Below are 144,179 nucleotides of genomic sequence, written 5' to 3'. Positions count from 1 at the left end.
TTTCTGCTTTTATTTCAGATTTCCAGCATCGTTAATAATTTGCTTTTATCATATCCTCATTAGTCAGTGTTTAAAACCAACAAGTGTACTGTTATCAGCTTGTTCCAATATTCACCTTTGGCTCTTTCTGCTGAATGTTTACTTTCCTTGGAATCCACATCCAGGCTGACTAATCAAGCACAGTGAGCCTAGATCAGTCAACAAGACACAGTACAATTAAATGCTAACAGCAGCAGGAATTCACAAATCCCACCTTCCCCAATTTAAAGCTCCGTTTATAATTTTTAGATGTTGTCTATATGGACTTGAGCAAGGCCTTGGGTGAGGTTCAACATGGTAGACTGGTTAGCAAGGCTAGATCACATGGGATCCAGAGAGAGATAGCCAAATGGATACAAAATTGACCTGATGGTAGAAGACAGAGGGTGGTGGTAGACAGTTGTTATTTGGATGGGGGGCTTGTGGCCAGCAGTGTGCCACATGGATCAATACTGCTATTCATCAATAATATAAATGATTTGGATGAGAATATAAGAGGTTTGGTTAGTAAGTTTGCAGATAACAGCAAAATTGGTGGTACAGTGGACTCTGAAGAAGGTTGTCTAGGAGTGCAATGAAATCTTGATCAGCAGGACAATGGTTTGAGAAATGGCCTGGAGTCCAATTTAGATAAGTGTGAGGTAGTGAGTTATAGTAAAGCACTTACATTGTTAATGGTAGGGCTCTGGGGAGTGTTGTTGAACACAGAGACCTTTGAGTGCAGATTGAACCTTCCTTGAAAATGACATCGCAGGTAGATAGGGTGGTGAAGAAGGCATTTAGCACGATTGCCTTCATTGGTCAGATCATTGAGTTTAGGAGTTGGGATGTCATGTTGCGGCTGTACAAGACACTGGTGAGGCCAATTTTGGAATACGGTGTACAACTCTGGTGACTGTGCTGTTAGGAAGGATATTGCTGAACTAGAAAGGGTTCAGAAAAAGTTTACAAGGATGTTGCCAGGACTAGAGGGTTTGAATTAGAAGGAGAGGCTGAATAGGCTGGAGCTGTTTTCCGTGAAGCACAGGAGGCTGAGGGGTGACTTTACAGAGGTTTATAAAATCATGAGGGACATAGATAAGGTGAAAAGCCAAGGTCTTTGTCTAGGGGGTAGTGGAGTCCAAAACTAGATGGCATACGTTTAAGGTGAGAGGGGAAAGATATAAAAGGGACCTAAAGGGCAACTTTTTCACACAGAGGGTGACACATATATGGAACGAACTGACAGAGGAAGTGGTGGCAGCTGGTACAATTACAACATATGAAAGACATTTAGACAGGCATGTTTTTAGGAAAGGTTTTGAAGGATATGGGTCAAACTCAGTCAAATGGGAATAGCTCACTTTAGTAAACCTGATCAACCATGGACTGGTTGGGCCGAAGGGTCTGTTTCTGTGCTGTATGACTCTATAACTCTATATATTCCCCCTCCTACTCAAACACTTGCCCATATTGCAGCAGAGAGTAACTCATTCAACAGGCACCTGTAGGAAGCTGCCAGGATTTGTACTTTCACTAACTTCTGACAGTTATCGAACTGCAGACTATGTCAGAACTAGACACAAAGAGGAAAACAAACCTTAATTGGAGAGCAGCCAGACGGTTTGATTGTTTGACAATTAGTGATTTATTTGCGTCTTTGTTGGGAATCAAACTGAATCAGCATTTCAGAGATCCAGAGATTAGAAACCAGACACGTTGGGGCTAATGTCGAACACCTACCAGTGATTAATTCTACATTCACTTTGTGTCTAAGTTTGGAAGAAATGGCAGCCCGAGTATGCTATTGCACACAGCAGGCCTGTGCTGTCATTCAATAAGATCAAGGTAGATCTAACCGTGGTCTCATCTCCACCATCTTGCCTATCCCTCAAAAGAGACAACTTATTACTTTAAGGGAAAGAAGTTGCATTTCTATAGCTCTTGTGGATGTTTGATGGGACAGAGTAGAGGTATCATTCAGTTTAAAACTCTCGAGGGAGCTTTACTCTATACCTAACCCCGTACTGTCCCTGTCCTGGAGTGTTTGATGGGGCCAGTGTAGAGGGAGATTTATTCTGTATCTAACCCCGTACTGTCTCTGTCCTGGGAGTACTTGTTGAGGACAGTATAGAGGGATATCTCTACTCTGAGAGGGTTGTCCCTCTCCTGGGAGTGTTTGATGGGGCAGTATTGAGGGAACTTTACTCTGGATCTAACCCCTTGCTGTACCTGTCCTGGGAATGTTTGATGAAGACAGTGTAGAGGGAGCTTTACTCTGTATCTAACATTGTGCTGTCCCTGTCCTGGAAGTGTTTGATGGAGATAGTGTAGAGGGAGCTTTACTCTGTGTCTAACCCCCTGCCATCCCTGTGCTTGGAGTGTTTGATGTATGGGGTGCATGTTGTTGGCAATTAGAGGCGGGGGGGGGGGTTAATGATGCGTGGTGAGTAATTTATTTGGTGTTTGTCACGTGTGAGCCAGGATCCTGCAGCAGAAGAAGGCAATTGACATTCAATAAACATAAAAATGATTTTCTGTTCAGTGGGAGCAGCTTTGGAAAGCACTGCAGACACACTGCATTGTAGCTGATTGCCCTGGATATTTGTACAATGCCTGGATTTGGTATCCTCCCCATCCCGCCTTCCCCATTCTCCAGCTACTGCAGAATTCAGCTCTGATGGTCTAAACTATCTCATATTGTCAGCTAGCTTCTTATCATGCTGTTGTTGCACCTGAGAGTGCAGTGTGCCAGGAAGGAAGCTGAGTCAGTATTCACCAGCCAGTTTCCCAGATAGACTGTATGTAGAGAGACGCAGTTCTGTTGCAACATAGAGAATGCTTAAACAGGAGAGAGCACAGACAGGTTAGAAATACTGCATCTCAGACAAACAGCTGCCACCGACAGTATGCAGTCTTAAAGGAGCAGCCCCCCCTCGACACACACACACACACACACACACACACACACACACCTCACTGGGAAGAATGACAGCTCCCATTGAAAGACTGCTTCCACTTGGCTTCCACAGCAGGACTGCATTTTGTGGACATGGCACCCTGAGGCAAGAAACCCCAGCACGTAGCCCAGGTTGGCACTGCCAGCTCACAGTACAGAGTGCTGCACCATCAGAGGTGCCACCGCTTGGATGAGGCATCGGGCTCTGTTGTTCTCTTGGGTGATCGGAAAAGACTGCACATCAACGGCTACCTATCAGACTACCCAGTCCAACATCCCCTCGGGCGGTGTGGTGGCTCAGTGATTAGCACTGCTGCCTCACAGCACCAGGGACCTGGGCTTGATTCCAGCCTCAGCTGACTGTCTGCTGCAGTTTGCACATCCTCTCCGTGTCTGCATGGGTTTCCCTTGGGTGCTCTGGTTTCCTCTCACAGTCCAACAATGTGCAGGTTAGGGTGGATTGGCCAGGGGAAATGTGGCATTACATGGATAGGCAGGGGGAGGGTCTGAGTGGGATGTTTTTTGGAGGATCAGTGTGGCCTTAATGGGCCAAATGGCCTGCTTACATGTTGTAGAAATTCTGTGATCTTTCACTGTTGGTTAATGAAGCTTGCTCTGTGCATATTGGCTGTTATACTATAACAGTGATTACATTTCAAAAGTACTTGATGGAGTATAAACTGGACATCCTCAGTTGCCCAAAGAAATTGTTTTTGCTCTTGCATTCCCCTGCACTGTCTCTTCCTGGCTCAATGTCCAACACATTCCTCTTTCTCAGCCAGAGGGTGGTCAATGTGTGAAACCCATCTCCACAGAGCACTGTGGAGGCCAAGTCATTGACTGTAATAAAGACCGAGTTAGATTGGTTCTTGATTAGTACGGGGATCAATGGTGACAGGGAGAAGGCAGGAGAATGGGGTTGAGAAATATATCAGCCATGGTGGAGTGGCCTTGATGGAATGAATGGCCTATTCTGCTCCAGCATCTTGTGATCACATCACCGTCCCCTGAGATGTCTCAGCTTGGGAGAACCTCAATAGTGGGGGGCTGGGGAGGGAAGGGGGGTCAACTAGAACACACACTTGAGGTACCACAGGCTCAGGTTGATTTCATGGCTGCCTGGGGACTGGTTGGTGTTGTGGGTGCTGGTATTGTGAGACCTGCATTCAAATCTTCATTGGCACCTTGTACAGAACTGTCAGGCTGGCCAGAAGTCAAGATAGACTTAATGAATGTGAAATATTGCAGCTCCGGGAGATCTGAAATAAAAGCAGAAAATGCTGAAGAAACTCAGCAGGTCTGGCAACTTCTTATGGGGTCAGAAAGAGAGTTAATGTCCCATAGAGTCACCCTCTTTGTAAAAAAAAATTGCTCCTCGTGTCTTTTTTAAATCTTTCTCCTCTTGCCCTAAAAATGTGCCCCCTAATCTTGAAATTCCCCATCCTAGGGAAAAGACAGCAACCATTAACTCTGTCTATACACCTCATTATCTTATAAACTTCTGTAAGATCATCCCTCAACCTCCAATGCTCCAGTGAAAAAAGTCGCAGCCTATCCAGCCTCTGCTTATAACTCAAACCCTACATACCCAGCAATATCCTGATAAACCTCTTCTGAACCTGCTCCAGTTTAATAATATACTTCCATGACTCCTTCAGAGTACCAATGATTTGAAATATTCGGTTTGAAACATTACCTGTTTCTCTCTGCACACATGTTGCTGGATCTGCTGTGTTTGCAGTGCTTCTTCAAGATAAATTTATCAGCCTGGCCCAGGGAGGAGCCAGGAAGGGTTACTGCAGTGCAGAATGAAAGTGTGCATCATGTCTGGATCATTAAATACATATAAACCCCTCCGCATGCTCTTGTGATTTTAATAGGGGACTTTCCTTGACCCAGTGCATTCTGGGATAGTTCATCATCCATAGTGGCCTCCAGTAACTGGAAGAAGCAGGCTTGGTGTGAAGAGAGAAAGAGGAATATAGAATGTTGATGATAGGAAAGAGTAGACAAGGAGGAGGCTGGAAGTGCACAGCAAGCCAGGCAGCATCAGGAGGTGGAGAATCAGCATTTGGTTATATTCCTTTTTCAGGAATGGAGGTGCGCATAGGGGGAGCTACAGATAACGACAGGGAGGGGAACGGTTATGGGTGGGGAGAGGAGTGGAGTGGTGAGGTCGTAATAGGTGAATATGGATGGTATATACGATCTGAGAACAGGGTAAATTGAATAAGAAAGAGTAGTGAAGAGGAATTGCTGTCCATTGCAGCTCTCACTCTTAACTATTGTTTAGAATAGAATAGAAAAAAATATCCTTTATTGTCATGAGTATTCCAGTATTGGAGTACAGTGAAAACTTTTTTACAATGGTTGCCTTTAATGGCGTCATCTTAAGTACAAGTACCTAGGTACAAATCATGGATACAAACAAGGATTAAAATGAAAAGTAGTATCATTACTTACAGTATCTAAAGTATAAGAAAGTTATAATAAGAGTTAAAGGATTTATATTACAGTGTAAAGATTTTTAAAAAGCAGCAGCTCAGCACATGGTTTAGTTTCGTGCTTTAAGCATATCTCAGAACTGAAAATCTAGATCAGTAATATTTCGGACAGGTCTCATTGCAAAAACAGCTGCTGGTAGTGTGCATGCAACTAAAGCTCATCTGTTGCCCCTGTTTCCTGAGTGAGGGAGAGAATCCTTATGTAACACCATAAATGAAAGAACATCAATTTATGTTGTCTCTCAGAGGGACAGAACTCCAATGTTTCTGAAAAGACAAAATATCATCAAAGCTTTTCATCTTCTACTCATCAGGGCAAACACAGGAATACCAAAATTCAAATGATCACAACAATTTATACAAGGAGAAAATGATGCTGAGTGGTTGGTCTGATTGGTTAATCAGAATCAACTTGTAAACATATCAGCATCTTTTTCTCCAACAGTATAAATTGTTATGATCAAATGAAATTTGGCATTCTTGCATTTGTCCTGATGAATACAAGACAAAAAGCTTTGGTAACATGCCTCTCTTTTCTGCAATATTTATATTGTGCTGTTCACAACCTCAGGATGTCTCAAATTGATTGAAAGTCAATTAAATACTTTTCCAATGTAATCACTGTTGTAATGATGGATGGATATAAGCCATCATAACTCATAATGACTTCAATTAGGCTCCTTCTCCAATTCTCATATCACCTTAGTCAGTCTGCTGTTTTTCTACATTCAGTATCCCTGCACAAGAGCAGTCTTTGTGATGCAGGGTTTTAGTATATGCTGTTTTGTGAGAACTTTGGATCTAAAGGTGGGGAAAAATGGGATTTAACTTTAATTCAGTGAAGGGCAGGTTTGTTTTTTTTTAGGAAAGGTCAGAAAGTTATTTAGAACAGTGAATTCAAAACTACATTTATAAGAAGTCATATGTGGGCTTTCCTTGATTCTTTCTGCCAACGATTTCTCATGTCCCCTCCTGGCTCTTTGTAGCCCTCTCTTTCGATTTTTTCTGGCTAACTTATAATTCTCAAGGCATAGTAATTGGCAGGGAAAGAGGTATAACTGGGGGGAAGGCAATTATAATGCAAGTAGGCAAGATTTAGGATGCATAGGATGGGGAAGGAAACTGCAGGGAATGGACACAGTTGAAATGTGAAACTTATTCAAGGAACAGCTATTGCGGGTCCTTGATAAGTATATACCTATCAGGCAGGGAGGGAGTTGTCGAGAGATGGAGCCATGGTTTACTAAAGAAGTTGAAGCTCTTGTCAAGAGGAAGAAGAAGGCTTATGTGAGGATAAGGCACAAAGGCTCAGTTCACGGGCTTGAGAGTTAGAAGTTCATCAGAAAAGGTCTGAAGAGAGGGCTAAGAATAGCCAGGAGGTGACATGAGAAATTGTTGGCAGAAAGAATCAAGGAAAACTCTAAAGCCTTCTTTAGGTATATCAGGAATAAAATAATTACTAGAGTAAGCTTAGGGCCAATCAAAGGTGGCAATGGAAATTTGTGTGTGGAATCTGAGGACATAGGGGAAGTGCTGAATGAATACTTTCCATCAGTATTCACATTGGGAAAGGGCAATGTTAGTGAGAATACAGAGTTACAGGCTACAAGATTAGATGGGATTGAGGTTGATAAAGACATGGTTTTAGCAATTTTGGAAGACCTGAAAGTAGATAAGACCCCTCGGCCGGATGGGATTTATCCTCAGATTCTCTGTGAAGCCAGGAAGGAGATTGCAAAGCCTTTGGCTTCGGTCTTAACGTCATCATTGTTGGCAGGAGTAGTGCCAGAAGACTGGAAGATCACAAATGTTGTTCCTTTGTTTAAGATGGGGAATCAGGACAACCCTGGTAATTATAGGCCAATGAGCCTTACTTTGGCTGTGGGTAAGAAGTTGGAAAATGTTAGAAGAGATAGGATTTATAATCATCTGGAAAGGAATAATTTGATTAGGGACAGTCAACACGGTTTTGTGAAGGGTAGGTCGTGCCTCACAAACCTTATTGAGTTCTTCAAGAAGGTGCCAAAACAGATGAATGAAGGTAAGGCGGTTGATGTGGTGTATATGGACTTCACCAAGGCATTTGATAAGGTTCCACACGGTAGGCTATTGAACAAAATATGGAGTTTCAGGATTGAAGGTGATTTAGCGGTTTGGATCAAAAATTGGCTACCTGAAAGAAGACAGAGTGTGGTGGTTGATGGGAAATATTCATCTTGGAGCTCAGTTAGCAGAGGTGTGCCACAAGGATCTGTTTTGAGGCCACTGCTGTTTGTCATTTTTATAAATGATCTGGATGTGGGCGTAGAAGGTTGGGTTAGTAAATTTGCAGATGAAACTAAGTTAGGCAGAGTGTGAATAATGCTGAAGGATGTTGTGGGCTATGGAGGGATATAGATAAGATGCAGAGCTGGGCTAAGGAGTGGCAAATGGAGTTTAATGTGGAAAAGTGTGAGGTAGTTCACTTTGGAAGAAAATATAGGAATGCAGAGTACTGGGCTAATGGTAAATTTCTTGGCAGTGTAGATGAACAGAGAGATCTCAGTGTCCTGGTACATAAATCCCTGAAAATTGCCACCCAGGTTCATCGGGTTGTTAAGAAGGTATATGGTGTGTTGGAGTTTATTGGTAGGGGGATTGAGTTTCGGAGCCACGAGGTCATGCTTTAGCTGTACAAGACACTGGTCAGGCCACACCTGGAGTACTGCATGCAGTTCTGGCCACCACATTATAGGAAGGATGTAGAAGCTTTGGAAAGGGCTCAGAGGAGACTTACTAGGATATTGCGTGGTATAGAAGGAAGGTCTTACAAGGAAAGGCTGAGGGAACTGAGGCTATTTTCATTGGAGAGAAGAAGGTTGAAAGGTGACTCATTGGAAACGTATAAGATAATCAGAGGGTTAGATAGGGTGGAAAGTGAGAGCCTTTTTTCCTCAGATGGTGAAGGCTAACATGAGGGGACATAGCTTTAAATTGAGTGGTGATAAACTTAGGACAGATGTCATGGGTAATTTCCTCACTCACAGAGTTGTAGGGGCCTGCAACGGCCTGCCTACAACAGTAGTAGACTCTCCGACGTTAAGGGCATTTAAATGGGTATTGAATATACATATGGATAATAATGGAATGGTGTAGGTTAGATGGACATCAGATTATTTTCACAGGTCGGTGCACCATCGAGGGCCGAAGGGCCTGTACTGCACTGTAATGTTCTATGTTCTATGAATTTAGTTAAATAACCAGCAAACATCCTGGGCAGATAATTATTAAGGTGTTAGCTGATTTGAAGTTTATGGTCAGCAGAGATAGAGAAAAAGAAAGGGCTGGATGTAGTTTCATGCCATGGGAAGAGGCCACAATAGCAGAGGTGCTATCGTTAGTGATCCCAAAGTAGTTCAAGCTGGGCCAGAAATCCTGAGAAGAAGGTTCTGGAAGCAGAAGGCTGCGTGGTGTCGGAGAGGAAGGCATCCTATATGACTGTTGAAGACTTTGGTTTAAGGAACCCATGTTAAGTAAATGGTGAGCTGAGTTGGCAGCTTGTTTTAATGTCTTCAGTGAAGAGAGTAACTGAAGAAGATAAGATTCTACAAAAGCACAGGCATCAGCTGAAAGGAAGCAGAGTGCATCCATACCAGCTGAGCAAGAAATGTTAATATGAAGGTATACATGATTCTTCACTAGAATTTGAGTGACTGTAAGATTATTGCTGGGGTAAAAAAAATGAATCTTTCTTTATTGATGCTTGCTATGAAATTGTTCCAATAGTTCCTGCCTGTTGTAATATAGCTTGTGATTTTCTTTTTGTGTAATAAATTCTTGTGTTCTTTTGTTGAATTTACATTGGCAGCCTCTTGTGAATATGTTAAGTGGCTGACCACTAAGAGTAAGAAAAATAAAACTTATGGTCTATCATTGGCAATGTGATGGCTTTGTAGTAATATTACTGAGAACATGGGTTCAAATCCCACCCTGGGAGTTGGGGAAATTTGTATTCAATAAAAATCCAGGATTAAGAGTCTAATGATGACTATGGCTTGAGTGTTGAGGGGATAACTCATTGGGTGCATTAACGTCCTTTAGGGAAGGAAATTGCTATCCTTACCTAGTCTGTGACCCAGACTCACAGCAATGTTGTTGACTGTTATGTGCCCTCTGGGCAGTTAGGGATGGGCAATAAATGCTGGCCGAGGCAGCGACGCCCTCATCCTGTGAATGAATGTTTAAAAAAAATGCCAGTTCTCACCCTGCGTTCTGACCTTTCTGGTCTGACCATTAGCTGTGTCCGTAACATTTTATATTCTTTCTTCCTGATGCTAATGCTGCCTCACATGGCAAACTCTTCTCATTTACAAACACTTCCAGAGCTTCCAAGCATTGACCGATCAGCCATTCCACATGTAAGAGCCCAGAGTGTTTGTAAATGTTGCCACAGAATATGAAATCCCAGACAGAAGCTATTCAGCCCATCATGACTTCAACAATTAGTCCCACTTTTCCCATTTTTTTTTTCTTCAATTTAGGTTGTCCAGCAGCAATAGCAAGAACCATTTCTTCACATAAAGCTTATTGGAGATCTGGACAGGCGTCAAGTAACACAGGTGGAAACAGTGGCCTAGGACCCTGACAATGACCTGAGGAACTGAGTTCAAATCCTGCCATGGCTGATGGTGGAATTTAGATTCAAATAAAAAACTGGGATTAAGAGTTTAACGATAATGATGAATCCTGTGATGATTGTCAGGAAACGTCCACTGGGTTCATTAATGTCCTTCAGGAACGTGGGGATCTGGTCTGCATGTGACTCCAGACTGGCCGTGGAAGGGCTGAATGGCCTCATCCAGTTCCTCTGGCCATCCTGAATTTGGTACTCAGTGCACTGATGAGTATACCCCCTTTTGTCAGTCAGAATGAGCTGTGTTGCCCGCAGTTTCTGCCTTTATCAGGACAATATGTTTTCCATCTTTTCCCACCTTTCCCATGGACTGCATCCATCTTCTGCTGTTCTGACAGGGTAAATAATTCACGTGGCTGGCCAGCTAAATGCAGGAAGAAGCTCCGATGAGGTGGCTGACTGACAAAGGGAATATAGTCACCAGTGTGGTGAGTACCAACTTCAGGATGAATTATTGGCTAGGTACTAGTCCAGGATTTCAATTGGTTCATATGGGGTGAGCTACAGATTATAATCTAACTGAGGTGCTCAAGTCATTTTATATATAACAGGGGGTCCCAGTTTACAAACATACAGTTTATTAATGCTTGTATTTAAGAACACAATCCATACAGGGGTGTGATTTTAAAGACCTGATATATGAACATTTTCTGGACTTATGAACAACTGATTTACATTGTCATGTACTGTGTTTCAACTTAAGTACAAATCGACTTGTGTACCCCCAGGGGCTGCCTGTATATACAGAATAATAAATGGCTGGAAGTGAGTTACAGTTTAAAATCTAATCAAGGGATCCGGAGGGTTTATATAGAGAGGATTCAGGTGCACAGCATGGGGTTTAAAGGTTAGAATCTAATTCAAGGGTCTCAGGAGGGTATTCAGTGGAGAGTATATAAGTTATTCATTTACAGGATGTCGGTATCACTGGCTATGACAGCATTTATTGCCCAGAGGGCAGTTGAGAGTCAACCCCATTAGCGAGTTTTGAGAAGATTTGTAGCTCTGGTTGAGTTTCTGGATGTAGGTTTACTCGCTGAGCTGGAGGTTTCATTTTCAGACGTTTCGTCACCCTACTCGGTAACATCTTCAGTGAGCGTCCAGATGAAGCACTGCTGATGATTCCTGCTTTCTATTTATATATTTGGAAATGACATCACTACAGGAAATTACACCACCAACCCAACGAAACCCAAACATATAAATAGAAAGCATTTATATGTTTGGGTTTCGTTGGGTTGGTGGTGTAATTTCCTGTAGTGATGTCATTTCCAAATATATAAATAGAAAGCAGGAATCATCAGCAGTGCTTCATCTGGACGCTCACTGAAGACATTACCGAGTAGGGTGACGAAACGTCTGAAAATGAAACCTCCAGCTCAGCGAGTAAACCTACATCCAGTCAACCCCATTGCTGTGGTCTGGAGTCACATGTAGACTCAGTCCAGATAAGGATTGCAGATTCAGATGGATTCTTTTTTCTGGTCAGATGCTTAATTCCAGATTTGTGGGTTTTTAAATGGAATGCAAACTCCATCATCTTCCACAGTAGGGCTTTAACGCAGAACATTACCTGGCTCCCTAGGTTAACATCTAGTAATAAAACCACCATGCGACTGATGAGAACTTTGATTATGTTCAGACTCAGCACTGTGTCTCAAGTTAGTGCCTCTTCCCAGTAACAACCTACAGATACAACACCAATGTTTGAGAGTATCAACGTGTGAGTGCTTGTGAGTCCCACAGACTACATGGTAACAGTACAGCCCCTGGTTTCTTTGCTAATCAGCTGAGGGCTTTCTACCTGCAAATGTGGTTTAACATGCAGTATCTGAGTCACAGGATTGTGGGTTCACATTGCACTGCAGAGAACCGAGCATTAAAACATGCAGACTGACACACCAGTGCAGTTATTCTGCTAGTGCCTTTTGAATGAGGTGTTAACAGAGGACCCCAGGTGCCAGCTTATAAAGGCAAAATACTGCAGATGCTGGAGATCGGAAAGAAAAACAGAAATTGCTGAAGAAACTCAGCAGGTTTAGCAGCATCTGTGGAGAGAGAGAAAGCAGAGCTGACACTTCGAGTCCAGAGATCCTTCTTCAGTTCTGAGGCTCTGTTTCTCTCTCCACAGCTGTTGCCAGATTTGCCAAGTTCCTCTAGCGCGTTCTGTTGCTGTTTCAGATTTCCAGCAGTTCTCTGCTGTATTTCTTCCCTGAGAGGCCAGAAAGTCCGGCCACCATCCCATTGTCATCAGTGGGATCTTGCTGTGCACATGCTTGGCTGCCCCATTCGCAGCGGCAACGAAATAACCTCATTGTCTGCGAAGAGCTTCGGGGCTCTCAGAGGTGGTGAAAGAGGCACTAGTGAAATGCAATTCTGTCTGCTGGAAGACTGACAGCGGCCTGTGCCACAGTCAGACTTGCACATTTGGCTGGGCTGTGGGATAAGGGATGGTGATGCCTGTGTAACCCAACTCCCAAAGGGAGAAGGGAGGGCAGAAATTTAAAGAACAGAGAACAAAATAGAGTAAAACCAAGCCAGATCTGTTTTGGAGTCAGCATGTTGTTTCTCTCAGATGAACTCAGCTGAGAGGGATGAGGGTAGGGGTGGTTAGGAGAGCTGACTGGGTTATGAGGATTTGCCGTGTTTCTCTGCATTGTGCACACTGCAGCAGGTAACAGCTGAACTGCAGTCTCCCTCCACATCCCCCCCCACCCCCCCCCAACCACACACACACACACACACACACACACACACACACGGCACCCCCTCCCCTTTCCACTCCATCCAGCTTTCCCCCTCACACCTGAGGCTCTGCAGTAAGGGAGAAGGGGACAATGCAGCAGACTCTCCATTAACATCCAACTCTCCCAACTTCATTTCCTAAACAAGTCGCAGCGCAGTCTGTAGTATCTGGCTGCACCATTGAATACTTCAGGAATCGACTGGAGTTTTAAAACAATATCAATACACTTTATGCACAGCATCCTTCACTGTTCCATCAACCAGTTGCAAAATGTTAATGCTGTCCTCTCTTGCTCCATTCTCCACTTAATATCACTCCCTCCATCTCATCTCCTCCCCCCCACCCTCATTCAATACCATAAGTCCTAGAATAGTAGAGGTCCACAGCACAGAGAAAAGACTTCCAGTTCATTGCATTTGCTCTGGTTAAAAACAGCCACCTAAATATTCTAAGCCCATTTTCCAGCACTTGAAACATAGCCTTGAATACCTTGTTAAAAATCACACAACACCAGGTTATAGCCCAACAGGTTTAATTGGAAGCACTAGCTTTCGGAGCGCTGCTCCTTCATCAGGTGGTTGTAGAGGACACAATTGTAAGGCACAGAATTTAGGCATCGCCAAATTTTGAATGCCTTGGCATTGCAAGTGTACATTTAAATGCCTAGAGTCAGAGAGCTGTGTAGCGTGGAAACAGACTTTTCATTCCAACTCCTCCATGCAGACTAGATATCCGAGATTAATCTTGTCTCATTTGCCAGCACCTTGCCCATACCCCTCTAAACCCTTCCTCTTCATATAACCATCCAGATGCCTTTTAAATGTTGAAATTGTACCATCCTCCACCACTTCCTCTGACAGCTCATTCCATACACATACCACCCTCTGAGTTAAAAAAGTTGCCCCTTAAATCCCTTTTAAATCTTGCCCCTCTCACTCTAAACCTATGCCTGCAAGTTTTGGATCCCCCCCCTACCTTGGAGAAAGAGCTTGTCTATTTACTCTATCTATGCTCCTCATGATTTTATAAGCCTCTATAAGATCACCCCTCAGCCTCCGACACTCCAGGGAAAACAGCCCCAGCCTATTCAGCCTCTCCTTATAGCTCAAACCCTCCAACACTGGCAACATCTTTGTAAAAATGTTCTGACCCCTTTCAAGTTTAACATCTTTCCTGTTGCAGGTAGGAATTGAACAAAATACTTGGGAACAAGTATTCCCAAAGTGGCCTAACCAATGTCTTGACATGACATCCCAACTCCTGTACTCAGTAAAGGGAGGTACTGACCAGTAAAGGCAAGCACACAAAACACTTTCTTCACAGTCATGCCTACCTCTGACTCCACTTTCAAGGAACTATGAACCTGCACTCCAAGGTCACTCTGTTTGGCAACACTCCTCACGACCTTACTGTTAAGATTAGATTCCCTACAATGTGGAAACAGGCCCTTTGGCCCAACAAGTCCACACCAACCCTCCAAAGAGTAACGCACCCAGCACCACCTCCCTCTGACTAATATACTGAACACTATGGGCAATTTAGCACATCTTTGGATTGTGGGTGGAAACCAGAGCACCCGGAGGAAACCCACGCAGAAACAGGGAGAATGTGCAAACTCCACACAGACAGTCACCTGAGGCTGGAATCGAACCTGGGTCCCTGGTGCTGTGAGGCGGCAGTGCTAACCACTGAGCTACCGTGATGCCCTGATTATAAGGGTATAAGTCCTGCCCTGATTTGCCTTACCAAAATGCAACACTTCACATTTATCTAAATTAAACTCCATCTGCCACTCCTTGGCCCACTAGCCCATCTGATCAACGTCTCATTATATTATGAGATAACTTACTTCACTGTTCACTACACCTCCACTTTTTGCGTCACCTGCAAAATTACTAACCATACATCCTATATTCACATCCAAATCATTAATATAAATGACAAAAAGCAGTGGACCCAGCACCGATCCTTGCAGCACACTACTGGTCACAGGTCTTCAATTTGAAAAGCAACCCTTCATCGCCACCCTCTGTCTTCTACCTTCAAGCCAATTTTGTATCCAATTGGCTAGCTCCCTCTGGATCCCATGTGATCAAACCTTGCCAACCAGTCTACCATGGAGGAGGAAGTGAGGACTGCAGATGCTGGAGATCAGAGTCGAAGGATTCCTGATGAAAGGCTTATGCCTGAAATGTCGATTCTCCTGCTCCTCGGATATTACCTGATTGGCTGTGCTTTCCGGCGTCACATTCTTCAAACCAGTCTACCATGCGGAACCTTGTCGAATGCCTTACTGAAGTCCTTATAGACAACATCCACCGCTCTGCCTCATCAATCTTTGTCACTTCTTCAAAAAACTCAATCAAGTTCGTCAGATATAATTCACACTTCTTCAATGTTACAAAGAGATCCGCCTCTGCCACACTTACAGAGCAGTGAGTTCCAGATTCTCAACACATCTTTCTTGTACAGTGGTGACCAGAACTGCACACAGTGCTTCAGTGTGGCCTAACTAACGTCACATACAGCTCTATCATAACCTCCCTGCTCTCATACTCAATGCTCCAACAAATATGGACAGGTATTCTACTTGCCTTCTTAACTAACTTATTTACTTGTCCTGCTGTCTTCAAGGACCTATGGAAATGTGCGAGTTCCATCTCATCATCTGTACATCCAAAGGCCCTACCTTTCACCATGTACTCCCTATTCATTAGTTCTTTTAACCTGGTACCAGAAACAGCAATTGGGATGAATAAGATGCAGAGAGTTAATCAACATTCAGAGGGCATTGCATGCTTATTTGGATAGAAATGGTATGCTGAGATATGTGAGAAAGGTAGGGGATTGGATGGAACTCAATAGTAGAACCAGTGCAATCTGGATGGGCTGAATGGCCTCCTTCAGTGCCATAGCATTTCTGTGGTTTAAGCGGAAGCCATTTAAGACAGTGGAGGATGGAGGAGAGGAGGCTCAAGTTTGACTGTCAATATCGTCCATCTGTTGATGGACTCTTCCTGTCTTGGAGATTTGAAATAATTCGGTGACCAGCCCCCCACCTCCCCACTGTGATTACTGAGGCTCTTTCCCCGAAGAAGCAGTGACCACCAAAAATAAAAAGTCCAACGAACAGTAACTTCTAAGACGTGTTTTTCAAATGCAGCTTTGGCCTGGGGTCAGAATTGTAGCCAGCACCAAGATTCAATGCCCTCTGAATGTCTGTATTTTATTCATCCCAATTGTTGGTGTAATGACTATCTCACAGCTCCAAGGAGGAGAAAGGCATCTCCAGTGAAGAGCATTGGTCTTTTGCTCTCAGCCCATTGTTTATCAGAGTGATCTATTTGAAACTGATACATTAAAGCTCTGCTACAATTCCACTGTACATGTGCCTTGACGTCATCAGTAAGTGAGTCAGCTTTGGTGTTCCGATACGGCAAGAGCACATCCAGCACCTTTCCAAAGTTTTAGCAGAACCCAAGGTACTTCATAGCTCATGAAATTCCCACCTCAGGTGACTGTGTGGAGTTTGCACATTCTCCCTGTGTCTGCGTGGTTTTCCTCCGGGTGCTCTGGTTTCCTCCCACAATCCAAAGATGTGCAGGTTAGGTGAATTGGCCACACTAAATTGCCCGTAGAGTTAGGTACAGTGGTCAGGGGTAAATATAGGGGAATGGGTCTGGGTGGGTTACTCTTCAGAGGGTCGATGTAGACTTGTTGGGCCGAAGGGTCTGTTTCCACACTGTAGGGAATCTAATCTAATCGATCAAAAAATCTAACAAATACTCTTTGAAGTGTTATTACTGCTGTACTGTAGGAAATAAGCAAAGCAGGTTCCCACAAACAACAATGTGATGTTGCAGAGGTTGAAATAACTCCATAGAGGTCAGTATCCCATCACCAAGTCACCTTTTATTTACACGTGAACAGTCCTTGACAATAGAACTGCCTGGTACAGAGTCAGGCATCTACTTACTTCATTTTAATTTTCTTTTTCTTTTTTTTCTTCTTCTTATTGAAATCCCTCACAGTGCTGCCAAACAGCAGTAACGCTTGTTGTGGTTCTGTTCGCCGAGCTGGAAGTTTTTGCTGCAAATGTTTCGTTCCCTGGCTAGGGAACATCATCAGTGCTATTGGAGCCTCCTGTGAAGCGCTGCTTTGATGTTTCTTCCGGTATTTATAGTGGTTTGTTCTTGCCGCTTCCGGGTGTCAGTTTCAGCTGTAGTAGTTTGTATGTGGGGTCCAGGTTGATGTGTCTGTTGATGGATCTTCTTGCCGTTTCCGGGTGTCAGTTTCAGCTGTAGTGGTTTGTATATGGTGTCCAGGTCAATGTGTCTGTTAATGGAGTTTGTGGATGAATGCCATGCCTCTAGGAATTCCCTGGCTGTTCTTTGTCTGGCTTGTCCTATGATGGTAGTGTTTTCCCAGTCAAATTCATGTTCCTGGTTGTCTGAGTGTATGGCTACTAGGGATAGCTGGTCGTGTCGTTTTGTGGCTAGCTGATGTTCATGGATGCGGATTGTTAGCTGTCTTCCTGTTTGTCCTATATAGTGTTTTGTGCAGTCCTTGCATGGTATTTTGTAAACTACGTTAGTTTGGCTCGTGCTGGCTATTGGGTCCTTTGTTCTAGTGAGTTGTTATCTGAGTGTGGAAGTTGGCTTGTGTGCTGTTATGAGTCCTAAGGGTCGCAGTAGTCTGGCTGTCAGTTCTGAGACGCTTATTTCTTACCAGCATCCATGTAGGTGCAGGACAAGTGAAGAAACATCAAATGCAGAAAACCAAGAAGGAAAAATCCCTGAGTGGCCAGTAACAACCAGTACCCTGCTCACCCCTTTTTATACGTCAGTCAGGACTCCCTGATTGGACCAGATTAATAGCCCCAATCAGGGAACTCATATTCTCTGGGGTTCAGCTGGCTGACCTTGATCAGCTGATTTTTTTTGTGTGACATTGTTTGAGGGTTAAATTCTTCACATTAGAGGCATGTTCCACCTGAAAGGGCAGATCAGGGCTGGTTTTCCACACAGTGTCTCCAGCAGTAAAGCACTCCCTCAGTCCCACACTGAAAGCATCATTCTCAGTATTTATGCTCAGGTCTCTGGGAATGGAAGGTTGAGCCAACAACATTCTGGTTTAGAGACTAGAGCACTGACCACCAAAACCACAGCAAACGCTGTAACTAAATCCTGGAAGAACTTACAACTCTGCCAAAGATTTGGGACCTGTCGCTTCTAATCGGTGAATCCATACGTTGTCTGCTGGCAATCTGCCACCACTGCACCACATCTGTGTCACTCTACAGCTGGATTAATATAAGTTGGGAGATTTATACTGCTTCAGTCAATCAGAGCCACTTGGGATGAATTAAAGGATTTTTATTACAGGACGTCATGACTGCCTATTAATTTAGTCTTACTGCATACCAAACCTTTCTAGGAATAGAGACCATTCAATCCCTCTAGTCTGTCCTACAAGTCAATTAACTCATGCCTGATCAGAAGTGTATCCCCCACCTTGGCTCTGTACTTGCCTCCCTTCACTTGATCCAACAGCATATATATAGAACAGAAACAGAACTTTTTTAATATTCATTCATGGGATGAGAGCATCATAGGCTAGACTAGCATTTATTGCCCATCCCTAATTACCCAGAGGACAGTTAAGAATCAACCCCAATGCTGTGGGTCTGGAGTCACATGTAGGCCAGACCGGGAAAGGATGGCAGTTTCCTTCCCTGAAGGACATTGGTGAACCAGATGGATTTTTCCGCTAACAATCAACTCATGGTCATCATTAGACTATATATTCCAAATTTTTATTGCTTTCAAATTTGACCATCTGCTATCGTGGGATGCGAGCCCAAGTCCCCAGGACATTACCTGGGTCTCTGGATTAACAGCCCACTGATAATGCTACTAGGCCATCGCCTCCTCCATTACTGGAGAAACTCAGTGACTCAGACAGTGTCTTCTGTGGTGGACGGAATCCATGTCAAGTGGATATATCCTTAAAATTAGGGCTGGACTGTTCAAAGTGGTGTCAGGAAATGAAACAAGCAGAGTGCATGGTTGGAACGCATTACCCTACAACTGTAAATTTCTAAACTGAAATTGGTATGTATCCTACAATAAAACAAAGAGCTGTACATGTTGGGGATCTGAAACAAATGAAAATAGGAAGTGCTGGAAAACTTAGCAGGTCTCGTGGTGTCCGTGGAGAGAGTTAACGTTTCGAGTCCAGTGACCCTACTTCAGAACTCAAGACTTTATTTCAAAAGGTTGAATTTGTCATTCATATAAATGATTTAGAGTTGAACATAGGTAGTATAGTTAGTATTGGCATAGTTAATAAGTTCGCAGATGACACCAAATTTGGAGGTGTACAGGACAGTGAAGAAGGTTACCTGTGAGTAAAATGCATTCTTGATCAGATGGGCCCATGGGCTGGGCAGTGGCAGATGGAGTTTAATTTAGATAAATGTGAGGTGCAAAGGCAAATCAGAGCAGGGCTTATACACTTAAAAGGAAGTTCCTGGGGAGTGTTGCTGATCAAAGAGACCTTGGAGTGCAGGTTCATAGCTCCTTGAAAGTGGAGTCACAGCTGGATAGGAAAGTGAAGAAGGCGTTTGGTATGCTTTCCTTTATTGGTCAGAGTATTGAGTACAGGAGTTCGGAGTTGAGAGCATGGTGCTCGAAAAGCACAGCAGGTCAGGCAGCATCTGAGAAGCAAGAGAATCGACGTTTCGGGCATAAGCCCTTCATCAGGCAGCTTGCGGGCCGGGAGATTGAAAGATAAATGGGAGGGAGTTGGGATTGGGGTAAGGCAGATGAGAATGCAATAAACAGATGATGGTGAGAGAGAAGGTGATAGGTTGGACAGGAGAGTTGAGCGGATGGATGGGAAAGGTGATGGACAGGTTAGGGTTGGAACGGAGGGAGTGGAGGGCTGTGCATTGTGAGGGTGAGAGGTTGGAGTGGGTGAGGACGGTGAACAGGTTGAGGTGGTCGATGTCACAGCGGCAGATAGAAATTAAGAGGTCAAGGGCAGGTAACAGGCCAGTACGGGCTGTCCAGTTGGATGGGGTTTGTTGGAGGTGAGAAAAAGGTGGGTGGGCAGGAGTCTTCATTGAAAAGTGGACTCGGAGGCGGAGGCGGTGGAAGAAATGTTCAGGTCATGATGTGTGTCAAACTCATTGCTCTGGGAGCATAGAGAGATGAAGGTCTGGCCTCATTCCTGACGAAGGGCTTACACCCGAAATGTCGATTCTCCTGCTCCTTGCATGCTGCCTGACCTACTGTTCTTTTCCAGCACCACACTCCCGACTCTGATCTTCAGCATCTGCAGTCCTCACTTTCGCCTATAGGAGTTGGGAGGACATGTTGTGGCTGTACATGACATTGGTTAGGCCACTTTTGGAAGAGTGCATGCAATTCTGGTCTCCCTCCAATCGGAAGGATATTGTGAAAGTTCAACTGGTTCAGAAAAGATTTACAAAGATTTTACCAGGATTAGAGAATTTGAACGAAAGGGAGAGGCTGAATAGGCTGGGGTTATTTTCCCTGGAACATGGAAGGCAGAGGGGTGACCTTATAGGGTTTATAAAATCATGAGGGGCATGGATAGCGTAAATAGACAAAATCTTTTCCCTGGAGGAGGGGAGTCCAGTCCGTTCCACTTAAGGGATAATGCAGGAAGCTGCAGACAAGGTAGAAGGGCAACCATGATTTTGGGGTAACAGGCTTGAGGGGCTGAAGGGCCTACTCCTGTTTCTTATATACCTATGTCTGAAACATTTAGGAGTTTAAGGTGAGAGGGGGAAAGATTTAAAAGTGGCCGAAGGGACAGCTTTTTCACGCAGAGGGTGGTGTGTGTATGGAACGAGCTGCCAGAGAAAATGGTGGACGCTGGTACAATTACAACATTTAAAAGGATTTGGATGGGCACATGAATAAGAAGGGTTTAGAGGGCAAATGGGACTAGATTAAGTGAGGATATTTGGTAGGCATGGACTAAAAGACCTGTTTCCTTGCTGTACATTTCTATGTCCCAATGGTGTATGGTTCTCACCATAAAACTCAGACAGAGCAAAGTTTAGGTATTTTTCGATTAAACCTTTGCAGTGATGCTGTTGCATATCACTGAAATCGAACCCATGCCTCTGGTTTAGGGGTAGGGACACTACCACTATCACTGAGACCCAATGATAAATATTTTCATCACCTTGTTCAGGAATGTTATGGTAGAACTCTGGACTAGGTAGCTCTTGAACCCTGATCTCCTAGCCTAGAGAAAGGGACACTACCACCGGACCACAAGACATTCAGCCTGTTGAGTAATAGGACTGGAAACAAGGACTTCTGCTTGAAAGATAGGGGCACTACCACAATGCCACAAGAGCCCTGAGTGTAAAAGTCTATCCATTCACATCACAAGTAACACAGAAAACAGTTAATTTTTAATTAACTGTCAGTGCCGTTTCTCAGATTCCATCCATAAGGCACTGTGGCTCATAAAATTGCAAAGTAGATTTGAAACACCTATAGGTTGGCGGAATTCTCTGTCTCTTCTTTCAGATTAATGGGCCATCCCAGACTTATTTCAGTTACAGGCAGGCTCAACAAGCAATTAAGAAGGCAAACGCTAAGTTAGCTTTTGTTGCAAAAAGATAGCAGTTGAAGAATAAAGATGTGCTAGCAGAGCAATGCATGGTATTGGCCAAAACCACACTTGTGTGCTGTTTTAGCTCTCTTTACCTAATAGAGTGTATCACTTCCCCAGAGGGAGGGCAACAAAAGTTCACAAGACAGGGATTGTCCTGTAATGAGGAGGTGAGAGCTGGTATATTGACAATATGAGACCTATTCATTCTGAATTTGGTACTCACCACACTGGTGAGTATGTCCCCTTTGTCAGTCAGCCACCTCATCGGAGCTTCTTCCTGCATTTAGCTGGCCAGCCACATGAATTATTTACCCTGTCAGAACAGCAGAAGATGGATGCAGTCCATGGGAAAGGTGGGAAAAGATGGAAAACATATTGTCCTGATAGAGGCAGAAATTGTGGGCAACACAGCTCATTCTGACTGACAAAGGGGATATACTCATCAGTGCGGTTAGTATCAAATTCAGGATGGCCAGAGGAACTGGATGAGGCCATTCAGCCCTTCCATCTTGTACTATACTTCAGTTAAAGCCGACCCGTCTGTACCTCAACATTTCGTCTCTTTGTTCAAGATAAAAGTCTATCCATCTCAAGCTTGCATTTTTAAAATTCAGAGCCTTGACTGCATTGATACTGAGGAAAATGTTTCTCACGGAATGGGCAACTAGAACACACAGCAACCCACTAAGAAAGAACAGGTTGGCCATTGAAAACAAGAAATGAGAAGATATTTCGACATGCGAAGAGTTGTGAATCTTGGGATTCCTGCCAGTGACATTCGGCCATCAAGTGGGGAGAGGGACCAGGTAAACTCTGCCGAGACTGAACCTGGAGTAGTGTCCACAGTATTGGTCACCTGGTATAAGGAAGAATGTCAAGATATTAGAGGCAGTTCAGAGAAGGTTTACCAGACTAATACCTGGAATGGGCTGTGCTGCCTACTCAGGAAAGGTTGAACAAGGTGGGCTGGGGTTTTGAAGTCATGCTTGCAGCGTATATGACCCTGAGGGGGACACAGAGAAGCTGGCTCCTGTTCCGGCAAAACCAAAACCCAGGAGTCGTTGTTTGAAAATCAAATTAAACAGAGATGAGAACATTGTGCTTTTCTCTCAGAGGGTTGAGAATCTTCTGGAAAATGTGGCAGAAGCAGAGCTTTTGAATATCTTTCGAGAAGAGGTAGCTAGATGTTTGTTAAGCAAAGGGTTGAAAAGTTATCAAGGATGGTCAGGAATGCAGATTTGAGATTGCAGTGAGGTCCACCATCATTTTATTGAATGGTGTAGGATGATTAAGGCCTACTCTTGCTCCTAATCCATATTGTACATCCCACTTAAGGGATAAAGCAGGAAGCTGTAGGTAAGCTAGAAGGGCAGCCATGATTTTGGGGTAGCAGGTTTGAGGGGCTGAAGGACCTACTCCTGTTTCTTATACTATAAGCATGTAGTAACCTGTCACTTGGTTTAACAGTCTCCCACACAATTCACAGTGAAAGACAAGCGTAATTAATGGTCCTCATCAACGTGACAACCTACTTCGTCCATTGTGTTTAAATCCATTCAGTCATTTTTTTTTGTCTGAAACAGCACTGCAATCCCCCCACCTCCACCCGCCAATGCAGAAGGTGTGAATCATGTGACTGTGACCACTACCTCTCCTTCGCCTTCTCGACCAACTGTCCTATGTTTACCCGCATCATGCTCCTTTCGGCATGTTGAGTATATTTAAGATTGAGTTTGATAGGTTCTTGAGTATCAACGGGATCAAGGGTTACGGGGAGAAAGAGGAAGAATGGGGTTGAGAAACTTATCAGCCATGACTGAATGGTGAAGCAGACTCTTTGGGCTGAATGAGAATTAGAAGCAGGTAGGCCATTCAGCCCCTTGAACCTGCTACCCCATTCAATACAATCATGGCTGATCTCATTGCAGCCCCAGTTCCACTTTTCTGCCTACTCTCCAAAACCCTTCAAGTTGTAACTAATTAAAAATCCGTCTCCCTCCTCCTTATGTATTTTCAATGCCCCAGCATCCACTGCACACTTGACAGCAGTTACAACTCAATAAAAACTTGGCTTGACCACTGAGGTTGAATTCTCTCCCACAAGAAACTGTTGGAGCCAGTTTGTTTGGTACAGTCAAGAAGGAGCTGGGCATGGCCCTTGAGGTTAAAGGGATCAAGGGGTTTGGGGGAAAGTGGTAGTGAGATACCGAGATTGCATGGTCAGTCACGATTGTATTGAATGATGACGGAGGTACGAAGGGCCAAATGCATTTTCTATTTTCTATGTTTGTCTAAAGTCCGGTCTTGGTTGAGCCAAAGTTTCATTTAAATTTTGGAAAGGTCATTATCTTAAGACAAAATCCTCCCTACGGATTCTAGCCCATTCTGTTTAAAACTGGACCGGTCTATTCATTGCCTCAGTATCGTTTTTGACCCAAGGTGAATTTGTGACCACATAACCATGCCATCAGGAATCACACCAGCTTCCACCTCTGACATATCACCTGACTGCCTCTCCACATCAGCCTATCTATTGCCCCTATCCACCTCTAGGATCAGCTGTTCCAATACACTCTGACCTTTTACCCTCCCTAAACTCGAGCTCATTCAAACCTCTGCTGGCCATGTCCTCAACCACATCAAGACCCCTTTACTACATCACCCTTTGTCATGGTGTCATACAGCACAGAAGTGGCCATTTGACCCATCAAGTCTGCACTGACCTATCTAATAATTTCCCAGTACTCAGCCCATAATCTTGAATGTTGTGACATTCATAGACATACAGTGTGGAAACAGGCCATTTGGCCCTCCAAAGAGTAACTCACCCAAACCCATTCCATTACCCTATTTCTCTGCACTTCCCCTGACTAATGCATCTTATCTACATACCTCTGAACGCTGTGAGCAATTTGCCATGGCCAATTCGCCTAGCCTGCACATCTTTGGACTGTGGGAGGAAACCCACGCAGACATGGGGAGATTGTGCAAACTCCATACACAAACAGTCACCCAAGGCTGGAATTGAATCCAGCTCCCTAGCACAGTGAGGCAGCAGTGCTAACCACTGAGCCTCCATGCTGCACATTTCAATAGCCTACCTCTCCAGGTCCTTTGAGGATTCCTACCTCTCCTAATCTCCTTTGTGCTCACTTTTCTGGTTCCTGCTTATCTAGCATTCCATTGTGGACTTAAAATCCCTCTCCTAGCCTTTCACTCACCCTTCAATATCTCTCCATCACCCCTTCAGACAAACTCTGTGTTCCTCCAAAGCTTGGTCTCCAGAGATTGCCCAACTTCCTTCTGCCCACATTTTTGGCAGCTATGCCTTTAGCTTACTCTGTCCCAAGTCTGGAATCTCTCCTTAAACTTCTGTGACTGTCTGCCTCACCCTGTCTCCTTGTTTAACTCCTAAAAACTTGCCTCATCCCAACTATTCATCGCATGTTCTCAAATCTCCTCTTTTGGCTAGGCGTTAGATTCTGTCTGATACCTCGGTGGTGGGCAACTTGTTGAAGGGGATTCTGAGGGACAGGATTTACATGTATTTGGAAAGGCATAAATTCATTAGGGATAGTCAACATTGCTTTGTGCATGGGAAATCTTGTCTCACTGACTTGATTGAGTTCTTTGAGGACACAACCAAAAGGATTGATGAGGGCAGAGCAGTAGTCATGGTCCACATGGACTTTAGTAAAGCCTTTAACAAGGTTCTGCATGGTAGACTAGTTAGCAAGGTTAGGTCACATGGAATCCAGGGAGAACTCGCCATTTGGATATAAAATTGTCTTGAAGATAGGAGACAGAGGGTGGTGGAGGAGGGTCATTTTTCGGACTGGAGGCCTGTGACCAGTGGTGTGCTGCAAGGATCAGTGCTGGGCCCACTGCTTTTTGTCATTTATATAAATGATTTGAATGTGAGCATAGGAGGTATAGTTAGTAAGTTTGCAGATGACACCAAAATTGGTGGTGTTGTAGACAGTGAAGAAGGTTACCTCAGATTACACAGGATCTTGATCAGATGGGTTGATGGGTTGAGGAGTGGCAGATGGAGTTTAATTTAGATAAGTGTGAGGTGTTCCACTATGGAAAAGCAAATCAGGATGGATGGATAGAGTTAATGGTAGTATCCTGGGGAGTATTACCAAACATAGAGACCTTTTGATCCAGGTTCATAGTTCCTTGAAAGTGGAATCCTAGTAGACAGGGTAGTGAAGAAGGTGTTTGCCTTTTTTGGTTAGTACATTGACCTTAGGAGTTGGGAGATCATGTTACAGCTATACAGGACATCGGTGAGGCCACTTTTAGAATACTGCATGCAACTCTGGACTCCCTGCTATAGAAAAAATGTTGTTAAACTTGCAAGGGTTCAGAAAAGATTTAGATCAGATCCCCTACAGTGTGGAAACAGGCCCTTCAGCCCAAACCGACCCTCCGAAGAGTAACCACCCAGACCCACTTCCCCCTGAGTAATGCACCTAGCACTATGGGCAATTTAGCATGGGCAATTCACCTGATCTGCACATCTTTATACTGTGGGAGGTAACCCACAGACACAGGGAGAATGTGCAAACTCCACACAGACGGTCGCCTGAGGCTGGAATTGAACCTGGGACTCTGGTGCTGTGAAGTAGCAGTGCTAACCACTGAGTCACCATGCCACCCTAAAAAATATTTTCAAAGATATTGTTGGCATTGGAGAGTTTGAGCTATAGAGAGTGATTGAATAGGCTGAGATTGTTTTCCCTGGAGAATTGGAAACTGAGAGGTGACCTTGTCACATTAGTAAAATAATGAGGGGGATGGATACAGTGAATGGTGAAGGTCTTTTTTCCCAGGGTATGGGTGCCCAGGAAGTAGAGTGCATAGGTTTAAAGTGAGAAAGGGGAAAGATTTAAATGGGACCTAAGGGGCAAATTTTTCACGCAGAGGGAGGTGCATGTATGGAATGAGCTGCCAGAGGAAGTGGTGGAGGCTGGTACAATTATAACATTTAAAAGGCATCTGCATGGCCATATGAATAGGAAGGGTTTGGAGGGATATGGGTCAAATGTTGACAAATGGGATTAGATTAGTTTAGGATATTTGGTCGGCATGGCGAGTTGCACTGAAAGGTCTGTTTCCGTGCTGTACATCTCTATGACTCTATGATTCTATACTCACCTTGTGAAGCACCTTATGGTATTCCGCCACATTAAAATTTCAACATAGCTACTAGTTACCATTGTCTCCATTTGATCAATGGAGGTTGCTTGCTCTTCCTTCTTCAGATATCCTAATGAACGGTCATCACTCCTCTCTCCAAATTCTTCTGAACCTGCTGAGTATTTGCAACAAATTCAGCTTCTATTTGGTACTGTACTTGACCTGGGAGTGTATGATGGGGGACAGTGCAGAGGAAGCTTTACTCTGTATCTAACCCGTGCTGTCCCTGTCCTGGGAGTGTATGATGGGGGACAGTGCAGAGGGAGTTTTACTCTGTATCTAACCCTGTGCTGTCCCTGCCCTGGGAGGGTATGATGGGGGACAGTGCAGAGGGAGCTTAAGCCTGTATCTAACCCCACACTGTCCCTGCCCTGGCAGTGTTTGATGGGGACGAGGCAAGTTGCATAATTCTGAACCTAAGTTTGAAAGAAAGCAGCTAAGTTGATGCTTTGACATTTCACAGGGTTAAGGTCAGAGGTGAATAGCTCTGGCAGTATCAGATTATATCACAGGTGCCTGACTCCCTTTGAATTAACAACTGCACACTATGGCTCTTAGCATCCCTGCTGATCCTTCCCTGAGGGGAAAATCCCAGTGGAACCAGTAAAAAGACACAAGTGCCTGCTGTTAATTTTCTATTAGACCTTTATTTAGATTTAATCAATGTGGCAACTTGAGGATAATGGTTTATTTGCAGTGTGCAACTCACAGATTGAAGCCACATTTAATCACACTTGCCCTTTAGTGAGCACTGTGTTTGTCACATTGAGTAAGTAAACACACTAATCCTGGCCTCAAGATTAACGAGGCTGGAGGGAGAGTTCAGCCTCTATATTTCTCTCATTCGGTTTTCAGCTACCTGACTGTCCACTGCATGTTTATTTTAAAGGAATGCTGTTTCATTAAAAGGGTTAATGAACTGGCACTACATTTCTGTTCTCTTTTTCTCTAAAGGATGCAAAAGAGAAGGTTTACCTCTTCACATCCCACTGTTCAGCGAGCGAAGTTGTTTCCAATTCTCTGTTGTAAGCAGGAATCACAGCATCAACTCTGTGCTTTGCCCTGCCATTGGCGATGAGGTAAAGGAGCCAGTTACCTGTGTTCAATTTGGGATGTCTGAATCGAGGGAGACCAAGCCACCAGGGAGTACTTTGTTGCCTTTATTTGAGGAGCGGCCATGTGCCTTCCCAGATTTACGACCATTTAACATTACGCCTGAAGGATGCAGATAGGAGCAAAATGTTCGAATGTCCATTCCCATTGTATCCAAGTGACGATGTTGGGCCTGCAAGTGGATGAGAGACCATTGATTGGGAACAACGCCCCTCTTTCACTTTGAGCTAAACAAGAAGAATGAATATTGCCTCATAGTAACAAGAGGCGATCATTCAACCTCTGAGGCTTACTGTTCCCATTCAGTCCAGATTATAACTGATCTATAGTTTAACTCCATTTACCTTGCCTTGCTCTCAAATCAATTGATATCATTCCCTGACAAAAACCTTTCATTTCTTTTTTGCTTTATTCCCTTTTCCCTTCCCGAGTGGGACTTGCCGCTGAAATGTCAGAATATTTTATGGGACTTCAAATGGCTTCGCTGTTAATTTATTCCTTTCAAGTTATAAATTTAACGATCAGAGTCATTAAACAGAGTCTCAGAAACAGCCTAACGTCCTTCACATGAGAATAAGAAACAGCAAGAGAGAGGACAGACAATCCTTATGGTCTTAACCACTCGATAAAAAAGGCTGCGTGGGGTAGCGGAAGATGTTGCTTGCTGACCTTACACAACTCAACGAGGCAGTAGTGAGGGAAATGCAGCCCCAGTCCACAGTAGGTGAGAGTTTAGCTAAAAGATCGAAGAGCAGAGTCTTCACAAATAGTATATTCAAGCAAGTACCAGAAGACGTGCAATCAAGATAGATTAACACCTTCATTGTTCCTTTTGAAAGGTTTTTCTTGACGAGATTACCGTTTTGAACTGCATCTGACTCCCAATCACTACATCAAACATTTTACAAGGTCTTCACTGAGTCACAGATTCATACAGCATGGAAACAGACCCTTCGGCCCAACCCATTTGCACCAAATCAGACATGTCAATCTGACCTAGTCCCATTTACCAGCATTTGGCCCATATCCCGCTAAACCCTTCCTATTCATGTACTCATCCAGATGTCCTTTAAGTTGGAAACTACGACATTGGAAAGGAAAAGGTTGAGACTCTGAAGAGAGATTACAGAGAGTTAGGCAGAAATTTAAAAAGGAGGTCCTCAAGGGTAGTAATATCTGGATTACTCCCAGTGCTATGAGCTAGTGAAGGCAGGAATAGGAGGATAGAGCAGATGAATGCATGGCTGAGGAGCTGGTGTATGGGAGAAGGATTCATATTTTTGGATCATTGGAATCTCTTTTGGGGTAGAAGTGATCTGTACAAGAAGGACGGATTGCACCTAAATTGGAAGGGGACTAATATACTGGCAAGGAAATTTGCTAGAACTGCTTGGGAGGAGTTAAACTAGAAAGGTAGGGGGTGGGACCCAGGGAAATAGTGAGGAAAGAGATCGATCTGAGACGGGTACAGCTGAGAACAGAAGTGAGTCAAACAGTCAGGGCAGGCAGGGACAAGGTAGGACTGATAAATTAAACTGCATTCATTTCAATGCAAGGGGCCTAGCGGGGAAGGCAGATGAACTCAGGGCAAGGTTAGGAACATGGGACTGGGGTATCATAGCAATTACAGAAACATGGGATGGGCAGGACTGACAGCTTAATGTTCCAGGATACAAATGTTACAGGAATGATAGATAGGGAGGCAAGAGAGGAGGGGGAGTGGCATTTTTGATAAGGGATAGCATTACAGCTGTGCTGAGGGAGGATATTCCTGGAAATACATCCAGGGAAGTTATTGGGTGGAACTGAGAAATAAGAAAGGGATGATCACCTTATTGGGATTGTATTATAGACCCCCCAGTAGTCAGAGGGAAAGTGAGAAACAAACTTGTAAGGAGGTCTCAGCTATTTGTAAGAATAATAGGGTAGTTAACTTTCCAAACGTCGACAGGGACTGCCATAGTGTTAAAGGTTTAGATGGAGAGGAATTTCTTAAGTGTGTACAAGACAATTTTCCAATTCAGTATGTGGATGTACCTACTAGAGAAGGTGCAAAACTTGATCTACTCTTGAGAAATAAGGCAGGGCAGGTGACTGAGGTATCAGTGGGGGAGCACTTTGGGGCCAGCGACCATAATTCTATTTGTTTTAAAATAGTGATGGAAAAGGATAGACTAGATCTAAAAGTTGAAGTTCTAAATTGGAGAAAGAGCAATTTTGACGGTATTAGGCAAGAACTTTTGAAAGCTGATTGGAGGTAGAGGTAGATGTTCGCAGGTAAAGGGACGGCTGAAAAATGGGAAGCCTTCAGAAATGAGATAACAAGAATCCAGAGTAAGTATATTCCTGTCAAGGTGAAAGGGAAGGCTGATAGGTATAGGGAATGCTGGATGACTAAAGAAATTGAGGGTTTGGTTAAGAAAAAGAAGGAAGGACCTGTCAGGTATAGACAGGATAGATCGAGTGAATCCTTAGAAGAGTATAAAGAAAGTAGGAGTATACTTAAGAGGGAAATCAGGAGGGCAAAAAGGGGACATGAAATAGCTTTGGCAAATAGAATTGAGGAGAATCTGAAAGGTTTTTATAAATATATTAAGGACAAAAGGGTAACTCGGGAGAGAAGAGGGCCCCTCAAAGATCCCGATGGTTGATTTGCTGCGCTTTTCCAGTAACACATTTTTAAGCTTTGATCTCCAGCGTCTGCAGTCCTCACTTTCTCCCTCAAAGATCCACAAGGCGGCCTTTGTGTGGAGCCACAAAAAAATGGGGGAGATACTAAATGAATATTTTGCATCAGTATTTACTGTGGAAAAGGATATGGAAGATATAGATTGTAGGGAAATAGATGGTGACATCTTGCAAAATGTCCAGATTACAGAGGAGGAAGTGCTGGATGTCTTGAAACAGTTAAAGGTGGATAAATCCCCAGAACCTGATCAGGTGTACCTGAGAACTCTGTGGGAAGCTAGAGAAGTGATTGCTGGTCCTCTTGCTGAGATACTTGTATCATCAATAGTCAGGTGAGATGCCGGAAGACTGGAGGTTGGCTAACGTGGTGCCACTGTTTAAGAAGGGTGGTAAAGACAAGCCAGGGAACTATAGACCAGTGAGCCTGACCTCAGTGGTGGGCAAGTTGTTGGAGAGAATCCTGAGGGACAGGATGTACATGTATTTGGAAAGGCAAGGACTGATTCAGGATAGTCAACATGGTGTTGTGCATGGGAAATCATGTCTCACAAACTTGATTGAGTTTTTTGAAGATATAACAAAGAAGATTGATGAGGGCAGAGCAGTAGATGTGATCTATATGGACTTCAGTAAGGCGTTCGACAAGGTTCCCCATGGGAGATTGGTTAGCAAGGTTAGATCCCATGGAATACAGGGAGAATTAGCCATTTGGATACAGAACTGCAATTGTACCAGCCTCCACCACATCCTCTAGCAGCTCATTCCATACACGTGCCACCCTCTGTGTGAAAAAGTTGCCCCTTAGGTCTCTTTTATATCTTTCCCCTCTCACCCTAAACCTATGACCTCTAGTTCTGGACTCCCCAACCCCAGGGAAAAGACTTTTACCCTATTATTGCCCCTCATAATTTTGTAAACCTCTATAAGATCACCCCTCAGTCTCCGACGCTCCAGGGAAAAAAGCCCCAGCCTGTTCAGCCTCTTCCTATAGCTCAGATCCTCCAACCCTGGCAACATCCTTGTAAATCTTTTCTGAACCCTTTCAAGTTTCACAACATCTTTCTGATAGGAAGGAGACCAGAATTGCGCGCAATATTCCAACAGTGACCTAACCAATGTCCTGTACAGAGGCAACATGACCTCCCAACTCCTGCATTCAATACTCTGACCAATATAGGAAAGCATATCAAACACCTTCTTCACTAACATATCTACCTGCGACTCCTTTTTCAAGGAGCTATGAACCTGCTGTCCAAGGCCTCTTTGTTCAGCAACACTTCCTCGGACCTTCCTAGTAAGTGTATAAGTCCTGCTAAGATTTGCTTTCCCAAAATGCAGCATCTCGTATTTATCTGAATTAAACTCCATCTGGCACTTCTCAGCCCATTAGCCCATCTGGTCAAGATCCTGTTGTAATCTGAGGTAACCCTTTTCGCTGTCCACTACACCTCTGATTGAATGGCCATTTGCTGCGTCCTATACCCTATTGGACCCAATGACATTTCATCGAAGGGATTTGGCTTTGGCTCAAATTGGCTGGATGTCAAGGGTCACCCTTTCAAAGTTCTTTGTTGTATGTGCATTGCTTTGAGACATTGCCTGGCAACATGCTGTAGAAATGCTCAGATGGCTTAGCACTCTTACCTCTGAGCCCAAAGGTCACAGCATCAATCATCATAGAATTCCTAGAGCATGGAAGCAGACCATTCAGCCCATTGAGTCCATACCAACACTCTGAAGAGCATCTCACCCAAACTCTGCATTTCCCACAGCTAACCTACACATCCCTGGATACTATGGGCAATTTAGCATGGCCAATCCATCTAACCTGCACATCTTTGGACTGTGGGAGGAAACCGGAGCAACTTGAGGAAACCCACACAGACAGGGGGAGAATGTGCAAACCCCACACAGTCAGCCACCCAAGGCTGGAATCAAACCTGGGTCCCTGGCGCTGTGAGGTAGCAGTGCTAACCACTAAGTCAACCATCAAGTCCCACTTCAGAGGGACTCAAGGATAATCTCCAGCTTGACTTCCCCAACGCAGGCTTGAGAGAGTGCTACACTGACAGAGGTACTGTATCTCAAGTGAGACTTTAAACAAAGGCACCATCTACACTGTCAAAGGCAATGATGTGAGGAATTCATGTGCTCTACTTCAAAGAAGATTAGAGGGGTTATCCCTGAGCAGCTAGTCAAGATTAATCCCTCAACTAACATTGCTGAAAAAGTATACAAATGATCTGGTCATGATCATTTTTTTTTTGAGGGAACTTGCTGTGTTCAAATTGGCTGCAACTCTTCAATTTGAGTTATGAAGAAAAGCTGGATAGGCTGGGACTTTTTAAACAGGAGCATAGGAGGTTGAGAGGGGACCTGAAAGAGGTTTACAAAATAGGGAGGGGTATATATAGAGTTAATGGTAGTTGGCTTTTCCCTAGGATGGGGATTTCAAGACTAGGGGGCACATTTTTACAGTAAGAGGAGAGAGATTTTAAAAAGACATGAGGGACAATTTTCTTACAAAGAGGGTGGTTCGTGTACAGAACGAACATCCTGAGGAAGTAATGGACGTGGGCACAATTTAAGAGACATTTGGATAAGTACATGCATAGGAAAGATTTGGAGGGATATGGGTCAGGAGCAGGCAGGTGGGATTAGTTCAGTTTGCAATTGTGTTCGGCACGGACTGGTTGGACCGAAGGACCTGTTTCTGTGCTGTATGACTCTATGATTCTATGATTCTATGACATTGGTGAGTGCATGTTTAAAAAGTTTTAAAGTCCTTAGGATCCTGATGCATGAAGGTTGTTACAGAAACACAAGTGTTTTGATCTTTCTAACATGTTCTTCGTAACTCTCAAACCGAAGAAAAGGACATGCTGAACCAAGATCCCATAGTATAATGAAAGCAGGGTAACTCTGGGCTCTTGCTGTTCTCAAATTATTGGAGCCCTCGGTCTTGTCTGAGTGCATGCCATGAAGCATCCTCACTGCACAATCTCTGTCAACACAATGGAGGGTCACCACAAAGTTGTTAGTTTATTTCAAATCAAAATTGCTGGAGCTATACAGTGTGCCCACTGGCATCTGGGGAGAGAAAGCAGAGTTAACATTGCACCACTCAAAGCATTAACTCTACATCTCTCTCCACACATGCTGCCAGTCCTGCTGAGTTCCTCCAGCAATTTCTGGCTTTATTTCTGATCTCCAGCATTCATGGTTCCTTGTTTCCCTTTGCATGAATTTGAAATGGTGGAAATTCATTAACAGCACACTGTCTCTGCAGCAAGAATTCACTGAAAGGTGAAGAATAAAATTCATTTGACGGGCCTCCCCCATCAACAGATGGGTCATTTGAGGGGTATATTACTTTCACTACTTCACTGCTGTCTTCCCAATTTCCCCACTTATGATCTGCTTCATTTGTTAATTTGTCTGCCTGTTTCGAGGGTCATTGGGCATTCCATTTGATTACAATGCAGCCCTGGACTGATATTAATAGGAACTTTCTATCATCTTTGCCAAATGAGTGCTCATTAAACCCTGTTAAATAATAAATTTCTTCCAACAGCCATTCTTCTCCACTAAATAAAGAAACACAAATGAACAGGAGTGTCATTTTTTAATCTGATTTTAATGACCTGTCCTGCCATCTCTTCAACCGAAACAAGAAAGGAAAGGAGAGGGAACAAAAAGTTGCATTTGTGTAGTGTCTTTCACAATTTTAGAACGTTCCGAAGTGCTCAACAGTCAATACGATGTTTATTCACTATGGTACTATTAGCAACAATTGCAGCCAATGTTTGCACACAGCAAACTCCCGCAAACACTAATCTGATTGTGATCTTGATTGAGGGATAAATATTTGATAAGAGATACTGGGGAACACTCCCCCTTCTATCAAACAATGGCTGTGAGATGTTTTACATATGCCTGAGTTAGGGTAGAGGACCTTAGTTTAATGTTGTGTCAGAAAGATAGGATCTCTAACACTCCTTCAGCATTGACCCTTCGACACGCCCTGAGCTCTGACCCTCTGACAGTGCAGCACTCCCATTGTACTGACCATCTGACAGTGTGGCTCTCCCTCAGCACTGACCCTCCGACAGTGCGGCACTCCCTCAGCACTGACCCTCTAACAGTGCAGCACTCCCTCAGTACTGACCCTCTTACAGTGCAGCACTGACCCTCTGACAGTGCGGCACTCCCTCAGTCCTGACCCTCCAACAATGCAGCACTCCCTTAGCATTGACCTCCCCAACAGTGCGGCACTTTCTCAGCACTGATCCCCCGACAACGCGGCACTTCTTTAGTGCTGACCCTCTGACAGTGCGGCACTTCCTCAGCATTAACCCTCCGATAGTGCAACAACTCCCTCAGCACTGACCCTTGACAGTGCAGCACTCCCTCAGCATTGACCCTCTGACAGTGCAGCACTCCCTCAGCACTGACCCTCTGACAGTGTAGCACTCCATCAGCACTGACCCTTTAAGATGGAAAAAGAGAAAGGGGGGAGTAAGAAATAAAGCATAATGGAAGAAAAGAAAGACTGGATTGAGAGAATGGATAAATAGAGAAGAAAAAGAGAGGGGATCGAAATGCGAGGAAGAAGGAAGAGAGAAAAAATAAACGAAGAGGGGAGAATTGAAGGGAAGAGTGGGAGAAGGAGGAGAGCAGAAAATGGCATGTCATTGTCAGGATTTGAAGCAAGGTTTCAGAGTGAAGGGACAGATGAATTTGCTAGGGTGTTGGGGTTGAAATGGTGGCGTGCTGTATTGCGACAGTGAGACCGGGAAAGATAAGGACAGGCTGGCATCTCTGCCTCAGCTGCCCAGCACTCGGTTATGTATTACAACCGCAGCTTTCAAGTTCACAGGCACATTCCCAGGCAGAGTGAGTAATGATGCTGTAATGATATTAGGCTCTGAGCAGCATTTCAATGAGTCCGCAGCAATGGCTTGCTGCTGCAGTGTTGCTGCATCCCCGCACTACATCACTGCTGTCACCAAGGTCCATTTCTCTTCAGATGAGTGGCGACTGGATCTTGTGTTTCAGACTCTCGAATACAGCCACAGCCACACACATACAAAGACTGGACCTTAGGCACTTTATAAATCTGCAAGGGCTTCAGTTAAAGCAGCCAGTCAAGGGCAGAAATTTATTTTTAACAAGTACTTCGATTGAGAGCTTTAACAAGTAGCCCAGAGCTTTGATCTTGCTACGTAATGGGTTCACAAAGTTTCTACAAACTAACGGCGAGAGACGAAATTGCAGCGATTAAGATGTACCCTGTTAATCGATGTAACAAAACGGCCTTGACCAATTACAAGTTCCGAGTAGCGTCATGTGACTGCTGTGGATTTTACGCCTAGCGCCAAGTTGACCAATCAGCACGGGACAATCATGTGGCATGACTAACATAGCAACAACCCTGCTCATAGATCAAAAACTGGGCAGTGAATCACAGAAATAAAAACAAGAGAAACATACCACAGGGCAAATATTTCAGGGACTCATTACATCCTGATAGTTGATGGTTCTCTTGCTCCGCTTCCAGCTTTTTCACAATGATATGGGATTCACATTCCAGCCACATCCCGTGTCTACGATGCTCTCTGATAATGAAAGGAAGACTTGCATTTATATAGCACCTTTTCAACATCTCAAGACATTTCCCCAAAGCGCATGGCAGTCAATGACGTGCATTTCTTTTTCCCCAAGGAGCCGCCAATTTGTGGACAGTCACATCCCAAAAAAACATTGGTGAGGTGACAACCAGATGGTCTGTTTTCAAGCACAATTGAGGGGTGAATATTGGTCAAGTTACCAAGGAAGGTTACCTCTGCAGCCCCAAATAGCACAGGTCAGAGGGAGCGAATGGCCTCTTTCCATGCTGTATCCATCTCTGCTTCTTTGATCCTGTGTGGTCAACACAGGAGCTTCAAATAATGTAATACATAGAACTAAAGGATTAACGGTGAATGTTAATCATTAGAGTTCACCTGAACACATCTTTATCCAGTCCCAAAGAAGGTTCAGTGTACAAAGATACACAACCACCTTACCTACGGATTGGTCCTGAGCAGATCTTTAACACTTCTCCCATCAGCTTAAAACCAGACAAGAAGGTAGTTTGTCTGTCCTAAGGAGGGATGGAGGACACCTGCAAGATTGGCAAACTGATATGATTATTGAGTCACATAGCACGGAAACATACCCTTCAATCCATCGTCTATGCTGACCAAGTTTCCACTCCTCTGCTTTTGGACCATATCCCTCTAAACCTTTTCTATTCATGTGCCTGTCTAAATGTCTTTTAAATGTTGTAACTTTACCTGCATCTACCACTTCCTCTGGTAGTTCATTCCACATACGAACCACCCTTTCTGTGAAAAAATTGCCCCTCAGGTCCCTTCTAAATCTTTCTCCTCTCACCTTAAACCTATGCTCCACCATTCAAGAAAATCATGCATTATAGGAAGTTTATAGAGTCATGCGGCAAGGAAACAGACCCTATGGTCCATAGAGTCTATGTCCAACATAATTAGTGCCACTTGTCTGCTCCAAACAAGTGCAAAAGCAATTTACAGTATGACAAATGTCAGTGATGAGGATAGATTGAGTTTTGAGAAGGTTAGTAGCTCAGATTGAGGATCTGGATGTAGGTTTGCTCACTGAGCTGGAAGGTCCATTTTCAGACGTTTCATCACCATACTCAGTAACATCTTCAGTGAGCCTCCGGATGAAGCACTGCTGATGTTTCCTTTCTATTTGTATGTTTGGGTGTCCTTGTGTTGGTGATGTCATTTCCTGTGATGGTGTCATTTCCTATGGTGATGCCATTTCCTGTTCTTTTTATCAGGGGATAGTAAATGGGGTCTAAGTCAATGTGTTTGTTGATAGAGTTTTGATTTGAATGCCATGCTTCTAGGCATTAGGCATTCATTAGGTAGCTAAGCAACAACCACATTGTTGTTGCAATATCCCTTTAAGTGAGACCGTTATAGTGAACAAGAATGCAGAACATTTGTCCAACAGCCACCCTGAGTATAGACTGTAGCATTTAGTGTCAGTTTTTTAATTCTATAGTAATAGTTTGCTGAGCTCAAATCCATCTCTTGTGACAGATCTTAAAATAAACAGATCAGTGGTGCCCATTTGCTAGTCGTGTAGTGAAATTGGTAAGTTTGTGTGAGTAAACGCAAAAGTAGAGCCATTGGATTCTGGTGCCACATCAAAGTCTGCTACACAAAAGAAGATCACGTGGTGTAGAGAGTAGCGTTTTAGCATGGATCAAGGGTTGGTTCGCTAACGAGACATAGGGAATCTTTCTCTAAGTGGACAAAAGTACAGTTACAATGTTTAAAAGATACTTGGATAGGAACAAGATTAAGAAATGTTTGGAGGGATATGGGTCAAGTGCAGGCAAGTGAGACCAGTTTAGTTTGGGACTATGGTCAGCATGGACTAGTTGGACTGAAGGGTCTGCTTCCGTGCTGGATGACTCTGTGGGTCTGGAACTGGTAGAGCGCCCCCAGGAGTCAATGATAGGGCCTCAACTAACAACTGAATAGGCAGAGAACTGTTACAGGGCAGAATGAGGCCATTTGGCCCATCATACCTGTGCCACTTTGTGCATCAGCACCTACTGTCAATCTTCTTCTTTGTCCCCATACCCTTGCACTTTTAATTTTATCCAAATAATTATCTAATTCCCTCTTGAATATCTCAACTGAACCTGCCTCCACCACACTTCCAGGCAGTGTATTCCATACCCTAATTATTTGCTGTGTGGAAACGTTTTCCCTTACTTCAGCCTTTCTTCTTTTGCAGATCACTTTAAACTAAGCCCCCTCATTCTTGTTTCTTTTTCCAGTGGGAACATCTTCTCCTTATCATGCTCTGGTCATGACTTTGAAAACCTCGATCAAATCTTCTCCCAGCCTTCTTCTCTCCAAGGAGAACTCTCCCAATGTCTTCAATCTACCCTCATCACTGTAGTTGTTCATCCCTGGAAGCATTCCTGTAAGTTGCTACTGCGCTCTCTCCAATGTATTCATAGCCTTCCTACAATGCATGATCTTGATTGGCAGAGCGGCCTCAAAGAGCCAAATGGCCTAATCCTACTTGCACATCAGTGTCACAGTGGCTCAGTAGTTAGCATTGCTGCTTCCAGTACTAGGGACCCAGGTTCGATTCCATCCTCAGGTTATTGTCTGTTTGTGCTTCTCCCTGTGTCTTCATTGGTTTCTGCTGGATGTTCCAATTTCCTCCCATAATCCAAAGGTATGTAGGTTAGGTGGGCTATCTATGGTGTATGCATGGTTATGGGATTACGGCTGGGTCTAGGAGGTACACTTTTTGGAGGCTGGTACAAACTTAATGTGTTGAATGGCTTCTTTCTGCACAGTAGGTATTCTATGATTCTAATATGATAGTAGGCCATCTTCGCAAACCTCCATAGTCTTTGTGTTGTAGGACCCTCACAATGTTGGGTCAGCACAGTGGTCCACATGACACCAGGCATTCAGGTTTGACTCCACCCTTGGGATGGCCATTTGTGTGGAATTTGCACATCCTCCCTGTGTCTGTGTGGTTTTTCTCTGGATGCTCCGGTTTCCTCCCACAGTCCAAAGATGTGCAGGTTAAGTGGATTTGACATGGGAAATTGCCTGTAGTATCCAGAGATGTGCAGGCTTGGTGGGTTAGCCATGGGAAATGGAGGCTCACAGGGATGGTGTAGGTCTGGGTTGGATGCTCTTTGGAGGATCAGTGTGGATTCAATGGGCCTAATAGCCTGCTTCCACTCTGTACGGTTTCTATGAAGTCCTGCATTCCTATAGTTAGACCAAGAGCAATTAGAGGGAAGGAGAACAACTGCTGCTTTTCTGCACACCCCATGAAAGAAGAAAGATAAACTGAATAAATCAGTTAGTATCGTTTTAAGAGCTTCATGGAAACGTTTTTCTATTTTTTCTGAGCTTTATTTTGGATTTAACAGGAAGTTCAGGCCTCGGGAATATTTGCTCCATGTACATATTCCACCCTCCAACATGGGAAATATTCCAAGGCTTGAAAAAAAGGGTTGTGTTGCAATGGGGGAGCAGATTTAAGATAAGAAGCAGATTTTGGATAACAAGGGGAACATTTTGGAAGAGGTCCCCTTTAACCCGCTCGACATTAAGGGGTGAACTGGGTGGGGAGGGTCTCAAACTGGCATCCAAGCTTAAAGCCTTTTTTTCCCGGGGGAGGGAGTTTTTGGATTAAAATCAGGATGTGGTCTCTCTCAGTGTGAAGCCAAGATGGTTCCTACCCCACAGCCAAGAGTTATAGAGTCATACAGTACAGAATCAGACCCTTCGGTCCAACTCATCCATGCCGACCAGATATCCTAAATGAATATAGTCCCATTTGCCAGCACTTGGCCCATATCCCTCTAAACCCTTCCTATTCATGTTCCCATCCCGATGCCTTTTAAATGTTGCAATTGTACCAGCCTCCACCACTTCCTCTGGCAGCTCATTCCATAAACATACCACCCTCTGGGTGAAAACATTGCCCCTTAGGTCTCTTTTAAATCTCACCTTAAACCTATGCTGTTTAATTTTGGACTCTGCTACCTGTGGAAAAGACCTTGGCTATTCACCCTATCTATATCCCTCATGATTTTATAAACTCCTATAAGGTCACCCCTCAGCTTCCAAATCTCTGGCAAAAACAGCCCCGTGGAGGGAAAGCCTTGAAGGATACCAATGTTGGATCAGATTCAGGGGAGATGGGGAATAGAATCACTCAATAACACTCCCATTTGCAAGTTACAACTTCAATCGCCAGATTGCACCCCACCCACAAAACATTCCAGGGATTTGAGCATCAAGTCAAGAATTCCCAGAGTTACTGAGGGAGTGCTGTGCTGTTGGAGGGGCAGTCTTTGGAGAGATACATAAAACTTCCCTCTCAGTCTGAGGATGCTTCAGGCCTGTTTTTAGATGAGGTGGGGCATTTACCTTGGATAGTGATTATCTATCAAGAAACATTGCCATTTGTGGGATCATGCTGTGCACACATTGGCTGCCAAATAATTATCTAGAGTGGTGGATTGCACGTCCAAATTTCTCTGCTGGCTTTAAGATGCTTTGGGCTGGCCCCAGGGCTGTGAACGACGCTATATGACTGTAAGGTCTTTCAACCTAACCATGTTTTTCAATGGGATATTGTCGATTTCTGGGGCGAAAGGTTTTATTTTCAGTGCAATCTGGGAGAATTCCAGGCCTGGTTGGGTGGAACTGGCCTTTGTAATCTGTCATGCTCCAAATGGAAATGGGAGCTGGCAGGGAGTGTGTGAAAATCTGTTGGATAATTGAAAAGTTTGGATTTATGTTCAGGATGTTTGAGAGTTCTGAGTTTTTTAGAGTGAAGCAAATTGCACTTTGAAATAAAAATGAATTTTTCCAATTTGGAAAATTTAAACAGGGAAGAAGGACTTGGATCAAGTGAGGACTGCAGATGCTGGAGATCAGAGTCGAGAGTGTGGTGCTGGAAAAGCACAGCAGGTCAGGCAGCATCCGAGGAGCAGGAGAATTGACGTTTCCGGCATAAGCCCTGCATGCAAGGACTTGGATGTCTGCCCAAAAATCCAAGACCACCAGAGGGTAAAGAGCCAGGGATGTACAGTCACTGGTTAAATCCAGTACAACATGGCAGCCAATCTGAGCACAGAAAGGTCCCAAGAACCAAAGTTTTACATGGACCAGATCAGTGCCCTTTTCTTTTTGTGAAACTGGGTAAGGGACAATGAAAGCTTTGCTGAAAAAGTAACATCGTTGACGGCTTTTTTTCTCTGTCTTGCACTGATCAGGACGGAAGCAAGAAAGCCAAACTTCGAAAGGCACAGCAGTTTCCACTGCAGTAGAAAAGTGCACGCTGATTGGTTGAGAAGTTCATTCCGATTGCTCATGGCATTACCATGGAGAATGCCATGGAACTATTGGTCCCCCATAACACGATCTCCAAGCTTTAGAGTCATAGAGATGTACAGCACCGAAACAGACACTTCGATCCAACTCGTTCATGCCGACCAGATATCCTAAATTAATCTAGTCCCACTTGTCAGCATTTGGCGCATATCCTTCTAAACTCCTTCTACGCATATACCCTTTCCAGGTGCCTTTTAAATGCTGTAATTGTAACAGCCTCCACCACTTCCTCAGGCAGCTCATTCCACACATGCACCACCTTCTGGGTGAAAAAGTTACCCCTTTCAAATTTTTCCCCTCTCACCTTAAACCTATGTCCTCTAGGTTGAAAGAGGAACAATGCCTACAAACAGAAGATCATGTTACATCTGCTTGCAGAAAACAAGCTGCTGAGCGTGCATTTATATCGTTTCTCAGCAGTGTGAGATGCATTGCAAGGTTGGCTGACAATCTCAGCTTGATTGTTCACATAGTTCTCAACATATTGCTCAAAAAGAGACAACAAAAATTGCAGATGCTGGAATCCAAGGTAGGCAAGCAGAAGGCTGGAAGAACACAGCAAGCCAGGCAACATCAGGAGATGAAGGGTTACACCCGAAGCATTGACTTCTCCACCTCCTGATGCTGCCTGGTGTGCTGTGTTCTTCCAGCCTCCTGCTTGTCTATGTTGCTCAAAAAAGCAGGAAGAACTCCCCTGCTGTTTAAATATTGCCTTGGGGATTTTTTTGGCACACGTCTCGAATGATATAGAGACTCCAGTTAAACAGCGCAACCAAGTCCTGGCACCCCCAACAGTGCAGTGCGGACTGACCATCTGAATTAGATGTCAAATGTGTCGTTTGGAGCACAGGCCCATGGTTTTCTATCTCAGAGGCAAAGTGTGCAACCCACTAAGTCATTACTGATAGCCGAGGAAAGATGGTATCTTTAACAGCTGCAGTTAATTCTTGAAAAACATGTCGCAACTTTGGAATCAAGGAACTGAGAAGTCATCCAGTAGCATTGCAGGTCTTCCTGTGTTCCCTGTTAAACTCAAGTAGAAAGCGGCCTCTTGACAGTTGGTCACCGCGTGGTGGGTCCGGGTTGAATCCTGTGCCTTACCCAGGAGTCCCTGGTGAAGGGACCACCACTGCACCATGAACACTGCCTCATCGACTCACCGCACTGCCCACTCCTCCCAAACCCCATCGCCACACCGGTCCCTGCAAGGATAAATCTCTTTAAGCAGGAGTGTGTTGGCTCAGTGAGCTGGACTGTGTACAGCGTTTAATCATTTTCTGCACCCACAGGGAGGCTTTTGTGTTTAAATTTAGAAGCTTGTAATGAAACAAGCTGTACACTGTCACACTAATCTGTGAGCCAAGCACTTACAATACCTGGGTCAGCATTGCTGCACACAATGTATTGAGAAATTGAGAACTGTGAGCTCCAGGAAAGATTGAGTGACCATGATCACTTTGACACGCACCCTTCCCCCTGCACCTCCCTCCCTCTTGTTCTTCCCTTCCCTCCTCCTAGAAATGAATTACAGACACGTTGATGTACTGCAGTGGAGGTGGGGTGTTGATTGCTTACCATGGCAATTGCACAAAACAATTGGCTAGTTAATTTCACAATGAATGTCATTCAAGGTTAATTGGGGAATGACTTAGTCTCTGTGTGTACAGTCAGATAACTAATCAGATCAGAGGTAAACCGGTACATTTAATCCTCAAAACATCTCAAGGTTCTTGGTTCAAACGAAGGCAAAAATGGAATGTTTTCTCACATCTTAAAGATAAGAAAGCACCTGATCTCTGATATCCCCAATATGACATGTGAAGGGAGGCTGGATCAACTGGGCTTGTTTTTGCTGGAATTTAGAAGAATAAGGGTTGGAGGTCACAGAAATGTATCTCAAACCCCTTTCTGATGAAAGGCTTTTGCCCAAAATGTCGATTCTCCTGCTCCTCGGATGTTGCCTGACCTGCTGTGCTTTTCCAGCGCCACACTCTCAACTCTAATCTCCAGCATCTGCAGTCCTCACTTTCGACTCGTATCTCATAGAAGCCCATTCATAAAAGGCTCAAGTATCAGACAACACCCATTTTAAAACTTTTCATAGAAGAGGCTGTGGGAATATTTTTGTAAGCAAGGAGTGAGCTGTGTTTGGAATGCAGCGTCTGGAAGAGTGATGGAGCCAGGTTAAAGTGGAGCATTCAAGAAGGCATTGAATGATTGTTCTGATAGAATCAGTGTACAGGGTGACAGGGAAAAGGCAGGAGATTGATACTAACCTAAAATGTTCTGAGAGCCAGTGCTAACACGATGGGCTGAATGGACAATTCTGTGCTTTTTTGATTCTGCAAACCACACCAAACCAGAGACAATGGGCTGCACCATGTGAACTGGCAAGACAGCTGGGATACCACAGATTGTCTTAACATTCCTGATCCAGCGACAGGAAGCAATGCCAAGCTCCATGTGGGAGTATTATCAGATACATTGAGTTGGTATAAAGGGGGTGGAGTGAGGGCTTCGACCCTTTTGGCATATGAACTAAGTGGTGACAATCATGGGATGTGGGCAGCTCTGGCTGGGCCAGCCTTTCTTGCCTGTCTTCAGTAGATGGGGGTGAGCTGCCTTCTTGAACCTCTGCAATCCATGTGTGGAGGTACACCCACAATGCCATCACTTGCTTAGTGACCTTTTCTTTGTTCACAGGATGTGGGCATCACTGGCAAGGCCACCAGTTGTTGCCCAACCATAATTGCCCTCAAGGAGGTGGTAGGTAGCTGTCTACTTGAGGTTGAGGTCCATTAGATAGCAGAACAGAATTGGGCCATTCAGCCCATCGAGTCTGCTCTGTTATTCAATCATTGTTGATATGTTTCTTAACCTTGTCCTCCTACCTTCTCCCCGTAACCCTTGATCCCCTTACCAATCAAGGACTTATTTATCTTTTGTCTTAAATACACTCAGTGATTTGACCTCAATACCTTGTGTGGCAATGAATTCACCACCTTCTGACTGAACAAATTCCTTCTCATCTCAGTTCTAAAGGGTCCATGTGGTATAGGTGCCCATTGTGCTGACAGGTGAGAGTTCCCAGCAACAGTGAAAGAAAAATTAGATAGTTCCAAGTCAGGATGGTATGTGGCTTGTGGCATGAGCCCATGCATTTGCTGCCCCTGGCTAGGCACTGACCTGACAGCAAGGAATCTTGTCTCCTGACTCCTGTCCCAGATTCTGGATCAGTGGTGCTGGAAGAGCACTGCAGTTCAGACAGCATCCAACGAGCAGCGAAATTGACATTTCGGGCAAAAGCCCTTCATCAGGAATAAAGGCAGTGAGCCTGAAGCATGGAGAGATAAGCTAGGGGATCTCTCCAAACTTCAGGCTCACTGCCTTTATTCCTGATGAAGGGCTTTTGCCCGAAACGTCGATTTCGCTGCTCATTGGATGCTGTCTGAACTGCTGTGCTCTTCCAGCACCACTAATCCAGAATCTGGTTTCCAGCATCTGCAGTCATTGTTTTTACCTCCTATCCCAGATGCCAATGCGCATGTCGAATGTCAGTGGTACTGAGCTAAAGTCAGTAATTATGTATGGAATTGCTGGAATTGGTTGGGTTAGAAGCAAGGTGGTGATGCGGAATCCCATCCCATACCCTCCTACACCAATAAATACCCTCTACTTCCAAGCCCACCTCAGATGACGACATTACATTCTATCCTTTATGTGCAGATGTTTTGTAATTTTTCTTCTGGAAGGTCTGGCTTTAATATTTGGACCCTGCTTCCTAGTCCTAATTTTATTTTTAAAAAGAATCACAAATTTCATATTTTCACCTTGCACTATTCAGGACAGGATCACAAGAAAACAAATTTTGAAAGAGGAACATCAATTGAAATGTTTGGTTTCTCGTACCCCTGTTCTGAAGAGTGCAAAATGAAAACTTCCAAATTTGTCAATGTTTAAGTTCCTTTCGTCATATCTAAGTTCTCTATTACCAAAGGATTATTGCCCAATCACTGAAAATAGTTTCTCTCCATCTACCCCTATTGGTTTCCCTTAATATTTCGAATCTTCAACTATAATCTCCTTAATCTTCTAATACAGGCTTTCATCCTCGGTGGCTCAGTGGTTAGCACTGTTACCTCACAGTACACGGACCCATGTTCAATTCCAGCCTGGAATGACGATCTCTATGCAGTATGCATATTCTCCTGTCTGCATTGGTTTCCTCCAGGTACTCCAGTTTCCTCCCGTAGTACAAAGATGTGGGGGTTAAATGGATTGGCCATGCTAAATTGTCCAGGGATGTGTGGGTTAGCCATGGGAAATGCACGGCTATGGTTGGGTTGGGTCTGGGTGGGATGCTCTTTGCAGGGGTGGTGTGGCCTGCTTCCACACTGTAGGGTTTCTGTGATCCTTTAAAAAAAAACCTTGCTGGAAGAATTTTATTCTCACTTTCAGATGAACCACTGCATAGATCCACAGAGCCATATTGCGGGGAAAGTGCGCAGCATTCCACCGAAAACCAATTGGATCAATGTAGTCCTGGATATCTCTATGTCTTTTATTAAATATTCTTGTGGAAGAAATTGTGTTAATATCACTGCCACTTATTTTCAAAGAACTGCGAACGTAGGCTGTGTTTATATATAGATGTATAAATGATGCTTGTGTAGCTGAAATGATCCAATATATATTCCTTGAACACCAACACAGTAAAAATAACACTAAAACTGCAATGGTAAGCAAATAATAGAACTAAACAAAGGATAAGTTACATTGATGATATGGTCTGGTTGCTTGAGGTGAAACTGGAGTAGAGAATGATTCATTTGATGTGATTTGAAAATGAATTCCCAATTTATTTGGCTTTACCCTTTGCTTGCAGAAGGACATTATTACCAGCTAATTATTCTGCAACCTCATTAGAATCTACGACCTGAAAGATGTCCCTCTTTAGCAGACAATCGAAAGGCAATAACTTCAAGCACATTAGCATTTAAAGCAAAGAGCTCACCACACCAGAGGGAGCATGCCCTGCTTTAGGTGTTATATAAATGCTCCGAAAACAATACTGGGACTAAAAGGGTTAATTTATGAGGACATGTTGTATTGTCTAGAATTAGACAGAAGATTAAAGGGTGATCCAATGCAGGTGTTTAAGTTGATTAATTAAAATAATTTTTGGGGTGGGTAGCAAAAACCATAAATTAGAGATTTCTGTTGGTTCTTCAAAGGGTGATGTGAAAATCTGTAACTCTCTCCCCTAAAATGCCATCAACATATTTTGTATCCCAGGATCCAGGCAATCATTTAAGAGTGTTGCAATATGAGATTGATAGATTTCTGCAGGGCGATGGCTATTGAATTACTAGATCTGTTTGGTTAGCACAGTAATAGTGCCACACAACATGATGGAGGGTATCCTCAATGTGAAAGCAGGGGCTTTATCTCCACAAGGACTATGTGGTGGGTCACTCTTAGAGATGGGTCTGTGGCAGACAGTGCACTCTACACCTTTGCCACTCTGAGTGCTTCTTCCAAGCGCAGTTCACCAGTGGGAGAGAGCACTGACTCAGCAGGGGAGAGGGAGGTAATAGATGGTAATCTGAAGTTGGTTTCTAGTCCCATGTTTGACCTGATGCTGTGAGACTCCAGAGTCAATGCTGAGGAATTTCAATTCACACCTGACCGATCTGCCACCACCTCTACTGCCAGTGGAACACATCCAACAGAGAGATGGTGTTGCTATTGTCTGAGACATTGGGTTCAAGAAAACTATAGCACAAGTACCCAGATGTTAGTAAAGAGAATATTTCAGGCTTTGTCTTAGTCAATGTCAGGTGACCTACCATTTCAAAGTCAACCCCATGATGGCTGGAGTAGGTAAGGATAGCTTTTGGGAAACAGTTTTTTTTTGTTAAAAACTTAATCAACAATTGTTTCATAGTTATCATTAGACTTTTAATTACAGATTTTTATTTGATTGCCATGGTGAGAATCAAACCTGGGTCCTCAGTGTATTACATGACTCTCTAGATTACTAGTCTTGGGTCAACACCACTAGGCCATCACCTTTTTACTGGATTATTGGCATCTTTATGGATCAGCACATCGAGTCATACAGCACAGAAACAAACCCTTTGGTCCAACCAGTCCTTGCCAACCATAATCCCAGACTAAACTAGTCCCACCTGCCTGCTCCTGGCCCAGATCCCTCCAAACCTTTCCTATTCATTTACCTATCCAAATGTCTTCACCAATCAATACAGTAAAATTGAGATTTACATATCTGGCTCACTTCAAGACAAACCCCCATGCCCTTCCTGATAAACTTTGAGAAAGAGGCAGCAAGTAACTGTGTAGTGAAGCTGAATGAAAATGCATGGTTGAACTTCAAAGGCCCAGGGATGGAGGAATTGTACAGTTTCCAGGTCTAAGGGCACAGGAATGGGAGAAGGCCATTCAGCCCATCCAGCCATTCAATACGATCAAGATTGATCAAACACTTTTATCCAGCTCATCCTTGTACACTGTTGGTAATCAGATATCCATTAATCTCTACCTTAAACATACTCAAAGACTGAGCTTCCTCAATGCCTTGCGGTAGAACATTCAGGGGTTCACAACCCCTCTGAATTAAGAAGAAGGCTCCTTATCTCATAACTAGCACGTTTCAGTCTGATTTTAAATAATTGGTTGGTTGTGGGATCACTTAGCCCTGTCAATGACATGCTGCTTCTGCTGTTTAGCAAACAATTAATCCTGTATGGGAGCTTCACCAGATTGACCCTCCACTCTGAGATAGTTCTATGGTCACCAAAGGTGCTATTTAAATGCAAGTCATTTTTTTTTTTGTTGTGAGTGCTTCTGATCATTGAAGTGTATAAATGTTCCATTGCATGTTCAGAATCTCTTGGTATACCACTCCAGAGGATTCAAACAATGCCCTTCGCTGTCCGAGCTGCTGAGAGCTAGGGGGATCCATATTCCAAAAGTAGACAGGAAGGCTATTAATGTTAAAAAAACAAACAACTGCAGATGCTGGAAATCTGAAGCAAAAACGGATATTTCTGGAAAAGCTCAGCAGGTCTGGCAGCATCTGCAGAGAGAAATCAGAGTTAATGTTTTGGGTCCAGTGAAACTTCTTCAGAATTGAAGTGACTGTTCTGAAGAAGGTACCGTAGACCTGAAACGTTAACTCTGATTTCTCTCTCTACAGATGCTCCAGACCTGTAGAGCATTCCCAGCAGTTTCTGTTTCTGTCGGCTATTAATGTAATCTGCAAGGTTGCACACCTGAGTCCACTCTCTGTGGAACCTTCATCTTGGGAATGATCACACTTGGCAAGGTCACACTAGGCTTCACTCATTAAGATGTGACTGTTTGAAGTTTATTAAGCGTCGTGAGCAGCAGGGCTGAGGAACAGAACCAATTCTCTCTGGGTTCTGTTGGCTCAGCATTGCTTCATCACTGGAATCGAACCTGCAACATTCTTGGTCTTGTGACTCAGTGACTGATCATGTGATGTGCTTGTTCTCTGAGGTCAGTTCAGTGCCCTACCACTCTCCAAATGATTAGCTGCACCTTCTGGCCTTACTGACTCTCAAGCCCTCTTTAAATTAAACCTAAAGGGTGTCTCTGAACCCATCCAGACTGTATAACGAGCCCTGAATTACCTCTTGTGTTATTGGAATATTGTCCTGATGAAAGGCTGCCTTGTGGAAATCTCCTATTTACCCTCACCACCCCCAACATTAAATCAGCAACATCATCAAGTCATTGAAATCACTTTCTTTTTTGCGGCTCAATGATAACTTAAACTCCTGGCCCTGTTCCAGCCTTCCACTTCTGTGTGAGGAGAAACATCTGAGCTCAGATTCACCAACGTTTAGCCCTGGCTCTCGTCCACACTCTCAGAAACTGATATTTGGCTCCCACTGACGTATCTCTGCTCTTGGAAAGATTGCTCTCAGCTTGGGTCAACTCCCTCAGTGCTATAAAAGGACGACGTCCACTCTCCGATGCCAGGTCTCACTCTCCCCAACCAGCCCCACAGCCCCTACCACACAAAGGGTGAGGAGGTGGGGGCTGCAAGGTCAGAGCAGGAGTTCAACCCCTCACTATTGGCAGCAAGTTGACCCACACTCACCCTCCAGCCAATGCCCAAAGGATCTGAATTGATTTGATTTATTGTCGTCACATGTACCTAAGCGAAGCAAACCCTTCAGTCCAACTCATCCGTGCCGACAAGATATCCTAAACTAATCTAGTCCCACTTGCCAGCATTTGGCCCATATCCCTCTGTGCCCTTCCTATTTATGTCCCCATCCAAATGCCTTCTAAATGTTGTAGTTGCACCAGCCTCCACCACCTCCTTTGGCAACTCATTCCATACACGCACCGCCCTCTGTGTGAAAATGTTACCCCTAGACTGAGCAAAGTTTAGTTTTGTGAGCAGTACAGGCAGATCATAGCAAGCAAGGACGTACACATCATAGGGTACTTAGAGTGAGGCATACAAGGTTACTGCTGCACTAGGGGTGCACAAAGCAACATCAACATTAACGAGAGCAACATTATTTGAAGTTAGAGAAGGAGACCATGTTGATGTGACAAAGCACAGTTTTTATCTGTATTGTGTGGCCTACAGCTGTGGATGCTGATGGGAGATGCACAAGTTTCCTCCATCTCATGGCTTTCCAGGACTCTCTCCTTCCTGTCTTCCATCAATGTATGTTGGAAGGATTTCCAATTACTCAATCTTCTCGGTTGTAGTGATTGGAACAAGGCCCAGATGGATCTCTGACGATGAGTTCCCTGATTGGGGTTGTTAACCTGGGGCCTTTCAGGGCGTCCTGGCTGACAGAGATAAACAGAGATTCTGACAGACTCCTCAGTCTAGGGGTAACTTCTTCACGCAGAGGGTGGTGGTGTGTATGGAATGAGCTGCCAGAGGAAGTGGTGGAGGCTGGTAAAATGACAATATTTAAAAGGCATCTGGATGGGTATTTGAATAAGAAGTACTTACGAGGGATATGGGCCAAATGCTGGCAAATGGGAGTAGATTTGTTTAGGATATCTGGTTGGCATGGACAAGTTGGACTGAAGGATCTGTTTCCGTGCTGTACTTCTCTATGATGGCTCTGAGCTGGTTGGTCAGAGCCCATGAACTGGGCAAGAGTAAATAAAGGGCGACATGACGATGGAGTGTGGTTTTCTTGGCCATCAAGTCCTGGAGTGAGGTTTGAACCTAGAGTCTCTGGCTCAGGAGCAAGTGTTGCTACCCTTACATCATAATACCTCCTTCCTGTTGATGTCAATCAACTAAAGATGTGACTATATGTTGGAAACACTTAAGAGAAGATCAGGGGGCATCTTCTTGTCCAAATGGAATATTAGTGCGTGACCACACTGGGGCTGTAACAGTTATGTTTTGTTCAGGTTTTCTTTATGAAGGAAGGTTGAGACAGAGGCACTGAGCAATCTGCTCCAAGGCCAATAAAGTAAATGGCACGTGAATCACAAAGTCATAGAGCTGAACAGCACGGAAACAGACCCTTCAGTTCAACTCATCCTTGCCAGATATCCTAAATTAATCTAATCTCATTTGCCAGCACTTGACCCATATCCTACCAAACCCTTCCTATTCTTGTACCTATCCAAATGCCTTTTAAATGTTGTAATTGTACCAGCCTCCACCACTTCCTCTGGGAGCTCATTCCACACACGCACCACCCTAGGAGCAGGGTAGGAGTAGACCATTCAGCCCACTGAGTCTGCTGTGGCATTCAAGGAGATCTGATCATCCTCAACTCCATTTTCCTGCCTTTACCCCAAGTCCCTCGATTCCCTCACCAATGAAAAGTCTATCTGTTCTGAGTTAGCATTCCAGCAACTAACTCAAGTACAGTCCAATTAACTCTCCCTATTGATCAACATCAAAGAGCAGACTCTGGTGCATCTACCTTCTTCTGGAATTCTCTGTTCAAAGTCAGGTCCAGCTCACAGTGCTACAATATCCAGCCGAGCTATATCAAGGACACAGGCCCTAAATCCATCCCAACCAGAATTCTGTGCTGCCAGTCCCAATTGATCCATAGTATCATAGTAAATAGGAACAGGAGCGGGCCATTCAGCCCTTTGAACATGACCCTACTCTTCGGCAGGTCGGTATGGACCTGTTCGGCCGAAGGGCCTGTTTCCACACTGTAGGGAATCTAATCTAATCATTCAATATGGCTGATCATCCCACTTTCTCTCCATGTCCTTTGATTGCTTTAGCCCTAAGAACTATATCTAAATCCTTCTCGAAAACATTCCGATCAAAGTTTTAGCTCAAAGCTCAGCCAGACACTCTCCAAGGATCATAAGTTCTTTGTGGCAGTGCACCTTTCCTCCTGCACGTTGTAGTCTGCAGCAACGGATTGTGATGCGAGAGGGTCCACCTTGCTTTCTGTCGTAGACCGATACTCAACATTTAGCTGCAAATTGTTCTTTGTCCATTGGGTCCTGGAATGGGACTTGAGCCTACAGCTTTAGCTCAAGGATCATAAGATATAGGAGCAAAATTAGATCATTCAGCCCATCGAGTCTGTTCCACCACTTGATCATGGCTGATATGTTTCTCAACCCTATTCTCCTGCCTTCTCCCTTGACCCCCTTACTAATCAAGAACCTATCCAATCTCTGTCTTAAAGACACTTAATGACTTGGCCTCCACAACCCTCTGCGACAATGAATTCCACAGATTCCCCACCCCATGGCTGAAGAAATTCCTCCTTATTTCAGTTCTAAAGGGCTGTCCCTCGCATCCTAATCTCTCCTAATAGTGAAAACATTTTCTCTATGTCCACTGTACCCAGGCCTCTCAGCACTCTGTAAGTTTCAATCAGGTCCCCCTCATCCTTCTAAACTCCATTAAAGGGAGGCTATGGTCCAGTGGTATTATCACTCAAATATTAATCCAGAAACTCAGCTCATGTTCTGGGGACCTGTGATCAGATTTTGCCACAGCAGATGGTGGAATTTGAATTCAATGATAACCTGGAATTAGACTCTAATGATGACCATGAAACCATTATCAATTGTCAGAAAAACCTGTTGGTTCACTAATGTCTTTTAGGGAAGGAAATCTGGTCATCCTTACCTGGTCTGGCCTACACGTGACTCCAGACCCACAGCAATGTGGTTGACTCCTAAATGCCCTCTGGGCAATCAGGGATGGGCAATAAATGCTGACCCAGTCAGAGATGCCCTAGTCCCATGAATTAAAAGAAAAAGAATACAGACCCAGAGTCCTCAATCACTCCTCATATGACGAGCCCTTCATCTCCAAGATCATTCTTGTAAACCTTCCCCTCCAACAGCAGCACATCCTTCCTTAGATACGGGGCCCAAAACTACTCACAATATTCCAAATGCGATCTGACCAGAGCCTTATACAGCCTCAGCAGTAGGTCTCTGCTCTTCTGTTCTAGCCCTCTTGAAATGAATGTTAACATTGCATTTACCTTCCTAGCTGCCAACTGAACTTTAAGACAATAGACAATAGACAATAGGTGCAGGAGTAGGCCATTCTGCCCTTCGAGCCTGCACCACCATTCAATATGATCACGGCTGATCATCCTTAATCAGCATCCTGTTCCTTCCTAATCTCCATAACCCTTGATTCCACTATCCTTGAGAGCGCTATACAACTCTTCCTTAAATGAATCCAGAGACTGGGCCTCCACTGCCCTCTGGGGCAGAGCATTCCACACAGCCACCACTCTCTGGGTGAAGAAGTTTCTCCTCATCTCTGTCCTAAATGGTCTACCCCGTATTTTTAAGTTGTGTCCTCTGGTTTGGCACTCACCCATCAGCGGAAACATGTTTCCTGCCTCCAGAGTATCCAATCCTTTAATAATCTTATATGTCTCAATCAGATCCCCTCTCAGTCTTCTAAACTCAAGGGTATACAAGCCCAGTCGTTCCAATCTTTCAGCGTAAGGTAGTCCCGCCATTGCAGGAATTGACCTCGTGAACCTACGCTGCACTCCCTCAATAGCCAGAATGTCTTTCCTCAAATTTGGAGACCAGAACTGCACACAGTACTCCAGGTATGGTCTCACCCAGGGCCCTGTACAGCTGCAGAAGAACCTCTTTGCTTCTATACTCAATCCTTCTTGTTATGAAGGCCAGCATACTATTAGCCTTCTTCACTACCTGCTGTACCTGCATGCTTACCTTCATTGACTTGTGTACAAGAACACCCAGATTTCTTTGTACTGCCCCTTCACCTAAATTGATTCAATTTAGGTAATAATCTGCCTTCCTGTTCTTGCCACCAAAGTGGATAACCATACATTTATCCACATTAAACTGCATCTGCCATGCATCCGACCACTCACCTAACCTGTCCAGGTCACCCTGTAATCTCCTAACATCCTCCTCACATTTCACCCTGCCACCCAGCTTAGTATCATCAGCAAATTTGCTAATGTTATTACTAATACCATCTTCTATATCGTTAACATATATTGTAAAAAGCTGCGGTCCCAGCACTGATCCCTGCGGTACCCCACTGGTCACTGCCTGCCAATTCGAAATGGAGCCTGAATCAAAGGTAGAGATGCCACAAGCGCCTCCTATAATTTCTGTCTATGAGTGAGAAAGTTGTAGGAACCTCCCTCCCAATATCCTGGTGTTTTGAGACTAGACCTCTAGCTCTGAATCCTGGGTGATCTCCAGAAGAATACTCCCATCTGATTGGTTTGTGACCTCTCCCTTCATCAATTGGTTTATTACAGAATGTTCAAGACTGAACACCAATCAGCTTGGACAAAAATGATCATATCCATATTAAGACCTATCAAACCACTAATTTTTCCACGTGATTGAATGGCAGAGCAGACTTGATGGGCTGAATGGCCTAATTTCTGCACCTATATCTTTTGATCTTATTTCACTCTGTTCCTCAGGGAAAGAGTCTGAAGCTATAGCAGCAACATTACCAGCACCAACCTCTAAGATATTGAGGATTCATGCTGGGTTCATGACAGGTTTTGGTCTTCAATTAGAATTTATATTAACAACATGCAAGCCTAATTTTACATGGGGCCCCTCTCAAAGCAAATTCGAACAATTGTAACATGGCAGGAAGTCATTCAGTCGGTCCTGTCCATGCTAGCTCTCTGCAAGAGCAAATCACCAGTTCCTACTTGACTACCTTTTCCACATAGCCCTGCATTGAATCATTTTGGATCATTAACCAAAATCTTTTTCAATTGACCCAACCTCCAGCACACTCTCAGGAAGCATGCTCAATATGGGCGGCACGGTGGCACAGCAGTTAGCACTGCTGCCTCACAGTGCCAGAGACCTGGGTTCAATTCCCACCTCAGGCAACTCTGTGTGGGGTTTGTACATTCTGCGTGGGTTTGCTCCAGTTTCTTCCCACAATCCAAAAATGTGCAGGTTAGATGAATTGGCCATGCTAAATTGCCCATAGTGTTAGATGTAGGGGAATGGGTCTGGGCGAGTTGTGCTTCGGCGGGTCAGTGATGGACTTGTTGGTCCAAAAGCTGGTGTTGGGAAAACTGTAGGGAATCTAATCTAATCTCAACCACTCACTGCATGGAAGAGGTTGTCTCCGTTGCTTGTTTTGCAATTGCCTTCACCCCTTTCACCAATAGGATCAATTTCTCCCTACCTGCACTCTTTGGGCCTCCTGTAATTTTGAATGCCTTTATCAAGCCTCCCCTTACTCTGCTCCTCTTCCAGGAGATCAGCTTCAGTGTTACCAATGTATCCATGTGAGTGAAGTCCCCATTACTGAAACCATTCTTGTGAATCTTTCTCCCCAGATCTTCATCCATTGACCGGTCCGGACTGGTTTCAGATTGAGCTTAAACGATATCAACCTCTTGGATCAAGTAATCACACCAAATGCATTTGACAGGAAATGCAAGTGGTTTGATTTGCAACGAATTCATGATTTGCGATGTTTAAAAGATAACTGCATTTCAAAATCTTTCAAATTTGTCGGTGGGGTTAGTGGGGTCTGGGGTTTTTTGGGAGCTTGCTGTACACAAATCCTCACCATCACTCCCTTACACAAAGGGTCCGGTAGGCTGTAAACTGCTTTGAGATGTCCTGAGGATGTGATGGTATTTATCCAAATGCAGTTCCCTTCTTTCTGACTAAATAATTGTCATGGAAATGTGTAAGGAAGGAGTTCATTCCACACAAATGGTACAAAGTAGCATTTAACAAAATGAAAGGAGTGTGATCTTATTCAGAAATACAGGATAGAAGTTTTTATTAATCATGGTTTGGTCATAACAGAGGGACGTAAGTGTATCTGTTTCCTGTAATCGTAGTGGCTAGTCTCCACTAACACTGCCTGGCACTTGGGGTATCTAGAGAAAATGTGAATGCACAGCAAACTGGGAGACTTTTATCCTTGTGCCTGGGTGATCTAGTTGCATTTGTAATGCCCGTCTGTCATTGTAATTTCCACCGTTGATGTTATAGCTCATTCGGGAAGTGAAGAGGGATCAACATTTATTGGTCAGTCTTAAAAAAAACATGCAGATCATTGAATAGATTCATAGAATCCCTACAGTGTGAAAGGAGGCCTTTTGACCCATCGAGTCCACACCGACCCTCCGAAGAGCCTATCCCTGTAACCCTGCATTTCCCATGGCTAATCCACCTAATCTACAAATTCATGGTCATTACCGGCAATTTAGCGCAGTCAATCCAACCACAACCTGCACATTTTTTGGAAGAAACCAGAGCACCCGGAAGATACCCAGGCAAACATGGGGAATAATGTGCAAACTCCAGACTGTTGCCCGAGGATGAAGATGCCCAGTAAAAGCATGGTGGTGTTGACAGGGTTTCTGGATAGCATGCCTCCAACACCACAATTCGAATAGCACACCTCCATCACAAATGTCACCCCCTTCAAGCTACAGAACATCATCCAATTCCATCCCTACCTCAGCTCATCTGCTGCTGAAACCCTCTACCATACCTCCCAATCCATTTTGTTCAATGCTTTCCTTACAGCCTCTGTACATTTAAGCTCATCCAAGGCTCATGTCCTGACTTGCCATTCGCCTAACTGTGCACGAACCTACCCTCTCTAATCCTTCTCTTCAAACCTCTCTTTGGCCTCTCCCACTCATTTTGAATCCTTTACAATCCTCATAGTTCAGCAGATTAATAGGTGTCAGTAATCTATAGGAAAGATGTTGTGAAATTTGGAAGGTTTCAGAAAAGATTTACAAGTATGTTGCAGGGTCGGAGGGTTTGAGCTAACAGGAGAGGCTGGGGAGGCAAATGCCTAATGGTATTATTGCTGTTTTGTTAATCCAGTGACCCAGGTTTGAATCTCGCCACAGCAGATGATTAGATTACTTACAGTGTGGAAACAGGCCCTTCGGCCCAACAAGTCCACACTGACCCGCCGAAGCGCAACCCACCCATACCCCAACATTTACCCCTTACCTAACACTATGGGCAATTTAGCATGGCCAATTCACCTGACCCGCACATCTTTGGACTGTGGGAGGAAACCGGAGCACCCGGAGGAAACCCACGCAGACACGGGGAGAACGTGCAAACTCCACACAGTCAGTCGCCTGAGTCGGGAAATGAACCCGGGTCTCTGGCGCTGTGAGGCAGCAGTGCTAACCACTGTGCCACCGTGCCACCCATTGAATTTCAATTCAATAAAATCTGGACTTAAGAATCTAATGATGACCATGAATTGATTGTCAGAAAACCCCATCAGGTTCACTGATGTCCTTTACGTAGGAAAATCTGCCATCCTTACCTGGTCTGGCCTACATGTGACTCCAAACCCATAGCAATGGCAATTAGGGTCAGACAATAAATGCTGTCATTGCCTGTGGCACCATCATTCCATGAATGAATTTTTAAAAACTGGCTGGGGCTACTTTCCCTGGAGTGTCAGAGGCTGAGGGGTGACCTTACATACCCAAAATCACAAGGGGCATGGGTAGGGTAAATAGAAAAGGTCTTTTCCCTGGCGTAGGGGAGTCCAAACGTAAAAGGAATAGGTTTAAGGTGAGAGGGGCAAGATTGAAAAGGGACCCCAGGGGTAATTTCTTTCACACAGAGGGTGGCGCGTGTATGGAATGAGCTGCCAGAGGAAGTGGCTGGTACAATTACAACATGTAAAAGGCATCTGGATGGGTACATGAATAGGAAGGGTTTGGAGGGATATGGGTCAAGTGCTGATAAATGGAACTAGCTTAACTTTGGATTACTGGTCGGCGTGGATGATTTGGACTACAAGGGTCTGTTTCGATGCTGTACATCTCTATGAATCGAAGGTTTAGTACACAGGCAACAAATCATGGATTGAAGAGTTTGTTTCCGTGCTCTGTGACTCTATATCGTTGAACCTACAGAGGGTAAAAAGTAGGAAATGAGCCAGGAATGCATTGGAATGATCAAGTCTCGATGTAACAAAGGTGAGGACAAGGGTTGCTGAAGCTGATGAACTGAGGCAGACACAGTGGGGCAACATTACAGAACTGTTTTGCAAACTGCTGCATTTCAGGTTCAAATCTGACATAAACCTTGCAAACCATCTGGGCCTGCATCACTCAGACTGACAACGGTAGGCAGGATAGGCTGGCACCTTTCTCACTGGCGTGTAGGACATGGAGAGGTGACCTTACAGAGGTTTATAAAATCATGAGGGGCATGGAGAGGGCAAATAGTAGGTCTCTTTTCCCTAGGATGGGGGATTTCAAGACTCGGGGACACATTTTGAAGGTGAGAGGAGAGGGATTTAAAAAGGACATGAGGAGCAAATCTTTTACACAGAGGGTTGTTTGTGTGTAGAATGTACTTCCTGAGGAAGTTTTTTATATTCATTCATAGGATGAGAGCATCGCTGGCTGGGTCAGTGTGTATCGCCCATCCCTAATTGCCCAGAGAGCAGTTACACGTCAACCACATTGCTGTGGGTCTGGAGTCACATGTAGGCCAGACCTGGTAAGGAACATTAGTAAATCTGATGGCTTTTCCAACAATAGAGTCCTGGTCATTATGAGATTCTTAATTTCAGACTGAATTGAAATTCCACCATCTGCCATGGCAGGATTCAAACCCCGGTCCCCAGAATGTTATCTGGGTCTCTGGAGGAAGAGTCCAGTGATAATACCACTAGACCATCACTTCCCCTATATAGGAAAGGTGGATGTGGGTACAATTACAATGTTTAAAAGACTTTTGGAAAGCACATGAATAGCAAAGGTTTGGAGGGATATGGGTCAGGAGCAGGCAAGTGGGACTAGTTTAATTTGGGATTATGGTTAGCATAGACCGTTTGGACTGAAGGGTCTGTTTCTGTGCTGATTGACTGTATGAGTCAGTACCGAGGGAACAGAGGAAGGTAACAGGTTTGAGCTCCCCACGATATTATTCAGGAGAAATTTCTACTCAACACCGTACTGGATGGTGGACAAACAGTCTGATCATTTACAGACTGAGGACAGTTCAAAAGCAGTGGTGCTGAGACAGAGGAGTGAGAACTGACATTGCGTTTTCAAGTGATGTCTTGGTGGCACACCAAGTGTGGGTTCCTGGAGGTCAGTAGAGATGAGTGAAAAGAGACATCATTGCAAATGAAACTAGCCACCGAGACTGGGAAATAGGGTGAAATGTCATGAGCAGAAGCAGCAGATTGCACGCACCTTAACTATATAAAAAAAACCACTCCACGCAGTCAGATCTTTTCCCCATTTATTCAGAGAATAGTGTGATTAAGAAATGTTTTACAGTTCTGTACATTTCTCTAACTCTACTCAATTTATAGGCATTCGTACTGGGTTTTTTTTTTGTTTCTGCAGATGTCTGGACAATTAAAAGCATGCACAGATTTTTCAGAGCTGTAAATAACAGTCCATACTCAAAAGGTTCATACCTGTGTGTTTCATTTTTCTTTTGGCAAGTTTTTAATTCATCGGATTTGTTCCAGATGTCTGAGAATCTCTCAACAAATTGTTACAAAAAGAACTGGGAGATCATCTTGTAAATTTCCCTGATTGCCTCAAGACATTCAGTGTTTTCCCAACTCGACCTTCCCTCCCACTCCCATTATACAAAAACCTGTAACACTGCTCGGGCCCAGCTTTTTATCAATAAATGTCTTGATGATATCTCTACGGTCAGTGTCACCAGGGATTCAAGGAGATATGTGCAGCACAGAGCTCCCTCTACACTGTCTCCATCAAAAACTCCCAGGATAGACACAGCATGGAGTTAGATACAGAGTAAAGCTCTCTCTACACTGCCCCCCCATCCAACACTCTCAGGATAGGGACAGCGAGAGGTTAGATACAGAGTAAAGCTCTCTCTACACTGTCTCCATCAAACACTACTAGGACAGGTATTGCATGGAGTTAGATACAGATCAAAGCTCCCTCTACACTGTTCCTATCAAATATTCCCAGGACTGGCGTAGCATGGAGTTAGATACAGAGTAAAGCTCCCTCTACACTGTCCCCCATCAAACACTCCCAGAGATGGACAGCACGCGGTAGGAAGAAGGAAAGCTGTGTCTATTCCTGAAAGAATCTTCCTCCAATCAAATGGAGTTGACTCCAGAATAAAGCTCCTCCCACACTGTCAGACTTGCTGTGTATTAATCACCCTTGCCTCTTGGGCTAATATTAATCTTCCAGTGCCCCAACCCAGTCTCTCTCTATCCACGTAAACTGAGAGCCAGTTGACTCTGTACACATTGGACAGGAACAACTTGAGCCTAAGAAAGGCCAACTTTTCATAGCTAAGAGCTTAGGGACGTACATCTCCTTCACATCTGCTGTTTCAAGCCCTCATAAATCCAGAGATATTTATTGAGAGGGTGGGGAGAAAAGGCAGAACATTCGAAACATTCCTAACAATCACATCTGGGATCAGTCCGATTTTAAAGATATTCTCAAACATACTTCTGTACATTGTAAGTTTAACCCAATGCATATCTAAAAAACACCAGTGTTGATTTAAACTCTACAGAGAAACACTGATTCCCCGGCAATGATTCTCATATTAATATTCTCCAACAATTTTTTTTATTTTCCTGTATGATAAAATGTCACCCAAAAATATTGCACAAATACTTTGTACATTTTCTTTTCCTGTAAATTTTTTGATGTTATTGCGCATAACCTTTCTGTTAAAAATGATTGCATAAATATCAACACAGATATCACACGAATATCAGTCAAGGTGAGATTTGAAATCACATACACAAAAATAAGGAGGGCACTGGGCTCCAGGGAACACCCAGGTCCCGACACTGGGGGCTCCACCACTGAGGCAGCACTAGCACCCAGGGGGTGGGGGGGGTGTGAGGTGGACAGGCAGCGGGTTCTGATGGAAGACTGGCATTGGCGGGTCCTGGGCTGCATTGTTGATGGGCACGAGGCTTTCAAGGGCTGAGTGTGGAGGGGTGTGTGGAAAGGGGCAGGAGATGTCTGGGGAGAGGGATTGGGACAGAGTGGAGGGTATATTAGGTGAGGTTAGTGCAATAAGGGAGGAGAGCGTGCGTGGTAAAGGAGGTTGGGGGAGGGGTAAGGAGTGCGGAGTGGAGGGGAGTATGGAGGCTAGTGGGAGTGTGGAGGGTAATGGGGGTGAAAAGTGGAGGGGAAGAGTGTGTTGGGGAGTGTGGGATGTCGGGGGAGAGGCAGAGGAGAGGCTGTAGGGAAAAGGAGTATGGCGAGGGAAAATGGTGTGGCGGGAAGCAGGTAGGGTGCATGGAGGGTGAGGGAGGGAAAGTCTGTTGAGGGACGTGCACAGAGAGAGGAAGGGAGAAGTGGAGGGGGAGATGGGGAGTACAGAGGGGAGAAGTGGGGGAAGGGGAGTGCAGAGGAGGAATGGGGGAAGGGGAGTACAGAGGGGGGAAGTGGGGGAAGGGGAGTACAGAGAGGGAAGTGGGGGAAGGAGAGTACAGAGGGGGAAGGGGAAGGGGAGTGCAGAGGGGGAATGGGGGAAGGGGAGTACAGAGGTGGGGAAGTAGGGGAAGGAGAGTAAAGAGGGGCAAGTGGAGGTGGGGATTACAAAGGAGGGAAGTAGGGGCAAGGGGCAGACAGAGGATGAAGTAGGGAGGAGTACTGAGGGGTGTACAGAGTGGGGAAGTGGGAGGAGTGTACAGGGGGTGTAGGGATGAGGGCAGTACAGAAGAGGATCTAGGAAGGAGGGGAATACAGAGAGGAGAAAGGTGGAGGAGGAGGGAGAGGGGGGTACCAGTGTGGGTAAGACTGCCTCCACTCCCTGTATGTGAAACCAGTTGAAACATAATGTTTTGCCCTTTCTTAGTTTCACGAACCCCCTAAAATATGACCATTTCCAGTAAATCCCCCTCTGACGTTACTAACATGTAACTGAGAGCCCATCCCTTCTGCCCTCCAAGTCTCAGCTGCACCCCCTCCCCGCCATGCCCCAACTTCCCCTACCCCCATTGCCTCCTCACGAAGGTTCCTCAGAGCCTCCTGAGCTGTCCCCTTTGTTGTCTGAGCCACATCACAGAGTGGCATCAATGACCCAATGAACATCATTGGCATCTGTTTTGAATGAGAGAGTTGCCTTTTGTTTAAGTGTTGACCTGGTCTTGGGTTGCAGACACACGGCATAGCTCAGAGTGTCTCGGGTCACCTTTGCCTGTTGGTTTAGGTTTGGTGTGAAAATCCTTCCCAGTCCCCAGCCCCACCAATTCAGCTCCACCAGCCCTCCCATTCACCTCCTGCCCTTTCTCCTCTTCTGTCTCCCCAGCCCACGTGATATTTATCGCTCCCATGATCAGGCCATCAAGATGGCTCCCCGCCATGTCTTTCCCATGCTACTTTCGACAAGTCATGTCGGGTCAGCCACTTGACAGGTGGGGCCTCCCATTCCTTTATAGCCTCCGCTCCACAGAATAAGAGGTTGGGGTAGGGAGAGATGGAGGTGGGGAAGGGGAGGTTAAATGGTCATTCAAAACCTCAAAATGGGTTTGGATTTCCACTCACACAATACAGCCAGAATGCTGGTGGAAATATCAGAGTTCTGGCCTCATTACCCCTAGAGGATTTGCACCAAGTCCATTATCCGCTGCCCAGAGTACTTCATCCCCACTTCACCAAGCCCGGGTTACCAACCTCGTGCCAGTGATCCAATCAGTGACAGACCTGGCGCCCCTAGTGCCCAGCACCCCCTCAGGACATCTACAACACCCATTGCAAGAAAGCTTCAGGGCAAAGAACAGAAAAACTTTAAAGTAATTTCTTTCCCTTTCAATCTCATAGGTTTAAGGGGGAGGGTGAAGTCTGACCGACCACAGGCATGCTTAAAGGAAAGAAACATTCAAAAAGGGATCAAAAAGATTCAAAAATGCATAAATATTTCAGAGCAAAATTCAGCAAGGCCAAACTGGTTGAGTGTTACTGCAGATCCATTGCTGTGATGTTTCTCATTGTTCACTAATTCAGAATTCAGGTTCATTTAGCCAGTGTTGACTATGTCGGCTGCAAATGGCCATTGTCGATTCATGAACCTGGAGAGTATTCGCAAAGTGTCTGTCTTTCCAGAGTGGAGGCCGTTCGCTATCTCTCTTCATCCCAAGTTCTCCCACTGTTTTTAGGATGGTGCACACCTCACCGTAGCGGGAGGGAGCCACTTTAGTGGGCTTGAGTGATGACCCCACGGAGCAACAAGGGATGGGGGATGGAGTGCAAAGGAATGGGCAAGCCTAAGTACTCCTAGAGGGTATCTGAACAGAAGGCCAAATCATGAGGGGCTCATGGGACCAAAACCAAAAGGGCATCAGTATTGTGACAGTGGGAATGGCCTACAGTGGCAAAGGGAGGGAACTGGAGGAGCAGGTAGCACTTTTGGAAATGTACGATATCTGTGGGGAATGGGGAGATTTGACAAAATGGTACTGTAAGGTGACACATCTGAGAAGACATTAAACCTTTGTAAATTTGATATTTCTACTCTCGGACAGATTTCCTGCTAGGGGAATGTGCTGTAGTGATAGCCTGCACTAAGCTGAATAAAACACAACGGAACGCCTGTAACTGGAATTGTCAATTCTCCTCCCAATACCGAAGCTCACTGGGAAGAGGAGCTTGAATCCAAGTTGCATTTAAGCCTCAAAGAATAAACTTAATGAAGTGGTACCAAATCAGAACCCATTTGCCTTTGCAGGCAAGGAACCCAATCATTTCATGAAAAGAATCATCAGCACCAATCATGTAAATGGATATGTGTCATGGTTTTTGGAGGGACGGTCAACCATAATTCTGTTCCAATTCCCAGATCCAGGCTTTCGGAACACCAACACAGATTAAAGATGAAGTATGAATGCTTGCTATAATCCATCATGTTTCCAATGAGATGGTAGCATCTGCTGGCAGAAGCTAAATACTACATCAACCTTTAAGCCCGTTGAGAGCTACAATTCTCCCTCTGAACCTCTTGGGGCCAATTGGTTGCTTAATCAGATGTATAACCCCCAATCTATTAAGATAAGGAAAACTCTACTCTTCCACTCAAACGCTACAAGATTTCCTCTTTAATTACACGTTAACCAATTGGCTGTACTTTGGAAATCCAGCAGATGGTAGGGTCAATCTACCATTTATTGGTTTTACGGGACACGGGATGGAACTCCTGTAGGCTTGGGCTGACTTAATATTTTAAAACTGGAAATACAAGGGGCTAAAATGCAGTGCAATGTAAAGTTTATAAATAGTTGGACAGTGGAAGACAGCAACAACTGGGTGATGCCAAGTTTTGGTGTCAGGAACCGGAAGATTGTAGGAAGGAGAGAAGACAGGGAGAGCTAAGGTATCCCACGGTTTTGAGGTCTTAGCAAAGAATAGTTGTTGAGCAGGAGGTGGAGAAATGAGTCTCAAGGATGAGACTGAGAGATCGGACAGTGGGAAGAGTAGGGTGTGGGCGTGACCCATTAAAGCGGTCAGTGTCTGCATTTTCCAAGGATCAGAACGTTCCCGTGGAAACATTCTCTCCTCAAATCTCTCTTGACTGCTAAAGAATATAGCAACTCCTCATAGCCAATCACATCAAATCGAATTAGAAATGACAATCTGATTAGGAGTTTGGATTTGAAACCACTATAGACCGTAATAAATATGTTAATGTTTATCTTAAAACAAATGTCAAATTGACTGCGTTAAACTTTACTCTGCTGACTGTGACTCCCCAGATTATATAAGTCGATCACAAAAAGGAACCAAAACGTGAAAGTGTAACAGAATTTCTGGCTGATAGATTAGAATGAGAACTTGTGTTTTTAAGCATGACAGATGATGCATATTTGTGTGCATTAGTGTGTATGTGCTTGTGTGGGCATATGTACACAGTTCACGTGTGTGGGTGTGTGCATGTGTGTGGGTTTGCCTGCATGGGTGGCACATATTGCTCTGGTTCAAGTTCCTGATTTTACTGTAACCAAATTTACAGTGAAAATATCAGTATAGTGATAATTCAAACAGGCAGCGGAATAGCCCTGCCTGACACAAATGCAACACCACCTGATCATCTGACCCTTCCATTTCTTAAGCCCATGCAATTCCACAAGGTCAAACGATCAGAACAGTTCAATTGAAAGGCACTCCATTTCCCTGAAAGTAGTTCTTCCATTGATTGGACATTGGCACAGAAAGAGAAATGTGTTTGAGAGAGGGTTTTGTCCATAATGGGGATTAAAGGGTGTTCACAACTGTCCCCTCAGAGAGTGTGAGGACAGAGGAGGAGGTGGGGGAGGGGAACGCACTCCTGAGTGTGTAAACATGGGTAACACTGCAGCACAACTATCACTCTCCCCACCACCCCCAAATGAAGAAGACAATTTTCTGGCTGAATCCTAACTCAGTTCTGATGGCCATGAAGACTGAGTTAACCACACACCCTATCAATTGCCCCAGTGAGTGGGCAGCCTCAATATTACACTGCACAGTGTGTATCTACAGAGTCCTGTCGGATTGAGCTATGGAGACGTAGCTGAGTATCAGCACAGCGACAGAGGCTTTAATACACTGTACAACATGGGGCATTTTACTTCAGTTATGACATTCTGTAGCTTTTGATACTTTGAATATTAGCATCAAATGTTGTAAGTTGGCAAAATGAGGACTTTGGTGGGGGGGGGGGGGGCAGGGAATGGAGATTGAAATGCCAAGTTACTGACCTGAGACTGTTCTGACAGTTCTGATCCCTCAAAGAATAAGCCAGCATTACTCAGCAAAGTTGTCTCCACACTACGTTTATGGACAGAGAAGTCCTCAATCCAACCCGAGCTGCACTTAGCTGCCTCCAGTCAGGTAAGCTTCTTCAATAACAGCCTTGCCCGGTAATTTGGAATGTGGGATGCAAACAGGACTCCTGGTTCCCTGAGCAACCCCGCAACCAATAGACTGTACTGAGTCCTAAATGCCAGGGCAGCCTGATGGAGATGAATTCTTTGGGAAGCTCCTGTCTTTGTGGGCAGTGGTCAACCCAGAGGCAGGAGCTCTAGCAGACAGAACTCAGATTGTCACATCTCCAGCTCCATCCCTTCTCAGCACTCCATTTTCATGATTTTCCACATGCTTTTGACTGAAGTCTCACTGACTGCATGAGGGAAGAACCGATGATCCTCACTGGGAGAGCGTCTAGTTGCAAACTCTTGGGACAAAATGAAACCCTGGGTTCCAAATCCAGACATCACTGGGATCTGCAATGTAACACTTAACATATCGTTTATCTCTCTCCATTTACTTAATTAACGTGCCAGGGAGAGAGGAACAAAGCAAGACAGACAGAGAGTGAGAGAGTAAAACAGAGGGGGAACCGGTCAATATGACCTAATAATGACATCTTTCTTATATACAAGCCTTTTAATATTAATTCTGATTAAAAAATAGAAAAAAAGTGCTGCATCCTTTCAATAATACTGTTTTATATGATAGATTAAACTTTTTTTGTTTTTTTCACATATTTTTCATCATGTTTTGCAATCTGGAAGGAAAATATAACTTTTTTTGCATATGACATTAAATATAATCCTTACAGTACGTCATGCAAAGTCATGCTGAGGCAGAGAGAAAAATGCACCTTTTAAATATATATGTTTTTTTTCGATTCTCCCCCCCTCGTACAGCATTCCCCCCCCAATTTGGAGATTTCTGACCAGACGTTTCGTCTCCATTCCACCACAATAGTCGCACCTTGGTGTGTCCTCTGAGCTCCTGCGTTGGATTTCCAACAAAACTCCACGTCCTGCGATGTTTCCTCTTCAATCATTTGCTTCTTTCGTGCCGTCATCAGCAATTAGGGATTTTTTTTTCTCGTTGGGGGCTTTTTTTTTGGAAGGGGGTGATGGGAGAGGGAGCCATCTTTTTTTTTGTTTAGTTTTTTTTTGAATAGAAAAGTTTCCCTGCTTGAGAGCGAACGAGACGAGCAGGAAAGAGGCGAGGGAGGGAGGGAGAGGGGAAGGATTGGAAGAGGGAAGTAGCAGCGAGAGAGAGAGCAGGAGGACGGAAAGGAGGGGGAGTGGGTGGGGAAGGGAAAGGTTTTGCAGCAGAGAAGGGGATGGGAGTCACTAGTTGACTGTCACGGCCTCCAGTTGCATGTATTTAGAAATCACTGGACTGTCCTTATAATTATCTGTGAGTAGAGAAGAGAGCAAAAGATCGCTAAGGGACAGCTTTGACCACAACCTCGCACTTGCATCACTAACATGCAGCGTCGGAGGCTGAACACTCCACTTCAGATAGAACCTTAAAAAAGGAAACAATTTTTTTCGATTTTTTTTTTGTTTTCTCTCTGTGTAAATTGTTCAACATGCATCAAGGCAAACGTTTCTCAGTTGCTTATTGCTTGCAATGGAGCTCCATGCATTAGAATGCGAGGAAGAGGCGGGGGAGGAGAGGGGAGAGAAATCCCAGCTCTGGTCAGAATTACAAGTCCTTGTGTGTGTGTGTGTGTGTTTTGGTGGGGAGGGTTTTATTTTAAACTGTCCGTACGGCCCGTATATCCTGAGTGTACACTTTTATTTAAAATTATTCAGTCAAGAGTCACACAAGTGGTCCTGGGGAAAAAAAAATCTGCATCTTCCCTACGTTCACCGTTCCATGAAAGCCAATCTCTCTTTCCACCTCATTTCCGATTTTCTGTGGGGGTGGTGGAGATAATCTATTCGATTAGAATATAGAAAAATTCCACCTTCTTGCCCGTGGGGGAGGGGTAATGGGGCTAGTCCTTGAATAAGCCAACATCATGGCACAAATTGAACCATTTTAATTTACCACTTGTCAGTAGAAAGCAGATTCCTCAACAGTCATTTGGTATATGCAGCCTATTGTTCTAGCAATGGTCTCTTGTTTTTTTTTGAAAATTCCTTTTAAATGATTTTAAATAGTCCTAGATATATATATATATATATATAAATATATCCATATATATCTATATAGATATAGATACATACACACACACAGATATAGTTTTCTAAAAAAATATTTCCCACTCTTTTGTATCGATGCTACAGTATGGATGGAATGGGTGACTGAGGTCGCCTCAAAGGGCAAGGCGAGTTGAATGGCGTGGTGACAGGAGACAGTCGCAGTGTATTCTCATTCATGCCAGATATGTTGTTTAGGCTTCTCGACTTTTCATAACCTTGGGTTTCAAAAAAAAGAGAGAAGAAAGCAATTTTTTTTGCACGTTTACCAAATAATGAATGAGTGATCTAGACTCCGAGACACGGCTTCTAACTCTCTGGAGCAAGTCTGCATACCAACCCCCCCCCCGCCTTACACAGCCCCGCACCCCACCGGGCTGCAGTGAGGAAAATCAGGAACCCCAACCCCTTCCCCCCCCCCAAAAAAAACCAAAAACCCACCAATCCTGCTCTTCAATGCTTGGGTTAGATTCCTCCAAAATGGATCTTCGCTATTCTGACAACGGTCTCAACTTGTTCTGAGGAAGGGTCCCTGGACCTGAAACCTTAACTCTGATTTCTCTCCACCGATGCTGGCAGACCTGCTGAGCTTCTCCAGCTTTTGTCTCAACTTGACTGGGTCTCTCACTGATGATAAACTCTATGTTGTTGTTTCCCTCCCCTCTTCAGCAGAAGTCCAAACCTATTCTCACCACCAATTGGGTACAATCTTGAAGCCCATCTCCATTTACACATGAAACTTAAGATGGCTAACAATTAATTTTCCTTTTGCAATTCAGATGGAATGTCAACCTCACTGGCTGAGCAGATGAGGTTGGAACTTCCAAGGGTCACAAGTTTTGACTAAAATCTACCTGTGTAACTAGCCTTATGCTAACAAACTGCACTATCAATGAGCCGAACTTATTTTACTTTCATGGGGTTGGGGAAACTGGAAGAAAATTTCTTAAACCCATAACCCAGTTCACAAGTTATTGATTGGCATTGCCTGCTCACTGACATGACACGATAATGACAGGCCACACTGGTTGGAAACCACAAAAAAAATGGCAAAAATGGAGCGGGTGGCATCACCGAGCAGAATTGAAAGACGTGTGAATTTATTCTGTCAGTGGATGGGAGACTGGCTCTGTGAGGAATGGAACATTTAACACCCATCTCAGCTGTGATCACATCAAGCAGTTTTGCCACAATGTTAAATTCGGAGTGTAGCTCCCTCTCAACCATCCTGGCAAGCGTTCTCATTATGGATCAGATGTGGGGTGAAGCTCCCTCCACCCTATCCTATCAAGCACTCCCACATGAGGAAAGATAGCCCCGACGAGCTAGCATTAGATTGATATCCCTCCCTCACTGCTCTGATTCTCAAAACACTCCTTAACTCCAATGACAAAGAATGCACTAATGTAATACGCTTCTGTACTCAGCCACCTTTGTGATGTCACCAGCTTGACCATTTGTGTAGGCTCACAGCTATTAGGTCAAAATTGTCCCAAACTCACTTTATGTCAGACCTCATCATACACTACATATTCAACCTGTGACTGTGCGCCAGATCCTGACATGAAGGAACAACATTCCAATTGGTTATATGACCAAATGCAGAACACAATGTGTAACACAATTTTCCTCTGCATTATCAAAGCTTTGAGAGAGAGATCTGACTAATTGTAATGCTCTGGGTAAACAATCTCCAGCAGTTCACCTCCTTTAGTATCTCCCCATCATTGTGAGAACTGCCAACGGTGATCTTTTGCCCATGTCTCTGGGAGGATTACGTGCCAGTGGTTACTGTCCATATGATGTACGTATGATGATGTCTATGCACAATTGCGTCCAGCAGAGGGTGGAAAAGTAGAGGATCACCTCACCACCACCACCACCACCACCCCCCCCGACCAGAATTACCAAATCTTGCAACTAAAGGCACTTGGCCAGAGTGGACCTCCCTTATTTGGAATTCTATGAGGAACTAGAGCAGAGACTTCTATCAGGGAGTTAAAAGATGTCTCAGAGTCAGTCATGGCAATATCTTCTATTTCATACATTCATGCTAACAGAACAGCTCTGCATTTTCTTCTCTACATGGATTAGGCGCAGACATATGAACAACTAAAATTTCTTATAAAACTTCAGACAACTTTGCTTAAACATCTTGTGACATTTTTTTCTCTGTGTCCCTCCTCTCGCTTCCAAAACCAGAGGCTCCCACCCTTTTGCTGCAAAATTACCTCCAAAAAGAAACTGAAGACTCCACCCCAAGCCCCCCCACCCCCTTCCGGGAGAAGTGAAGAGCTCCATTCCAACATTCCCCGCTCCCACCTCCCCCCCCCCACCACCCCCCCCACCCCCACCCCAACCCCAACACCCAGAGAAAATAGTCAATAGCCAGGATCATCAGAGCGGGGAGAAGTGGTAACAGGAAGCCTGAATGTGAATATCAGTCCATTTCTCCTGGATGGACTGCTATACTCATAAATGTTTCCCATCAAACTGTTTCATCTTCACCCAGTCTCCAAAGATCAACCTTGAGCTCTCTCCTACCTGTCTTACTGCTGGGGTATGAACTGCTGGATTCACTTCTGCGATATCTCCATCACAGACCTCCAACACTAAAGGTAAAAAAATGAGGTCTGCAGATGCTGGAGATCACAGCTGAAAATGTGTTGCTGGTTAAAGCACAGCAGGTTAGGCAGCATCCAAGGAACAGGAAATTCGACGTTTCGGGCATAAGCCCTTCATCCAACACTAAAGCCCCAGGCAGCCCCTTCGTCTGTTTCTAGTGTTGAATTGCACTGACATGCCACATGGAAATTGAAATTGGGAAGTGTCAGTGTAGGGATGGTATCATGCAGCTTGATAAGGCATGAACTGGAGATTAGAGACGGTAAGGCATGGCATTGATGAGGCCATGAAAATGATGCATTACGGAACTGTTGAGGGAGCAGAATGTGCAAAGGAATGGCTTTGGTGGGACCAGAGTGATCGAGTTCCAATGTCGAGGCACAATTACTGGAAGCCTCCCCTCGGGGGCAATCTGGGAACTGCAATGTGAAAAGGCTCCAGTAAAGTCTGCAAGCCAGAACTACATCACTGTCCTTGCTGGGGGATGCAAAAGCTGGGAATTCCTCACGGGGAGTAAACAAAGAACATCAGTAGCTAAGTAAAGTCCAGCAGCGAATCTCACATTGGACATTCTACAGCTCAGTGTGAGGACAACAAGCCAGCACTCCTTTCAATGATGAGTCCTCCAGAAGCATAGAGAAACAGAGAAAAAGTAGCAGGGATAAGCCTTTCAAGCTGTCACTGCTGTTCAGTAGCATTATGTCTAATCATCCAATTCAGTCTGCTGTTCCTGATCTCTCTCCCAAACTCTTTGATCCACTTAGCCCTAAGAACTATATCTAACTCCTTCTTGAAAACATTTCTCAACCGCTTTCTTTGGCAGAGAATTCCACAAGCTCTGGGTGAAGACATTCCTCATCTCAGTCTTAAGTGGCCTTCCCCGTATCTTTAAGCTGTGACCCGGTTCTGACTCCCCTGTCATCAGGAAAATCCTTCCTGTGTTAACTCTGCCAAGTCCTGTTAGAATTTTATTTCCCCCCTCATTCTTCGAAAAAGAAAGCTCCACTGAGTATAGGCCTAATAGATCCAGGCTCTGTTCATACTGCTGATCAAGGCCTGGACAACAAAGGGCTTATGTTTAAGAGTCAACCTGACCCAATTCATTACACAAGGCAGATTACTTTTCTCAAGCTGTCTTTGCTCCCAGGGACCCCACAGGGTGGCCATACTAGCTACCAGATTTTAGAGTTTAACCTAAATTGGAAATGGCATCCAACACAAAAGGTCACTGAAAATCTAGTGCAGGGAGACACTGGACTTGTCCAGTGGTCAAATCCAAACACCACAATGGCTATGGAGCAATATTCCATTTGCTTTCTCATGAGGATCCTTTTTTTGGATATATATCTCTGATTTAAACGTTGGATCCTGGGCCTGTGGAACTTTCAACCTTTGTACTCTGTAAATCTGTTGAAATCTCTTGAGTTTTGTATAAGATCTGAAGCTAACCCCACTGTCCAGTGACAATCAGAACTTTAACGATTAGTATAAACCATACAGCATTTCTCGTGTACATCTTTGGACACTTTACTTGTGTCTAATTACGTTTGGTTGGCTAACTATCAGGTTTCAAATTGTGAAGGTTTCCCCTTTCCTTGTTTACATTATGCAAATTGTAGTCACCTCTTAATGCCAAAAAATTGGTTCTTTTTCAAGGAGTGATTTCAAAATCTGGTCCATTTGCCGAGCCAAGTCCAGACTCTTCGATGGCCATATTGAAGTTTTCCTTTATTACAAACATCACAGTACAGAAGGATTCATAAAACCATCAGAAATAGGAGCAGGAATAGGCATTCAGCCCCTCTAGCCTGCTCCGCCATTTGAACAGATCCAATATTCCTCATGTCCTCTTTCCTGAGTCACGAATGTTTGTTTCAAACGTTTTATTGTATTTTTGGGAGCTCATTGCAGAGACAACATTTTAAAAATCAATTAAGATCTGAATTTGAACTTGGACCTTTTAAACTGTGATAGGATTCAACTGTTGTAGTGCACTACAGTCAGAGAGATCAAAGAGTTCTGATGTCAGGGTTATGAAGGAAAGATGGTTAGTGGGAGTCAAAAATACAGTTTGGCCTTGATCTGAATGAAACCTGTAGAATCCAAGTCACTGTTTCAGAAAGAAATAGGTAGATTACTGGAGCCTAAAGGTGTCAAGAGAGAGGAGGAGTATGGTGTTGAGATTTAGGATCAGCCATGATTATGTTGAATGGGAGATCAGGCTTGATGGGCTGAATGGCCAATTCAGGATTCTGTTCCTGTTTTCTATGTTTTTATACAGATTCATGGGCCTATTCCTGTTCCCTAAGTCTTTAGGGGAGCTATTAATGATGTTTTTGATGACAAAAATAAGATACTAACCTCACTCCCATCAGGAGGCTGGGTAATTAACTGAACTACCACACCCTCCAAAATGCCCTCATAAGAGACATCACGTTAAGTTATTACAGCTTTTGACTATCTGAAGAGAACAACATAAATATCATTGGCTCCCCTGTCCCTGAAGGTTTGATCAAGGTTTAAATCATTGTCATTGCCAATTTGTCTTACAAGATGATCCAACTCAGTGTGTTTTATCATCTGAGAGTCTAGATCTGTAATGTTGACAGCTGGGAGCAAGAGGCCAATTGCCTAGAGCTTGTTATTTGTCAGGTGATGTAAGCCTCCTGTCCTTAGAGCCAATGGAACCTGATCTCTATCACCCAGTTGTTATAAAACAGAATGGGCCACACCCCCATCCACCCCACTTCTTGTCGTGGTAATGTCCCTACCTCTATACAGGGAAGGCTGGGTTCAAGTCCCAAAGGTGTGTAATAACAGATTGATTAGAAACTAGATGAATAAAAGTATATAGAACAGAATGAGGCCGTTTGGCCCATTCTGTGTGCTGCTATTTTTCTGAATGAGCAAAGCGGTGCAGGCTGTTCTCCCACCTTCTCCTCATGTTACTGTGAATCTTCCATTACAGATGACAATCTGAATCCCTCTCCAAAGCGTCCACAAAAGACTCAGGCAATGGATTCCAGACCCTAACCACTCGCTGTGTGAATGTCTCTACTCACACTGTATCGCTGTTGCATCCTTTGCTCACAATTGTCAATCTGTAACTCCATGTACATGTTCATTCCACTTTGGGGAACAGTGTCTCCCTAGCTGCACTAAACAAAACCAACTCTCCAACCATCACATCTCCAAGGAGTGTACTCACCAACGTCTCCAATCTACCCAGGTAACTGAAGTTAAAAATCACACAACACCAGGTTACAGTCCAACAGGTTGATATGGAAGCACTAGCTTTCAGAGCGCTGCTCACACAACCACCTGATGAAGGAGCATCGCTCCGAAAGCTAGTGCTTCCAAATCAACCTGTTGGACTGTAACCTGGTGTTGTGTGATTTTTAACTTAGTCTCCCCAGTCCAACACCAGCTCCTCTAAATTATGTAACTGGAGTTATTGAACTTAAGGCACAGCACAGGTGGAGCAAAGCTTTCTATACACTGTCACCACGAAACACCCCCAGGACAGGGACAGCACGGGGTTAGATAGAGAGTAAAGCTCTCTTTACACCGTACCCACCAGATACTCCTAAGACAGGGACACCACGGAGTTAGATACGGAGTAAAGCTCTTTCTACACTGTCCCCATCAAACACTCCCAGGATAGGGACAGCACAGAGTTAGATACAGAGTAAAGCTCCCTCTACACTGTCCCCATCAACCACCCCCAGGATAGGGACAGCACAGGGTTAGATACAGAGTAAAGCTCCCTCTACACTGCCCCCATCAAACACTCCCAGCACAGGGACAGCACAGAGTTAGATACAGAGTAAAGCTCGCTCTACACTGCCCCCATCAAACACTCCCAGGACAGGGACAACACAGAGTTAGATACAGAGTAAAGCTCCCTCTGCACTGTGCCCATCAAACACTCCCAGGACAGGGACAGCATGGGGGTAGATACAGAGTAAAACTCTCTCTACATTGTTCCTGTCAAACACTTCCACATCAGGGACAGCACGGGGATAGATCCAAAAAAAACTCCCTCCACTCTTTTAAACTTAAACTACACTGACCCCATCAAAATCTCCCAAGACACATATAGAACAAGATTAGGTGTAAAGTTCCCAGTACTCTGTGGCCATCAAACATTCTCAGGGCATGCACAGAATGGGATTAGATACATAGTAAAGCACCATCTACAGTGTCTCCATCAAACACTCCAAGGACGGAGACAGCACTGTGTTAGCTATCAAGTAAACTGCTTCTACTGCCTGAAACTGAAAGTAACACTTCCTCTACAACCATCTCCCTCAAATAGTCCTCAGGCAGGGACAACAGGGTGTTAGATACAGAGTAAAGCTCTGAAACGGATGTTAGCTCAGTTGGCTGGATGGCTGGTGTGCAATTACAGTGATGGCCAAGAGCACATGTTCCTTTTACCTACTGAATTCACCATGAAGGACTCTCCTTTTTAACCTCTTCCCTTGCCTAAGTTGAACCCTCAGGTTAAACTACCATTAAGTTATCATTCTCGCTCATTGGTCTATGGTGGCTCAGTGGTTAGCACTGCTGTTTTACAGCACCACAAACCTGGGTTTGAACCCAGCCTCGTGCAACTATCTGTGTGGAGTGTGCGCATTCTCCCCGTGTGTGTGTGGGTTTCCTCTCACAGTCCAAAGATGTGCAGGTGAGGGGAATTGGCCATGGGAAATTGCCCATAGATTCCAGGGATGTGCAGGCTAGGTGGGCTAAATATGGGTATGGAGTGGGGGGCTGGGTCTGAGTGGGATGGTCTTTGGAAGGTCGATGCACATTTGATGGGCCAAATGCTCTCTTTCTGCACTCTATGATTCTAATGAGATAGTGGCTCTTTGGGCTAAAGTGACTTTAAGTAAAAAGTGAAGTCTGCAGATGCTGGAGCTCAGAGCTGAAAATGTGTTGCTGGTTAAAGCACAGCAGGTCAGGCAGCATCCAAGGAACAGGAAATTCGACGTTTCGGGCCAGAGCCCTTCATCAGGAATCATTCCTGATGAAGGGCTCTGGCCCGAAACGTCGAATTTCCTGTTCCTTGGATGCTGCCTGACCTGCTGTGCTTTAACCAGCAACACATTTTCAGCTAAAGTGACTTTACCAATGCTATGGAATGTTTGGGTTCTTAAGTAATCACATGGAGATAACACTGTCGGATGTAATTGAACCATTGCTTATATGACACAGTAGTGGCCTCCCGTGTTCACAGAGCTGAGTATGACTATAACATGTGTAAACAAGAACATCAACAACCAGACCTTGCCACAGTTCTCTGGTGGAATGTACAATGCCGGTTCCTCTCTGCTTCCCAGTGATTTCTCTCAATCACTTTGTAGATTCTGTCACTAAAGGAGCCCTCACTAAATAGGTGTTTGTTTAATAAGGAAATCCTGAAAGGACTTACAGATCCCAGGCTGGGAACCAAATGCTTTGTGGGTTCTACAAAAATCCATTTCCCCAACCCCCCAGCCTTAAAAGCAAAAATAGCTACTGGAAATGGATATGGGTCGTAATAATTAATTCAAATGTTAATTTCAATTCTCATTGTTTCAGCTAAATGAGATCGTGCCTCAACTTGACTGATCCTGGGTATTTATCTTAATTGGCCATTAACCAACCAATTGGAAACAGCTTTGCTCATGGTATGATATTCCCCCACCTTGATTCTCCTATTTAAAATTTATCAGTCACAAATTATAGATTCACGAAAGAAATATTAACTTAATTCATGGATTATATTTCTGTTCTAGGATCAGCCAGCAGTTGAAAACACTAAAAGTTTTCCTCAGTTCTTGAGACAGAAGCTGAGGAGTGACCATATCAAGGTTTAGAAAATCATGAGGGATATGGATTGAATGAATAGCCAAGGTCTTTTTCCTAGGATGGGGTGTTCGAAGCTAGAGGGCATGGCTTTAGGGTGGAGGGGAAAGATTTAAATGAGACCTAAGGGACAACATTTTCACACAGAGGGTGGTGTGAGTATGGAATGAGCTACCAAAAGAAGTGGTGGAGGTTGTAGAATTACAACATTTAAAAGGGACCTGGATGGGCACATGAATAGGAAAGGTTTACAAGGATATGGACGAAATGCTTACAAATGGGATTAGGTCAGATCGGGATATCTGGTCGGCAGAGACGAGTTGGACCAAAGGGTGTGTTTCCGTGTTGTATGACTCCAAAGAAGTGACCTATTGAGGCTTTGAAAAGTATTGAGAGTAAGGACAGAAGATTACCTCTCAGTTGGAAGCAACTTACTGCCCTATATGCAACCCAAATACAGTGCATGCTTCAGAAAATCAAAGATGCCAGATGAGCTATAGGAAGAGGCTGAATAGGCTGGTGCTGTTTTCTCTGGAGTGTCAGACGCTGAGGGTTGACCTTTTAGAGGTTTATTAAATCATATGGGGCGTGGATATGGTAAATAGACAAGGCCTTTGCTCTGGTGTGGGTGAGTCCAGAACTAGAGGACATAGGTTTAAGGTGAGAGGGGAAAGATTTAAAAGGGACTTAAGAAGCAAAATATTCACACAGAGGGTGGTGCATGTATGGAATGAACTGCCAGAGGAACTGGAGGAGGCCGCTACAATTACAACATTTAAATGGCATCTGGATGGGTATATAAATGGGAGGGGTTTAAAGGGACATGGGCCAAGTGCTGGCAAATGGGACTAGATTAATTTAGGATCTCTGGTCAGCATGGACAAGTTGGACCAAAGGCTCTGTTTCCATGCTAAACATCTCTATGACTCTATGTAAGGGTGATATGCTAGGATTCTGTTTGTGTGAATTATTTCCTTCAGCTGAGGGAGTTGGATTTTAATGGAGATCACCAGAGAGGATCATTCACTCAAGTTATGCAAGGTTGATTCCCAAGATAAAGAGTTTGTCTTACGAGGAAAGGTTCAGTATATTGGGCCTATGTCCATTGGAATTTAGAGAAATAATAGAAACCTAAGGTCCTGAGAGAGATTTGATGCAAGTGTTACAGGAAAGTGGAGTTGAGAATTTTCAGATCAGTGTGATCCCATTGAATGATGCAGCAGACTCGATGGGCCGACTGGCCTACTTATGCTCCTATGTCTCATGGTCTGAGATGCTGGGCTGGAAATTAGAGGGATGGAGATTGCTAATGGACAGCTCATCCCAGGAGAAATGACTAGTTAGAATCCCACCCCACAACCATGACTCTTTGTGAGCAGCTGATACAAGCTCCTAAGACTATAAGATGTATGAACAGAAGTCGGCCATTCAGCCCGCTTTGTCAATCAATGACATCATGGCTGATCTGATAATCCTCAACTCCACTTTTCTGCCTCTTCCCCATAACCTTTGATTCCTTGATGATTTACAAAGCTCTCTGCCTTGAATATACTTAATGTCCCAGCCTCAACAGCCCTTTGCAGTGAAGAATTCCTCATCTCTCTCTTAATTGTGAAATTATTCTGAAATTATCACCTCTGATCTTTGACTCTCTCTTAAGAGGAAACAACCTCTCCACATTCATCCAATCAAGTTTCCTAAGAATCTTACATTTCACTGAGATTGCCTCCCATTTTTCTCAGCTCCAATAAGTACAGACCCAGTCTAGAGTCATAGTAGCCATAGAGTCATGGAGTCCTGCAGCACAGAAACAGACCCTTCGGTCCAACTCGTCCATGCTGACCAGATATCCTAAATTAATCTACTTCAATTTTCCAGCATTTAGCTCATATTCCTCCAAACCCTTCCTATTCATAGACCCATCCAAATGCCTTTTAAATGTTGTAATTGTACCAGCCTCCACCACTTGCTCTGGGAGCTCATTCCATACATTCACCACCTGCTGTATGAAAAAGTTGCCCCTCAGATCCCTTTTAAATCTTTCCCCTCCCACTTTAAATCTATGCCCTCTAGTTTTGGACTTGCCCCACCTTGGGGGAAAAAAATACTTTGGCTACTCAACCTATCCATGCCTCTCATGATTTTATAAACTTCGATAAGGTCACCCCTCAGCCTCCGACACTCCAGGGAAAATGGTTCCAGTCTATCCCTCCAACACAAACATTCTAGTCCAGCAAGATCCCCGTATATCCTTCTACACCCTTTCTCGTTTAGCAACATCCTTCCTATAGCACGGCAATCAGAATTGGGCACAGTATTCCAAGTTAAAATAGAAATGTACCCAAGACAAATTGGCCTCAGATTATAAAGTTTCTCTAACTCAATTGCCTGAGCCACTCCTCATTGGTAGCCTGTACAGTGTTAGGATAGAGAATGAGACCGCTGTGTGTCATCACAGATGACCCTGTCCTGATCCAGACACCTTGTCATCGGGACACTGGCTACTGATCGGGAAGTGGGAATCACAGCTGCTCTTCATCTCTGGGAATTGAGAGTGCTGTGCCCCAGACTGTAACTCTGGGTGAGATCAGGAAACCTGGGCACAATGCAGTGATATCCTGGTCTGAATGAGGACTGCACGGTTTAACCACTGAATGAATGGATGAGCTAACTCGCTAAACTAGCTCTGAGTCTAGTCACCTGGCTCAGTGAGTGCAGACATGCACAGGGAAGCACCTACGTAAAAACACAGGCAGGAAGCAACATAATAATCCCATGTATGAGTGTCAATGACAGCATAAAGCCAAGTCTTATTTCAGTAAGGGAATCCATCGCTGTCCGTTCCTTGTTATGTGCATGAAATCTACTAAACAAGATAAGTAGCCTCTGTCTGTTCCCAATTCTATCTCGCAAAGGTATGATTCAAAGTTCGCACGATAAAGGGATTATTCCCCCAAGGGTCTTGTTGGGGTTAACCGACTTGCATCCAAGATGATGATGAAACAGTTTCACTTTCTCTCCATTAGGCATAACTCATCCCTTTCCCTCGACTATTTTTTTTGGGGGGGGGAAGGGGTGGTTCTTCTCATTGAGAAAGTTACGTTTAAATGCCAGTCAAGTCTGAATCTCCAACCTCTTGATGAGCAGATATTCAGATCTCCCAGGGGAAGTGTTAATCTGACTGGCATTGTATCCATTAGGCGGCTGCATGGATAAAGATGCTCAGGAATGTCTCCTTGGGGTGTGATGCCAACAATTTGATGGGGCCTGTGGTTCCTACCCTGCTTCACAATCTCCCACTCCACTGTAACCATCAGCTCCTGCCATCTAACCTTCACTCTGCTTCATAGACCTCCTTTGCTTTGGTCATTAATCAGACCATGCTAAATTGCCCGTAGTGTTAGGTAAGGGACAAATGTAGGGGCATGGGTGGGTTTCGCTTCGGCGGGTCGGTGTGGACTTGTTGGGCCGAAGGGCCTGTTTCCACACTGTAAGTAATCTAATCTAATCAGACGGACACTCCTTATTCCTCATTTCCTCCTACTCCTCAGATCCAAGAAATGGGACAGATAGACCACACAGAAAACAAAACACTGTAAATGGTTATATGATGGATGGGGTAGTGAAGAAAGCCTTCATTCCAGCTCACGTGCTGATAGCTTCTACCTTTGCTGACCATCTTTGGCCATTTAACCTCCATAAAGGTCCTCTGTGATGACCCCAGAGTGAAAGTTGTACATATTCCCATCGCTTTCAATTCACAGATTGGTATAATAATTTCACCCCTTCTCTCTAAAGTTTTGAAACCATTGATTATCCCTCGAGCAAAGTCCCCAGCGAGTTTCTGAGGGTTAGATCGGTTCATACAAATATGTCCATCTTATTTTAAGAAACTATATTTTAATTTCAGCTGTGTCACTTCCAATCATAGCATTGGTTTCAGAGATCATAGATCTTGGATAGTGAGTGCTTTAGTGGCTGGCGGCCAAGGTTTTCAATGATTCTATGACTGGAGGCTAGATTCAGATTTTTCTAGCAGAGGGACAAGGACTGAGGTCTGTGTTCAGATTTATTAGCAGAGGGACAGGGACTGGGGTCTAGTTTCAGATTTATTAGCAGAGGGACAGGGGCTGGGGCCTAGGTTCAGATTTATTAGCAGAGGGACAAGGACTGAGGTCTGTGTTCAGATTTATTAGCAGAGGGACAGGGACTGGGGCCTAGGTTCAGATTTATTAGCAGAGGGACAAGGACTGGGGCCTAGGTTGAGATTAATTAGCAGAGGGACAGGGACTGGGGCCTAGGTTCAGATTTATTAGCAGAGGACAAGGACTGTGGCCTAGGTTCAGATTAATTAGCAGAGGGACAGGGACTGGGGCCTAGGTTCAGATTTATTAGCAGAGGGACAGGGACTGGGGCCTAGGTTCAGATTTATTAGCAGAGGACAAGGACTGTGGCCTAGGTTCAGATTTATTAGCAGAGGGACAAGGACTGGGGCTTAGGTTCAGATTTATTAGCAGAGGGACAAGGACTGGGGCCTAGGTTCAGATTTATTAGCAGAGGACAGGGACTGGGGCCTAGGTTCAGATTTATTAGCAGAGGGACAGGGACTGGGGCCTAGGTTCAGATTTATTAACAGAGGACAAGGACTGTGGCCTAGGTTCAGATTTATTAGCAGAGGGACAAGGACTGGGGCTTAGGTTCAGATTTATTAGCAGAGGGACAAGGATTGGGGCCTAGGTTCAGATTTATTAGCAGAGGGACAAGGATTGGGGATTAGGTTCAGATTTATTAGCAGAGGGACAGGGACGAGGGCCTATGTTCAGATTTATTAGCAGTGGGACAAGGACTAGGATTAGATTCAGATTTATTAGCAGAGGGACAAGGACTGGGGATTAGGTTCAGATTTATTAGCAGAGAAGCCTTTCTTGATGGCTTCAGCATATACAACTAAGAGTCTGATGGGTTCTGGATCTGAGGTTTCGCACCTGGTTGATGGCAGGTAGAGAAAGTCAAGATTAGGGAGTGGTGCTGGAAAAGCACAACAGGTCAATCGATGTTTCCTGATGAAGGGCTTTTGCCCGAAATGTCAATTTCCCTGCTTCCTGGATGCTGCCTGACCTGCTGTGCTTTTCCAGCACCAATCTAATCTTGACTCTTATCTCCAGCATCTGGAATACCCACTTCCGCCTGGCTGGTAGAGAAAGGCCTGGCTCAAGGTGATGGGATGAGGAAGGAGGACCTTCATAAAACATTTTGACGTCATCAGGACCTTCGACTTTTAAAAATAACAGTCGAGTGAGCTTACAAGCCCAGGGAATAGGAGTGATTGGACGCATCTGCATATTGGAAAATTGCAGTCAACAGCCTGTCAAAACGATCTTTGGGAAAATTCAGCAATTTCAGTGGGTGTGATCCCAGTGAACAGCACCCAGAGTAACTGGGAGTAACTCACCACCAGATGACTCCCTTCCTCATAAAGCCAGTTTAACTCTTCTCAATCATTTTGACCATATTCATGGTGCCCACTCATTGGAATCTCAGTGATAAAACTGGGCATGATCCCAAAGAAATCGGTACCCCTGTTTCCCAGGGCAATGGTTACCTTGGGAGAAAAGAAGTAGAAGGGGGTGTTGGAAACCCACCCATTGGCTCTGGCCTAGTTTGGCCACATTTGTGATGGAAAACAGGCAGAAGCAAACAGCGTCTGCCAAGGGAAGTGGTCTCGTGACATATAAAGATGGTCAATGCTTTAGGAGTCAGGAGATTTGGCAGGAGCAGGAAGCCCAGGCCTAGGAGACATAGCATTCAAGGCCTAGTAGTAATGTGGGATCCTGCAATGCCCAGTTGGAACCATCTAAATAGTCAAAATGGAGCCCACTTTGAAATTACAGGCCTACACTGAAGCCTCAACCTCTCCAAGTGATTCAAAATTTTTACAAGATCATTCCAGAACCTCCCAATGATGAGCAATCGGCACTGATGTTTTATTTTGATTGTTGGTAGAGTGACCAGCAACTACTTCACCCTCAAAAAACGGGCTGGACCTTTGTTAGGAATCTCCAGTAAGAGAAGGGGTAGGGATCTACTAGAGGCCCTGAATGGATTATGAGGTAACCTGTCTCTCCTTGACCCCGCAGCACTGGCATTGGCCTAAGGAACATCCTGGCACTCACTGTGGGATGGATGGTCCCAGGTATCCAGCAAAACTCCTGGGCCTCCACCGAGGGCTGAAGGTGTCGTCACAAACCAGCTGCTCAGTCAGGCTGGCAGCAATGTCTCAAAAATGCCCCAATGGGTGTGGGGTCAGCTATCTGATCACTGACCACCAACTGTGTCAGAATATGTGCATCCATGAAAATGGAAGTTGGTGTGTTTGTGTGTGTGCACGTGTGCATGTGCAATTTGCAACTGAGTGGTTGTTCACATATGTGAGAATGTAAATGTGTATTCACATGTGTTTATGTGACTACAGAACAACCTCGGTTATCCAAACATCAATTATCCGAATTTTGGATTTTTTTTTAACAAGATCTCAAGGTCCTGTCAAAACTTTATCCATTATCCAAACAATTAGTTATCCGAACAAAATACTCCCTGCCCGTCATGTTTGGATAATCACGGTTTTTCTGTATATGTTTACATGGGAATGTGTGCAAGTCTGTGCATATGTGAGTCAGCATGTGTGTGGGTGATTGTGCATGTTCATATGAGAACGTGTATGTGTGTCTGTGTGTGAATGTTTGGAAGACTCAGAAAATGAGTGAGAGGGATTGGGTGTGAGAGAGAAAGAGTATATTGGAGTGTGTATGAGTGTGTGTGTGTGAGAATGTTATGAAGAGATAGAGAGAATGTGTGAGACAGTGAGTGTGTGTGTGTGTGTGTGTGTAAAAGTGTGTGATAGAGTGTATGTGAGACTGTGTGTGAGAGACAGAGGAGGTGAGTGTGAAAGAGTGTGTGTAAGAGAGTGCATGTGTGGCAATGTGAGAACAGGGGATGAGTGTGAGAGAGAAAGTGTGTGTGTATGTGCATGTGTGTGGAAGGGGTGTGGATGGTGAGGGGGAAGGCATGCTTTGTTCATTGTCTATTTGAACAAACCACACTGAGTTTAACCACCCTGTATCCATGGTCAGACAGCTTGCAGGAATTCACTTCCTAAATCCAAATGTAGTGTGGATGCGGTGTTGAGGATTCCTGTGTGACCGTAAACTCAGCTAATATCAGTACCTTCAGGAAGAAACTGACTAAAGGGACAGAAGAGGTTGATGTTTCCTACAACCCTCGCCCAACTGAACTAGGATCATGGTAACCAGCTTGTTTAGATGAGGGATATTTGATTCTTTACGGGATGTGAGTGTTGCTGGCTGGTACAGCATTTATTGCCCATTCCGAAGGCTTGGTGAGCTGCTTGGTTAACCACTGCAGTTCATGTGGTGTAGAGAAACCTACAGTGCCCTGAGGGAGGGAGTTCCAGGACTTTGACCCAGTGACACTGAAGGAATGATGTATTTCCAGGGATGGCGAGTGGCTTGGAGGGGAACTTCAGGGGATGGTGTTCCCATGGATCTGTTGCCCTTGTTCTTCTAAATGGAAGTGGTCATGGGTTTGGAAGGTGCTGTCTGAGGAGCCTTGGTGAGTTGCTGCTGTGCATTTTGTGGATGATACACACTGCTGCTACTGCACGCTAGTCCTTGACCTTTCTTTTCCTTGTGGACTGGAGTCATGTATAGGCCAGGAAGGTCAGCAGGTTTCCCGCTCCGGGTGGGATGGGAGAAAGTGGGTTTTGAACAACAGTTTGACCTTAACCAGGTTCAGATTCCAATTCTCAGAATTTTCCCACCGAGATCCTTTTCAAAGTGAGAGAGGTGAAATTCTGCAGTTCTTGGGCTACTCATCCAGTGGACATAACCGCTAGCCCTTCAGAACACTTCTTCGCTGAGAGACAGATTGGAGTCAATCAAGCCTCCCCCCACCCTGATCCTACCCCTCACCACCCAATTCCACCCCCACCCACCTCCCCCACTCTGGATCACAAGGACCACATGGAGGTTAACCCAAAGGATCCCAAGTGCAACCCCCGCCCACATCCCACCCACCGATCTGTATTCAGCTTATGGACCTTGCTGTATCCCTTTTCCATTTGGGCTTGGGAGGGGGGCGTCATGTGGTACCTTTGCGGATACTTCCATCGGGAGAGTGTTCGAAGTCCCCGGTGGTCAGCAGGAAGCAGGCTCTGTCCCGGGCGTACTTCTCCCTCCCTCCAGGCGTCACGGGCTGGTTCTCCTCCGGTGATAGGGCCTGATCAATGGTCGGACAGTCCTCATTGGCCAAAGCAGCATTGGCAGCGTCCCCATTTTGCTTTGGATCTTCCATGCCAACAAAATAAAAAAGCACACACACACACACACAAGCATTAGTCACTGGCTGTACCAAGAATTCCCTCAACAGCATGGCACTAAGTTGACCATAGATGAGTAGAGATCCCTATCTACAGAGCAACTTGCCAACCCATGTGATGTGGACGTTGCTGGTGAGGCCAGAATTTGTTACCCAGCCCTAGTTGCCCCTTGAACTGACTAGGTCATTTCAGAGGGCATTTGAGATTCAATCACATTCAAGTCATATGTACAGGTCATTCTGCTATAACGTGCGTTTCATTAACGTTAATTCACTGTAACGCGACTGATGAATTGGGGACGCTATTTCTAAAGCTCAAACTTTTAAACTGTGTGTTGACTGTAATGCGATTACATCACCAGCACTTGTTTCTAACTTGTGATTTTCCTATTACTCAGGGTTTCACAAGAACTCAACCACCAGGTTATAGAAGAACTACCTGTAAGCCAGACCGGATAAGGTTGGCAGATTTCTTTTCCCACAGCATGTTAGTGAGCCAGATACGTTTCTCTGACTGTCAATGGTCTAGCTTTCGATCTCACATCTTATGAAATGAATACTTCATTGACTGCCGTGGTGGGATTTGGACCCATGTCCCAAAACCTTTGGAATTCTCTTCCTGGAAAGATGGTGGATACCAATTCCATAAGACATTTTGAAAGTGTAAGTGGTTCGGTACTTGAGCAAGGACAGCTCCTGGGTTACAGGCCCAAAGCTCAGGTGCAGATTGAAGCATCAATTGCTCTTCCAAAGAGCCAGCACAGCACAGTGGGCTGAATGTCCTTGTTCTTACTGTAAATACCTTTGAACAAGTTTTTAAAAAAATTATAACTAATAAATCTATTGAGAGCTGGCCAGATAGAGCCCCTTTAATATTAGAGTCAGAAGTCACACAACACCAGGTTATAGTCCAACAGGTTTATTTAAAATCACAAGAATTTGCAGCGTTGCTCCTTCGTCTGGTGAAGTGAAACAAGACTCCAAAAGCTTGATTTTAAATAAACCTTTTGGACTATAACCTGGTGTCATGTGACTTCTGACTCTGTCCACCTCAGTACAACATTGGCACCTCCGCATCATCTTTAATATTAGGAATGAGCTGAAATAGTTGGTTGCGGAAAGAACGTTTCCAGTTTTTGGAGAATCTAAAATCAGGGACCAAGACAGTTACTTATAAAAGCAACAGGGATGGATTATTTTAGAGTGAGCAAACTTATATTTTTAAGTCACTTTGTTTATGGCCCACTGGATAACACTTTGTCCAGCCCATGCATACCATTGTATATACAGAAAGGGATTATATAGGACACTGTGAAACACATTTCGCAGTCTATATACTTCTGAATTTTCCAGTTCATATCCCTCCAATGCACAATAGTCTAGTAAAAGAAATGCTGCAAACCCTCATTGCAACATCTGTGGGATAGACAGAGTTAGCATTTCAGTTTGATGACCTTTGATCAGAACTAGAAAAGAACAAGACTTTTTCTCATTCATGGGATGTAGGACATCACTGGCAAGGCCAGTATTTATTATCGAGTAAAAAGTGAGGTCTGCAGATGCTGGAGATCAGAGCTGAAAATGTGTTGCTGGTTAAAGCACAGCAGGTTAGGCAGCATCCAAGGAACAGGAAATTCGACGTTTTGGGCCAGAGCCCTTCATCAGGAATGAAGGGCTCTGGCCCGAAACGTTGAATTTCCTGTTCCTTGGATGCTGCCTAACCTGCTGTGCTTTAACCAGCAACACATTTTCAGCAATATTTATTATCCATCCGTAAATGCCCTTGGTCTTAGCAGCTTGCAAGGGCAGTTAAGAGTCAACTATATTGCAGCAGGTCTGGAGTCACATGTGGGCCAGATCAGATAATGATGGCAGATTTCACAGAATCCTTACAGTATGGAAGCAGGCCATTCAGCCCATCCCATCCATACCACCCCCTTGAACAGCATTCCACCCAGTCCCACCCTATCCCTCTAATCCTGCATTTCCCGTGGCTAGCCCACATAACCTGCATATCTCTGGACATTATGGGCCATTTAGCTTGGTCAATCCACCCTAACCTGCACATCTTTGGACTGTGGGAGGAAACCACAGCACCCGGAGAATACCCCACAGACATGTGCAAGCTCCACACAGACAGACACCCGAGGGTGGAATCGAACCCGGGTTCCTGGCACTGTGAGGCAGCAGTGCTAACCACTGAGCCACCGTGGTTTAGTCCCTTCCCTAAAGAACATTAGTGAATCACTACAAATATGAAGCTAAACACTTCGAGGTGGAAAACAGAAAGATAGATTACTACTTAAACTGTGATATGTTGGGAAGTGTTGGATGTACAAAGTGATCTGGGTCCCTGAACACCAGTCAAAGAAGGCAGGCAGGCAGCTGCAGAAAGCAATTAGGAAGGCATACTGACCTTCATTATGAGAGGATTTGATTTCAAAAATAGAGACATCTGACTGCAGTTATACAGGGCTTTGATGATACCACAACCAGAGTACTGCATGCATTTATGGTCTCTCTACCTAAGACACAGTATACTCTCCATCGAGGGAGTATAGTGGGGGCTCATTAGGATGATACAGGGGATGGCAGGACTATAGTACAAGGAGAGATTGGTTTGGCTTAGCTTGTATTCACTAGAGTTTAGAAGGATGAAAGGGGAGTTCTGACTGATACATATAAAGTTTGGTCAGGCTAGATTCAGGGAGGATGCTTCCGCCCCAGGGTGGGATGGTCTAAAACCAGGGGACTCAACCTCAGCATACGGAGTAGGCCATTTAGGACTGAGATGAGGAAGGATTCCTTCACTCAGAGACTGGGCAACCGGGGGAGTTCTCTCCCACACAGCCGGGTCACTCAGTATGTTCAAGACAGAGGTTGATACATTTTTAGATGTTAAAGACATCGATGAGTATTGAGAGAAGACAGGAATCTCGCAGTGATGTAGAGAGTTAGTCATGATCACAATGAATGGTGGAGCAGGCATGAAGGCCTAGCTGAATGGCCTATTCCTGCTCCTCGTTCCTATCAATCAGATGAGTGCTGCACTATTATCCTAATTCCACATTCATTCAATGAATCGGATTCATTTCCTGCAGCTATCTTGGTAGAATTTGAACTCAAGTCTAGGGATCATCAGTCCAGGCCTTTGGGATTACCAGTCTCTGTGCTGCCATGAATTATCTTTCCCACTGTCTGTTTAATCCTTTCAGTTTCACTGTGTAGCGCCCAGTCCATACAAACACCTGTGTAACACACTGTTCAGTACTTACACCTCCCTGCTGTGTAGCACCCTGTCAGTTTGTACTCTTTCCCCTTCACTATCCAGTACATGGAGTGAGCTGCCAGAGGAAGTGGTGGAGGCTGGTACAATTGCAACATTTAAGAGGCATTTGGATGGGTATATGAATACGAAGGGTTTGGAGGGATATGGGCCGGGTGCTGGCAGGTGGGACTAGATTGGGTTGGGATATCTGGTTGGCATGGACGGGTTGGACCGAAGGGTCCTGTTTCCATGCTGTACATCTCTATGACTCTATGACTATGACATACTTATCCTTTGTAACAATCTATCCACTTTGTACAGATCCCTCTGTAATGCACTGACCCAGTTCAATGTAGCAACTTAGAAAGAGGACAGTCGCCCATTGAGTCTGTTCCACTGTTCAGTGTGATCATGGATGACAGAAGACCTCACGATATAGAAGAAGAATTAGGCCATTCAGTCCATCGACTCTGCTCCACCACTTGATCATGGCGGATATATTTCTCAAGCCCTTTTCCTGCCTTCTTGCCATAACCCTTGACCCCCTTACTAATCAAGAACCTATCTACCTCTGTCTTAAATACACTCAATGATTTGGCTTCCACAGCCCTCTGCAGCAATGAGTTCCACGGTTTCACCACCCTCTGGCTGAAGAGATTCTTTCTCATTCATTTGCTTGTCATCTATAACCTTTAATTGAAGGATGATCAATGTCAGTCCAAAGGTGTACAGGTTAGGTGGATTGGCCATGTTAAATTGCCCATTGTGTCCAGAGGTCTACAGGCTAGGTGGGGTTAGCCATAGGAAATGCTGCGTTACTGGGATAGAATAGGGGTTAGGTCTTGGCAGGATGCTCTTGGGAAGGTCAGTGTGGACCCGCTGGGTCAAATGGCTTGCTTCCACACTGTAGGGATTCTATAATTCTATGTACAATCAGGTTTAAAACTGATCTGGAATCAACAGAAGAAGGAGTTCCAAATTGCTATGAACTCTTGTGAGTGGGCTAATTCTCCAATTCCATTCTTGCAAAGTCTTTAATTCACCCCCTTATCCAAGACTCCCGAACCAGGGGCGTAGTGTCTCTCTATCTACTCTATCTTTTTACCCTTATTATCTTGAAAATTTTGATCAAATCATTCCCTTAACAGTATACCCGGTGTGTGTATTCTTGTGAGTGAGTGCAGACATCAATCTGAGACAGCAGCACCACACTGTCTCCAAGGCCAATTCATAAAGGCAAAGTACAAAGTGATCTGGGAGTGCTAGTCCAGGATTCTCTAAAGGTTGACTAGTAGGTTGAGTCCATGGTTAAGAGAGCAAATGTAATGTTGTCATTTATCTCAAGAGGGTTGGAATATAAAAGCAGCGAAGTACTTCTGAGACTTTATAAAGTTCTAGTTAGGCCCCATTCAGAACACTTCATGCGACTTTGGGCCCTGCACCTCAGGAAGGACATACTGGCACTGGAGTGTGTCCAGCGGAGATTCACATGGATGATGCCTGAAATGGTAGGCCTAAAACAAGATGAACGGCTGAGGATCCTGTAGTCATTAGAGTTTAGAAGGTTGAGAGGAGATCTAATAAAAACTTACAAGATAATGCATGGCTTAGAAAGGGTGGATACTGGGAAGGTGTTTCTGTTAGGCAGGGAGACTAGGACCCACGGGCACAGCCTTAGAATTAGAGGGAGTCAATTTTGAATGGAAATGAAGAGACATTTCTTCAGACAGACAGTGGTGGGCCTGTGGAATTCATTGCCATGGAGCGCAGTGGAGACCGGGATGTTAAATGTCTACAAGGCAGAGAGTGACAAATTCTTGATCTCGCAAGGAATTAAGGGATACAGAGAGAGTGCGGGTAAGTGGAGTTGAAATGTCCATTAGCCATGATTAAATGGCAGAGTGGACTCGATGGGCCGAATGGCCTTACTTCCACTCCTCTGTCTTATGGTCTATCTTTTTTTGTCCTTGGAATATTGGTGTTGCTGACTAGGCTAGAGTTTCTGACCCATTCGCAATCACCCATGAGAGTCAACCACATTGCTATGGATCTGGAGTCACATGTAGGCCAGACCAGATAAGGATCACAGTTTCCTTCCCTGAAGGACATTAGTAAACCTGATGGATTTTTCTACCAATCGATAACACATTCATGGTCGTATTAGACTATTAATTCCAGATATTTTATTGAATTCAAGTTCTACCATTTGCTGCAGCAGGAATCGAACCTGGGTCCCTGGCACATTAGGATTGCCCCTTGAGAAGGTAGACTTGAGCTGCCTTCCTGAACCACTGCAGTCCATTGGAGATTAGAAAAACTCACAATGCACGAAGGGAAGGGAAGGAAATTCCAGGATTTTGACCCAGCAACACTGAAGGAACGACAATATTTTTCCAAGTCAGGATGGTGAGGGATTCTTTATAGAATCCCTACAGTGTGGAAGCAGGCCATTCAGTCTATCGTGTCCACACTGACCCACTGAACAACATCCCATCCCGGCAACCCCACATTTCCCAGCCGGCACAACCTTGGAAACCAAGGGCAGTTTAGCATGGCCAAATCCACTTAACCCTTTGGATTGTGGGAAGAAACCGGGGCAGCCGGTGGAAACCCATGCAGACACGGGGAGAAAGTGCAAACTCCAGACAGACAGTCGCCCAAGGGTGGAATCTAACCCGGGTCCCTGCCGCTGGAAGGCAGCAGTGCTAACCACTGAGCCACAATTTAGTTTTTCCTGACCAGGAATTGAATCCAGGCTGTGGCGATGAGAGCACCGATTCCTAACAACGAGAGCACCAGCGTCTCATTAGTTGGGTCTCTGAATTAACACTCCAGTGATAATAGCAGTAGGTCTTCACCTCCTGAAACCTGACTGTCTACCTTGGAGCCAAGGTCCTTAGCCACAGAGAGATGCCTACCTGCCCTGTTTATTTCAATGATCTCCTCCTGAGCTAGAGGGCAGGAATCACCTTGGGCACTCCTCTGGGGGGACTTGATGTCAGGCTTGCAGTAGTTGGGAGAGCCTGGCTGAGGAGCTCGGGGGATGTGTTTATTTTTCTTCTTTGGTAACTTCTGCTTGGCCATTGCCAAGGAATAGTACATGCCAAAGTTATTGACAATAACAGGGACAGGCATAGCAATGGTTAGCACACCAGCCAACGCACAAAGAGCTCCCACCAACATCCCAGACCAGGTCTCCGGATACATATCCCCGTAGCCCAGGGTTGTCATGGTGACCACGGCCCACCAGAAGCCAATGGGGATGTTCTTGAAGCTGGTGTGTTTGCTACCCGTGATGTCTTCAGGATCAGCCCCTATCCTCTCTGCGTAGTAGATCATGGTGGCGAAGATCAGGACCCCGAGCGCAAGGAAGATGATGAGCAGGAGGAACTCGTTGGTGCTCGCCCTCAGCGTGTGGCCCAGGACCCTCAGGCCGATGAAGTGGCGGGTGAGCTTGAAGATGCGGAGAATTCGAACAAAGCGCACGACACGCAGGAAGCCCAGGACGTCCTTGGCAGCCTTGGACGAGAGTCCACTCAGGCCAACCTCCAGGTAGAAAGGAAGGATGGCCACAAAATCAATGATATTGAGGGTGTTCTTGATGAACTCCTTCTTGTCCGGGCAGAACATGATACGCATCAGGAACTCAAAGGTGAACCAGATGACACACATGCCCTCCACATAGGTGAGGAAGGCCTCGGTCTCAATCTCCACATCCTCCACCACGTTGGTGATATTCCCCGTGGTGACCGTCTCGGTTCTGTTTACCTTGTGGTTGAACGCTTCATGGGTCTCAAGGCAAAACGTAGTGATGGATATCAAAATGAAGAACAGTGATGCAAACGCCACGTACTGCGAAAGAAAACAGAAAACAAACACAGGGGTGGTAAATAAAACACAAAACTAAGAACACCCACATATCACCATGGGAACACTTGGACTTGTGGGTAAAAATGATGGATTCCCGCGATAGGCTGAATTCTAGATTGATGGGTTATACGAGATTCAGATACCTAACCCAAATCTTATTACCACTGTTCAGTTCATGTTTATATCAACCCTTTCAAAATGCCATTCAACTCATTCATAAGTTCATAAGGTATAGGAGCAGAATTAGGCCATTCGGCCCATTAAATCTACTCCGCCATTTGATCATAGCTGATATGCACCTCACCTCCATTTTCCTGCCTTCTCCCTATAACCCTTCAACATATTACCAATTAAAAATCTGTCTAACTCCTCCTTAAATTTACTCACTGTCTCTGCATCCCATCGCACTATGGGGTAGCAATTTCCATAGATTCACCACCCTTTGGGAGAAGTCATTTCTCCTCAACTCTGTTTTAAATTTGCTCCCCCTTATCCTCTCCCCACAGCGCTACAAATCTCTCCTTTATAACTGCGCATTCAATTCCCTTTCAAAAGCAATTGACTCAACAACCCGTGAACTTCCAGGCAAGTTATTCTATGTCATCGTGACTCAATTTATTGAGAAAACTTTCCCTCCTCCACCAATTATGTTAAATCTGTGCTTTATAACCTCCAGCAGTGGAAATAGTTGCACCATATTTACTGCATTTAAACTAGCATCATCAAACACCTCTCCCACTCTGGTAATACTCTCTCCCAACCTCTTCCATCAGGCATAACACACAGAAGCTAGAACACATGTACCAACAGTTCTTCTCTGCTGTTATCAGACTGCTGAAGGGACCTCTCTAATCAACTGTTGATCTTGCTTTGTGCATTTTCTGTGCAGTGTAACCTGTGTACCTCATTCTGTCTAAGCACCCTATGGTCTGCATGTCCTTGTTTGCTATGATCTGCCTGTACTGCTCACAAAACAAAGCTTTTCACTGCACTTAGGTACATGTGACAACAATAAATCAAATCAAATCCTTTCTTCTCCTTGAACCCTTGAATCCCTTATTAATCAAAAACCCTATCTATTTCTGTCCTAAATACTCAATCACGTGGACTCCACAGCCTTTTGCAATGATGAGTTCCACAGATTCACCACTGTCTGGATGAAGAAGTTCCTCCTCATCTCAGTTCGAAAGGGTCATCCTTTCACTCTGAGGTTGTGCACTCATCTAATGCTGATCTTGCTTTTGTACACCTCCTGTGCAGTCTAACCTTGTAGGCCTTGCTCTGTCTAAATCCCCTATGATTTGTATGTCCTTTCCATTATGATCTGCCTGCACTGTTCGCAAAACACAACTTCTCACTGTCCTCAGGTAAATGTGACGACAAGAAATCAAATCTACATAATTTGGAACACGAGGAGAACGTGAGGAGTGCAGATGCTGAAATCAGTGATGGAGAGTGTGGTGCTGGAAAAGCACAGCAGGTCAGGCAGTATCCAAGAAGCAGGAGAGTCTGCGCTTAGAGCATAAGCTCTTCATTGGGAATGTGACGGAGGGCTTATGCTCGAAAGGTTGACTCTCCTGCTCCTCAGTTGTTGCTTAATTGGCTGTGCTTTTCCAGCACCACACTCTTCAATAATTTGGAATGCCTCAATCAAACCTCTCCTTAGCCTTCAGAATGTCTGGAAAGGGTCAGTGCACCTGAAATGTTTATCTCTTCACAGACACTGCCAGACCTGGTGAGTTATTTCAGCAATATCTGTTTTTGTTTTATAGCATCGTACAGCAAGGAAACAGACCCTTCGGTCCAGTCCGTGGTGAACATAATCTCCAGCCGCCTTGTAATAGAGGCCAAGTTTCTCAATCCCTTCCCAACCACTTGCCCTATCTGCAGGCTAACATGTCTAAGGTCACCCAGGTCCTTCTGTACCTCAGGATTTGTGGTCTCTCGCCATTTAAATAATAATTGAGTAACAGAATGCCCCATCTCAGCTTTGGATTTACAACCGTTTTGTGGGCTCTATGCTCTGGGGTTTAGACAAACGAGATGTGATATCATTGAGAAATACATGGTTCAGGAGGAGGGATCAGCCAGAATGGACATTGAGAGGGTCTTTCCCCACAGCTGGGGACTCTAGGGCATAGTGTTAGGAAAACAGGAGGAGAAACTTCTTCACTCAAAAGGTTGTAAATATTTGAAGTTCTCTACCACAAAGAGTAGTGGATAATCCATCTTTCAGGTTGCAATAGAGTTTGAACTCTCAAGGCATCTGGATGGGTGTATGAATAGGGAGCGTTTAGAGGGATATGTTCCCTTGAAGGTGGAGTCGCAGATGGATAGGATAGTGAAGAAGGCGTTTGGTATGCTTTCCTTTATTGGTCAAGAATATTGAGTACAGGAGTTGGGAGGTCATGTTGCGGCTGTACAGGGCACTGGTTCGGCTACTTTTGGAATATTGCGTGCAATTCTGGTCTCCTTCCTATCGGAAGGATGTTGTGAAATTTGAAAGGGTTCAGAAAAGATTTACAAGGATGTTGCCAGGGTTGGAGGCTTTGAGCTGTAGGGAGAGGCTGAACAGGCTGGGACTCTTTTCCCTGGAGCGTCGGAGACTGAAGGGTGACCTTATAGAGGTTTATAAAATCATCAGAGGGCATGGATAGGATAAATAAACAAAGTATTTTCCCTGGGATAGAGGAGTCCAGAACTAGAGGGCATAGGTTTAGGGTGAGAGGGGAAAGATATAAAAGAGAACTAAGGGGCAACCTTTTCATGCAGAGGGTGGTACATGTATGGAATGAGCTGCCAGAGGAAGTGATGGAGGCTGTTGCAATGACATTTAAAAGGCATCTGTATGGGTATATGAGTAGGGAGGTTGAGAGGGATGTGGGTCAAATGCTGGCAGGTGGGACTAGATTGGGTTGGGATGTCTGGTCGGCATGGATGAATTGGACCAAAGGGTCTGTTTCCATGCTGTACATCTCTATGACTCTAAATGGGGCTGGGTTTATTTAGGATATCTGGTCAGCATGGATGAGATGGACTGAAAGGTCTGCTTCTGTGCTGTATATCACCAAGACTCTATGATAATGAGGAACGGACTGGAAGGTGAGTTGAGGCGAACAATCAGCCACAATTCATACTGAATGACAGAATGGACTTGAAGGGCTGAATGGCCTACAGTTCAAATTTGTAATGCTCTTATATTGAGTTTCACCAGTTAAATGAGTATATAAGAACATAACAAAACTACATAAGGAATGCCTGCTTAAATAAGCCTCCCATGTTCTGAGACAGAACATTAGACCAAAAGATTTTTAACAACAAAAAAATGCATGTCTATTAAGACTGTGCTGGTAAATCTGCAGCTCATCGCTGTCCTGGAAACTGCAATTGCCACAAGTAATAAGCAGACATGTTCTAAACTGTAGTAGTAATTACTCAATCTCTCGATCCTCTCCATGGCATCATGGCTTTCCCCACAGGCTAATTGGAGGAAAAATCTCAGAGCAATCACTATACACATCTCAGGGTCTCCCCTCCTGTAGGCAGCTCCAACTACAAGCCTTTTTCTTCATACCTGCTGCTTCTTTTTGTCCAAATTCTTTCCTGGTTTCTCAGGAGCCATTAACTTTGGTGGAAGCCATTTTGTCAACTGTCACTGGACTGCACCATAAATGCCTGATGTACCCGAATTTTTCTTCTTGTACGGGGTGTGTCTGTCACTAGCAAGGCCTGTATTTGGGAGGTTTGGCAACCTGTAATTGCCCCTTCTTAATTGCCCTTGAACTGAGTGGCTCACTAGGCCATTTCAGAAGGTTGTTTGGAGTCAAGATTGGGTTATGACGGCAGATTTCCCTCCTGAAGCATATTAGTGAACCAGTAAAAAATGAGGTCTGCAGATGCTGGAGATCACAGCTGCAAATGTGTTGCTGGTCAAAGCACAGCAGGCCAGGCAGCATCTCAGGAATAGAGAATTCGACGTTTCGAGCATAAGCCCTTCATCAGGAATAAGAGAGAGAGAGCCAAGCAGGCTAAGATAAAAGGTAGGGAGGAGGAACTAGGGGGAGGGGTGATGGAGGTGGGATAGGTGGAAGGAGGTCAAGGTGAGGGTGCAGAGGAGATGACCTGGGGGGTGCAGTGAGAGAGAGACTCACTGAAATCCTTGTAGAGGGAGGAAGAGAGCTTCTTCAAGGAAGGCATCCTTGTAAGAGGATTCGCAGTAGGTTAAAATCTTCGAGTAAAAAATGAGGTCTGCAGATGCTGGAGATCACAGCTGCAAATGTGTTGCTGGTCAAAGCACAGCAGGCCAGGCAGCATCTCAGGAATAGAGAATTCGACGTTTCGAGCATAAGCCCTTCATCAGGAATAAGAGAGAGAGAGCCAAGCAGGCTAAGATAAAAGGTAGGGAGGAGGGACTAGGGGGAGGGGCGATGGAGGTGGGATAGGTGGAAGGAGGTCAAGGTCCTTGTAGAGGGAGGAAGAGAGCTTCTTCAAGGAAGGCATCCTTGTAATCCTTGTAGAGGGAGGAAGAGAGCTTCTTCAAGGAAGGCATCCTTGTAATCCTTGTAGAGGGAGGAAGAGAGCTTCTTCAAGGAAGGCATCCTTGTAATCCTTGTAGAGGGAGGAAGAGAGCTTCTTCAAGGAAGGCATCCTTGTAAATCCTTGTAGAGGGAGGAAGAGAGCTTCTTCAATCCTTGTAGAGGGAGGAAGAGAGCTTCTTCATCTCTCTCTCACTGCACCCCCCAGGTCATCTCCTCTGCACCCTCACCTTGACCTCCTTCCACCTATCCCACCTCCATCGCCCCTCCCCCTAGTCCGTCCTCCCTACCTTTTATCTTAGCCTGCTTGGCTCTCTCTCTCTTATTCCTGATGAAGGGCTTATGCTCGAAACGTCGAATTCTCTATTCCTGAGATGCTGCCTGGCCTGCTGTGCTTTGACCAGCAACACATTTGCAGCTGTGATCTCCAGCATCTGCAGACCTCATTTTTTACTCGAAGATTTTAACCTACTGCGAATCCTCTTACAAGGATGCCTTCCTTGAAGAAGCTCTCTTCCTCCCTCTACAAGGATTTCAGTGAGTCTCTCTCTCACTGCACCCCCCAGGTCATCTCCTCTGCACCCTCACCTTGACCTCCTTCCACCTATCCCACCTCCAAGGCCCCTCCCCCTAGTCCCTCCTCCCTACCTTTTATCTTAGCCTGCTTGGCTCTCTCTCTCTTATTCCTGATGAAGGGCTTATGCTCGAAACGTCGAATTCTCTATTCCTGAGATGCTGCCTGGCCTGCTGTGCTTTGACCAGCAACACATTTGCAGCATATTAGTGAACCAGTTGAGTTTTTACTGCAATAAACTAACTTCTAATTTTGTTTTTAATTGAATTCAAACTCCGCATGGGATTCACACCCACACTCTCAGAACATTAAGCTGACGTCTCTGGATTTACTGGACTAGTAACCTTCCCATTACATCACCACCTCCCCAACGTGTGTCGCTTTAGTTGCTTCTCCTTTAGTGTTTGTTCTTTGTTAGCCTCTTTCCCCTCAATTTATGGCTCATTACAGTTTGCTAACTCTCCCAAATCATTCTCAAGCAGTACAGAAATTAGAATTAAAGCATTGATTAGCCTCAAGAAAATCACAGTGATTTTTCCATTTGCATTTTCACTCTGGCGTGGACATCAAACCCAGAATACAACCAGCTGAACCATCAGGTACAACCACGTGTTAGATAGAGTGATTTCCGCAGGCAAAGGGGATTATGGGTATCACATCCGCCATTGATCAGTTGATATATCGAGAGCATGAGTCTAGTCAGAGTTGCTTTATAAAGAACAAAGAATACAGAATAGTACAGCACAGGAACTGACCTTTCAATCCACCAAATCTGCGCCGACACATGATGCCTTTCTAACCTAAAAACCTTTGCTTCCTCATGTCCATTTCTGTCTCATCTCTAAGTATTCACACATCTATCCAGAAGAGTTTTGATAGTTTTTTTTTCATTTTGGAGATGACAATTCTTGTCACAAAACCTGCTAGCACTCAGTCCAATTGAAGTTATTAATGCTCATCATTATTCAGTAACTAGAAGGCACAACAATGGCTTTTCTTCCTCAGGAGGCTCAGAAAATTCAACAAGTCCAGAACGACCCTCACCAATTTCAACAGATGCACCATTGAAAGCATACTGCCTGGGTGCATAACGGCCTTGTATGGCAACTGCTCTACCCAGGACCGTAAGAAACTACAGAAGCTGGTGTGTATAGCCCAGACCATCACAGAAGCCAACCTTCCATCCATGGACCCCATTTACACTTCTCACTGCTGTGGAAAGGCAACCAATATCATCAAAGACCCTTCCTACCCTGGTATCTCCATCAGGCAAGAGATACAAAAGCCTGAACACACACACACACCAACAGGATCAGGAACAGTGTCGTCCCTGCTCTAACTTAGACTGATGCCGATTTTGCTAATATTGATCTTGCCCAGCACACATCCTGTGCAATATAACCTGTACGTCTCTACGTAAGCTTTCTTTCACCCTATGATCTGTGTGTTCTTGCTTACTATGATCTGCCTGTACTCATAAACAAAGCTCTTCACTGGACTTAGGTGCACACGGCAATAAATCAATCAATCAAATTTATCCCAGGACTTGACCTACTTTGCCCTTAATTCACTCTGAGATGTTGGCATCACTGGCAAGGCCAGCATTTGTTGTCCATCGTTAATTCCACTTGAGAAGGTGAGGGTGAGCCACTGCAGTGAACCGCTGCAGACTGTGTGCTGTGGGTAGACTCACCATGTCCCTTAGGGAGGGAATTCCAGGATTGTGACCCAGTGACACTGAAGGAACGGCAATATATTTCCAAGTCAGGATGACGCCTGGCTCAGAAGGGAATTTGCAAGTGGAGGTGTTCCTGTGTATCTGTTGGCCTTATATTTGCGAGGTGGTAAAAGGTTGCACTTTTGGAAGGTGCAGTTGACGGAAGTTTCATTGGCCCGCTTGTCTGGGGGCTGTTCCTGAACCGGGGGCACACACCCTCAGAGGGAGGGTTGGCCATTTAGGCCAGGGATGAGGAAGACTTTCTTTACTCAAAAGGTGTGGGTTTTTTGAAATTCTCTACTCCAGAAACTCAGTCAAGACCGAGAGCAATAGATTTCTAGAAACTGTGTGTTAAAAATATTAAGGGGTTCGGGGAAAGTGCAGATAAATAGCATTGAGGGAAAGGATCAGCCATGGTCTAGCTGTGCTGGTTCAAGGGGCTGAATGGCCTACTCACATGGCTGTTAAATATTTATATACAAGTGGATCCACATTTGCAAAGATTTTCTAGTAAGCAGGTGAATGCAGCAGAGATATCCTTACCACAGTTACCATTTGCAATTTTATTTGTTCAGTTCTGCAGTCTGTACCTCAGCAAACACTGGCCAACTCAGGGGTCACGCTGGTTAAAATATCCCAAAATCTTTTAAGATCATTCGACCCATTAATTCTACTCTGCCATTCAATGAGATTGTGACAATCATAGAATCCTATAGTATGGATGCAGGCCATTTGGCCCATCGAGTCCACACCAACCCTCCAAAGAGCATCCCATCCAGACCCACCCTGCTATCCTCTCCCTGTAAATCTGCACTTCCCCATGGCTAACCCACCTAACCTGTACATCCCGGGACACTATGGGCAATTTAGCATGGCCGATCCATCTAACCTGCACATCTTTGGACAGATGGAGGAAACCCACGCAGGCACGGGGAGAATGTGCAAACTCTGCATAGACAGTTGCCCAAGCATAGAATCGAACCCATGTCTCGTGCGCTGTGAGGCAGCAGTGTTAACCATTGAGCCACCGTGCCACCCTCAACTCCACTTTCCTGCCTTTTTCCCATAACCCTTGATTCCCTTCCTGATTAAAAATCAGCTTTTAATATAATTAATAACCAAGCTTCCACAGCCCTCTGCAGTAAAGAGTCCCATAGATTGACTATCCCAAGAGAAAAACATTGACCTCATCCCTGTCCCAACTGTGAGATTATGCCCTCCCTCACTAGGGGAAACAATCTCTCCGCATCTACCTTGTCAAACTCCCAAAGAATCTTTTCTGTTTCATGAGGTAACATCTCATTTTTCTAAATTCCAGTGACTACAAACCTAATCTGTGCAACTTCTGCTCATAAGAAAATCCCTCAATACCCAGATCTACCAAGTGTACTGCTTCTAATATCAGAAGAATGTTCCTTAAATAAAAGAACTAAACCTGTTCACAGTACTCCATCCCATCATTTCACATGATGAAGTATCATATTTCATATACCCAATGGGTACATACATCTTCCATATTGCCAATGGTCCAAATCTCTTCCTGTTCACTCCCATTGTTCAAAAATCTTGCTAATCCAATGTATTGAAGATATTGTGAGCAGTTTTGGGCTCCATATCTAAGGAAAGATGTGCTGGCATCAAAGAGGGTCCAGAGGAGCTTTTCAAGAATAATCCTAGGGACGAAGGGATTCTTGTATAAGAAGTGATAGAGGTCTGTACTTAATAGGGTTTGGAAGGATGAGGGGGAATCTCATTGAAATGTATAGAATACTGAGAGGTCTGGATAGAGTTGACATAGAGATGTTTCCATTGGGAGGAGAGACTAGGACCCAAGGGCACAGCCTCAGAGTGAAGGGATAACCCTTTAGAACTGAGATGAGGAGGGATTCCTAGAGCCAGAGGGTGGAGACTCTGCAGAACTCATTGCTGCAGAGGGCTGTGGAGACCAAACCATTGAGTGTATTCAAGACCGAGATAGATAGCTTTTTGATTAGTCAGGCGGTCAAACGTTACAGGGAGAAAGCAGGAGAGCGGGATTGAGAAACATATCAGGTGTGATCAAAGAGTAGGGTGGACTCAATGGGCCGAATGGACTAAATATGCTGCTATATCTTTAGGCTTTATACTCTATGACACACATCTGGAGCAGTTGGGGAGTTGAACTCAGAATTATCAAAACTAGGGATAGGGATAATACTACTGCACCACACGAGCCCCTGTGTTCTGTTGTACAGAATTGATTAGGTCAGCTAACTTATGAAACAGAGCACAAGTTCAATTCCTGCAATACTGCAATAGCCTTGAGGGTCACCCCTCAGCTGAGATGTGGTGACCCTCAGGTTAAACCTGCCATCTCTCTCTAATGTGAGAGTGGGCCTATGGTGACGACTTATTTCTGTAGAAAATATGTGCATATAATTTTCTTAATTGCTTTGTTATATTGGACACAAATGAGTTGAATTGCCACCTACACTATTTTGAATTTCCTTTAACTAACTTAGATGACGGGATCCAATTAAAATGTTTGTAACATTTTTTGAAAAATAGCTAAGGATATTTATACAACATTCACAACCTAGAGAGAGTCAGCCAATCTCATACAGACACTCAAAAACAACATCCCTGCAGAAAACAAACTACAAATTGGCTCCAGATCTTGTATCATCTTCTCTTCAGTCAATTTAGTGTAAAAGCCTCAAATAAATTCAAACAGAAGTCCCATAAATGGAACCAAAATGTTGATTATTTCAAATCCGTGAATTCTCGCCAACACAGAAGTAGATTGGATTCCTCCCCATTAGACACAGTCTGTTCCCTAACAACTCTGTGCCAGAGAAATCTCTTCACAGTCTAATCACTTCTCGGTGTAATCTGTGCTTTTGTTTCTCATGTTCTCTTGCTTGTGTTTCGAGAGTAGGACAGATATTTGCAAATTGTCTGAAATTACTTGCCATTTGAAGACAAAGTGGAAGATAATAAGTGTGAAAGAACCTCAATAAACCAACGTGTTGTAACCATTCAAGAAAAATTTCCAACTTTTCTTCATCTGAGCTATCACACAAACATACACCATTAGATATCTGTACACCATCTGGGTATTTCAAAGTGTGTTTTGCATCTTTTCTTATTTCCACCTCACACTCCAACAATTTCTTCTCTCTCTCTGTGTTTCTCCTACATAATATTTTTCTTTTAATTCACCCATGGAATGTAGGCATCGCTGGCTGACCAACACTTATTGCCCATCCCCAGTTGCCCTTGGGAAGGTGGTGGTGAACTGCCTTCTTGAACTGCTGCAGTCCACCTGCTGTGGGTTGACCCACAATGCTTAGGTCGGGGCGGTACTCCAGAACAGGCCTCACAAATGTTCTGTATAACCTCAGTGTGACTTCCCAAGGGACTGAGTAAAGAGGGCAAGCATGCAAACACCTTTTTAACTACCCTGCTTATGTGATGCAAACTTCAAAGAAATATGTACCTGCACCCCTAGGTCCCTCTGTTCTACAACACTACCCAAGGCCCTCACATTAACTGTATAAGCTCTACCTTTGTTTATTGTATCAAAATGCAATACCTCTCATTTATTTGGATTGAAGTCCGCCTGCTATGTTTCAGGCCATTGACCCTTTTGATCAAAATCTCTCTGTAATCTTAGAAGACCTTCTTCTAGCACGTCAAGAGTGCAGTGCTGGAAAAGCACAGCAGGTCAGGCAGCATCCGAGGAGCAGAAGAATCGACGTTTCGGGCATAAGCCCTTCATCCGGAAGCCTATGGGGCCTATGCCTGAAACGTTGTCTCTCCTGACCTTCGGAGGCTGTGTCTTTCCAGGACTATATCTCAACTCTGATCTCCAGCATCTGCACTCCTCAAGTTTTGAGAAGACTTTCTTCGCCATCTACTATGCCACCAATTTTGCTGTCATCCACCAATTTCTAGCTGTGCCTTCTATAATCTCATCCACATCATTTGTATTTATGACAAACAAAAGAGGACTCAGAACTAATCCTCGTGGAACACTGCTGGTCACAGGCCTCGAGTCCGAAAAGCAACCGTCCACCACAACTCTCTGTCTCCTGCCATTAAGCCAATTATGTTTCCAATTGACAAGCTCACCCCGAATCCCATGTGACTTATCCTTAACTCATTGATCTATCATGTGGAACCTTGCCAAAGGCTTGACTAAAATCCAAATAAACAATATCTATTGCTCTTCCATCATCAACCTTTTTGGTAACTTCCTCAAAAACTCAATCAAGTTTGTGAGACATGATTTTCCTCACACAAAGCCATGCTGACTCTCCTTAATCAATTTTTGCCTCTTTAAATGTCCATAAATCTGACCTTTAAGACACCGATGGATAGATTTTTGTTTGGCATGAGAGTCAAGTGTTATTGGATGTAGGTGGGAATGGGGAATTTGAAACAGATCAGACATGATCTCATTGAATGGCAGAGAAGGCTTGAGGGGCCGAATGGTCTACTTCTGCTCCTATTTTGCTTGTTAATATATTCAACAGCTCAGGCCTGTTTACCAAGCCATATATATGTTGTTGGAATACAGAGAGTGTAAGGTATTCTTTCAAAATGACACAGTCTAGTGACACCGTCACAGCTAAAGCAAAGCAGGAAGTCTTAGTAACGTCCCCTGGGGCAGAATCAAAGGTTTGTTCAGGAGAGACACATCCGGACTTCCACGAACCTCGATGGTTAAGAAGTATTCATGGCTTTCCCACCTGAAATGTGATGATATCCACTTTGGTGGCAAACATAGGAGGGCAGATTATCATTCAAATGGCTCTGATGGTAAGGCGTGTGGGTGCAGCAGGCAATAGAAAAGGCAAACGACATGTTGGCCTTCACAGCAGGTGGATTTGAGTACAGGAAGAAGGATATCTTGCTGTAATTACACAGGACATTGGTGAGGCCACACCTGGAATATTGTGTACAGTTTTGGTCTCCTTATCTCAAGATTGCTGTAGAGGGAGTGCAGGCAAGGTCTAAAATTGATTCCTGGACTGGCAGGACTGACATTTAGTCACAGAGAGCACAGATACAGACCCTTCGGTCTAACATGTCCATGCTGACCAGATATCCAAAATTAATCTTGTCCCATTTGCCAGCACTTGGCCCATATCCCTCTAAACCCTTCCTATTCATATACCCATCCAGATGCCTAATGTCGTAATTGTACCAGCCTTCACCACCTCCCCTGGCAGCTCATTTATGAGGACAGATTGAGTCAGTTAGGATTGTGTTCACTGGAGTTTAAAAGAATGGGGGGGGGGGGGGGAATCTCATATTGACCTGTAAAATTCTAACAGGACCTGACAGGTTGTGCTTGATGGGAAAGTCCAGGTCTGAGGTCATAGTTTAAGGGTAAGGGGTAAACCTTTCAGGACTGAGATATCTTCACCCAGAGAGTGGTGAGCCCATGGAATTCACTACCACAGAAAACTGTTGAGGCCAAACCAATATGTGTTTTCAAGAGCTGTGTATACATAGCTCTCACAGCTAAAAGGATCATGGGGTATGGGGTGACGGTGGGATTAAGGTATTGAGCTTGATGATCAGCCATGATTATACTGAATGGCAGCACAGGCTCAAGGGGCTGAATGGCCTACTCCTGCATTGTCTGTGTTTCCATGAAAGGCCTGACTCTAATTTAAAGCTAATGTCCTTCTTGTGCTTGATCTGCCCCTCAGGGGACAAAGTTTCCCAGTATCCCTTTTACACTACAAACACGTCAATGAGGTGACCTTCTTCTCCCAAGAAGAACTTCAGCTTATAATTTAATGTGTCACCTAGGAGAGTCTGAAGTGTCCAGGAATTGCACAGGCACCTGACACAAATTTCCAAACATTTGGAAATATGCTTGGGATCTGATTTGGAGAGGCCAGTGTTGGACTGGGGTGTACAAAGTTAAAAATCACACAACACCAGGTTATAGACCAACAGGTTTATTAGGAAGCACTAGCTTTCAGAGCGCTGCTCCTTCATCAGGTGGTTGTCCTGATGAAGGAGCAACGCTCCGAACGTTAGTGCTTCCAAATAAACCTGTTGGTCTATAACCTCGTGTTGTGTGATTTTTAACTTTGTACTAATTGACTGAAGAGTAAAATCCGCACCCTCTAGTATAAACTTTCATGATGTAGTTGCAATACCTTATTGAGGCACAAGAAGGCAGCAGAGCTCCAGGTGGATGGACTGTAAGGTACCTGCCATTATGAAAGGCCTTTCCAACATAGGGTCGGGACCCCAAATGGCAAGATCAGAAATACCAGTAACCCACTGTCAAACTCTCAGCGATAACTGCTGCACTCCTTCTCGAACAGGCCCCCACTTTCACAGCTCCCATTCATCCTAAAGTTGCACTCATATATTGTGGTAATGTTTCTGAAAGAATTAATGTTGGAGACTGCATTAGGCTCCACCCAGTCTGATGATGTCTTATAATCTTGAGCGGGAAAACGAAGAGTCTAAATTGAGATCCCGATGGGGTCAGATTTGTCACCCCCTTGCTCCTCATGGTCTTAGTAATTATATCAAAATAGCTGGTGCAAGTTGTACATATTGCACTATCATGCGATAAGCTACACCTTGAAGGGGTGCTAAGTGCCTCTTCTTGTTAAGACCCCTGAGGGTTTGTTTCTGTGTTAACGGAATAGATCCAGTATAGACTGGAAGGTTAGGGGGATGTTGAACCTAATTAATGTTTTGTTGAAAGGAATTAGAAGGAAGATTGTTGGCACCACTCTCCCCTGGCTATCAGCTGGGGAAACATGTAACATCACCAGCAATTGCAACAATCCTCAAGCCTCAAAAAGGGAAGGACATTTGTGAGGTGCTGCATTTAAGAGATTAATTCCAGACCTCTCTCTAATTGGGCCTAATGCTGTTTTAAAAGTCTTCAAAGTCTTTCCTTTTGTTGGCACCTTCCATGTCCTCACCAAAGTGCTTCACAGCCAATGAAGAACTTTGCTGGATTGTCGCATTGTAACCAATTTGTGCACAGCAAGATCCCACAAACAAAAACAGTCAGATCATCTGTTTCTTAATAATGTCGCTTGATGGACAAACACTGGCCACTACACCAGCGAGAGCTCAATTCTTCTTTGAAGCTGTGGCCATGGGATCTTCTACATTCACTTAAGGGAGAAGATGGCCCTTCCATTTAATGCTTCATCTGACAGCTAGCTCCTCTCAGTGTTGGCACCTGTATTCTTTACTCTGACCTTTGGAGTGCTGTTTTAACCCATAACCTACCAACCTATAGGACAACGGATTTATCTAATGAGCCCCAGCTATTGTCGCTAGCATGGAGTTCATACATAGAGGCAAGGAAGATCAGTGCACTTTCATAAAGAAAACCCAGGGCTCCTACAGCCAGTCTCTGCCATCATACCTGGATGAGAGGAGGGCGCAAGTTATAGTGTCTTCAGTGCAAGAATGTTTGTCATCAAACTTCATAGGAGCATTGTAAAGAAATTCCGGACACCCAGTTACATGATATGATTGAGCAGAGGACCAAAACCTTGCTCAAAGAGGCAGATTTTGAGGAGCATCTTAAATGAAGGAAAGAGATAAATAGGCAGAGAAGATTAAACAGAGGATTTCGGCAGTTGGCAATGAGCAGAACAATGTGTTGCTTGAAAAGTGCAGCAGGTCAGGCAACATCCAAGGAACAGGAGAGTCGACGTTTCGGGCATAAGCCCTTCTTCAGGCTTTCGGGCTTATGTCCGAAACGTCGATTCTCCTGCTCCTTGGATGCTGCCTGACCTGCTGCGCGTTTCCAGCAACACATTTTCAGCTCTGATCTCCAGCATCTGCAGACCTCACTTTCTCCAATGAGCAGTACAAGACATGGTCTCCGATGATGGAATGATTGAAATCAAGGAGGTTTCAAAGGCCTGACATTAGGAAATTGCAGATCTCTTGGAGGACTCCAGGGGATTGGGTGAGGTCTTGATCTGTCATGATCCGTGCGTTATACCAGTCCGCCCATACTCCTAGGGCTGCCATATATATGTGATACTCGGAGAGGGTATTTCTATCAACGGCTGGAATGCTGACTCAGCAGAAGTCAACAATGAAGTGTGGGTCGGGCACCAATGTGGAGGAACAGCTGCCGACAGGGAACGGACCCCAAACACAGTTCCAGAAAGTAGTGATGCCTTCCCTGAATGTGCTGCCCAAAGCCAAATATTTCCCTGAGTTCTGTACAACTCAGTTGCAGCTTTATCTCAATGATGAGGGAAACAGGGACCAGCAGTAACCTATGCCTTTTTTACTTACTTATGGGAAATTGACATCACTTGAAAGGTCAACGTTTGTTGGCCAACTCTAAACATCCCCTTGAATTCCTGCTGTAGGATGGATGTTGTGAAACTTGAAAGGGTTCAGAAAATATTCACAAGGATGTTGCCAGGTTTGAAGGGTTTGAGCTACAGGGAGAGGCAGAATTGGATGGGGCTATTCTACCTGGGGCATCGGAGGCTGAGGGGTGACCTCATAGAGGTTTATAAAATCATGAGGGACATGGATAGCATAAATAGACAAGGACTTTTTCCCAGAGTAGAGGAGTCCAAAACTCGAGGTTTAAGGTGGAAGGGGAAACATTTAAAAGGAACCTATCAGGCAACTTTTTCACGCAGAGGGTGGTGCGTGTGTGGAATGAGCTGCCAGAGGAAGTGGTGGAAGCTGGTACAATTACAACATTTAAAAGGCATCTGGATGGGTATATGAATAGGAAGGGTTTGGAGGGATATGGGCCAAATGCTGGCAAACGGGACTAGATTCATTTAGGATATCTCATCAACGTGGACGAGTTGGACCGAAGGGTCTGTTTTCATGCTGTACACCTCAATGACTCTAAGTGAGCGGCTTGCAAAGGTCATTTCAGAGGGCAGTTAAGAGTCAGTTGGAACACAGTGGGTCTGGAGTCACGTGTGGGCCAGATCAAATAAGAGTAACTTCCCTAAAGATCATTAGTGAACCAGATAGAATTGAAGAACCATCGTGTATTTTTACGATTACAACTAATAAAGCGGATAGTTTAAATCAGATTTATTATCATTCACATGGAATCTGAGTGTTGCTGGCTGGATATTATCTAGGCACATCCTTCGTTGACCCTTGAGAGGGTAGTAGCAAATGACTTCTTCAGTTGCTGCAGTCCATTTGGGCTGGGTACACCTCCAATGTTGTTACGGAGGGAAGTGCAGGATTCTGACACAGCAACTAGGCAAGGGTTACAGACTTGGGATGAGGGGTGGCAGAGTTAAAACAGAGGTGAGGAGGAATTACATCATTGAAAGGATTATGAGTCTGTGCAATTCACTAATCCAGAGTGTGGTGGATGCCTGGACATTGAGAAAATTTAAAGAGGAGACAGACAGGTGTTCAATCAGTAATGGGTTAAAAGGTTATGAGGAGCAGGCAGGAGTATAGAGCTGAGGGAGAGGTGAGATGAGCCAAGATTTGTATCAAATGGTAGAACAGGATTGAGGGGCTGAATGGCCTACTCATTCCCCTATTCTTAGGACACTGAAGGAACAGCGATGTATTTCCCAGTGAGGGTGATGAGTGGCTCGGAGGGGAACTTGCAGGTGATGCTGTTCCCATTTGACTGAAGCCCTTGTTCCTCCAGTTAGTAGAGGTTGTAGGTTTGGAAGGTCCTGTTGAAGGAGCTTTGGTGAGTTGCTGCAGTGCGTCTTGTAGACAGTATGCTAATACGGTACATCATTTGCATTTAAATTTCCTACAACCGACAAGGTTTGGAACTCATTGTGCCGAATTACTAGTCCCAAGTGCAGTTCCTTATCTAAGGAAAGATGGTTTAGGGTTAAGGTTAGAGTTAGGGTCAGGGTCAAGGTTAGGTTTAGGGTCAGGGTTAGGGTCAGAGTCAGGATTAGGGCCAGAGTCAGGATCAAGATTAGGGTCAGGGTTAAGGTCAGGGTCAGGTTTAGGGTCAGGGTCAGGATTAGGATCAGGTCAGGATCAGTGTTAGGGGTAGGTAAGCATCAGGGTTAGGGTTAGGGATAGGGTAAGGGTCAGGGTTAATGTTAGGGTTATGGTCAAGGTTAGGAAGCTATGGAGCGATTGCAATGAAAGTTTACCAGACTATTCCAGGGATAGCAGGACTGACTTATGAAGCGTGGCTGGATCGTTTCGGACTAAATTCACTGGAGTTTAGAAGAATAAGAAGGGATTTCATGGTGACCTATAAAACCCTAACAGGGCAAGACATGAAGGATGCTCCCAATGGTGGTGTAGTGAAGAACCAGGGGCCACACTCTAAGGATACAGGGTAAGCCATTTAGGACTGAGATGAGGAGAAATTTCTTCACTCAGAGGGTGGTTGGACTTCTCTGTCACAGAAGATGAGGCCAAAACATTGAATGTTTTCAAGAAGAAATTAGATGTTTTCTTAGGGCTAAAGGGATCATTAGATAAGGGGAGAAAGCGGGAACTGGGGACCAAGTTGGATGATCAGCCATGATCATATTGAATGGCGAAGCAGGTTTGAAGGACCGAATGACCTACTCCTGCTGGTGTTTTTTATGTGTCAGAGCCATTACTATTTCACTTCCTTTCCATGGTATGACGTGTAGTGTCTCACATGTAGTCAGATTACTCTAAGGCTCTCTGAGCTTTGAAACAGAATCCAAGGCAGTACACAAGAGCAAAGATTTCACCCGGTGTTAGTTTAGTGCCCTTCCAACTCTGAGGTTGGGTAGTTTCTAGTCCCACTCCAGGCGTGTGCTCCTGTAAGATGCAGGGAGTGCTGCATTGTCAGCGATGCCATGTTTCAGATGAGGTATTAAACGGAACGCCCTACCTGCTCTCTGGTGGATGTAAAAGAATTTCCAGCATTTCACTGAAGAACTCTAAACAGTGTCATTATCTGTCCCTCAACCAACATCACAATAGTCAGATTATCTAGTTCTTGATATATTACTGATTGTGTGACCACACTTGCTGTGTGAAAGCTCTGCTTACAACACCAGATGTTATTCTCCACAATGTACACTGGAACACCTATTTCCCAGTGGATATTATCTTCCTCAAAAGGCACATTTTGCAAAGCATTGCAGTGTCTATAAAGTGCTATGGAATGTCCAAGGTCCTGATCGGAGGGTGTTGCCAGGTATGGAAGGTTTGAGTTGTAAAGAAAGACTGGAGAAGCTGGGAGGTTTTTTTTTCACTGGAACGTAGGAGGCTGAGAGGCGATCTGATAGAAGTTTATAAAATAATGAGAGGTATAGATAGAGTTAGTGGCAGTTATCTATTCTTGAGGGTGGGGGATCTCAAAACTAGCGGGCACATTTTTAAGATGGGGGGAGAGAGATTTTAAAAAGACATGAGGGGCAAATGTTTTGCACAGAGAGTAGTTAGTGTGTGGAATGAACTCACTGAGGAAGTGGTAGATGTAGGCACAATTACAACCTTTGAAAGAAATTTGGATATGTTCATGAATAGGAAAGGTTTGGAGGGATATGGGCCAGGAGCAGGCAGGTGGGACTAGTTTAGTTTGGAATTATGTTTGGCACGGACTGGTTGGACTGAAGGGTCTGTTTCTGTGCTGTACCACTCTCTGACTCTATGTCTTTCCCTATATTTCACCAGTGTCTCTGGTTTAGCGTAACAGATATCATCACAGTTGAAATGTGGAATGTTAAACAGGCAGCATGCAAACTCCCACTCGACATCTCATTCAGCTTTCTGAGTACTGACCAAGTCTACACTCCAAGGGGACCACGGCAAGCACTGGTCTTTCTGCAGAAACTAACTCAAGCAGCCGCAACGTGATGCTGCCTGCAAGTGGGATTTAGCAGAGAAAGTGCTGCCTGATTTAATGAGCTGAGAGATCACAATGAAAAGCCCAGAGCGTGTGAAGTGCCTGCGTCAGCAGATCTATATACTGCAGCAAAATTCCATCGGCTCTGAACTGCTGTACATCTGTGAGGAGCCGTCACACAGTAGAATGCCTAAACACCTCAGCGTATTCTAAACTGATGACCTGCTTCCCTGATGTAACCTCTCTGATTCAATGTGAGAGCAGTTCTCCTTCATCATATACCATAAACAGTGGATGTTACATTCCACTGTATACACAGGAACCACTACTGTTCACAGCTGCTATTTCCAGCATTGTACATAGGGACAGCTGTTCCATTGTATGTACAGCAACTGCTCTTCTCCAGAATACACACGTAGATTGCTATTGTCTGCAGTATGAGGGGGGATTTAAAAGGGACCTAAGGGGCAACTTTTTCACGCAGAGGGTGGTGCGTGTGTGGAATGAGCTGCCAGAGGAAGTGGTGGAGGCTGGTACAATTACAGCATTTAAAAGGCATCGGGACGGATATATGAGTAGGAAGGGTTTAGAGGGATATGGCCAGGTGCTGGCAAATGGAACTAGATTTATTCAGGACATCTTGTCAGTATGGACAAGTTGGACCGAAGGGTCTGCTTCTGTGTTGTATGCCCAGGAATTGCTATTCTCCAAATATACACAGGCACTGCTATCCTCTGTAATATAAAGTGACTGAAATTCTCCACAGTTATAGGAAGGATATTATTAAACTGGAGAAGAGGTTTACCAGGATGTTGCTGGGTCTGTAAGGTTTAAGTTATAGAGAAAGGCTGGATAGGTTGGGACGTGTCTTCACTAGAGCTTAGGAGTTTGAGAGGTGACCTTATCAGAATTTGTAAATTACTGAGAGGTATAGCTGGGGACTTATACAATTAGTGGTATGGCCTTGGGTAGAGTTGTAAACAGAGGGAACAAGGGGTTTAGGTACATAATTCTTTGCAGTTTGCGTCACATACAGATAGGGTGGTAAAAAAAGGCCTTTAGCACGATTGCCTTCATTGCTCAGTTGAGTATAGGAGTTGGATCGTCATGTTGAGGTTGTACAGGACATTGGTGAGGCCTCTTCTGGAGTACTGTGTCCAGTTCTGGTCACCCAGTTGTAGAGATAATACTTTTAAGCTGGAGAGGTTTCAGAAGAGGTTTACCAGGATGTTGCTGGGTGTGGAAGATTGAAATTATAAAGAAAGGCTGGATAGACTGGGACATTTTTCACTGGAGTGTTAGAGATTGAGAGGCGACCTTATGGAAGTTAATAAATTGATGAGGGGCATAGATAGAGTTAATGATAGTTGTCTTTTCCCTAGGATGGAGAATTTTAAGGCTAGTGGGCACTTTTTAAGGTGAGAGAAAAGAGATTCAAAAAAGACAAGGGGGTGATTTTTTTTTACCCAAAGGGTGGTTTGCGTGTGGAATGATCTTATTGAGGAAGTGGTGGATGTGGATACAATTACAATATTTAAAACACATTTGGATAAGTACATGAATAGGAAAGGTTTGGAGGGATATGGGCCAGGAGCAGGCAGGTGGGACTAGTTTAGTTTGGAATTATGTTCGGCATGAACTGGTTGGACCAGAGTCTGTTTCCGTGCTGTATGACTCTATGACTGCTGTTCTCCATACAGGCAGTATTAACCTCTATAATACACACGATGCACATAATTCTCCATAAGATACACAAGGACAGCTATTCCATGTATTTTTCACAGGGCATGCTGTTCTCCACAACATACATGTTTTAAGAAGGATATTATTAAGCAGAAGAGGATTCAGAAAAGATTTACCAGGAGGTTGCCAGGAATGGAGGGTTTGAGTTATAAAGAGGGGCTAGATTGATTGGAACTTTTTTCACTGGAGTGTAGGATGGTGAGAGGTGATCTTATAGAGGTTATAAAAGCATGAGGGGTATGGATAGAGATAATGGTAAGTGTTTTTTCCCTAGGGTGGAGGCCTTCAAGATTTGGGGGCATATTTTTAAGGCGAGAGGAGAAAGGTTTAAAAAAGACAAGAGGGGCAATTTTTTTACACAGAGAATGGTTTGCGTGTGGAATGAATTTCCTGAGGAAGTGGTGGATGTGGGTCCAGTTACAGTGTTTAAAAGACATTTGGATGAGTACATGAATAGGAAAGGTTTGAGGGATATGGGCCAAGTGCAGGCAGGTGGGACTAGATCAGTCTGGGATTATGTTCAGCATGGACTGGTTGGACCGAAGGGTCTGTTTCTGTACTATAAGGCTCTAAGTCCCAATATACAATGACTGTGAATATTGATTCACATGGAAAGCTATACTATGCAGATTGCACAAGGTTCTCTCTCTAAATATACAAAGGATATATTCTGTGCACTATGCACAAGGGAATCTATTCCCCACATAATGCACAGTCATGGCTATTTTCCACAATGTATACAGGGACTGCAATTCTCTAAAAGGCCTACATGTACTGCTATTCTCCATCATATACACATGACCTGCTACTCACCCAGTACACACAGGCACTGCTCCAGTGTGCTATTCCACAGAATGTACACAGGGACTTCTATTCTCTACCACATATATAGGGACTGTTCTTGTCTGCAATATACAAAGCACATGAGAAACAGGGGCAGAAGAAGACTATTCAGCCCTTCATCTGTCCACCATTCAACAAGATCATGGCTGATCCTCATAGCCCTCAACTCCCCAATATTTCAACAATCTACCTCCTTCTTCTTTAAATAGTTTCAGTGATCTAGCGTCCACAACTCTCTGAGGTAGAGAATTCTACACATTCACTCTCTCCTTGGAGAAGGAATTCCTTTGCTTTTCAGTTTGAAATGTGTGTCTCCCTATTCTGTAAGAATGCCCCCTAGGTCAAATGCCCCACATTAGTGGAAATATCTTTGTGGGCCGGCACAGCACCTGGGGCAGCACGGTGGCTCAGTGGTTAGCACTACTGCCTCACAACACCAGGGACCCCAGGTTCAATTCCAGCCTCGGGTGACTGTTTGCACATTCTCCTCGTGTCTGCGTGAGTTTCCTCCCACAGTCTAAAGGTGCGCAGGTCAGGTAGATTGACCATGTGCCCAGGGTTGGGTAGGTTAGGTGGAATAGCCAAGGGGAATGCAGGGTTACAGGGACAGGGTTGGGTCTGGGTGGGATGCTCTGCAGAGCGTAGGTGTGGACTTGATGGGCTGAATGGCCTGCTTCCACACCATAAGGATTCTATGACTCTAGCAAGCCCACTTAGCATCTTGTTTCAATAAGATCACCCTCCATTCTTCTAAACTTAAATGAATAAAGGCCTAACCTACGTAATTACTCTCATTAAGGAAACCACATCTGAAGAAGGAGCTTTGTGAATCTCTTTTGAGCTGAGTCCAATGTATGTTATCCTTTTTTAAATGCAGGGACCAACAACCTGTATAGTTTCAACATGACTTGTTAACGTTTAAACTCCAAGCAAAATTCCACTTGCCTTCATAAATACATATCTAGGGATTGCTATTTCCTGCAACGTACACAGGGTTTGCTATTCATCACCATATACCTAAGGATCTTAACTTTGCCCCTCACCTGAAGTGTGGTGGCCCTCACCACCAATCGTCTCTCTCTATCGACAGAACATCTTACAGAGCTATTACGACTTGACATTTACACAAGGACTGCTATCCTCCACCATATACAAAGGGGCTGCCAATTTCCATTCTACACATTCACTGCTGTTCTTCGTAATACACACATGGTCTGCTGCTCTCCACTGTCTACACAGAGACTGCTATTTTCTACAAGATACAAGAGCACTACTGGTTTCCATGATGTACGTAGGGACTATTATTTTCTACAGTGCACACAGTGAAATTCTCCACAGTATACCACAAGTGCAGCTATTGTCCATGATATACACAGGGACTGCGTTCTCCTCAAAATGCACAGGGTCTACTATCCGACAGAATATACTTTCTACACAGCAACTGCTATTCTCAACAAATTAGACTCCTCTTCTCTATAATATACAGAGGGATCATTATTTTCCACAGACTGCTATTTAGTATATGATAGACAGATATGGCTATTGTCCAGAATATTCACAAGGACTGCTTTTTACAACAATACAAACAGACTGTAATTCTCCATGGTATACACAAGGACTGCTCGTTTTCACAATATATACAGGGATTGCTATTCCATGTAATACACACAAGGACTAAGGCTTTCCACAATAGACAGGACAGCATTTTCTCTGCAATATATATGCTATTCTTGACAGTACATTACAGGTACTGTTATTTTCCGCAACATATAGAAGACATTTTATTCTTTGGAATATGGACAAGTTGGACTGAAGGATCTGTTTCTGTGCTGTACATATCTATGACTCTATACACAGTGACTGCTATTCCCTGTAACATACACATGGACTAAGGTTCTCAACAATAGACACAGGCATTGTTATTCTGTGTGAAATACACAGAGGGTGTTTCTGTCCACAATGTGCAAGGTAAGTTTGATTCGCCACAAATAGACATGAAGTGCTATTCTCGGTAACATAAACAATGGATGTTACTCTCCCCAGTATGCAGAAGGATTGCTATAATATACACAAGAGCTGTTACTTCCTTAGAGTGTGAAATCTTTGTTAACAGACAATTCCAAAATAAAACACGAGTCAAAGAATTTAACTAGTAAACTATGCAGGAGGGAAACACTGATATAATGGTATGAAAATTAAAAATATTCAATCCCTCAAGCTTTCTCTGCCATTCTATAAGATTGTGGCTGATTTGATCACTGCAAGTTCTCACTGATCCCTGACAACCTTTCACCCCACCCTCCCCACCTTCCCCCCATCCCCCACTACTTATCAAAAATCTCACTGCTCTGCCTTAAAAATAACCACATTTGGTGTAAAATTTCTCCTCATCTGTCTTAAATGGGCAATGTCTTATTTTTAAACGATGGCTCCGAGTTCTAGACTCCCTCACAAGAGGAAACATCCTCTCCCCACCTACTCTGTCAAGCCCTCTCTGGTTCTTGTCTCAATTACGTTGCCTCTTGCTCTTTTAAACTCAAGCACACCAACAATGGTGGTTCCTGATGGAAGGGCTCTTGCCTGAAATGTCAATTCTCCTGCTCCTCAGATACCTGACCGGCTATGCTTTTCCAGCACCATGATCTCCACACTAAAAATGAGCCGGACTAACCAAACCACATAAAACAAACTGCCCATTCTAGATATTAGTGCAAGAAACCTTCTCTGAACTGCCTACAAAACATTCATTTCCTTCCTTATAACAACATAAACATCTCTAATTTCAAATAATCTTGATGTTGCTTTGTGCATTTTCTGTACGGTGTAACCTGAATGCCACACTCTGTCTTTTGTTTGCTATGATCTGTTTGTACTGCTCACAAAACAAAACTTTTCACTGCACTTAGGTACATGTGACAACAATAAATCACATCAAATCAAATCAAATTAAATAAGGAGACTAATAATATACATTATACTCCAGATGTGGTATCACCAACGCCCTGAATAAATGAAACACAACCTTACTTCACTTATATTCAATTGCCTTTGAGATAAATGAGAGCTTTTCATTTAAGAATTTTACTTAATTACTTGTTGAACCTGTTACTAACCTTTTGCAATTCATCTATGAGGGCACCATGATGTCTTTGCATGTCTGATCTCTGCAATTTCTGATTATTTCAGTCATATGCTGCTCAATTATTCTTCCTGTCAAAATGAGCAATTTTACATTTTCCCACGTGTTACTCCATTTACAGATATTTGCCCACCCACCTAATCTATTTATATCTCATTATAGAATCCTTACATTCTCTTCACAACTTACTTTTCTACATCTGCGTCATCAGCAAATGTAGTGACCATACCATTGGCTCTTTCATTTGGGTTCATTGTTAATAGTTGAGGCCTCAGCACTGATCTACATGGTACACTAATCGTGACATTAGTCAACCAGAAGATTACCCTCTCATGCTTTCTTTCTGTTTCCAGTTAGCCAGCCAACCTTCTCTCCATGCCACCTTGCTGCTCCTTGAGCTTTAACTTCCCACAATAGCCTTTGAATAAGCAGCTTATCGAATGCTCTCTGGAAATCTAAGTACACTACATCTACCCATTCCCCTTTATCTACACATGTTACTTCTTCAAAAATGCCTATAAATTGGTCAGACATGATATACCTTTCACAAAACCACGCTGACTCTGCCTAGTTACCTTAAGCTAGTCTTAGGCCCTAATATGACATTCCTATTAAGAGTTTCTAACATCTTCCCTGTGACACATGTTAAGCCAACTGGCCCATAGTTTCCTGCTTTCTGCCTCCTCCCCCTTTTGAGTGAAGGAGTTATATTTGCCATCTTCCACTTTAATAGAACCTTCTTGAATGTAGGATGTCATAAAAACCCATCTGGTTCACTAATGCTCTTCAGGGAAGGAAATCTGCCATCCTTACCTGGTCTGGTCTACACATGACGCCAGACCCACAACAATGTGGTTGACTCTTGGGCCCTCTGAAATCACTTCAAGGGCAATTAGAGATGTGCTGGTGTCCCGTGATGACTACATCCCATGAAAGAATGATTCAAAACAGAGCAACTTGTACCAGATATGAAAAGGATATCTCCTTTTATGGTTGATTCTAATATTAGGGGCCACAGACGTAAAAATTATAGAACATAGATCATAGAAAAATACAGTGTAGTACAGGCCCTTTGGCCCTCGATGTTGTGCCGATCCAAGCCCACCTAACCTACACTAGCCCACTATCCTCCATATGCCTATCCAATGCCCATTTAAATGCCCATAAAGAGGGAGAGTCCATCACTGCTACTGGCAGGGCATTCCATGAACGCACAACTCGCTGAGTAAAGAATCTACTCCTAACATCTGTCCTATACTTATCACCCCTTAATTTAAAGTTTTGCCCCCTCGTAATAGCTGACTCTATACGTGGAAAAAGGTTCTCATTGTCAACCCTATCTAAACCCCTAATCATCTTGTACACCTCTATCAAGTCACCCCTAAACCTTCTTTTCTCCAATGAAAACAGCCCCAAGTGCCTCAGCCTTTCCTCATACGATCTTCCTACCATACCAGGCAACATCCTGGTAAACCTCCTCTGCACCCGTTCCAGTGCCTCCACATCCTTCCGATAGTATGGCGACCAAAACTGCACACAATACTCTAGATGCGGCCGCACCAGAGTCTTATACAACTGCAACATGACCTCAGGACTCTGGAACTCAATTCCTCTACCATTAAAAGCCAGTACGCCATATGCCTTCTTCAAAGCACTATTTACCTGGGTGGCAACTTTCAGAGATCTGTGTACATGGACACCAAGATCCCTCTGCTCATCCACACTACCAAGTATCCGACCATTAGCCCAGTACCCCATCTTCTTGTTACTCTTACCAAAGTGAATCACTTCACACTTACCTACATTGAACTCCATTTGCCACCTTTCTGCCCAGCTCTGCAGCTTATCTATATCCCGCTGTAACCTGCCACATCCTTCCTCACTGTCAACAACTCCACCGACTTTCGTATCATCCGCAAACTTGCTCACCCAACCTTCTAGCCCCTCCTCCAGGTCATTTATAAAAATGACAAACAGCAATGGTCCCAAAACAGATCCTTGCAGAACACCGTTAGTAACTGCTCTCCAAGATGAACCTTTACCATCAACTCCTACCCTCTGTCTTCTTCCAGCCGCCAATTCCTAATCCAAACCTCCAACTCACCCTCAATGCCATACCTCTTTTTTTTGCAGTAGCCTACCATGGGGAACCTTATCAAACGCCTTACTAAAATCCATATACACCACATCTACCGCATTACCCTCGTCCACCTCCTTAGTCACCTTCTCAAAGAATTCAATAAGGTTTGTGAGGCACGACCTGCCCTTCACAAAACCATGCTGACTATCCTTGATCACATTATTCTTATCCAGATATTCATAAATCCTATCCCTTACAATTCTCTCTAAGACAATTAGAGATTGTCCTTTATAGACAGAGAAGATTTTTTTCTCTCTCTGAGACATTGGAACTCAGGAATTTGGAAGACAGTGATCAGGGTCTAATTCAAATATTTGAGGTGACTGTGGTCAGATTCCTGCTGGGGAAGGGATCAATGGTCATCAGGAATAGGTGGGAGTGGGGTACTCAAACATAAACAGATCAGACATGATCTTATTGAATAGCAGAGCTGATTCAAGGGGCTGAATGGCCTCTTCAGTTCCCATGTTATATGCTCATACGTCTATTTAACTTGAACCACTTCATCACAAACCTTCAGGGGAAAAGTCAAGAGAGAAAGTTTTTCACTAAATAGTGTGGATCTGTGGTGTGGGGTGTGGTACAAGTGAGAACAAATTTAGAAAATTTAAGCAAAAGGTGAAGGAGTATTGTGATATGGTTAATGATAATGAGAATGGTGTGTGCTGGACAAAGTCAGAAGACACAGGACACCACGTTAAACTCCAACAGGTTTATTTGAAATCACAAGCTTTTGGAGCACTGCTCCTTTATCAGATGATGTGATTTCAAATAAACCTGTTGGACTATAACCTGGTGCTGTGGGACTTCTGAGACAGAGAATGGGACCAGGAAGGTAAGGAACATACAAACACAAGACTGCGACAACCAATAATCTTAAAGAAAATTGCAAGAACTCAGAATCAAAAGCTCTTTTAGACGTAAGACCATGAGAAATAGGAATGGAAGGAAGCCATTCGGCCCCTCAATTCTACTCCATCGTTCAATAGGATCATGCTTAATCCAACATTGCTCACATCCACTTTCCTGCCCTTCCCCCATAATTCCCCAACTGATAAGGAATCTGTTGATCTCAGCCTTAAATATACACAAGGATTCCGCCACACCACCACCCCCCCCCCCCCAACACCACTCTCTATATGTAGCAATTGTAACAAGATAAACAAATGGATAGCATAATTATAAATAAATATGTTTGGCCTGATAGCTATTATAGAGACATGGTTGCAAGGTGACCAAGGCAGGGTATGGATATTCAGGGGTAATTAACACTTTAAAAGGAAAAACAGAAAGGGAGAGAGGTTAGACAGGCAGGTTGGTAATTACTGAGACTACTACGGTAGTGAGACATGATCTTGGTTCAGAGGGTCGAGAGGTTGAATCAGTTTCGGTAAAGATAAAAAACAACAAAGGAAAGAATCACTGATTGGAGTGATTTGTAGGTCACATAATAGAAGCTACATGAAGGACAGAGGATACTTCAAGAAATAATGGGACCTGTAAGATGGTACTGGATAATTCTGGGTCATCACATAAATTAGAAAAACTAAAGGGGCAAAAGTTGCCTCGACGACAAATTTATTGAATATTTTAGGCCATTTTCTGAGAACACAATGTTGTAGAAACAATTAGTAAATAAACTAGATTATATCTGATAGTGCAATGAGATAAGATTAATTAATGATTTCATTGTAAAGGATTCTCAAAGGAAGAATGATCATAACATGATAGTATTTCACTTTCAGTATTTCAGCTTTGAGTGTGAGAAATGTCAGTGTTATCCTCTCTCTCTTTCAGGTGGTTCTTCCAAGTGAGGAGGATAATTCTCATGCATTGCACCTGGATACAGAGGTTTTTTTTAGGTGGGGATGTTGCTACAGCTATAACGGCTCACTAGAAACTCTCTCACTCTTATCACCTTGTCATAGGTGAAATAATTTCACAGAGGCCTGTAACCCTTCACCATGTCACCTTTACTTACATGTGGAGAGTCCTTGACACTGATCCAGTTCCCTCACAGCCAGCTCTCAGAGTGAACAGAATGTCTGACACTCTTGTTTATATCTGTCAGCCAGGGCCCCCAATTGGACCAGATTAACAGCCCCAATAAGGGAACTCATATTCTACAAAGACCACATGGTCGACCTCATTACAATCACTATATCCCTTTCCCTCTGAATGTGAGGGATATAGGCCAGTACTTTCCTTTTTTGTAACTCCTCCTTGGGGTGTTTTAGCAGTGGGTCAGGATCCACTGACTGTGCCTCTGACGTGGGCGGTGTGGAACATACAGGAGCTCCCTCTTCTGCCTGGAGCATCTCAGAAGAAATTCTTTCAGCTCTTCAGGTGGCAAAGGCATCAGGGCAGCAACATTCACTGTGTTAATCTCCAATTCCGAGATAGCTTCAATGCTTCGTGGAGAGGCAGAACCCACAGGTCCCGCATCAGTCAGAAAAGCTGTCGAGGAGCCGGGTAGGATCTTCTCCTGTGTCGTTTGTGAGTTTGCAGCTTTAATATAGTCCTCATGCTTCTTCAGGACCATCACATCTACCCGATCGTTATACACGTCACTGGACCTGACCTCGTGTCGACCAAGCCTCTTACCTATGCAGAGCCATTCCTGAGACTCCTACACCTAACTTCATCTCCTGAAGTAAACTGTCTCTCTCGCTTAGCGGAGTCTCGTGTCCAACATCGATGATCCTGATACAGTTTCACCCTACACCCTCCCAGGTCTGGGAAGATCAGATTTAACCTGGTGTAGAGTCTTCTCCCCATCAGCAACTCTGCTGGAACTATCCCTGTAGTTGCATGAGGGGTGGTGCTAAAACCAAATAGGAACCAGGACAGTTTGATTGGATTAGATTCCCTAAAGTGTGGAAACAGGCCCTTCGGCCCAACAAGTCCACACCGACCCTCTGAACAGCAACCTACCCAGACTCACTTCCCTCTGACTAATGCACCTGACACTACGGGCAATTTAGCATGGCCAATTCACCTGACCTGCACATCTTTGGACTGTGGGAGGAAACCCACACAGACACGGGGAGAATGTGCAAACTCCACATAGACAGTCACCCAAGGCTGGAATCAAACCTGGGTCCCTGGCACTCTGAGACAGCAGTGCTAACCACTGAGCCACCGTGCTACCCCATCTGGTATTGAGTTAAGCTGTAGGCTGTTTCTTTCAGCCTGCCTTCAAGGTTTGGACTGCTCTTTCTGCCAGACTATTGGATGATGGACGGTATGGTGCTGTCCTTATGTGTTGAATACTTATTTGACTTTAGGAAATACTCAAATTCCCTGCTGGTAAATGATTGCTCTTTATCAGTTACCAACACTTCAGGGAGTCCGTGCATTATAAAAGCTTTTATATTGTCATCCCCAAGTCTGTCGAACAAACTCTATTCATGTCCAGCCACACTAAGTGAATATCCACAACCACTAAGAACAGTAAGCCCATATAAGGACCTGCATAGTTGACATGTAACCGAGCCCAGGGTTTACCCCGCCACTCCCACAAACTTGGGGGTAATTTTTTGTCCTTGTTGGCACTCTGGGCGCTGTCCCACCGATGCGGCTATGTCTGCATCCAATCCTGGCCACCAGACATAACTTCTCACCAACATCTTTTTGGAAACCCCTGAATGACCCTGATGGAGTTCAGCCAGTATCTGGCAGCAACCTTTGCTCGGGTCAATCACTCTCACTCCCCATAATAACGTGTAGTTCTTTACGGTGATCTGGTCTCTCCAGGTTCGGAAAGGTTTCAATTCTGGTTGTGACAACCTTTTGGCTTCTCCATCACCACCAGCTGCTTCAGTTTTGCCAGGCCTGGATCTTTCTGTGTCTAAAGTTTGATACTGTCATCTGTGGCTGGAAATGTGTCCAGAATATTGAAAGCCATTATGGACTCTTCCAGTGGGAGGTGGGTCAATGTGTCTACACTTGCTGTTTGGCCTCAGTGTTCCTACTATACATTCTTAGTATTACAGCCTACCACTAAGTTCAGCCTGAGGCCTTGGATGGCACTACCTTGTCCTCTTTAAATAGACCCAGTAGAGGATTGTGGGCTGTTATTGTTACAAATTTATATCTGTAAAGGTACTGGTGGAACTTTCTGACTCCAAATATGACCAGCAAACCTCCCTTTGCTCTCTGAGTATATTAAGTCAAAGTTCTAGATGCATACGCTACCAGACATCTCTCTCCATTGGGCCACCTCTGAGCTAATACAGCCCCAAGCCCAGACAGGGAGGCATCGCATGGACTTATCGGGTGCCAACACCTTGGAGGATGATAGCTTTTTTTTACTTCCCAGAAAGTCTTGGTTACATGACCATTTCCAATGCTGACCCTTTTTTGCAAAGGTGACAGAATGGAAGCCAGGTTATGTATGAGCCTTCCATAATAATTAACCAGCCCAAGGAAAGCCCCAAGCTGCCATACAGACCTGGGAGCCTAGGTCAGTTGGAGTGCCTGGAACACACATTTTTCCCTTCTAAGGCATATGCCTGCCTGGGAGAAACTCATAAGGACTATATCCAAGTTCTCTAAGTGATCCTTATTGCGTTCCCTGTTATTAGCACGTCATCAAGATAAATGGCGATCTGGGACAGACCTTGTAAAATGTTCTCCTTCGTCCGCTGAAAAATGGCACAGGCTGACAATACCCCACATGGCAGTCTCGTGTATTGATACAAACCCTTATGGGTATTAATTGTAGCTTACTTCAGGGAATCCTCATCTATCCGCAATTGCAAGTATGCACGGCTCATGTCCAGCATTGCTTATGAATCCTCTATGCGAGGGATTGGGTAATTATCCAGTTGGGAAAAGCAGTTTACCGTTGGTTTAAAATCCTCACAAAATCGAACCAACCCATTGAGCTTCAAAACCCGTCTGACCCGTGCTGCTCGTTCCACAACCCGGACTGGTTCAATGGTTCCTTCCCTTTCCAGCCTCTTGATGCTGCCTCTAACTTTACCCATAAGGCAAATGGTACTGGGTGTGCCTTACACAATCAAAGAACTGCTTCCTGGTCACCACGCAAGGCGGCCTTGGGTCCTCTGATCGTCCATAGATCTTCCAGGATTTAATGAGGACTTCACTCAGGCAGCCATTTTCGAACTGAAAAATGTTGTACCAAGTTACGTGAATTTTTCTCAACCAATTTCGCACCATCAAGTTTGAGCCCAAGCCTTTTACTACAGTCAGTGGGAACTAAACCAGCTGCTTCTCATAAGAGACTGGAACCGAGTTGTACCATTAATCTGTAAAGGCTCCCCCTTTATTGTAGGTTGTCAGTCTAGCTGAGATCTTGAGCAAAGACTGGACTCAAACGTCCAGAGCAAATTTAGCTAAAGATTGTTTCTGCGATCACTGAAACATCCACACCAATATCAGCCATTGGTAACCATTTAACCAGACGTTTATTTGGATTGGTTCTGACTTAGATGTTCCTAAGCAATTTAACTGTTTCAAATCAGATGTAGGTGGACTTTCTGGGGTGTGCACTCTCCTGCATATCGGCCTGTGAGTTCTTTACTCCATTTTAGGTCTAATGGAACTCCTCTGTTGTCTCAAACGTCTGCATACCGACAGCAACTATAATAGCTGGCTGGCCCAGATCTTGAAAATAATTTTAACCATTTGGTCAAGGCTTGGCATTGTTTTGCTGTGGGCTGATCTGGAGTCCCTCTGTTCAGGACATGCTCTGTGTGAGGCTTTGCAATTGCCTTCACTGAAGTGGTGTTTCCCCAAGCTCAGTCAGACTGGCGAGGGTGTCCACTTCCATTGGCATTCCTTTTAACTCATATGCCCCACTTAGACTCACAGAGAGTCATAGGGTCCTACAGCATGGAGATAGGCCCTTTGGCCCAAACTGGTCCATGCCGTCCATCCACACTAACCCCATTTCCCTACACGTAGCTCATATCCTTCAACACCTTTCCTATCCATGTATCCATACTTGTTTCATTTTCCAATGACAGAGCCAGATGTAGTGCCTGTTTGAAGTCCAGTTGGGCTTCAACTAGTGGGTGCTTTTGCATGGTTGCATCATCAATCCCACTCTCATCACCCCACAGAACTGGTATCCCACCACTAAGTCAGCCTTTATTTACATGGGGAGAATCCTTGACATTGATCCAGCTCCCTCAGAGCTAGCTCCCAGTGCGAACAGGATGTCTGATACTCCTGTTACCATGGCTCCCTGACTGGACCAGATTAACAGCCCCAATCAGGGAACTCCTACTCTATGAGGCCCATATGGCTGACCTTGTTACGATCATTACAAAAGCCATATTGGAGGAATTTGCAGGTCGATAATTAACCTGTTTAGCTGTGACCTTCTGCAGTCGCAAGTCCAGGAGTGGAATTCAAACCTGGTGCGTCACAATCAGAGGTAGGAATGCCATTTACTGTGTCAAAAGTTTTCCTTATATTCTAAACTTAACAAAAGTAATTACAAAGATATGAAGATAGAATTGACTAAAGTGAACTGGGAAACAGATTAAACGGTAAATGGTAGTGATGCAGCAGCAAACATTGAACAAGGTATTTCAACATTATTACTAAAGGTACATTCCACTGAGAAAATGAAAAGGACACTCTGAGATGAATGAATAATCTATAGTCAATCAACAATGTTATGGATTGAATCAAGTCTTTTAAAAAATGGTCATACAATTTTGCAATGGTTAGTGGTAGCTAACATTTAAGAAGCAAAAGAATATTTAAAACAAGTAAAAATACATCATGACAGTAAATAGGCAAAATAGACAGGAAAAATGTTGACGATGAAATTAAAAGGAAGAGAGTAGCTAAATTAAGCATTTAAACAGGCAAATTTAAAGGATCCCATTAACAGCAGAAAAGTTCGGGAAAAAGGAAGGGAAAAACTTAAAAATATTATCACAAGAAATAAAGGACTAGGCTGAAAACTAACATGTTCCGTAGATGTGGCAGCCTGCAACTTAGAGTCATAGAGACAGAAACAGACCCTTCGGTCCAACTGGTCCATGCCAAACATAATCCCAATCTAAACCTAGTCCCACCTGCCTGCTCCTGGCCCAAATCCCTCCAAACTTTTTCTATTCATGTACTTATCCAAATGTCTCTTAAATGTTGTAATTGTACCCACATCTACCACTTCCTCAGGAAGTTCATTCCACACATGACCCACTCTCTTGTGTAAAAAATTGTTGCTCATGTCGTTTTCAAATCTCTCTGCTCTCACCTTAAAAATGTGCCCCTTCGTCTTGAAATCCCCCATTCTTGAGAAAAGACAATTACCATTAACTCTATCTATATCTCTCACTATTTTATAAACTTTTGTCAGGTCGCCTCTCAACCTCCTACACTCCAGTGAAAAAGTCCCAGCCTATCCAGTCTTTCTTTATAAATCAAACTTTCCACACCCGGCAACATCTTGGTAAATCGCTTCTGAACCCCTTCTAGCTGAATAATATCCTTCCCATAACGGGGGGATCAGAACTGCACATTGTATTCCAGAAGAGGTCTCTCCTGTGCAACTTAACATAATGTCCCAACTCTCTATGCAAAGAATTAAGCAATGAAGGCAAGTGTGTCAAACTCCTTTTTAACCAACCTGTCTACATGTGAGGCAAACTTCAAAGAATTATTTACCTGAGCCCCATAATAGAAGAGGCTGCTGAGGCAATAAATGCAATGATTTTATTCCTTCAAACTAGTGGGGTGCCACAGAGTTTGATCCTCAGGCCCCAACTATTTCCAATCTGCATTAACGACTCAGACGCAGGGATACAACGTACGAGAGCCACATTTGCAGGAGACACTAAAGTCAGTGAGAAAGTAAGTTGCAATGAAGAAATGAGAAAATTTACAATGGATATGGATAGGTGAGGTGAATGGGCCAAAATTTAGCAGATGAAGTTTAATGTGAGGGCAACAGAAAGACATCTTATTATCGAAATGGAGAGAAAGTTCAGAGTGCTTCAGAGTTCAGGTGGCCTCATGTATGAATGGTAGAAAATTAGTATGCAGGTCCAGCAAGGAATAAACAATTCTAGCAATGCCAGAAACCATTATTATGATTGCAGTGGCATAGAACATTAAGAAATCCATGACAAAACCAAGTTATGTCTGCCTGACTGTATGAATGGGAATGCATGTTTGATATTTTTCTTAGAGTTCTTCGAGGGTGCAACATTGGATAAGGTGCAAACAGTAGATGTAGTGCATGTGGATTTTTAATTCATTCACAGGATGAGGTATCACTGGCTAGGCCAGCATTTATTGCCCATCCCTAATTACCCAGAGGACAGCTAAGAGTCAACCACATTAACAAAAGCCATTCAATAAGGTCCCACAGAGAAGACTACTGGACATGATGAAAGCCTGTGGTGTATTAGCATGGACAAAGGAATGGCTAACCAACCGAAAATAACAAACTGGAAGCAATGGGTCATTTATAGGGTGGCAAACTATAAAGTGTGAAATGCTACAGGGACCACCTGACCTACTGCCTCAACTATTTACCATCTACATTAATGACTTGGATGACCAGAGCAACTCTAATGCAGCCAAACGTTGCTGATAATAAAATAAAGAGGGAAATGCAAAGAGGGTCCGAGTCAACAAAGGGATGGTGATAAGTTACATAAATGAGCAAAAAGAAATTGCAGCTGGGATCTAAGGTAGGAAAATGTGAGGTTATTCACTTCGACAGGAAGAGTAAAATCAGCGTATTATTTAAATGGAGAGAGACTGCAGAATACTAGGGTACAAGGTGGTTGGCTGTCCTTACACATGAATTGCAAAAGGTTAGCATTCAGGTGCAGTGCGTGTTGTTGGAGCTGCCCCCCCATCCAGGCAAATGGGGAGTATTCCACCACACTCCTGACTTGGTGTCTGGTGGATGGTGGACAGGCTCTGGGGTGTCAGGAGGTGAGTACACATAACAGTCATAGAGATGTACAGTACGGAAATAGACCCTTCCATCCAAACAATCCATGCTGACCAGATATCCTAAATTAATCCAGTGATTCCTGTCCTCTGACCTGCACTTGTAATCAGTGTTGTTGAAATGGCTGATCCAGTTCAGTTTCTAGTCAATGGTAATCCCCAGGATGCTGATGGATGAGGAGGTTTCAGTGCTGACGATGCCAATGAATATCAGAGGGGTGGTGGTTAGATGCTCTCTTGCTGGAAATGATCATTGCCTGGCACTTATGTGGTGCAAATGTTAATTGACACTGTCAGCCTAAAGTTGGATGCTACTCTGGGCTCACTGTCTTTGGGCAGACTGTTGCTGCATCTGAGGAAAGTGCTGAACATTGTCCAATCAATGTTATGTCATCGCTGCAAAGATTATAAACATACACAGGGGCTTATATGTCGTACAACACAAACAGAGGCCACAATATACACAGAGGCTACTATTCTCTAGGATATACACAATAGTGTTCTCTTAATGTGGAACATGTTTGTTCCCCCCTACAATGTGAAAAAAGGCTGTTATTCTCCAATCACATACAGATGCATATTTCCTACTGTATGTAGGCTACATGTCCTGTAATACATACCACTACTTGTATTCCTAATAAGGTACACATAGCCTTTTCTTCAGAAGTAGATGCTACTGTCACCATTTGGCCCCTCTATACTGTTCTGCTATTCAGTCAGAGTTCAGCTGATCACAATTCCACCTTCCCGCCTTGCTCCCAAAACCGACAAGTCTCATCCTTGGATTAATATAAATTCCAAATATTTGGGGGAGCCCTCTAGGATAGAAAGATTTACAACCCTCTGAACAGAGGAAATTCCTCTCGCTGTAGTGTGAAATTGTTGACCCCCACCTAACAGTGACTCTGGCTCCCAAGGCAGGAGCAATAGTCTCTCAACATCCACAAGTCCCTCAGAATCATGTATATTACAGAAGGATCACCTTTCAACTCTAAACTCTCCAGAGGCTGGTGTTCCCCATCAATACGTAGAATACACGCTGAAAATTTTATTTTATTTTATTTTTGTGGGATGTAGGCAATGACTGAGCCATCATTTATTTCCCCGGGAGAAAGTGGTGGTGAGCTGCCTTCTTGAACAGGATTAAGGAATTCTGGCAATGCAAGAAACCATTATTAAGGTTGCCTCCTGCCCATACAGTCTGTGCTGGTCATCAAGCATCCCCTTGGAACCCTGCAGTGTAGGAGTAGGCCATTCGGCACATCGAGTCCCCACCAACCCTCCAAACAGCATCCCACCCAGACCCAACATTATCCCAGTAACACTACATTTTCCCATGGCTAACCCACCTCGCCTGCACATCCCTGGGCATTATGGGCGATTTAGTATGGTCAATCCACCCTAACCTGCACATCCCTGGGCATTATGGGTGATTTAGTATGGTCAATCCACCCTAACCTGCACATTCCTGGGGAACCTACAGTGCCATTTGAGGGGGGATTAGTTCCAGGATTTTGACCCAATGACGGTGAATGTATAGAGGTGTAGTTCCAACCCAGAATGGCTTGTGGTTGAGGTCGGGGCTTCTCTGTTTTGTGCACAGAGATAGCTCAGGATAAACATAGCAGTTATTTCGTAGAATATAATCACAGGCTGTTCTATTTGTGGACGCTCTGCAGAAATTCGTGGATGACCACAGTGGCTGTGATTGTGAAGCTTAAGGTGAGTGCAAGGGCTTGGGGTAGGGGAGGGATAATCAGATGACACAGTATGATCCCAGGAGTGAGACAGCACTAAAACCCAAGAATACTGCGGATGCTGTAAGTCAGAAACAAAAACAGATGTTGCTGGAAAAGCTCAGCAGGTCTGGCAGCATCTGTGATGGGAAATCAGGGTTAGTGTTTAGGGACCCTTCCTCAGAATGTCCTGAGAGTCAATGGACCCGAGACATTAACTCTGATTTCTCTTTACAGGTGCTGGCAGACCTGCTGAGCTTCTGTTTTTGTTGCGAGACAGCACTGATGCTGCAGCACCAGGTCACAAGCCAAGCAGCGCTCTGTTCCCTGAATAACTCCCACCCACACATTATCATCCGGAATAATTTATTTTCCAAGGCTGAACGAGGCAATGGAGGAGGCTGGGAGCAGAAGTTGTTTCTGGATTCACGTGGCCAGTGATGTTGTCGTTTTACACATTGTTGTATTTGCAGGGGAGGGGGGGGGAGGAGGAGGAGGAGGAGGAGGAGAGAGAGAGAGAGAAAGAATTTCTGCACTGGATTCTGCACCGACCAGAAAGAAACTTGCTTAAGTGAGGGTTAGATTGACAATACAATGGGAAAACTTGAGGGAGACAGAGATTTTCTTGTGAACCCACTTAAAGATTTACATTTACAAAACACTATTCAGGACCTCACGGTGTTTCAAAGTCCCAATTAATTGCTTTCGAAATGATGTGGATGATACACAGCAAGCTCCCACAAACATAGAATCCCTACAGCATGGAAGCAGGCCATTCAGCCCGTCAGGCTCACACCAGCCCTCTGAAGGGCATCCCACCACCGTAACCCTGCATTCCCCACGGCCACCTAGCCTGCACATCCTCTCATGGCCAATCCACCCTAACCTGCACATCTTTAGATTGTGAGGGGAAAACAGAGCGCCCGGAAGAAACCCTTGCAGACACGGGGAGAATGCGCAAACTCCACATAGACAGTCGCCTGAGGTGGGAATTACCACCCTGTACCCGTAAGCATTTTCACACCATTTTCTTTCTAAATGACGTTGGTTTTGGCCATGAATATTGGCCATAACATTAAAGAGACCTCCTCTGCTTCAGCTACATATTGCACAAGTTTTGGAGTTAAATCCAGTCGATTATGTGAATCGATGACCAAATCTGACTCAAACTGAGCCCTTGGCTCTATGTTCAATTAGTTACTGCAGCAGATCCAAGCCGAGCTGTAACCAACCATTCTGATAACAAACTCCCGCCCTGCGTTCAACTGCAATGATCAAGTGCCCACGATCCAGGAATGAATGCCTCCCCCGTTCTAATGAAGGTGTGAGTTTGGGTTCAGTGGAGAGTTTCTGGATCATGATGTTCCTGGTTCAAGGCCCAATCTAACTGCTCGAAACTGCAACCTGTGCCAGTGCTGAGGGCAGCGCTGCACTCCCTCAGGTGCCATCTCCTACACAAGACACTAACCAGAGTCTGACAGCTCTCTCACACATCCTGTAACACGGTCTTGAAGACATAGAAACTCAGCAAGTATGTGCAGCAGTAGGCCATTCAGCCCTTCAACTGCACCGCCATTCAATATGATCAGGGCTGATCATGCATTCTCAGTATCCCATTCCCGCTTTCACCCCATCCCCCTTGATCCCTTTCACTGCAAGGGCCATGTCCAGCTCCCTCCTGAATTTCTCTAATGAACTGGCCCCAACAGCTTCCTGTGGGAGAGAATTCCACAGCTTCACAGCTCTCTGAGGGAAGAAATTCTTCCTCATCTCAGTCCTGAATGGCTTACCCCTTATTCTTAGACTGTGACTCCCTAGTTCTGGACTTCCCCAACATCAGGAACATTCTTTCCGCATCTCTCAAGAGAACTATCCCTTCTCTCACTGGCCCAGAGTCCTTCCCGCTATTAATCCCTCCGTCAGGGGTCACCGGAAAGCAAGAGAATCCAGTCGGTGGCACGGATGGGATCTTGCTGTGCCTCAGGAAGTACTTCGCTATTCCGTGAGCCCCTTTGGCACTTTGAGCAATTGCCCTTTGCCCAAGTCCTATTTCAAAGGAGGGGTCGTACTGGTCTCTGGTGCTTCAAGTTTAACCCTCTGTGTCCCAGTACAGAAGCTGGCTTCTCAACCTCTGCTTTATTCTCTCCCCAAGGCTTTGAGGTCTCTCTCTTCCTTCAGATAGCAATGAAGCAGACCATCAGGAGAGGGAGTAACAATCAAACTAACAGTATGACAAATCACAAACCCACAGTGAGTAAGGCAGCTGTGGGGTAGGTGTGATTACACATTACGAGCTTGTGGACTGAGTGAGGCCCAGTGAATGATGCTATCTCTATAAATACAAACTGTATCCATCCCAATCCAGGCCAGGACACTGTTCAGAATCAGTGGTACAGGCATCCCTTACAAATCCGTGTTCAAACTAACTGTTCAGGCTTTGGCATTAATCTCATTTCTTACTGCTTAATTACAGCCCACAAACAGACCCCATGTCAGTGTTTATGTCCCACACCAGCCTCCTCCCAAACTAATGCAGCTCACCCCATTAAAATATCTCATACTTATTTCTGGAAATAGATCTTTCTCCCTTGTGTGTTTAACCTGCTAAAGGAATCTCCGTTCTTCACCTCAACGAATTCCACATTAGATTCATAGAATTTTAACAGCATCCAAGATGGGCCTCATGCCCATAGAGTCTGTGCTGGTCATCAAGCATCCTCACAGAACCCTGCAGTGTAGGGGTAGGCCATTTGGCACATCGAGTCCCCATTGACCCTCTAAACAGCATCCCACCAGACCCAACCTTATCTCAGTAACACTACATTTTCCCATGGCTAACCCACCAAGCCTGCACATCTCGGGGCACTATGAGTGATTTAGTATGGCCAATCCACCCTCTCCTGCACATCGCTGGGCACGATGGACGATTTAGTATGGCCAATCCACCCTAACCTACACATCCCTGGGCACTATGGGTGATTTAGTATGGCCAATCCACCTTAACATGCACATCCCAGAGCACTATGGATGATTTAGTATGGCCAATCCCACCCTATCCTGCACATCCCTGGGCACTATGAGCGATTTAGGATGGCCAATCCACCCGAACCTGCACATTGCTGGGCACTATGGGCAATTTATATGACCAATCCACCCTATCCTGCACATCCCTGGTCACTATGGGCAATTTAATATGACCAATCCACCCTCTCCTGCACATTGCTGGGCACTATGAGCGATTTAGTATGGCCAATCCACCCTAACCTGCACATCCCTGGGCACTATGAACGATTTAGTATGGCCAATCCCACCCTAACCTGCACATCCCTGGGCACTATGAGTGATTTAGTATGGCCAATCCACCCTAACCTGCACATCCCTGGCCACTATAAGTGATTTAGTATGGCCAATCCACCCTAACCTGCACATCCCTGGGCACTATGAGTGATTTAGCATGGCCAATCCCACCCTAACCTGCACATCCCTGGACACTGAGTGATTTGGTATGGCCAATCCACCCTAACCTGCACATCCCTGGCCACTATAAGTGATTTAGTATGGCCAATCCACCCTAACCTGCACATCCCTGGGCACTATGAGTGATTTAGCATGGCCAATCCCACCCTAACCTGCACATCCCTGGGCACTGAGTGATTTGGTATGGCCAATCCACCCTAACCTGCACATCCCTGGCCACTATAAGTGATTTAGTATGGCCAATCCACCCTAACCTGCACATGCCTGGTCACTATAAGTGATTTAGTATGGCCAATCCACCCTATCCTGCACATTGCTGGGCACTATGGGCAATTTAATATGACCAATCCACCCTATCTTGCACATTGCTGGGCACTATGGGCAATTTAGCATGGCCAATCCACCCTAACCTGCACATTGCTGGGCACTATAAGCGATTTAATATGACCAATCCACCCTATCTTGCACATTGCTGGGCACTATGGGCAATTTAGCATCGCCAATCCACCCTAACCTGCACATCCCTGGGCACTATGAGCGATTTAGTATGGCCAATCCCACCCTAACCTGCACATCCCTGGGCACTATGGGCAATTTAGCATGGCCAATCCACCCTAACCTGCACATTGCTGGGCACTATGGGCAATTTAGTATGTCCAATCCACCCTAACCTGCACATCCCTGAGCATTATAAGCGATTTAGTATGGCCAATCCACCCTAACCTGCACATCCCTGGGCACTATGAGTGATTTAGCATGGCCAATCCCACCCTAACCTGCACATCCCTGGGCACTATGAGTGATTTAGCATGGCCAATCCCACCTTAACCTGCACATATTCGGGCGAGCATCCATCTATTCTATCCCATGTTCCACCATTTGGCCCATTGCCTGACATGCTATGGCATCTCAGGTATTTATCTAAATCCTTTCTTCATGTTTTGAGGGTTTCGCCTTCTAACACTCTTTTTGGTAATCAGTTCCAGATACCCATCACCAACTGAATGAAAAAAAATTTCCTCAAATCCCTACTAAACCTCCTACTCTTTACCTTAAAATCCTTGGTTATGACCCATCTATTTAGGGGGTAAAGTCTCTCCCTATCTACTCTGTCCATGTCCCTCAAAGGTTTGTTACCTCAATCACAGTTCCCTTCAGCCCTCTCTGCTCTAAGGAAAGCAACCCAGCCTATTGGGAAACAAAAACGTGTGTTGCTGGAGAAACTCAGCACGTCTGGCAGTGTCTGTGGAGAGAAAGCAGAGTTAACATTTCAGGTCCAGTGACCTTCCTTCAAAAATACTGTTCCATTCTGAAGAAGGGTCACTGGACCCAAAATATTAACGCTGCTTTCTCTCCACACATGCTGCCAGACCTGCTGAGTTTCTCCAGCAACTTCTGGTTTTGTTTCTGATTTTTAGCATGTGCAGTTCTGATTGTTTTATTTGCCCGGAGTATGTAGTCTCTCTACATCAGCGAATTGTTCCAACCCAGGGAACATTTTGGCAAATCTCCTCTGAACCCTCTCCAGTACAGTCACATCCCTCCTATAGTGAGGCGACCAGAACTGTACACTGTGGTCTAACTAATGTCATAAACTCCATTCTCATCATTCTTTGGGTAAAGTAGGTTCTCCTGAATTCCTTTACAACTGTAGCACTTCCAGCCCAGTCCAAACATTTTCTCCATGTGCCACCTCATTAGGCAGAGGAGGATGGATGAATCTTTAGAATTCTCTACCCTAGGGTTTAGGAGACTCATTGTTGAATACATGAAGGCACAAGCAAAGAAATCAAAGGTCATCTGGAGTGGACAGGAATTTGAAACACCAACAGATCGCCCATGATAGTATTGTGTGACAGAACTGGTTTGAAGGGCAGAGTGGCCTCCACCTGCTCCAATTTTCCAACCCAGAGGTTTGCAAACTTTTTACCCCCTCTGTGACCCCACTCTGAGGGTCTAACAATGTCACAGCCCCTCTTGTGAGGGACTGAGAGGACATCAGTATACAGCTGATAAACTCAGTCAGAGTCCCACAGTGCCCACTGTCTATCTCTCAGGCCCTAAAACGCGAGCGTGCAAGCCCACTTTGGGAAGTACTCTTCTAACCTCTCCATCCCTCTCATGACTTTTAGATGGGACTTGAATCTTGATCATCTATCTCAGAGGCAGGGACACTACCACTGCACCACAGGAATCTTCCTCTCTCAAGATTTTAAAGACCTCTATCAGTTGGCTCATGGTGGGTACTTTAATTGGATTTAATATTAACTGAACCCTTTGTGTTAAACCTGTGTAGAGAGGTCAACAATGTGCCTATTGGGACCATGACTGAAGTTCAATGAATGAGATGCCTCATTTCACGCTGCCTTGGGGAATGGTTGCAGATCTCTTTCCCTCTCTCTCTCTCTGCATTAATGGTTTGTGGAGTTTGGAAACCTGCTACCCTTCTCCGTTCACTCCAGCTCCGAAAACTGCTTGCGCTGTGATTATTAATCGGTAGAATTGCTACCGCTGCTAAATTCTTGCCGCAGCCTCTAATTCTGCAACAGCGCAGTCCTGACCCCTGCCGGCCCGCGCTGGAATTTAAATGCGTCTTTTGTCCCTTAAAACAATCTCTACATCTGCAATTGCAGGTCTATTTTGCTCTCTGTATCTTTTTATAACATCTATTTTATTTTGACCCAGCTCAGATTTTTGCTCCTTCCTTTTCTTTAGCCTTCTTCTGTTATTGTTCATCTCTCCCAGCCCCCTTTCAATTCATTTATACATCTCTATTTCCAATACTTATCTAATTTATCTCCTTGGCCACTTTGAATCCATCCCTTTTACTCTATTGGGTTGCATATTTTAATGCTTCACATCTCTCTAATTGAAAAGGGGAAAGGTTTCAGTTCAACCTTCTAATTCCTATCTGGTCCTCTCAGAACATGCAATCTCTCTCTCAGAACATTAAATCTCTACCTCAGAACATGATCTCTCTCAGAACATGCAATTTCTCTCTCTCTCAGAACATGATCTCTCTCTCTCTCTCAGAACCTGCAATTTCTCTCTCTCTCAGAACATGATCTCTCTCTCTCTCTCAGAACCTGCAATCTCTCTCTCAGAACATTAAATCTCTACCTCAGAACATGATCTCTCTCAGAACATGATCTCTCTCTCTCTCAGAACCTGCAATCTCTCTCTCAGAACATTAAATCTCTACCTCAGAACATGATCTCTCTCAGAACATGCAATTTCTCTCTCTCTCTCAGAACATGATCTCTCTCTCTCTCAGAACCTGCAATCTCTCTATCAGAACATTAAATCTCTACCTCAGAACATGATCTCTCTCTCTCTCAGAACATGCAATTTCTCTCTCTCTCAGAACATGATCTCTCTCTCTCAGAACCTGCAATCTCTCTATCAGAACATTAAATCTCTACCTCAGAACATGATCTCTCTCTCTCAGAACATGCAATTTCTCTCTCTCTCCCTCTCTCTCTCTCTAAGAACATGTATTCTCTCTCTGAGAACATGATCTCTCTCTCTCGGAACATGCAATCTCCCTCAAACCATAATCTCTCCTTCAGAACATGCAATTTCCTCTCTTTGACAAACCATGCCATCTTTCTCTCTCTATGTATTCTTCTCTCTCTTTCTCTCGCTTATTCAAAATGTTCTGACTCCGGTTTCTCTCTCAAATCCCTATTCCCAATTTCCTCTCATCTTCCCCCTTCCACTCAGACTCCCCCAAAACCAGTGCCTTGAAGCTAAGGGCCAGACATACATTAGTTTTTTTCAGAAACACAGACTGTGAATCAACTCAATTTAAGAGGGGAGTGGGGGTTAGAGAACAAAATAGCACACACACACACTCACACACACACACACACAAGCATTACCCGTGCCGCTTTGGATGAGTAGGGGTCCTCGAACAGAGCCCAGACCTTGGGCTGGAGTTTCTTCCACCAGCCCAGTTTCCTGTTCGAGTCCTCCTGCAAGCACAGTCTCTTGAGGTCTCCGTCTTCCTCGTCGTCAGGTTCCGGGGTCTCGAAGCTGTCCAGTGCCTCCTCCGCGTCTCGGTGCTGCCTGTAGTTCATCCAGCAGCATGCCTCCACGTCCGTCTCATCGATTCCCCAGAAAGCCAACTCTTCCTCAAACAGAGGGCCGCACACATCCGCCGGGCAATGTAGCTTGCCCGTCCTGTAATAATTCAGCACATAGGCAAATACCGAGGGGTGACGGTCAAAAAAGAATTCATCTGTCTTGGGATTATAATCAAAGTTGCTAAAAGCGTCCGGCTCTGTTAGCCAAGACAGCCTGGTCCCAGGCAAAGTCTTCAGGGTGCTTCTGTACGTTTCATGCCTGATGCCTCCAACATTGATGACAATCTTGTCGCTTTCCTCGTTCGTGCCCATCTCTGCTTTCAAACATGACTTGGAAGGAGGTTTATTCCCTGACTTTCTCCCACGAAAAGACGACACGCAAACTGAACTGATCATATGGGAAGGATTTTTGCCTGGGTGACAGATTTTTTTTCTCTCTCTATCTTCAAAAGCACGTGTTCGCTCTTCAAATCAGGATGCAGCTGGAGTCAGGTGTCTCTCGTCATTGTTTTCTCTCCCTCTCTCTCTCTCCCTCTCCTCCACTCTCTCCTCTTTCCTTCTCTCACTTCTGTTGAGACGAAGGTTGTAGATGGGAAAAGGAGTCGGTGCTGCAGCCTGAGGTTTGAATCCAAGAGGGAAGAGAGAGAGAGAGAGAGAGAGAGGAGGAAACGGAATTTCTGTCCCCCCCACAAAAAAAAAGATGCCCAACTGATTTCCAAAGCAAAAAAGTTTCTGTTAACCTTCTCTCCTCTTTGGAAACCTGCAACAAACAAACAGGGGATGGAAAGGTGAATTTAGTTTCAAGTATTTGTAAAACATGTATTGCAAACTGTATTTTGACTAGGGGGTAAACCCCTTAAGTATGTCATACAGATAAAGACAAGGTGGGCCATTAAGTGCATTCACTGGGACAGGTAAGAGGCTGCAAAGATTTTTATTCTTAGAAGTAATGTTTTGATGTAAGCAATTAACTAGGAACTGGAGGAATCGAGGGTCTCATCTCACCTTACTGAAGAAATAAGAGATTTTTTAAAGTCTTTGTATGTTTTTGTCTCTATATATTATCCAGGAAAAGATGGACTGGAAGCAAGAATAGAATTTCATATTGCGCTATTCCCCGCGTCAGCATCTGAAATCTGCAAAGCTAGTAGAGGATACAGCATTGCAGCAAAACAAAACTCTCAAATGTTTCAATTTTTGCACTTAGGTTCTAACGATTCAGTCCTGTGAACTTAGTATTAGTTAGTTGATTGGAATATTTCATAAAGGGTTGCACTTTTTTTTAGTTTTTAGACATGCAAGCATGTTTTTAAAATATCCACAGATTTTTAAAACCTTTTTTTAACTACCTGAATGCATTGAGCTGAACTGTTTTTTTAAAAAAAATAATAATTTAGCCAGAATTTTGTGTAAAATAGACTTGGACCATTTAGTGGAACAGACTCTGTATGTTACATATTTTGGGAATTTTAAATAGGAGTAGATAGTATTTGAGGGAAGCTTTCAGTCTGGGGACGTGGGCATTGGAGCATATATTTATTGTATTGAGATTTTCTCTCTCCCCTCAAATTCAATGGAAATTTGAATTGTTTTTTAAGAAATGGTATCAGCAATTTCTCATGTACAGTAAGTGAGCTGCCTGCTTGCAGTGAAATCTACTGGAGTGAGAGCCTGTGTGCCTAAATGCTTGTGAAATTCAGTGTTAGTGTGAGATTTATTTCACTAAAGAATATGATCTGTGTCTGAATGTGTCAGTGTTAATTTTGTGTGTGCGTGTAAAAATGTGGATCTTAATTGAATTCAAGAGCAGTGAAGTAAGAAAGAGAATTTGAGAGGTTGAGGGCACCAATTTAAGGCTGAGATGAGGAGGAATATTTTGTCTCAGAGGGTTTGAGTCTTTGGAACTCCTTGTCACAGAGGACTATGGAGGCAGAGGCCTCTTGTATATTTAAGGCTGAGACAGATTCTTGATCAGTCAGGGAATCAAGGGTTACAAGGGAAAGGGCAGGAAAGTGGACGTGAGGAATGTCAGATCAGCCAAGATCCTTTTGAGTAGCAGAGTCGGCCTGAGGGACTGAACAGCCTACCCATGTTCCAATACTGTATGGTTTTATGGTCTCTTGTGAGCCTGTCAGAATGTGGCACATAGGAGAGTGCGACCGTGACTGAATGGATTAGATTGCAGGTGCATAAGTGTCATCTGTACAAATCTAGCTATCAGCATTTCCCTCCGACTGTCTTAGAAGCATGAATGCCTGTGAATGTTGCTTGTGTCAATGTGTGTAGTTGTCTGCGTCTGAGCCTATGTGTGTTTGAAGATGTATGGAACAGTATGAAACACTACCTAGCAGTGTGTTGTCCCTGGGTATATCGGTTTATGTGCCAGGAAGTGTTGTTTCTGCAGATGTACGTATCTTGGTGCATGTGCTTCTGCAAATAAGTGTGTGTGTGTGTGTGTGCGTGAGAGTGTGTGTGTCTGTCTGACTATCCATCTGTGTATGAGTGCATGTGTGTATATTAGGACAATTGTGAATAAATAGTGGTGTTTAACCCTTTGCATATCTGTGTGTGCATAAGTAACTGTATGAATATGTACATTTGTATTATGAGGAGAGTTTATACAGTTAAGGCTTATTTTCTCTCAAATTTAGAAGGTTAAGGGTTGATCTGATCAAAATCTTCAAGATATTAACAGGGGAAAAGACAGGGTAGATAAACTATTTTCACTGGTTGGGGATTCTACACCTGGGAGCTGAGAATTAGGAGAGATGTTAGGAAGCACTTCCATACAAAGGGTAGTTTGGAATTATCTTCCACAAATGGCAGCAGACACAGGATCAGACGTTAATTTTAACAGATAAATTTGTTAAGCAAAGATATTAAGAGATACAGGCCAAAGGCAGGTATAGTTAGGCCACAGATCAACCACAATTTTATTAAATGCAGAACAAACTCAAGAGGTTGAATGGCCCACTCCTGTTCCTGTGTTCCCATCCATATCTGTATGTACCAGGGATTTAAGCATCTATATGTTTCTGAACATATATTTCTATAGCTATGTCTCATTCTGTCTAGCTGCTTGTTAGGATGTAAGTGGTTAACTCAGAGGTAATTAATTAAACATGAAGCAACAGATAATTGGACTAGTAATCCAGAACCCCAGGCCAATGTTCTGAAAACATGGGTTCAAATCCTATCAGGGCAACTCATGAAATTTGAATTCAATTTAAAAAATCCAGAATAAAAAGTTAGCCTGTATGGCAACCATATAGCCATATTTTACTGTCATTATAAATGATTCAGTTGAGGGAGAAAAATCTCCCGTCCTTAGTCTGGTCTGGCCTACACGTGACTCCAGACCCACAGCAATGTGTTTAGTTCCTGTTAAAGCAAAATACTGTAGATGCTGGAATTCTGAAACCAACATAGAAATTGCTGGAGAAACTCAGCAGGTCTGACAGCATTTGTGGAGACCGAAACAGGGTAAACGTTTTGGATCTGGTATGATGCTTCTTCAGAACTCAAGTTCAGTCCCCAGGAAGGGACACTGGGTCTCAAAACATTAACTCTGATTCTCTCGCTACAGATGCTGCCAGACCTGCTGAGTTTCTCCAGCACTTTCTAATCCTAATCCCAAGAATGAATTTCACAAAGTGGGATGGAACACAGTTGGCTGCTTGCTGAGGAATGTCTAAATCAGTCCTGTACAATAAAACACTTGGATAAGGAAGATCTACTGATCAGGGATGCCACTAAGTTATAGGGACAGTGTGTCTGCCCAATCCATGCCAACCCTTCACTACAGGAGTGTACACCAGGCAGACAAAGAACAGTTCAGAAATTACAGCAACCATTTCACAACACAGTTAATGTTTCTATTAGTCAATGAAGGAAATCAAAGCCAAACCTGGTGAAGCTAAAACAAAGGGCTAGAATAACTGGACCAGGATACACAGACAAAATTCAGTCTCTGTGTTAAAGACACACTTTCTGCCCTCATTTTGGTGTCTCTATTCTCTATTCGTGAGGATGCTGGTTAGCTCAGGTGACTGTATGACTGGTTAGTGACTGTAACAGTTTGAGTTCAATTCCTGCACCAGCTAAGATTACCATGAAGGGCTCTCCTCCTCAACCTCACCCTTAGGGCAAGGTATCTCTCAGATTATACCACCACCAATCATCTCTCTGTAATGAGAGAGCAGCCCTATTTTCTGACAACTTGACCTTTAATTACATTCTAGTGTTTACATTTATAATAGAAATGGCACTTCTATTGGTGGGAAGTTGTAACTACAGTGTGCACCATGAGTACATAGGACTGTTTCATTATAAACTCTGGCTTGTGAATTTACAATAGGAGGAGCTAGCAGGGTGGCTGGCACACATTCAATGCAATGTTGTGATGTGACACCCCTGAAAACAAGGTCATATTTGACCCTTAGGTCAAGTGGAGGTGAATGCTGGAGAAGATTTAGGCAATGGGGGGTCGAGATTAGAGTGATGCTGGAAAAGCACAGCAGGTCAGGCAGCACCCGAGGAGCAGGAAAATCGATGTTTCTGGCAAAAACCATCCCTATTTTAACTGCATACATACTGTTCTTTTATCTCTATTGTGTATATTTACATATTATTCATTTTGACATTACAAATGTCCTTGTGTACATTTATAATGTATATTTTCTATGTAAACTTGTCACACAGTAATTATACCCTCCCATCAGTGTGCTGCTGCGATGGCTGGGTGTAATATTGTGACCATTTTGTTTGGGCCATTTCCATGATAACAGGTAACAAAAGAATTTGTAAAAGTCGAAGAGAGGCCGGTGCAGAATGACTTCAGTTGATATAGAATTTTGTGGATGTTTCCGAGATGGGGGGGGGGGGGGGGGGCTCTTGTGACAGACTGGTAATGTCCCTATCTCTGAGGAAGGCAAAGCAGTCCTGGTTCAGGTCCCACTTGTTGATGTGGAATAAGGTTAGCAAGAACAGCCTCCAACTAGAGAGAAACTCCTTCTCATAAATCTTGCTCAATGTTAATTTAACTCCAGTGCACAGTCAATCAATGATCAAACTCAATCTAATCTATGAAGCACAGGTCTAAGAATATAAATTATAGGGGCTTGAAGACATAAACTGCTTGTGTAAATGTTGCTGCCTTGGTTTAGATGTCTTTTTAACCCTTTCCTTGAGATTGACTCTTTATCATTTAATTTCCTATATCCAATTAGGAATGCAGAAACCATTCCATATGAAAGGACTTCACAGCTGCAGAGAGAGGTGGACAGAAAGAGAGGTGGGGTCACAGAGAGGCAAAGATAGAGACCGATGTCACAGCAAAAGACATGGGGCAGACGGGGAGACAGTCTCTCATACAGTGGGAACTCTCTATGTAAACTGGTCACGCTGTAGTTACGCCCTCCCACCCATGGCGGTGTTGCAGTTCCCTCACTGAATAGGGGTGCAGACTTGGGGTGGGTGGGGGGAAATGAATTGATAAATGAGGCAGACACACAAAAGCACAGACTGACGCTTAAAAAGACGACAGACAGATAGATATAACTAGTGGTGATGGAGAGTCAGCCAGACCAGTTGCACAGTGCAATCGCTTTGCTGCTCACTGAGTGTCGCTAACTGCATTCGCTTCAAGTGAAACCCCTGTGAATTTTGCAAAAAGCTAGTCAGCCAGTTCCAGGGAGCAGGGAACCTAGCGTTTGGTCCTTTTTTTGGCAACGGATGTTACATACGGTCACATTAAAAGACGGGATGCAGAGAGGGAGGGGAGGGTGGTGGTCTTTGGAGACGGTGCCTTGTAGAAGCCTCCCCTCCCAAGTCTACAAATACATTGACAAGATTTGGTGTTTGTGTGTGTATTTTTTTCTCTTCAAACGAGTAGCCGTTCGGTAAACCTCCCCTCGGTACAATAACCGACAGCAAGATTTTTTTTCAGAAAAGGGTTGAAACTATGGCAGTGAAAGGGAGGTGATTGGAAGGGGGGGGTGCAATATCCTGTTTATAACTGTGCAAAAGGAAACTGTCACCCGCAATTTTAATGGCACCGATCGATGAGCGTTGCTGAAGAACGCAGTATCAATGGACCAGATGTCTCACTGACTTGATTTAATTTTGCTTACAATGGGCTAAATCCCAAACATTGCAAACGAATCCCGCTCCAGCCTAGTTATATAACATTTTATTCCAACATTTAATTGTTTTTCTCTCTCTCTCTTGCATTTGTTCCCTTCCCCGCGGCGGGGTTTAGACCCAGTTACAAAATTGCTAATTTTTTTTTATTTTAAGAGATACATCATGGAAAGTACGAAAGGAAGCGATACTCACTTCACTGCAAGATCCCAGTCAAAATGTTGCTCCCTTGGTCTGTTGCAATCGCCAGTTCCACCGGAAAGTGACAAAAAAGATTTTCCTCGCTATTTTGGCTTCTCTGTGTCACACACTCTCTTACACACACATACAAACACTCTCACTGACGTGCACTCACATAGGACTTAAAATGCCCAAGAAATAATTTCATATTCCCTTTTTTTTTATCTAGACATGAAGGTACACATTTGCCCTTGAACTCTTGTCAGCTGTTCTTTTTTTTAGATGTATCTTTAACACACAGTCAAACCCACTCACATATACTTTTCCCCTAGCCTTTCTGACTCACAGTGAGAGTGCTACACACTGTTCTGGTGTCTGGGGCTGCTCTCTCGCTTTTTTCTTCATTCTGCGGCAGAGTTTATTCATGACGTAACTCGGCACAGTTACCAGCCTCAGAGATGGATTTTTTGCTCCAGGAACAGGTTTTATCAATAAGAGCTCTCCCTCTCTATAACCGTGCATTTACTTTTGTTGTTGTTGTTGTTGTTAAAGGATCTGCAGACTCCCCTTTTCATTTCTCTGTGTGTTTTTGTTTAAATTGAAAAAAAAACTCCTCCACAAAGCAATGCAGTTTGTCCAGAGTGGGGTGGAAGGAGAGGGTTGATTTAACCACATGGGCACCTGGTTTACAGGCTCCACCTTAGAGACTTCATTCAAACTCAAAAGCAGAAATTGCTCAGCAGGTCTGGCTGGCATCTGGGGAGAGAAATCAGAGTTAACGTTTCGGGTCAAGTGACCCTTCCTCACCCCCTTCATTCAGACTCCCCAGTGCGTTCACTGATCCGGCTATTGCGGTGCTAGAAACGAGAGACGGGAGGGTTAATTGTAAACATTTGCATTTTGAAATTCATACAATGACTATCAATAATTCAGGTGAATACATGTGCTCTCTCTGTCACATCACTCAAGTGCCTTGTTTTATTGCAGATTCATTAGCCATTAGCCTCAGTCGTTCCTATTAGACCAGAAGAAATAAGAACAGGAGGCCATTCAGCCCCTTGCACCTGTTCCATTCAATAGGATCATGGCTAATCTGACATTTCT

At 44.4% G+C, this 144,179-nt stretch overlaps 1 protein-coding gene across 2 annotated transcripts; it reads right to left on the bottom strand.

Moving 5' to 3' along the window:
* Positions 1 to 68,060: 68,060 nt before the first annotated feature.
* Positions 68,061 to 143,133, bottom strand: LOC132831145 (potassium voltage-gated channel subfamily C member 1-like). Of its 2 annotated transcripts, none has more exons than XM_060849143.1 (5): positions 143,091 to 143,133; positions 136,551 to 137,514; positions 91,068 to 92,001; positions 84,656 to 84,850; positions 68,061 to 68,230 (listed from the first exon to the last, which is right to left on the bottom strand). In XM_060849143.1, the coding sequence occupies exons 2-5, from the start codon at positions 137,148 to 137,150 to the stop codon at positions 68,094 to 68,096; spliced, it is 1,866 nt and encodes a 621-aa protein (XP_060705126.1). In that variant the 5' UTR covers positions 137,151 to 137,514; positions 143,091 to 143,133; the 3' UTR covers positions 68,061 to 68,093. The 2 variants fall into 2 exon arrangements, with proteins under 2 accessions (XP_060705126.1, XP_060705127.1); XM_060849144.1 differs by having other exon boundaries at positions 91,119 to 92,001.
* Between the last annotated feature and the right edge of the window lie 1,046 nt (positions 143,134 to 144,179).

Source organism: Hemiscyllium ocellatum, chromosome 33 (assembly GCF_020745735.1).
Source record: "Hemiscyllium ocellatum isolate sHemOce1 chromosome 33, sHemOce1.pat.X.cur, whole genome shotgun sequence".
NCBI lineage: Eukaryota > Metazoa > Chordata > Chondrichthyes > Orectolobiformes > Hemiscylliidae > Hemiscyllium > Hemiscyllium ocellatum.
The sequence above is the reverse complement of the archived record's forward strand: the minus strand, read 5'-3'. Positions and strand labels throughout refer to the sequence as shown.

Coding starts and splice junctions, on each gene's coding strand:
- LOC132831145 (XM_060849143.1), bottom strand. CDS start 137,150: ATGATCAGTTCAGTTTGCGTGTCGTCTTTTCGTGGGAGAAAGTCAGGG. Junction 92,002..136,550: donor ACTCATCCAAAGCGGCACGG/GTAATGCTTGTG, acceptor TTTCTTTCGCAG/TACGTGGCGTTTGCATCACT. Junction 84,851..91,067: donor CATTGAAATAAACAGGGCAG/GTAGGCATCTCT, acceptor TTGGCATGGAAG/ATCCAAAGCAAAATGGGGAC.